We start from the raw sequence: 112,869 nt of genomic DNA on the forward strand, positions 1-112,869 counted from the left end.
TTATTTAATCAATTTATTTCAAATCTATAACCTTGTTTAAATACATTGTGTATATAGCCTTTCTCTAAATGTTAACCCCTATCACATATACTGCAACTAAAATGCCTACCCTTTTCATATACATGTATCACTAATCATAAAAAGTAGACCGATATGTGCCGAACACCCAAACCTACCCATTGAATTGAATTTACCCCCGCCTCCCACCTTTTCCATAGGTGATAATTATATGTAAGAATAAATATTGGTACACTGTAGGTTCAGGCAAAAAAATGCGCAAAAAAAGATTAATCAAAACGGAGAATACACAGCTGTCATGATCCAGTTCACCATTAGTGCCTCTCTACAAACATGTAGGTGTTTCTACACATGCACAATGTATAATACGATGTAAACCTATATGAATTCAAAACAGATCTTATCAACATAAACGATGCCTCCGTATTGCAGTTGATCATACAGTTGTCGAGTCATTCAAATTGACTGTTATACCATCGACGTCTCATAAATGCTTTGAATAACATAGTTTCATATTACATGGGTACAGGCCGCACTAAATTATTAGCTAACTGGTAACTCATCATTTTTCACCGTTAATGAACAGGACGCCGGAGTGAGACACTAGTACTTTGGTTAAAAACTTAAACGGCCATTTCGGTCTGAACAAGTCTGACCTGTCTGAACAAAAAATTGTCAAGACTAATTCAGTCGTTCAGTCACGTGCGTTCAGTAGCTGTTAAGATTGTTATCGTACAGGTAACCATGTAAGTCTTGTTCAGTCTATTTGAGTCGGTTCAGTCTTTCGTATCCAGTCATGATTGGTTCAATCACGTTCAGACTATTTCAGACTAGCGCCGAAAATGTTGTTAGAAGGGGTCAGACTGTATGTAGATGGTTTAAGTCACTACTCCGATCAAATTACTATGTTATTTTTAAAAAGGATTTTTTTTTTCAAAAAAGAGTTATCTCCCTTTAGTTAGCAGGTCAATATACACTACTTAAACCTTTCCTTATTGAAAAAAATAAAATAATTATAGTAAAACATATTAAATAATATTTGGATGTGAATATTACGTAACTAAACAGCAGTAGTGGGAATGTCTTGTACAGATGCATAAATTGCTGTGTATTTACATTTCTGGGGATTTTGATAAATACTTTCACCGCGTACTTCAAGTCGGTCTGCATTCGGAGTGTCTAACGTGATCCACATGTAAAACCAAATCGTAAAATAGGGAAAAAACAGTTCACAGCATTAGTTTAAAATAAGCATTACGAATTCGTCTGAGTACCATCAAATTTACAGACAGATATACATGTAGGAGGTGGAGTAGTATAAATATATTTTTTTCTATTTTATTTACACATATTTATCAAATTTGAGAAATTGTCTCAAATTTATAGGGCGGTGTTTCATGTATCGCCATAACCTGTGTATATCAAGCATCTAGAATATTTAGAACCCTTGACCAAAGTCAATTTTCTTGACCTACACTTAGAAATCGATGGTAAAGGAAAACTATTGACCAAACTTTACGACAACGTGATGACTTTTCATTCGAAATTGTCAACTTTCCTTTCATCTGTGGCAACATCCCGTCAGCACCTGCGTCTGGAGTGTTCATATCACAACTCATACGTGATGCCAGAGCTTGCCTGAACTACGCAGACTTTTTGTATCGCACTAGAACTCTAGCTAACAAATAGGCTTCTGGAACAGGGTTATGTCGCTACAAGATTGAAGTCATCACTACAGAAATTTTATGGTCGTCATCATGAACTCGCTATGATGTATCCATCTGCACCATGAAAACTGATTTATTCAACAGGTCATAGTTCTCCTTTCCTCTTTTGTCTACCCCGGACTTGACTTTTTATGATCAACTCGGCGGGTGTTTCTAGAAAAACAGAGGACACTTACCCTACCGATGCACCTGGTCCATGCTCCTAGTTTTTAGTGGAGTCAGAGTTACGCATTTGTTTTTGTTACTTTGTATGTAAGATTTTAGTTACTTTATGTTCTTTGTTGTGTATGCCTGTTTTCCGTGTCTGGTCTTTGTCCCTGGATTATATTATTTTGATTACCAAAGTTAAAAGAATCATTGAAAGATCCCTTCAACTGTTTTGCATTCAATTACGCGATGAATTGAAGATATCTTGTTGCGATCCGAAGAAAATTTACGAACATGTTCAACATATTTTCCCTTTACATGTGCATGTACATGTGCATGATACAAATAAACACGAAATCTCTCGTTGAGAGAGAGAGAGAGAGAGAGAGAGAATCTCGAATTAACTGTCCATATGATAATTACACCCTAAAATCAACATAGATTCATTTATTGACTGAGTCGCAAAAGTAAAATTAACCCGTAGCATGGTTGCATGTGACTTTATGTACACAAAGTTTGTACTGGGACCATCGTGTGGATGAACCATATTGACTAATACTATAATGGTTTTAATTTCCTGAATAATCAGCAACTACTCCTTTGACCATAAAAACCGGGGGACTTTACTTTTTATTGAGTGATCGGTTTGAGAAAGAAAATTGGCAGATGAAGTGCGTGCGACATAATTAGCTTGTAATATATATATGTAGATCCAGAGGGTTCCGCCCTTATGTGAAATTTTGCTAATTACGTGGAACATTTACTAAAAATGTACAGTTAATAGCCTGGAATCCTCCCTCCTCCCAATTCGTCATCCCTGTATTCGACTCTTATAGGGAGGTAATTAAAATATACTTAAAATAAAAAAAGAATATGGGGGTACATGTAGCAATATCAGAGAATATATCTGGACTATTCGACGATGCACACGTATATCCAGGGGACGTATAATTATGTTCTCTTGCAGCTTGAATACAAGTGGACTTGCATACTAGTAGTATACTGGGAGTAAATAGTGTTATATTCCTATTTTCTATGCCTGGTTTCTGGGACTTAATAAATTAATACTACCTTGAAATTACGTACGACTCCGGGATCGCTAAAATTCAAAAGCGTTTCGGTATTTCAGGTTGGATTTGGGGGGGGGTAGTATGAAGAGTTGCAAGACAATTGGAAATTAAAGAGATTACTGAAAAAATAAATTTCTTGTGACAAAAATCCCTAATTTATGGGGCGTAAGCCCGGTACGTCCTTTCTTGGATTCGCGATGATATATAAAATAGCGGATATACATGTAGGGCTGCTAACAATATCATGATTTTTATTTTTTTTTCTTTCGTTGATCTCTGAGAATATTTAGTTACTTTTCAGTATTTTGGTAATACGCTGGTGCGTTTGTTGCGTTTTACCATAATTGATCTTTTTTCTTTTGCTAGTACATTTGTGTATAGTGTAGAGTTCGAAGCATTTTGCTTAATGTCATGTATTAAATACACCAGGCGAGGATCCTAGGGAAGATGTGCCGGGCGTATCGCCCACTCAAATTGGGAGGGAATAATTGCATGGAATGACAATTCACTTAATTTACACTCAAAATATTCTTATTTCATACCAGATTTATACATGTAATAAAGTAATCATGCGTAAGGTTTTCCATATTTGCTTAGTTATTGGTCCGAGGCTAGCCATATTGGACTGAAGCGTAGACAAAATCTTATATTTCTAGCCGAGGACCAATAACTCAGTCAATATGAAAAAACTCTACGCAAATATACCTTTAATGACTAACTAGTCCAATACTAGGCCAATATGGACTTTAACCAGTCCAGTATGACGTATTGCATGGGGACGGCTTAATCCCGAATTTGACGGCTAGATCCAGTATTGCCGCACTTTTTTTATTTTGTATTGTATCGGCAGTTTTAATCATATTTAGCTAATATTCGAACTTTAGTCAATAAGACTCATTATTCCTTGAATGTACCAAAACCTAATCTACATTTACTTCCGAGAATTCTACAAGTATTCCTCCGCTTAAAATTATGCATATATTGTGCACGTGAACAGGGTGTCAACGGCAGCCGGACCCAGAGATTCCTAAATGGGAGGTGATCTTTCGAAGGGGTTCAAACTTTTTTTTATAAATAACAAGATTAGCTTTTTAAACTGCCATCCATTCGGACGATTTTGAAACAAAAAAAATATTTGTTTTATTTTCCTAAATATTATTGGCAAAATTACATGACTCTTATACATTCTCTAGATTTTTGCATGCACATGTTATGGTTGCAAGTCGTTTCTAATGATATTATTAATTCGGTATTTACCTATTACATTACATGTCACTGTAGTATCATAGATCTATAGTTACAGGTCTATGGTTGTACAGTACAAAAGAAAACTATAATATTCAACTAAACAGCAAAACTGAGCTACGGAAAGTTCCGGAAATCTGGATGACTTACAGGCTAAAAACCACTAATTCCACTTTCCATAGGCTTCTATGCTAATTTCACAATATTCAATGGCTTCTCTGGACTTTACCTTAACTTTAACCTGCAGAGGACTATATATCAGCATGATTCTACATATGTCAGCTCACAATCCTCAGAATGGCATGTGGGGTTAGCAGACTTGCAGTGCAGTACTGGTCACCGGAAGTGAAGGGTCTATAAATAGCATGGGAAATCCCAGTGTTTTCACAAGATAGGGGTATATTTAAAAATCATTATGGAGATTAGGCTTCACATCACAAGAAGCAAAATGCACCTATAAAACGTACAGAAATGTTTTTCCTTTCAGAAACTGTTTAAATTTTTTAAATGAGATGAGAACTTTTTTCACAGCACTATGAGGAACAGGGGTAATTTCTGCGTAGGACTATTTTTGCGTACGTTCCGAATGCTCATTGGTTGAATTGGTGGTCTGTAACCTTACAGTTTTAATTCTGACATCAGCTTTACAGAGCATATTCTCAAACAAATATTACATTTTACTTAAAAATCATTTTGTATACTAGTAAGAGTATGTGAATGCATGCAGTATTAACATTTAAAAGATTAACATGAGACTTGCTTTATATTGAATGTAAGTCGTGAAAGCGTAAGATGAAATATCTTCTCTGTAAATTATACATTATTACCACGATTATTAGACGTTTATGGGGGGAATACACAGTCTTCATCGGGCAATAATTCATGGAACTTTAATGTGTTCAATCCAGTGTGCTTGCTTATAATCACGATACCCTCAGTAATTTTGCTTGACATTGTCTAATTTTATATGTAAGAATTAGTGCAAACTCGTACAAGTACATGTATGTAAGCGCTCATACTATGATAATTGTACTGCTTTACAAATACAATGTAATCAAGTTTGGCCGATTTTGTGCAAATAATGGCGTGTCTCCGCATAGACTGATTCGCCGAACATATTCCTCTAAAAATACCCAACCTCCTAAATGTAATACACGTAGATTGTACATTGGAAGACTAAATCAAGCAAATTTGTAAGTCACAAATTTCAAATGACAAAATGAAATAACCGATTCGCACTATAGGTGATTTTTTTTCATCTAACCTGGACCCTAGTATCCGGATTTCATTTTGGATTTATCAGTGTTTCAAATTTGCAATATGCAATTTAAGGCCCGGTTGAATCCATAGTTCTCTGAGTCCAGGTGCACAGGTAGAGATCAAAGGAATACCCAATTACGTAATATTGACACCTGAGGCGGTAAGCTTTAGTTATTACCTGCACGACCTACAGGTAGACAAACTTGCCGTTCGTTTAATGATACCCTGCAGTGTATTGAATGTAGCTCATTATGGGTCCATAGAAATATCCAAGAATACCACAGAATACCCAAAAACATTATAGAATAATCATGATAATTATAGAAAATATATATTTTCTATTGAGACGTGATAATTTTTAATGGAAATTAAAAAAATATATATTAAAACAGTTAAACTGGTGAGTTCCTACAGACGGAATGTCAATTCGACAGACAGATTAAATGCATCCAGCACGGATTCGCTTGACCGAGCATTGTAACCCGACCATGACATCATAGGATAATGCAGCGCGTGGCCAGCACTATAGTTATTTATTTAAATTTCAAAGATTTTCTTGAATACTTCGATTAATTGATACATCACCGTGAATACATGTTTGGAATGGTTACAATCTGTGATCTGGTGTTAAAATTGTCGAAACTTCGGTTACAGCTCTTAGGAAAATGCATGCGTTTTCTAAATTAGATATACATGTATTAAAGATAATACTTTTGATGATAGAGCTGTGTTTTACAGGATTCATTGTGTATGACACGATACGTAGCATAGAAGCTATATATTTGTAAGAAATAGGTGTGATAAGTTGAGAGGTACATGTAGTTCAAAGATTGCACATATCTTAAGTTATATAATTTAGTTCATTATTTGACTTCGCTTGCACGATTTTAAACTGTAGAAACCAGATAAGACTAACGCAAGTAGTTCATTTTTACTGGTTATCGAACAGGGGTGTTCATTGTAAACTGACAATATTTTGGGTGAGATTTTTTTAAAAGATACATATATTGCCATTTTTTAAGATGTTCGAATTAAGGTACATTTGAGGTCTTTATTGCCAGCATATAGGTACACAGTGTTATGTATGGAATATTATTGTCATCCCACATGGATCGCTGATACAAATGTATAATAAAGCAATATTGTATGTGTGCTACTATAAGGAATTTTACCCTTTACATGTGTACAATGGCGGATCTAAAATACGGATTTCAAGAGGGCGGGGGCGGCGATCATTGATTTGACGGATTGCCTCTTCATGGACCTGACTATGGTTTACATGCATGTATTTTGCGAGAGGTTCCTAGAACTTTACTATTTAGTTATATTGTACCTATGCTTTAAGGCGATATGCCACACCGGCGTGGATACAGCTTTACATTGACTAACTACATCAACGGATGGGGTTTACATTGTTCTAAAATAAGGGTATGTTATGATATCGAAAGTGAGTTTAAGGGACAGTTGAATGATTAATTGTAATGATGAGAAAATAATAATTTAGAAAGAAAATACATGATGTATTGTTAAGTAAGCAACTAAACATAAAACACGAGATAAACCAGTATAAAAAGGGAACGAATGAACGGAATATGAATTTATTCATTTATATACAAGTATGTTCGAATAAGCCTTAAATGTATGATTAAACGCAAAATGAGCTTAGTCAGACCAAAAAGGTCTAATTGAACGCAAATTGGGTTTAGTCAGTCCACAAACGTCTGATTGAACGCAAAACACGTTTAACCAGTCCAAAAATGCCTGATTAAACGCAAAATGAGCTCAGTTAGTCCAAAGAAGTTTGATTAAACGGAAATCGGGTTTAGTCAGTCCAAAATCGTCTAATTAAACGCGAAATACGTTTAATCAGTCACGATATGTCTGATTAAACGCAAAAAACTTTAGACCGTTGAAAAGAGACTTACTCAGTCAAATTTTAACTTAAACAGTTACTACAAAAGACTGTACCAGTAGTATAAGTCTACATCAGTCATTTTGACAGTCATCATCAGTTATATATGGACTGTATCAGTTAAAATATGGCTGACTTTTTACGGACAGTCGTTTTTTTGTACAGTATATAAAACTTCTATAGTGACGACTTCAATCTTGTATCAACATAACCCTGTGCCAGAAGCCTATTTGTTAGAGTCGTAGTTTCGGCAAGCTCTGGCATAACGTATGAGTTGTGATATGAACACTCCATACGCAGGTGCTGAAGGGATGTTGCCACAGATGAAAGGTCAGTTGTCAATTCTGATTGAAAAGTCATCACGTTTGTCGTAAGAGTAATCAAGGTAACCAAGGTTATAGCGGTATAATGCTATAAAGTCAGCCTCATAAGAGTGAAGGAATAGGTCAGCAAGTAAAGGAGCACAATTTGTTCCCATTGGAATGCCGATAGTTTGTCCAAAAATGCGTCCACCACACTGGACAAATGGACAAAATGATGGTTTTTGTAATACCATGTTTCACCTATTGCTTGATTCTTACAAGGACTGACACTTAATTGACAAAATTTGTGTTTATAGTAATTCATCTAAATTCACTACTGAAATATTAATAATGACTTGTAGAAAAGTTATAAAATCATAAAAACCTTGCATGTCAATTAAAAAAAATGTATTTAACATATAAATGTCAACATTACAAGATGATCGATTTGATTCATTAAATAATTGTCAACACATCTGTTTAATCGATGACGTCGACATTCCTTTGTTTAATCCTTGTATTGCACGTTAGAAATTCTTGATACTGGATTTAACTTTCTATTTCGATACGTTTGGTTATGATTAAGATCTTCCTTTGTATTTGATTTTAATGCTGCTGATTAGAGGTTACTCATTGAAACACACGTACAGCATATCGAAATTTGCAATATAGTGTGATATATTGTATATTATTGAAAATGACATGATTTTAGACTTTGCCTTTGTGGAACAGAGCTACTTGTACTCAAATTATGACCCTGCTATGGACGAAGTAGATTGACTAATGCTGTTGAATGTATGGTTTTCTCAAAGATCTGAATACAGAAAAAAAACTATTGTTACATAAAAATATAACTTCGAGATACATGTGCACAGGAATAAAAGAAAAAATAACAACCTGGACTCCATTAAAACTGTGAGCGTTGAGCACGTGCGCTGGAAGGGTAATCGTCCTCTGTTTTCCTTAGCAGACGTTTGAAAACTCTGAAAGAAAGTATATCGTTTAGCTAGATCCTTTAATCTCAGTTTCCATCATATAGATGACGTATTATCTTTAAACAATCCTAATTTCTGGGATTTGATATATCGCATATACCCCAAAGAACTTGTGATAAAGGATAATACAAACACTGTGAAGTCGGCCTCATATCTTGACCTACACTTAGAAATCGATGGTAAGGGAAAACTATTGACCGAACATTACGACAAACGTGATGACTTTTCATTCAGAATTGTCAACTTTCCTTTCATATGTGGCATCATTCCTTCAGCACCTGCATATGGAGTGTTCATACGTTATGCCAGAGCTTGCCGACTTTTTGTATCGCGCTAGACTTCTAACAACTTCTTGGAATAGGGTTATGTTGCTACAAGATTGATTGATTGATTATTGGGGTTTAACGTCCGAGCAGCAATATTTCAGCTATATTCAGGCGATGAACATGAAATAGATGATAAAATCAACATGAAATGATGATGAAAAGAAAAAAAAAGGGATGGGACACAAGGACAATAGGTTCGAAAAATTTTGATTGCCACTAGAAAAAGGGAGGGGTGGGCAAGGTCGGACAATTTAGCCTCCTGTGGCAGAGCGCAAATGTTCCTACTCCTACCGAATACCACAGCAGGGTTCTTTAACGTGCGAAGAACGTGACATCTTTCCCAACACAGTGCACCACTATGGTTTACGGTCAGGTTTTCCGTATTATAGCCTGACAGCCCCAGCATGTAACACGCCAGGAGTACCCCATTCCACCACTTGGGGCACACATCCCAGTTGCTCTGTGGGCAGAGCGCCTAACCCCTGGCTGCAGGCCTATTCTTTTAACACCCGGACCTGCACGGGTCGCTACAAGATTGAAGTCATCACTACAGAAGTTTTATGGTCGTCATCATGAACTCGTGGATCGTTATGGTGTATTCATCTGCTTCATCAATTTTCGATGCTATCAATTGTAAAATAACAATCAAACGTGGTTTAAAATTATGTATCGATCCTTTCAATATTTTTAATGAAGCTTATAATATTTTGCACTCTTTTAGAGGAAATAGGGATACAAAAACTTGATTTTAATGTTAATTTTAAAAATATATACATATTCGTTCAGCATGCGCATACAAAAAATAAAATATAAATAAAATTAATTTCATTGTATTCTTAATGGAGGTGAGAAGTACAGGAAGGTCATTATTTTTAATTGAGTGTTGATAGAATTTGTTGCTAGTAAGTAATTATAGAATTTTCAATAATCACAGTATATATCATCTCTGTCATATTTCTCATGTTTTACGCATTGCTATAATTAAAAAACAATTTTAAATGAGTCATAAATTGCATTGTCTATATTGGTCCATGTACATGTTTAAATGAAATCGAAGATGCAAAAATGCATATGTAACAATCAAACGTGGTTTAAAATTATGTATCGATCCTTTCAATATTTTTAATGAAGCTTATAATATTTTGCACTCTTTTAGAGGAAATAGGGATACAAAAACTTGATTTTAATGTTAATTTTAAAAATATATACATATTCGTTCAGCATGCGCATACAAAAAATAAAATATAAATAAAATTAATTTCATTGTATTCTTAATGGAGGTGAGAAGTACAGGAAGGTCATTATTTTTAATTGAGTGTTGATAGAATTTGTTGCTAGTAAGTAATTATAGAATTTTCAATAATCACAGTATATATCATCTCTGTCATATTTCTCATGTTTTACGCATTGCTATAATTAAAAAACAATTTTAAATGAGTCATAAATTGCATTGTCTATATTGGTCCATGTACATGTTTAAATGAAATCGAAGATGCAAAAATGCATATGTAACAAATTCAGTTCTGCTTAATAAACGAGAAATGTTCTTCCCACTGATTACTTGTAATTTATGACAGATATTGGCTTAAACATGCAAAAATTACTTTTAAACAAATTAATGTCAAAATTACATGCTTACCTGTAAAATTTAATTGCTATAATCATATCGACATGTATAGGTATGCATCTATGACATATTAATCATTAAAATGGAGGATAATGAACATTCATTCATTACCATTTTGTAATGGTGGAAGTCAACGCGACATAAGGGGCAAACTTAATACAATACAATATTTTATAAATAGACTGTCTATTAGTTGTAATGCTGAAGTAGATTGTAACGCGAAATAAGGGGCAACCTTGTTGAACGCCGATTAAAAAAAATATTTTTTTAGAGTTAAAAATATCTATGTATATTTCACTTCAATATCTGTAAAGTTTCTTGTACACATCATTAAAAATCAATAGAGTGATGTCATTATTAGATGTATTTTTATTTTTCCTCTGAGGGAAAACTTTAAATTTAATGTATATCCGGATTCACATCGAGGCCCGGAAAATTGTTTTGAAACTTACGGAAATGTATAACTGATTGAATTTTTTACCATTGCACCTCGCTTTGAGCCAAAATTCTCAATATTGATAAATCGGTATCAAAATTTTCTTTTAATATAAATAATTTAGGAGCAAGACAAGGAAGAAGTATGTTCTTTAATATTGCTTTTCATATAGGTTAAGACTTCCTGGGAAACGAAACACTTATTGAAATGCCCCTTTATAAAACAAACGTAATCATGATGAATATGTGCCTTCAATGAATTCCATTTCCATAGCGATTGAATTGTAAACTTTACTGATGAACGTTGAACATCAGTTTGCAGGTACATTGTATTTCATGCATTTCTGACCGATTTTTTTAAAACCTTGTGAGTTAAACTCGACAATGGAATGTTAAGTCTAGAACCAAAATTAAACACAAAAGCACATGTCACTTCAACCAGATACATGGTTCTACCTGCAATAATTAGGCCTCTAAAACAGGGTTATGTTGCTACAAGATTGAAGTCATCACTACAGAAGTTTTATAGTCGTCATCATGAAATCGTGGATTGTTACAGTGTGTCCATCTGCACCATGGAAACTGATTTGTTCAACGTGACATATTTTTCCTTTCCCCTTTCCTCTACCCGGACTTGACTTTTTATGGGCAACTCGGCGGGTGTTTCAAGAAAAGCAGAGGACGCTTATCCTACCAATGCACCTGATCCATGTTCCTAGATTTTAGTGGAGTCCGAGTTGCTCATTTACTTTTGTTACTTTTATGTATTATTTTAGTTACTTTATGTTCTTTGTCGTGTTTGTCTGGTCTTTGTCCCTGGATTGCATTCTTTTGATTTCCGCCAGAAACTTGGTTTCCTTGATTAATCTTTCCAGGAAGCCAATGATCTATCAGAGAAAGCAGTCATACATGTAGCTATCTTTATTGAAAGGTGTTCGTGTGACTTAACTGACAAAAAATATACCAAAAGCAAAACAAGTCGGCAGAGTAAGATGCACTGGACAAATTTACAATATTACCGGCTGCCTCCTTAAGCCGGCGCTCTACAAAATGAGATAAAGAAGCACTTCACTGGCAAGATAATTAAATACTGTATTTTTTAAGATAGCAGTCTTTCTAAAAAGCAGACAGAAGGTGATTCGTGCATGTCAAAACCAACCGAATTCAGTTTTATTTCATGTTCAGAAACGGTAACTGATCACATGACCAGTCTTAGTTTTTCATTAGGTTGTTTAGCTTTTGAGATTGTATATAAAATTTGCAAGAGTTATCATTCTTGATTTTGCTTCATTTGGTTGAATTAAGTGGAAGATAAATGTATGGTTTTCTAAAAAGTGCAAATCTGAATGCAGAAAATGGTGCAAAGCGAAAGTATATCATATGTAGGCTGAAAAAAACATTGTTTGGTGGGTTTTTCTTGACCATAAATCACTTTACCATTGGCAGTGTCTGAATTTTATATGGACTGGTATTTTAAAATCTTCTGCACGTGAGAGTCAAAGCGTCACATTGGCGATACCCTTGACTATATATTAAACTATACTCTATAATATCTTCATGAGTTTTCCTGTTGGGTGACAAAACAGTTACGAAGCTATAATTTCCCCTCCAATCAAAGAAAGACAACCCTTATGCTCAGCATTCCGTGAAAAGACACGCAAGATCATGTTTTTATTGAACATATAATATTGCAGTATGCAAAACGGTGAAACTATTTACGAAAACTTGGAAATCAATAAAATTATGAATATCATAAAATGCTGAATACATTTGATCCTTTTGTATCGTATCCTGTTTATGTATTTCAAAAAGGCCGATTTACTGAAAAATTGTAATTTCTTCATATTAACGGAAAATATTTTTACTGAAGTGCAAGTATAAATTTACTTTACTGATAATATGAACTTTTCGAAAACAATAGTGCATGTGTTATAAATGTTCCAATATTATGCGCAGGAAATATTTTACTGATGCTATAATACATGATTGCATGTATAGGAATAGATGATAGTGTTAATATTATCTTTTCGAAAATGTGTTATACATGTACATGTTCCAATAGTGTGCACAGTGTGCCATTCGGGCTTACTGAGTTTTTGCTATCTTTATTTTGTTAATAAAAATGATTAAGTAGTAGTCTTTGTAAGAATCATGGAAATTCTGTAATATATGATACACCCTAAAAAAACTACACTTTATTTTTTGTTATTAGGTTTCTTTATATGATGAAAATTCAAAGGTTTCTACTGTATTATTCCTTTACTTTAAATTCCACAATATTTTAATACATTCTATATAATTTATATCTTATATGAAAAACCACATGTTAATTTCAGTTTACTATAACATTTCAAACAAAATATCAAAAATAAAAATATGCAGGCTTTCCAGCCATGAATCACAATTTTGCATGATTCTTATCTCGAGTATTACTTAGAATGTGGTCATTGCAAGAAATATCGATAAATAATGGACTTTGTTATTTTATGAGCCAAATTGGTGTGGATAGGGGGAAAACATGCTGTTTTCGTTTTTGATTTTGTTTGTTTTCATTTTTGTTTTTGTTTGTTTTTGTTTGTTTGTTTTGTCTGTTTGTGTGTTTGGTTTTTTTTTTTTTTTTATAGCAGCGAGAGTTGCATTTCGATTGTTTCGATATTATATTCACAATACTACTAGCGTTTTATTACATGCATGTTTGAACAATTGGGTACATGCTTATGCCATAAACAAAGGACTATCAACATGTTAGCAGAAAAAAACGACAACAACAACAAATCGATATGCTAGATGCAGTTAAGGCGCATGTACGGATGTATTTCAAATTACTCCAAAAGAATCGTGATAATAAAAGGGTTTTATAACTTGTGAAACTCAAATATCGCAAAAAACCAACTCGTTTTTTTTATTTTTTTTTCAATATCATTACACAATCACCGAGACTCGCTTGCTGTGATTAAGGATGTTAAATAACTTGAGCAGATATTTTACGATATTCCATTGTCAATCATTATAAAATCTAAAGGTGATTGCAACAGTTTTTCATCTTTTATTAAAACGCCACTTTTATTAGTATTGTGCAACCGCTTACATTTCCTGTACATTCTATCACGGAACATGATAATCATAGGATTTACACTTCAACGTCATTTCTATTACATCTACTACTGTTTGGATCCGTTTCGTTGTCATTTTACTGGGCAGTCTCCTACAGTTTAGCAGTACTTGACAAAAGATATAACATTCACTTATAGTAATAAAATAATCAATTGGAAAGAGTGATTAACCAAAAATATGATCACGAGTGCCGAAGATCGCCTAGATTTAACGGATGTACGGAACTTGTTCCGCGCACGAGTTAAATCTTAACTCGTGGTAGATGGTAAGGTTTATTGAAATTTTCTTTTACAATGTTATACTTGTTCCGCGCACGAGTTAAATCTTTATGCGTTCTTGGCAAGAATGATAATGTTTTGGTTATTCACGATAACCAATTGAATATTCTATTTATTATATAGATTTCCTCCGCTATTCATTGCTATTTTCAATAGGAATCTTATATTTTGTGAATGGCGGATTGATATTCGTGTTGTGAAGTTTTGGCGGAAGAAAGTGCGAGAGTGAAATTACCGAATTTATTTCACTGTGTAAATTATTGATTTTTTTTACATTGTGAACATTCGGAAATCACTGCTATCTATATAATGATTTAAAATAACTAATATTTACCTTGATATTCCTTTATCTATAACAGGTTAAAATGAATTTATTTTCTATGAAACCACCAAAGGCTTATATTGATGTCACACTATTTTTACCTGTTGATTGACTTATCTCCACTATTTTTCGTCTGTTATGTATTTGATTAAATGCCCTATAATTTTCGTAAACTGCTTGCATTTTCTTTCATTTGTACATGGATTTCTTTGCCTGGTAGATTGTAAGGTTTATTGAAATTTTCTTTTACAATGTTATACTGAAGAAGGAAGATCAGTAAAATGGTTGTATCATATTTATTTTCATCAAAGCCTGACAAGCGCTTATTTGTAACAGAACGTAATAAATCTACGTAGCACTCTGTGTTTACTTCGATGCTTAATGAGATTTATTAAAATGGTGTACACAAACGAACCATGCAATAGTGTGTTATAGTTACAGTCCTAAATCTAGGTCTAGCTCCTTCAGCTATGCATATGCGAGTGAGTGAAGCCGTATATATATGTATTTTCCGTGTTATATATTAATTAATACCAAATTTTAACTAACTGGGAAAAGGAAAGCAAAAAAAAAATACGAATGCTTGCCTTCTTGTCTATACTATATTCTGTAATAGAAAGTTAAGAATATTATTCAGTTATTGGTACAAAGTGGACGGAGCGAAATATAAATTTGGTGAAAAAAATGAAATGAATATTCCATGAAAAAAATAGTCAATTCAGATGGCAGGCATTTCTAGAAAAGTAGAGAACGCTCACCCATGCTTCTACATGCTCCCAGTTTTTAGTGAAGTCCGCGATACTGTTTTTTTTTTTTTGTTTTTTTTTATTTGTATGTGCGTGTTGTTTTCGTTACATTTTGCTTCTCTCTATTTTCTTTGTCTAGTAGTGAAAGTACTATTCTGGTTACAGACCACCAATTCAACCAATGAGCATTTGGAAAGTACGCAGAAATTACCCCTGTTCCTCATAGTGCTGGGAAAAAAGTTCCCATCTTATTTAAAAATGTAAACAGTTTCTGAAAGGAAAAACATTTCTGTACATTTTATAGGTGCATTTTGCTTCTTGTGATGTGAAGCCTAATCTCCATAATGATTTCTAAATATACCCCTATCTTGTGAAAACAATGGGATTTCCCATGCTATTTATAGACACTTCACTTCCGGTGACCAGTACTGCACTGCAAATCTGCTAACCCCACATGCCATTCTGAGGATTGTGAACTGACATATGTAGAATCATGCTGATATATAGTCCTCTGCAGGTTAAAGTTAAGGTAAAGTCAAGAGAAGCCATTGAATATTGTGAAATTTGCATAGAAGCCTATGGGAAGTGGAATTAGTGGTTTCTAGCCTTCTTTGAGGGGTACCAGTTTCCGTAGTTTTCGTGGGTAGGCCAAACCATGAAATTTTGTTCTCAACGAAAAGGAGATTTCCATTGATGTGTTATGTATACGGGAAACCTCAAAACCACGAATTCAAGAATCCAGGAACTTGTGCTTCTTCCCTAATCCACGAAAATTGTTATCCACGAATAAAAGTACTTCCACATTATTTCATAATATTAAATATTCATTCAGTAGCCTGGATACGATGTACCTGCAAAGTTCGTTCTCCCGGGGATTGTTATTTATGATGAGATATTTTTAGTTGTTTTTTATGGTAAATAATGTACATTTACCCTGAACTTTTCAACAGTAGATAAAATATTTTAAAAACTTGGGTGCAAATACATGTATCTGCTAAACCCCACTTTCAATGACAATTTTATGGCTGATAATAAAAATATATCTTGCTTTCTGAATTAATTGATTCCAATTAATATATTGCTGTGCGCATTAACCATTTTCTCAATCTTGTCACGCTTTTTTTAGAGAAGCTATACTTATCGAAATAGCCGTATTTTGTTGACAGGCAGACTGTTCACTTTTTGTACCCTAAAAAATATTTTAAATTACAACGTCATAGCCAAATTATAACTTTCGGGATGTGTCTTGTATTATGAAACAGTTTCTTTTTGTTATTGTTTTTGTTCTTGTTTTGTTTCATGCTTTTTTTGTTTTGTATTTTGTTTTCGATATACATGTTTAATTTTCTGCATGCTATATTTTAAACTCTCAGGCCGCAACAGTCGGTTCTTCTAGCTCGAGTTTTCACCTTAATCGCCACGACAATATGAATGCAATCATAAAATAATTATACAAAAAAGATGTTTTGAAATCGTATCTATCTCAACCACGATAAAAAATTTGTTCACGCGATATTTTTCCTCTTTGGTCTACCCTGGACGTAAAATTTTATGAGGAACACGGCGGGTTCTAGAAATGCAGAGGACGATTACACAACCGCAACATCTACAGTTGCGATCACTTCTAACCTCTCTTTGATCCTGTCAGGATTCGCTGGCATAGAACAGTTCTAAACTGTCAGAAACTGTTCTGACCCGCGACACACCTTGTCAGGGTCTTTCAGAACTTCGGACAAGCTCTGTCATAATTTGTCATGGGTCCTGACACCCTTCTGTCAGGAACTGTTCTAAGTAGAACAGATACGTGGATTAGAAGAGTTCCTGACTGATTCTGACAGTCATTAGCTCGAGAATACTTCTCTGTCTGAATTAAATACAGTACATGTACCTGATTATGGACAAAAGGCGTAGCACCCGAATCCCGATTCGTACGACGGGAAGGGAGCCTTGCTATGTTTAAACTTGATTTTTTCAATTTTGTACCCGACTTTTATGTATGGCATGCAGTACCAACAAAAATTATTGCCTGCCTTATTGCTACGCCCCTGCCTTTATAGAATTTGGACCGATTTTTTTTGGTTGCAGATCTAGACACCGGTATGATATAGATTACCTATATACACTGACATTTTTAAACAGGTTATACAGAAATTTTAGATCTTTATGGAAGTTTAAAGTGTTTACACTCATATATACAATTTGAAACAATATGACATTTTGAAGAATTTTGACCGAAATATATTAGTCGTAGTCACCCACATGGTAGTTATATTACCAAAAAAATAGCATTTTAGTCAATAATTTTAGGCTCTCATGGAAATCAAAAATGCTCCCACTCATACATTTTGCAAGAATAAGATTTTTTTAAAGAATTTTGACTCAAAAAAATGTGTCACAGTCACACACATGATAATTATATCGATAAATTTAGCGTAACAGTCATTATTTTTAGACCCTCAAGCAAATTAAAAGTGTGCGCACTCATACATTTTGCAAAAATATGACATTTTTAAAGAATTTTGACTCAAATTTATGTGTCAGAGCCACTATATTATAGTTACAGGTTTATATTGAAAAAAAGTTAGCATTTTAGTCATTTATTTTAGACCCTCATAGAAATTAAAAGTGTGGGCACTCATACATATGCTGAAATATGACATTTTTTGTAGAATTTTGACAGAAATATACGAGTCCCAGTCACCCACATGATAGTTGTATTGAAAAAATAAGCATTTTAGTCAATAGTTTTAGACCCTCATGAAAAATAAAACTGCCTGCACTCATACATTTTGCAGAATTTTTACTGAAATAATGGTGTCACAGTCACTAATATGAAACTAACATTTTTAGTTTCTACATTTTCTACATATAAGACTATGTAGGGAAATTGCAAATGTTATCACTCATATTTGTTGCTAAAAGTGGCATTTTGAAGAATTTTTGACCGAAATATTTAGGTATCAGTCACCCATTTAATGCAATATTGCCAATTTTAACGTATTTTAGAATGGTTTGTGATCCTTATGTTATTAAAAGTAGCTTTCACTCAAAAAGTACTTTGTCAATCTTGAACTTAGTGAGAATTACCAAATATCTGAAAGTTATCTGTTACGAGTAGAAACAGAGACCTTTAATTTGATAATTATTATTATAATTATAATTTGATTCTATTAATATCACAGGTGTATGACAGAATGTAAAAAAGTTATACATGTAAACAATGATAATTTTTGAACGATGAGTAACTGGACCGTGATCGACGAAGACTGGAACATGAACAACGATCGGGTGATTGTGGGATGATGATCACGACGTGATCTCTATATATAATTGGAAATTGAATGTAAATTTTGAAATCAAGATTTGTTTCCTAATCGAGTTATCTAATTTACATTAGTTACACAGTTTCATTTATTAAACGCGGACTTCCTGTTATAAATTACGTCACACAGAATGGAAAGATTTAGTGTCAAGAACTGTCCAGGGGTATGACAGTTTAGAACAGCTTTTCATATTTTCTTTGTCAGGATCCAGGACAGTTTCTGTCAGGATCTGTCAGGGAATAGGGCAAAATGTGTCCTGACCCAGGACAGTCTCTGTCAGACCCTGTCAGGATCTGTCAGGATTTCTGTTCTATCTGCGTCGTTATCCCCGGATTATGTTTTTTTTTATTTCCGTTCGTACATTGTTCCCCTGAATTCTCCATTACGGAATCAACACGAGTGATGAATCGTGCTGAGAAAAAAATACACGGATTAGATAATATTGGCACATACATGTAGTTTATGGTATATTGGAGACAAATTGACAGCTCATTTGTCTTAGAAATGTCAGTGGAAGCAGAAAAACAAATTCAAAGTTACAAAAAAGTGATAGGAAAAAGTGGGCTACCCCTCTTTGATGATGAACATATAATTTATAATTCAAATTACTGACACTTAAAAGATGGAAAGCCATTTACGAGTTCCATATAACGTTTTGAATAAGATTTCATGGAAAGACTTGTTTTTTCCCTTAATAATTCACCCACTATAATGACAGATTTTTAAAAAGAACAGCACTCTAATCTTTATACATTTTTTGTAATACGAAAAATAAACATTCTTTATACATTTTTGTAATTATAGTGACAATGGGAAACCAGTTTGCAATATTGGAAGAAATATCTCCTGATGATGAAAAAAAAGTTCAACTGTTACAGGAAATGGAAAAATCGAGGGAAATATATCTGAAAAAGGTTTTGAAAAAAGATAAAATTGATGGCAAAACAACAAACAACGATTCCGGTATATGAATATTACTGTTCTGTAGCTGTCTTTGTAAGAATCATGCAAAATCTGAAAAATGTGATACACCCCCAAAAAAGGCTATATATTTTTATTTTTGTAATTAAGTTGTTTTATGGGTCTATACAATGTGTAATTATTCATTCAAATATGCCTGCTCTTAGGAGATAATCGACATTGAAAATACAGTAGATTCTATTGTATTTTAGGGCCATTTACAGAGTTATCTCCCTTAATTTTGAAATTTACAGTGCATTCTATGTAATTTTTATCTCCTAAGAGAACGGGTTGTATGAAAAACCACGTTTATTTCTGTTTACTATGACATTTCAAACAAAATATCCAAAATAAAAATATGTAGTCTTTTTACCCATGAATCACATTTTGCATGATCCTTAGGTGGAGTGCAGCTACTTAAATAAGATAATAGTTTGTATGAGTCCTGATTTGATTGGAACATATTTTAGTCAGAAAAAAAATAGATTTGGCAGTAGGCTACGTTTGTTCAAACCCTTTCTATGAATATATAAATGTGTAAATAAATAAATACATAGCATTCTAAATGTAGCATGTGGGTTAAATGTGAACAATTACTACACAGTATGTCGAACGACGTGGTATGTTTTCATAAACTTGTGGTTTGATTAAAGCGTGGTGTTTAAAACTTTTCAGTAAAAATACTATAAATCTGTTTTGTTCTCACAGACTTTAATTTTCCACCGTGAACATGTGCCGACGAGTAATTATACGCGACTTGTACTGTAGATAGTTTTCATATTGTAGATAAAGACTCTGGAGAAATGTTATCTGAAAGAGATAAGAAGCTGAAGTCTATCGACCCAAAAGACTATGATTACCCTTTTGAACACCTGGTCTTTGAAGGAGGTGGTTGTAAATGCACAGCGTACGGCGGCGCTGTCAGTGTAAGTTGAAGTTTCACGCGTTGTCGTCACTGGTTGTCGTAATAGATAATCCCCCATCGAACAGGAAGTTAATATCAGACCGCGACCGATATTGCTAAGCAAGGTATGTACCATCCAAATAAAGACACCCATCAAATCTTAAATCAGTTCATCAACTGAGAGCCGTAGAACATTCGTTGTCATTCGGAACTATTTGCCTTTTTTTCGTTGTGCACATAAACCTCTCATGAACTAAATAGAGGAATCCGTGTGGAAATCTTTTATTTTACTAGATTGGTTGGTTTGTTAGATACTAGTCAGAACTCAGATTAAGTTTTTAGATTAAAACACACTGTGCGACAGATGTAATCGGATTAAAATTTGTTTCCTCTATTTTTAAGTTTTATATAACTTAAAGACGTATGTCACGTCCGTGACATATGAAGGATATAATTATATATACCATTTACTAAGTTCATTTACATATATCAGAAGTATTTGTCAATTTAAGGCTTTATTTGACTTCATTTTAACGGATTTTTAATACCCTTAATTTACCGTTTTTGTCAATTTAGATAGAAGATCAGAATTAATATAGCAGTCGCCAGAGCCTTAAGCTCTGAAATGAAAAATAAAAACAACACTGAATACCAATTCGAGAAGCAGTCTTCACATATATAGTATTTCATGCAGGCCCTGCTGCATCCAAATATTTACAAAAAGGGGTTACAAGGATATTATTTGTCGCTCATTTCTTTTTGGCAAATAATTTATTAAAAAGGTAGTTCAACCCACGAAACCATAAACATGCATGGCAAATGTTTCCTGCACCAGACAGTTAAAATTATATTCTAAGACCATTACGTTTATGTTAATGTACATGTATCTGGGGGCTATTTTAATTCGCTACCAATAAGTTTTACATATTTGCATAAAGCCTGCCTTTTATGTAATTAGTTCACTAAGATAGATAGAACTTGGCGCGTTTTTAATTAATAGACTAATTCCTTTTGCTCTGACTTCTGAAAATTATCATATCAACGATAGCCTCTAGGCGTGATTTCGTCTGCGAAGGAGATGGCTGAATAATGTCAAAGTTCCCGTTAAAGTCAATGCCAATGCAAATGCCAATGCCAATGTTTACTTTGCAGTACAAAATGAGTTTTAGTGTTACCAGGTGAAAGGTCCAGACGATGTAGAGCATTTGGTTTCGGAAACTGGAATCAACCATTTAATTTTTTCATGGAGGACTAGTGTCGAATTTGAAATAGTAAGACAGGACGATGGATTTTGTTAAGAAAAAATATAGGCTAATCCAGGACAGAGTAGGGAAATAACAAAAGATCAGGTCAGAAATCATACGAAAAAAAAACAAATCAAGGACACAAAAACCTCCCTCTAGAAATCAAATGGTCGCTTCCTTACTTCCTTTTATTCATGTACCTGGTTCAAGCTCCCAGTTTTTAGTGAAGTCCGAGTTGCTTATTTGTTTTTTTTTACTTTGTATGTATGATTTTAGCTATTTTATGTTCTTTGTTGTGTTTGTCTGTTTTCCATGTCTGGTCTTTGTACCTGGATTTCATTCTTTTGATTACCCTTTAACCTTGTTCTCTTGATTACTCTTTCTAAAGCAAATGAAGATAGTTTCAACATCTTTGAATTCGATAATCATTACAATTCTCCTGCATTGCACAACGGGGATTTACAATTCATAGGTATAACTGAAATTAAGTTTTATCAAGTGTGTTGCATAGTAGATTCAAGTAGTTGATTGTCAATCTACGGTAAATTTTTTTCCTAATTGTTATTTTAGGTTCTAGAAGAATGTGGTATTCTGAAAAAAATTAAAAGGTTCGGTGGTGCTAGCGGAGGCGCATCCGCTGCAGCCTACCTGGCGATGGGTTACGACGCTGAAGAATTGAAAGATGACCTAAGCTGGGATATGCAGGACCTATTATTAGGTATAAATTTGATATCATGGTCGCTCTGGCATGGCGGCCAGTCAGTCAAACGAGACATTTGCGAGCCAGTGAAACTATTTTTTGGCACTAAAACGTTAGTGTTAAACCACACGAACAAAATTTTCGAGGTTTAACGACCTTCGTATGACAAAATAGAGTCATAAAGAACCATTACTATGCAGTTTTCTACGATGTCTTTTTGAAATGCAGAGTTTTACTGTCATTTTTCATTTGGAAACCTTAGACAGGCATGTTTTGACAAATTAAGTACCAGTCTATATAAAATTCAGACACTGCCTACAGTAGAGGTGGTTCATGGTGTAGAAAAATCCACCAAACAAACGTTGCTATTTTTGGTCTATACATATCATAATTTTTTATGGTCTTATGAAGTTTTATGGTCGTCATCAGTAACTCGTGGATCGTTATGTTGTATCCATCTGAACCATGAAAACTGATTTATTCAACTCATAGTTTTCCTTTCTTCCTTTCCTCGTATGTCTACCCCGGACTTGACTTTTTATGAGCAACTCGGCGGGTGTTTCTAGAAAAGCAGAGGACGCTTACTCTACCGGTGCACCTGGTCCATGCTCCCAGTTTTTAGTGGAGTCCGAGTTGCTCATTTGCTTTTGTTACTTTGTGTTTATGATTTTAGTTACTTTATGTTCTTTGTTGTGTATGTCTCTTTTTCATGTCTGGTCTTTGTCCCTGGATTACATTCTTTTGATTACCGCTATAACCTTGGGTCCCTTGTAATTATCGTCTTTTTATATATTCAGATCTTTATTTTTTGATAGTTAACAATATATTAATCTCCGACTGAAATCAGCCAAATCAAGACAAATTAAGAACGACAACTCTTGCAAAGTGCCAATCGATATAAACAATTTTCTTGAAAGTGCAACAATCGAATGACCAACTAAGGTCTGTATAATTGCTTCTGAATAAGAAGAATAAGTGAATTCGATGTTGACATTTTAAAACTAAATCACCTCCTGTTTAATAGCTAGCCTACTTAAGGAGGTAGACCAAGGGTAAGGGACATAACTCATGAAATCAGTGATATGTTTATATAATGTTCAATTTCATCAAAGCCTCTCAAGCTTTTGTTTAAAGCAGCATAAAATTAATCCAAATTTATTAGATGCTTACATAGGATTGATGGAAGATGATGAATACCAACGTTTGAATGATTTTTTAAGAGTTGTGTCCCTTACCCTAGGACTACCTCCTTAAATACATATATACATATTTATTATATAGATAACAGCGTTTTATTGAATGTTCCCAGTGTAATAAATTTCGATAATTCACTGTGAAATAAATTCGGTAATTTCACTCTCGAACTTTCTCCCGCCAAAACCTCATAACTATTATATCAATCCGCCAATCGCAAAATTTAAAATTCATGTTGAAAATATCGATAAAATATGAAGAAAATCTATATAATATATAGGATAATCAATTGGTTATCGTGAATAACCAAAATATGATCACTTGTGTCAAGAGCGCTCGAGGATTTAACTAGTGATAATATTTTGGTAATTCACTCTTTCCAATTAATTATCCTGTTACTCTTTTTAAAATTTGTTAGCCAGTGGAGGATCCAAAGAATCACCTAAGTGTAGACGAGGGAGGGGAAAAAACATGATAAACACAATTTCATGCACGCATAAACGCAGAAAAATACGCTATTTTCATAAAGGGAGCGGGTCTCATCACTCTCCCTTTGGACCCGCCTGTATAAGTTAGTAGTGATATATACAGACCACCATTTCACCTGATTATAGTAGTTAGCGCAAAACCTTTTTTACATTTTTCCTTTCCTTTATTTTATTTATGTTTTAGATGCGAAACGTGGTTTTTTTAGCTTACTTCCGAATTTACTCAGGGGTTACGGCTGGAACCCAGGAGTGCGAATTTACGAAAGATTTGGTGATGCTATTGCTACTAAAACCAAAACCTATAAAGATCTTACGTTTTACGAGGTAAGATAGATAACAGCCAGATCTGAAAACATTAAATTGGTGTGCAAATAGATCGTTTCGTCTTCATTGCGGGATGGTCGGTGAGCACGAGTGATAGAAAAAAAATTCCCGGCAAGAATAAGTTGTTCCATGCACAAAGATCGACAAAAATGTCTGTTTAGTTCTGTTTTACTTTGTTCTGTAGCTGGAATTATGTACCGCGTGAACATTTCTTACTTTTTGGTGTAGACGTCATTGCTTTTAAGTTAATCGCGTTAGTCATCTCCAAGCGTCAGTTTCATTAAGAATCAGGCAGTGGGTGAAACATGGTATTAAAAAAAAACACCATTTTGAAAGTTTAATTCGACTGTCAAGGGAAAAAGACAAGATTTCCCATATCACTTTGGTAAATTAAATTATAATTTCATTGAAATGCACTGAAAATGAACATTTCAAGGGCAGATAATTCTGTTAAAATCCTCATTTTTCCAATATTCTATTGACAAATTTTTAAGCAAATCCAGTGATGCAGAGATCAAATAATGATTTTTTTTTCAAATAGAAAAAGCATCCTGGAGTGAAATAGTGTTGTAAGATCGGTGGGTTTTTGACATACGTGTTCCTGATTTTGCCCTCTTTGCATGATTCTTACAAAAACTTACACTTAATTCGTTTAATTCTAGTATTAGGGGGTGTTTAATATACAAGCGACCTTCTTCACAATAAAAATAAATGTTCATTAAATTTCCGAAAAAAAAATATTTCCAAAGATTTTATTTTTATCATCTGAGTACTGTCTCTACCATGTCATTTCCACTAGCTGTTGCGAAATATAGCTTGCAATATTTTATTCAGTAAATTCACGTTAAAAAGTATAATAGACCATTTTTTGCTTACTATGGGATAGTCGATAAACATGATTCATCGCGTGGAGCATGCTCATAATACACTTCCGCGAGGAAATTTATTGTCCTACCCAAGCCCTACCTTACGGAAGTGTTTATTGAGCATGCTCATCAATTAAACACAAAAGGGTATATTTACAATCTAGAGCGTTCGCTGTTACGCAAAGAAAAGACACAATGACTATCCAAAGGTTGGTACATGTTGTTCTGCTATATCCACGCGTTTTGAGTTGCCCTTTATGATGCATTATCAGCACTTTTCAAATTGTAATTGAAAACTGTCTCCAACAACTGAGTACGAAAATACGATATACAGATTAATACTTTGAAAGTACTATAAAATAAAAAAATGTTTTTGGCAAGCCAAAGTGGACAAAAATGAGCATTTTCTGATATTAAAAAATAATTTTTAGTATTACAAATTCGTTTTTTAATATTACAAATTAAATTTCTTATATCACAAAACACCTTTCTAATATTAAAAAATCGTTTTTTAATATTATAAATTCAATTGAATTTCTAATATTTAAAAAAAAACTATATTAGAAAATGGATTTGTATTCTTTTACGATTTTTTGATATAAGAAAATCATTTTGTAATTTTTAAAAATATGACTGATCTTGTAATATTACAAAGTGATTTTTTAATATTACAAATTCATTTTCTAATATCACAAATTCATTTTCTAATATCACAAATTCATTTTTTAATATTACAAATTCAATTTGTAATATTACAAAATGTGTGATATTTTATAATATTAGTAAATCAGGAATTTGTAATATTAGAAACTAATTTTTTATTATTACAAAATGAATTTTTATTATTCCAAATTGAATTCCTAATATTAAAAAATCTTTTCTAATATTAAAAAATGATTTTGTAATATTAAAAATTCATTTTCTAATATTACAAAAGATTGATTTTTATCCACTTTGGCTTGCCATAATTGTTCGTGGAGTACCAATTTTCTAGGTTTTCGTGGGTAGGCAAAACCGCGAAATTTGGTTCCCAACGAAAAGGAGATTCCCATTAATGTGTATTCTGAAACCTCAAACCACGAATTCTAGAATCCACGAACATGTGTTTATTCCCCGATCCACAAAAATTGGTATCCACGAATTCAAGTATTTCCACAGTATACAAACTTGTTTACAGTGGGGCTTAATAAAAAGCTGTGTTTTTTCCTTCAATATTTTCAGTTGTACAAATTGACGGGGAAAGAACTTTGTGTCATCGTTACTAATTTAAACACTATGTCGGAAGAATACTGTCACGTAAAGACGACCCCAAACATGCCCATCAGAGCTGCACTGCGCATGTCAATTAGTGTTCCAGGTAAATACAGAAAGACAAATAGGAATTGTAATAATTTGAATGTCTACATATACATGTAAATCATTACCTTTGTGTTTTCAATACTTGAAGTGCTTGTCAGTATCGCAATCATGCAGTTATGTTACCGTGGGATGTTACATGTTGTTAATTTGTATAATTGTACAATATTCAATGTGTTAAGCGTTGTACATACAAATGTAGTTTGAATATAAAGCACTTTTACATTTATTTTAATCATGTGTTCTCTTGTGTCAATCAATTGACATGTATTGTACAAATGCATTGATATAATATAAATGTCATTTACGCAAACGAACTTTTTGTGTCTGCTGTCAGACATATTTCATATACAATAGTTATGCTTTATGATTGCTTTGTTTAAGATACAATAATTATGTGATTATTGTAGGATTATTCCAACCTGTTCAGTATACAAGTAATGGAGAAACTAATGTGTATGTTGATGGCGGAGTTCTTTGCAATTACCCAATTCATTGTTTTGACGGTATGGTTTTGATGTTTTTCAGGCGATATGAAATCAGTGATATGTTTGTGAGACATTCATTTTCACCAAAGCTTATCAAGCTTTCATATGAAACAGAATGAAATCAGTCCAAGTTACTTTGATGCTTACAATAAATTGATGTTAAATGCTGAATACAAACGTTCCCATGATTTGTAAGAGTTGTGTCCCTTACCGTAGGTCTACCTCCTTAAATAAAAATCCATACTTAATTAGTCTAAATTTTTTTACGAGTTTATGATAGTATACATTTTCCGCCTATCCTTCCAAAACATGGCGCGGTAACACAGATAGCCGCGTTTAAAAATTTTTATAAGTTATTGGTTAGAATACTTCATTATTTATCTCGATTTTTTCTGTGAGAGTTATTGACAGCAAAGAAGAAGAGGGGGACAGAACCTATCATGAGCTTTGCATAGCTAGTTGTGTATTGTGTACGATATATCTTTGTGAATAATAATAATCAAGGAACGAAGATTCTAACGGAAATCAAAAGAATGCAATCCGGGGATAAAAAAAAACAGACATAGAAAACAGACACACTCAACAAAGAACACGAAATAAATTGAATAACACAAACGAAGAATTAAAATGAAATGAGCAACTGGGACTCCACTAAATACTGGGAGCATAGACCAGGTGCACCGGTAGGGTAGGCGTCCTCTGATTTTCTAGAAACATCCGCCAAGTTTCTCATAAAAAGTCACATTAGTAGAGTAGACTAAAGAGAAAGGAAAACTACGACAAGCTGAACAAATCGGTCCTCATGGTGCAAATGGATACATCGTAAAAATCAACGAGTTCATGATGACGACCATAAATTTCTGTAGTTATGACTTAAATCTTTTAGCAACATAATCCTGTTCCATGAACCCAATGGTAAGAAGTCTAGCGCGGTACAAAAAGTCTGCGTAGTTACGTCAAGCTCTGGTATAAAGTTTGAGTTGTGATATGAAAACTTCATACGCTATAGGACTGAAGGTAATACTATGTTGCCACAGATGCAAGGAAAGTTTACAATACGGAATATAAAATTATATCAAAGTTAAGCTCTGACATCAAATTAAACAAAAAAAGAATTTTTTTTGTGGCACGTTTAAAGAAACGTGGCTTATCAAAATGATTTGTCCCTGACCTAAACAAGTTATCAAATCTCATAAAATTATAACATGTAGAAGTTTTCTTTTTTAAGGCTGGTGGTTATCTATGGAACAAGGTGACAGCTTTTTTGAACGTTTGAATCCTTTGGAAGATATTCCGAAATTATTGGACAGGTCATGTAGATTCGAACGTGATCCGAAAGACAAGACATTAGGACTATTGGTGGTAATGCGTATAATAATAATTTATAAACCTGTGACGGAGCACGAAATTACCAAAAGCAGAAAGGGGACGGGTACTGGTTTATTCCAGTGGTTTTTTTTCTATAAAATCAACAAAACTTTCCGAGCAAGCCTCCTTTTGGATCTTTTTATTTTGATACATCAATGGTTGATAATTGTAAATTGTATGAAATCTTTTTGAGTTATTTATGTTGTAAAATATTTGTTGGATTTAAATCTTGAAAAACAAAACCTAGCGATATACATTGTACATGTATGATTTTCACAATTTATGAAACGTATTTTTTAGGGAGCAACCGTTTGATTTTTTTTTTGGATTTTTTTTTTGGGGGGGATAGGATAAATATTTTTCTGTCCTGCCTTTTTATTTTTAGAAAATTTATGTCTTTTTGAATATTAACAAAAACTATTAGGACAATAGTAAATCCTGCCTTTTTCCGACGCAGTCGGTATAGTTTCGCTTTTTACCCTTTGACCTTAAAGACGCTCTTCCATGGAAACGCAAGTCACCTGATCGCAATTCTGTTTCCCGATTGGCCAAATACTGATAACTTAGTTGCGTTCGAAAAAACTGTATCGAAAATTAAAATTGCGTGCCATGTGTTATTTCCTGAATGAAATGTAGAAAATTATAACTAAAATAACAAATTTTACTGCGTCGACTATTTTTATTTTTAAAGATAGTACTTGTTCAAATTTATTTCTTGTGGCATCACCTTGCTTTTTATTTCTTGATACGTTATCTTGCCTGGTATGAGAGGTAGACAGTTTTTAAAATGGTGAAGTGATCATGAAATGCTTTGAAGTGAAATATCAGTTTTTATCATAATATTTTGATTATCCATGCATATTAGACTTCTAAATATACATGCATATTATAGCCATTTCTGACTTAATAGAATTCTGTACGTAATGTGCACGTCTTAGGTAAATGAAATTATTAGTAGACGATAAATTTTAGCTTTTAATTTTTGTCGGCTGCTAAACTCTTCTCTATGTGCTCACAAAATTACGTCAATTGCAATATAAGTTCACGCTACAAAGGAAAATTGTTTGTACATAACAAGATATATATTTGATATAGATTCAACTATCAAGGCAAAAATAGCCATAATTGCATCAAATGCATGCACAAGGCGTTTTGGGGATATATTTGGTACTTTGCAATCGTAAGGTATATAGTCCATGGCCTGGGAAGGTCCACCGCGCGCCCCCACCCCCCTTCACACTCATCAACTTCATGGTGATTTTTAGGTACATGTACCTTAATATTTCCCATTACCGAATTAGTTTGTCGTCAAAGAATATTCTCGGATTCCTTTTCAGTATTAGCCTTTATTTGTACCCAAGTGGATAAAAAAGCCAAGATTTTTTTTGTGACTCAATTTATACAATAATTGCAATAACAACCAAACATTATAATCTAAACTGAAAAATGCATTTTATAAAAACAAAAACAAAATCAATCAATCAAACATTACTCGTATTTAGTTTCAAAGTGAAACAATCATAATCAATTTCTCCGAAACAGTCCATACGTTCTCCAATGCAGTTATTATAATTTACAGTTGACCTACTTCATTTGGTTTTCTCATTAATACATTTTGCGAAGTACTGCAAGATGACTGAAAATCTTTTGTTTACTTTTTATGAATAGTATGAAGATAAAGAAATGGAAGTATTTAGATTCTTCTTAGATAGTGTAAACGGAAAACAAGTAGAGTATCCCAGTACGAAACTATCGAGGTATTTATTGCTCAGGCCAAAAAAAAATAATAGATTTGTTTCCTGTTACCAGCAAGAAAAAAATGGTGTAGGAAGGTAGGAAAATAATGTAGTTTTTTCAAAAACCTTTTTAAATTACATTTAGTTAATAGAGAAACATTCTTCAATCTAACTACTTGAGCCAAAATGGTCATACAGTTTTTAGGGTAGGCAGAAAACAACTGGGGTACGTCGGGTAGCAGGAAACTGACATTTTATTTTGTTTGGACTTACTCCTCATCATCAAGAATTATTACAATTTATTACGATTATTGTACTAGTTTTGTCATGTTCATAAAAAGTGATGTGTTACACTGAATGGCGATCATTGTGAAACAAAATCTATTCGTCAGTAAAATTGTGTATTTAAATTAAAACTGATCTACGGCGTCGACATTAAGACCGTCAAATGTCCATGACGTTGGTCATACGTTTATCACCGTTTACCATGGCTGTGATCTAAAGATTGTGTATTAGAATCCATAGTAATTAATGTAATTGAAGGCACCGGCCTGTAAAATAAACTTAATATATTGAATCCCCATACTTGCCCACTCATCAACAGTTAAAAATATGCAAGATTTGTATAGAATTGAAAAAAAAAAACATTTTTTTGCATAAAATCTTGATTTTTCACAAATTTTACCCATATAATTTTCTTTAATTCTATTTACGCCCTCCCCAACCTGAGATCATGTATCAGCCCCTGCCATTCCCTGTAAAACATTTACATTTTGTAGAGAGGTGTATTGCCTTTAAGATCGAACACCGTGAGGTCCAACATTCTTGAATTTTCTTTTTCAAACTTAGTAACTTTTTTTATTTGCAATACCCGGGGTGCACACTTGAAAATAACCTGCTAGGCAGGTTATTTAGTGCGCACCATGTGACTGATGATATTTACTTAAGTAAGTGCTAAATCATGTAATATTCTAATAGAATTGTATTTTTTTAATGATTATGAAATCAGGATTGATTTTTTTATAAGTCAAGATCTGCAAAAATAATTAGATCCGCGACTGACGATTAGATCGATACATGTAATTACTAAAATAATTGAACGTGTCTGTATGATCTTAAACTTGACAAAAAAGTGTCAGAGAAAAATCATGTACAACCAAATTTGCAAACTCGAAAGAGTTTTCTTATTGATAAACTGTCATAAAAGCAAACGCATGAAAAATTTCGAACAAATCAATTTGGTGCAAAATGAATATAGAAGATGCTTAATGACTAAAATTTCATCAAGGGAGATGAAAGACACAAACAAAACAAGATATAAAAAATATACAAACGAAAAAAGAATTGTTTGTGCCTAAATTACAGTAAATCTTCCACACTGCGTTCTTCGTTTAAGTGTCACTGCTTGCTTACATCGGTTATCCCTTGAGAGCAGCGTTTGAATATCCCAATTACAGGCGCAACACGGAAGGTAGACAACATTTACGTCACGACAGTAAAGTTTTGTAACGTTGTGGCGCTACAAAGTTCAAAACTTAAAACAAACAATTGATATTTCAAATATGGAAAACGAGATATATATATATATATGTGCGTGTGTGTGTGTGTAATATTGCTATTAATATTTGTTGTATCATCCCTGTCTATTTTTTTGTTTTTTATGTAGAGAGAAGAGGGCCAGTAAAGTGAAACAAGGCGAGTTATCACATGAACACCGTTTAGTTAAACAAGCAGTAGAAGAATTTCTTTCGGTAAATATAGAAAAGTTTAAGGCAGAATTGGATCAAGGACAGATCATACATTTGTACCTATATTACATCGAGCATTCCTTTCTGGTGTCTTGCATCTTGCATACTCATACAGAACTATGTACTTTCAATGAGCAAATGGTATTTGAAATTATATATGTTAACAAAGCCTATCTTCAAATTATTTAACAAGAACTTTTTACATTAAACTATAGATCTTATTTAAATTGCATCTTTCAAGAATAGATAATAGGCGAGAAAATGTAGTATAAAATTGAAATGTATGGGAAGGGATATAACTCTTGAAATCAGTGATATGTTTGTATAATATTCAATTTCACCAAAGCCTCTCAAGCTTTCGTTTGGAGCAGAATAAAATCAAGCATAAGCATATAAGATAATTAAAGTCGGTTATACATATAACAATACAACATAAGCTCTGTAGAGCTTTTATCTGGCATAAATCCAAGTTAATTAGATGCTTATATAATATTGATGTAAAATGCTGTATACAAACGTTCCAATGATTTTTTAAGAGTAGTGTCCCTTACCCTTGGACTACCTCCTTAATATAGATTATACTAAGAGGAAACAATGAACTAAGGATTTGTAAATGAAAACTTTACAGTATTTTCATTCAAGAGAAATAGAAATGGATGTAGTAAAACGCAACAAAAGCAACAGCGTATAACTCCATGAGGTAGACCTTTGGGTAAGGAAGATAACTCTTGAAATCAGTGATATGTTTGTATCATATTCAATTTGACCAGAGCCTTTCAAGTTTTTCTTTGAAACAGAATGAAATAAATCTGAGTTACTTTGATGCTTACATGAGATTATTGTAAAATGGTGAATACAAACGTTGCAATGATTTGTAAGAGTTATGTCCCTTACCCTAGGTCACTACCTCCTTAATATAAAACAGTAAATACTTTCAGAGGTCATCAAAAGTTCTTCAACAACTGTAAACACACCTTTAAATAAACTCTTAAAGGCATCTACATCAAAAGTAAATTAATCCACAGTAAGATAAAGATGACACTCTTTCAAACTAAAATAAAACTAAAAAGTAAAGGAACGACACAAAAATCGATTAATGACATATCTCCTGACTGTTGAAACATATTTGCAAACGTCTGGTTATAGTATTTTAAAGGCTAGAATATGTAATGATGTAGAAACCTCGCCCCAGATTGGCAATGAAACATGTTATCGAGTGGCATGGGCATAAAATGTAATCCTAGACTAATATTATAAGTGACAAATATATCTGTTTTATATATAATTTATTATTTTCCTTTCTACGCTAGTATCCGTTGCGAATACGGCCGGATTATTTTTTAATGGAACAAGTGCATTCTTAGACTTTTTTTTTATTATTTGAGCACTTAATTGAAATGAAAGCACAATCTTATATTGGTACTCAGAAAAATGATATTGAAGACCTCAGATTAAAATTTACATGGTACTACAGTAAAATCAAAACCCGAATAATAAAAACAAGTATCAAGAAATAAGAAGCAAGGTGATGCCACAAGAAATAAAGGTAAACAAGTACTATCTTAAAAAAAAGATAGCTGACGCGGTAAGATTTTGTTCTTTCTGCATTTCATTATGGAAATAACATATGGCACACAATTTCGATACAGTTTTTTCGAACGCCACTGTGTTATCAGTATTTGGCCATTCGAAAAACAGAATTCGGATCATGTGACTTTCGTTTCCATGGAGGAGCGTCTTTAAAGTCAAAGGGCAAAAAGCAAAAATATATCGACTACGTCGGAAAAAAAAACATTGAGGTAAACCGAACATCTGCCTAGACCAAACCCATATTAAGTAGTAGTCTTTGTAAGAATCATGCACATTCCGTAAAATGTGATACACCCCAAAAAAGGCTACATATTTTTATTTTTGTTATTAAGGAGGTAGATCTAGAGTAGGGGACATAACTATTGAAATCAATGATATGTTTGAATCATATTCAATTCACCAAAGCCTATCGAGCTTTCATTTGAATTAGAATGAAATCAATCTATGTTTCTTTGATGCTTACATGAGATTGACGTAAATTGCTGAATACAAACATTCCAATGATTTTTTAGAGTTGTGTCCCTTTCCCTAGGTCTACGTCCTTAAGTTGCTTTATAGGTCTATATGAGGAAATGTATAATTATTCACTCCGATCTCTCTGCTCTCAGAAGATAATTCACATTGAAAACCCAACAGTTTTTATTGTCATTTAGTGTAAACAGTATTTTATTAAAGAAAGAATATGTTTACATAATAATGAACACAGTTGGGATTGGAAAAAAAGTAACGCAGCACTTGCGTAAATTCCTTTACCGTAATATAATGTAAGATACGGAAATAGACATAAAAATGATAATATAATAAGTGCAGTGAGAAAAAATAGAGATTACCAACTCCTAATTACCAACTATAGAGACATAAATTATTAAGACTCACAAGACCCAGTATAATAAATGACATTGATATTAGCCAAACCTTTTTGAGCTTAATATAAACTCATGAATGATCAGAAAGTTTTCAGAGTTCCAAGTATCAAGAGGCAAAGAGGCACCACCTTATAATAATTTATCTATAGTAACATTTACAGAGTTATCTTCCTTAATTTTGAATTCTACAGTACATTCTATATAATTTTTATCTCCTAAGAACAGGGGTTATATGAAAAGCCACATGTTAATTTCTGTTTACTTAAAATTTCAAAAATAAAAATACGTAGGCTTTCCAACCACGAATCACATTTTGCATGATTCACATCAGGATTGCTACTTGAATACAAAAGAGTCCGGTTTAGAAAAGTTTCATTACACATATTTAAAATTTGTAGCTTTACTCACGAACAAATATTTCTGAAAAAGCTCGAATTCGAAAACCGAATTATGTTAAATAATAAACAATCTGGATTTACATTTTGTCGACACAAATGCACTCTTTCTTTCATTTTTCACTAAACTGAATTATTGATGCATGATTTCTATAGATGCCACATGGTTTGTTAATCTGATTTAATCAAATAAACTCAAAAGGTGCCAAATTGTACTAAACACACAAATACACCTTGCGAAATTAGCGAGTAAAATTCAAATTGTAAAGGAGTATGTTCGTTTATACCAGGTAATGGCCCTGTTATTTAATATAAAAAAAATAGCATACCCACTTAAAAGACTTATTGTCCCTATTTTGTATCAAAAAGATGACTAAACCCTGAGAAAAGAAGCATATACATGTCAAAGTGACGCCACAAAGTCTTTATGCAATTTCCAATAATTTCTTACTATTTTTTAGGTTTGTAGTTGTTTTTTTTCTGTCTGGACATATTGACCATAATCTACATTTATTGCTTTGGCAACTCTTGAAGCATTTTTATTGTTACGTTGGTGCGGTGTATATATTGTTATGAATAAAAACTACCTACAAATATTTTTATAAACTGGTGTGAACGAATGTACCCCTTTTCAATTTGATTTCGCAATGCGCTTTTATTGTCTTAACAGCTCTCTCATCCTTGTGTTGAAATACCTAGAATCGATCGGGGGTACCTAGGTGTATTTTATCTATTAATGCTGCCAGTCTCGTTTTCTGGGTGGGTTTTTTTTTTCTTTCTTTTTTTTGTTTGGTATTTTTTTTCTATCTTCATCTAGATCATTCTTGGTTTCACTGCACCTATAAACCATGTTCTTACACGTAACCAAACTTAGTTACGCTTTTATTAATAAGAGGGAAATTTAATTTGTTGAAGAAGGGGGTGGATACTATCCTAATTGTGATAAGTATTTATTAAAAAAGAAGTTAACTTGCACTATTGAAACACCGTTAAATTATGCCTGAATTTATTATTTCGATATTGTATTTTCTCTGATTTAAAGATAGAAAATGAAATTTAAGCGTTTTAGGAATGGAAAAAAAAGATTTTTTTTTTATATCAAAATTCAAATATTGAAAATTGCATGAACAACCTAGTCTCAGTCTTCCGACAAAAAGGAAATAATTTCGGAATTTTGCAATTAAAAGTAGGCTATTCAAATGCTGTTGCTGTATACACCTTTTAATTAGCCGTATGCCAGGTGAGCTGTTCCCATCATTTGGCATCCGTAGTCGTCGTCGTAAACATCTTCTCAGAAAGTACTAAATCGATTGGGATGTTTCTTAGGGTATCCTGCATAAAGTCAATCCTTCGATTTTTTGATCCGTCGAAACATGGCTGCTGTTACTAAAAATAAAACATAGGTTTTCGCATACATCTCCAAAACAGTTAGGTTTAACCAAATTTTGACAGAGTTAAAGTGTTTAGCAGGATAAGATCTATCGTTAGTCAAATTTTGTTCAAAATCAGTTGACCCAGGTTATTACTTTCAAAATTCTTCTCCTAGAAACTACTGTACAGATTTCAATGAAAGTTGGTATAATTGTTTTCTTAAAGTATCCTGCACAAAATGACCGTTTGGATTTTCGATCCATGAAAAAAAAACATGGCCGCTGTTACTAAAAATAGCACATAGGGGTCAAAATAAAGTTTTTTTTGCAAACAAGCCAAAACCGTTGAATTTAGCAAAATTCTGATGGAGGATAATATTGATCACCATCAGAAGACGGACCTATACCGAAATTTTCAAAATGATTTGTTACCTGATGTAGGAGTCATGGCCCTTGAAACACATTTTGTTTTTGTTTTTCATGTGTACAACTTTGACAATCTTCTTCTCTAGAACCATTTGACAAACTTTAATGAACATTGGCATAATTTTTTCTAAGGGTATCCTGTACAATCTGATCTTTTAAAATTTTCATTGGTTGAAAAACATGGCCGTCGTTACTAAAAATATAACAGAGGGGTCGAAATGCTTTTCCCCCTCCTCAACTATAGAAGAATAATGAAGATGAAAGCCACTCAAAAGGTAAGCATGGTATTCTGAATTGACGGGCAGTATTGAATTTTTTTATAGGTGGGCATTTATAGGTGGCCATTTGGCAACATTATGAAACTAGCATTCATCAATATATGCTCTTTTTCAGCAATTTTATGGTCAAACATGATAAAAAAAGCCTGATACTTTCTTAGTTAATAAGGCATGGTTTGCCAGGTGAGCGAATCAGGCTCTTCGATAGCTTCTTGTTGTTGAAATAGCCATTTTTTTGGTCTTTTTTATGTACATATTGTCTTTCAAAGAGAAATATGATGCTGACTTTTTTTTTATATTTCAGGCTATCGACAAGAATAATTTGGATGGCGATGACAGACTTTGTAAATCAGAACTATATGAAACTTTACATACCGTAAGTTAGAGTAGATAACACAATGAAATTGTCTAATCCGAACACATTTAAAACTTTAGATTTGTTTTGGTTTAGATAGCCATTAAATTAACCGAGGGATAAAGTGTATGGGAAAATTCAGAATTTAGGCTTTACAATGGATTCACGTTAGTAATACGTGGAAGATAAAACCTTTAACCCACCAAAAGAAACATAAATTCAAACACCTTTCATAATATTTGTCAGCCCTGTTATAATTAAGTTCAAATTTGGTAAAATTTGTTTTGATATATACGGTTTTTAGCTCACCTGGTTGTAGACCAAGTGAACTATTCTATCACTTGGCGTCCGTCGTCGTCATCGTCTGTCTTCGTCGTTATCGTTAACAATTTTTTGAAACATGTTCTCTGCAACTACTGAATGGATTTGCATGAAATTTGGCATGATTGTTTATGTGTTATTCTACACAGAGTTTATGCTTCGATTTTCAAGTACTCGTAAAACATGACCGCTCTTACTAAAAATAGAATACAGGCGTAAAAACACAGTTGTTTTACAAATAACTCCAAAACCGTTTAATTTGACAATATTCTGATGGAGGGTTAAATTGATCACCATCAGATGGATCTATGTCGAAAATTTCAAAACGATTTGTCGCCTACTGTAGGAGTTATGACCCATGAAGTCTTTTTTTTTTCGTTTTTCACGGGTACAACTTTGAAATCTTCTTCTCTGATACCATTTAACAAAAATTAATGAAAATTGGCATAATTGTTTTACAGGGTATTTTTCAAAAACTTATTATTTTTTTTTTCATCGGTCAAAACACATGGCCTGGATTACTAAAAATAAAACATAGAGGTAAAAATGCTTTTTTTTGCTATTTTTTCCTCAACTTAAGAAGAATAATGAAGATGAAAGCTACTCATAAGATAAACATGATATTCTGAGTTGACTGGCAGTATTGAATTTATTTTTAGGCGGCTATTTTCAAAATGGCTGCCATTTTGTTACCATTTTCACCAGATGCTGGGATTCTAATGATTTTCGGTTTCTTGTGGAATTATTGTGTTCTAAGTTGAATGGTGATTACGAAAGTTTGTTTTTGGCCGCCATTTTCCCGCTTATGTTTATACTTGCTTTGATTTCAACGATATTTGGTTTATATTGTCCAGTATCGATACGCTGAGTATACCAATTTCGTAAACATTACTGCCATGTTTAGACAATATTGGAAAAGTTAAGATTCGATTTGTATGTAATCATCGAAGCTTGCGATTTTTTTTTCAAGACTGGTGTGGTTCTCAATTTCATTTACAAATTATAAAAGAATGAACCATGATCCTATATTTAAGCTCCCGATTTTACATCCACAAACGGATATTGATAGTTTTTACCGCCATACGTATAGTGGGTCCAGTTGATAATACTATCATTGACGCTTCCTTTGGGAGCCTATTACAGATGGAGCCAAGACAAATTTTAAGTGACTAGACTTGATTTAAGTATTCCGTAAGGAAAACTGAAACAATGGACCCGTTCAGATGGCTCATCATTCGGATTATATTGACCGATTGCAAACCGCGCGCGTTTCACTTTTTTTTTAATTTTTCATCGCTTCAACCTCAGTTTAAATCTTTTCTTTTACAATTTGTTAGCTGGGGTTCAAATCAGAAAATTTCAAGCTCCTGTTCGGTGAAGACGCAACTTTAGACACTGTGTTTGATGTAATGGATCGTGATGGTAACGGAACAGTAAGTTGGCGTGAATTAAGTGTCAGTCTGGGTAAGAATCAGGCAGTAGGAGAAACATGGTATAAAAAACCTATCGTTCTGAAAGTGAATTTTGACTATTTGCACCAGCAGAATCAAGGGAAAATGAGATTTTCCATATCATTTTGGTAAATTCAGGTATATTTCATTGAAATACACCAAAAATGAACATTTCAAGGACAGATAACCCTGTCAGTAATCTCATTTTTTAACATTTTATTGAACAGTTTCTGAGTCCAGCAAAGCCAGTGATGCAGAAATCAAATAATGGACTTTTCAAATAGAGAAAGCATCAATGAGTGAAATTATATTGTCAAATTAATGGGTTTTCTGATTATTCCTAATTTGCCTGATTCTTACAAAAACTTACAATTAACACGATAATTGAATTGTTGGGGTTCACGTTTAAAAATCAAAATAGCATTTATTTTGTATGTTTTATATGAATTTTAATTCAAAGGAGACTTTTTATATATTCCGTCAATAAATATCCACATGTGCCGATCTACGATGGAAGTGCTTCACGGAACGTGAATTCATTTTTTTTGTTTGCAAGTTACAAAAACTGTAGCCTATATTGTTATTTTCGAATTTGCGATACGAGTACAATAGAATAAGAGAAGAAATGTAGTATACAATTAAACCATAATAATTAAAGTATATTTTATTCAATTTATTAAATTGCTCGAATAATATATCGAGAACACCAAAACGTGCTTTTTTTATTAAAAAATATTTTGATTTAATTAAGCTTTCAGTATTGGATTTTAATTTTTAGCATACATGTATGTTATAATTCTGGGTAAAACCTGGTGTAGGTTCCACAAAACTTGGCGGAAACTTAGGTTTGTGAATATTCGTCACTGCTTGTGACGTTATAAAATCCCTGGCTTTTTTAGATGTTATCATGGATATTTCATTACGTTTTTCAATGTTGAATGGCAAAGTCTTGAAGTCGATCTTTTCTCATTTCAGATAAGCTACAATGAATTAACTGAATTTATTAAAAGTACTGGCGTCTCTCTGAAAAATAGATTTATTGGTTATAATAGAACAGAAATTGATGGCGTTGTGTCGTTTTTCGGTACCTTACAGAACACAGTTTTAGCAAATTTGGAAAAACTGATTTTCCAGGTAACTGAAATAGAGGACAAAGTCCTCATGACGGAAACTTAGTAGATTTAACCTTTGAACCCACCTTAAATTTGATATCGTACTGATCGGAAATGAAAAATGATTTATTGCATGAAAGCAAAAAAAAAAACGATGATAATAATTGAGAGCCTATGACTTTTGACATCTTAAGGTTCGGACGTCATCATCCGACTGTATTATAGTGTTTTGTGCTTTGTTTGTTTGTTTTTTTTTTAAATAAACAATACAACATTCAGATAATAATTGATCCTGCCTATTTGTATTACCTATGGTCAGTCCTGTCAATTTTTCTCCTTTGCGACTTCCCGTGGCCATGCTTATCTTGAACATCGGCAGCACGTGGTTTACGATAAAAGACACCACATTTAGTGGCCTTTAAGGAGGTAGATCTAGGGTAAGGGACATAACTCATGAAATCAGTGATATGTTTGCATCATTTTCAATTTCACCAAAGCATTCAAGCTTTCACTTGAAACAGAATGAAATCCATCCAAGTTACTTAGATTCTTATATGAGATTGAAGTAAAATGCTAAATTCAAATGTTCCAATGATTTGTAAAAGTTGTGTCCCTTACCCTAGGTCTACCTCCTTAAGTAGGTTTCGTAGATATTTCTTTTTTAATGCTTGTTAGCAAACATTTACTAGTGTGAAATATGAAAATATGTAAAATGGCGGGAAATAGTTTTAAAAAGGTTGCATCAAATCAACAATAAGAAAATGTAGTATTGACCGATTTGGAAAGTTTAGATTAAACGTTTCCTGAAGTCCACAAAAGATATAAACGTAGTATACACATCAAATATATTTTCTTACGTTTTTAAATTTCTGAAAATTCTTTGCACCTTATGTATTCTAATGCATTTTGAGTTTTCAGGGTAAAAATTTAGAAAGAACTGTTGGTATTAATACAGGATACATCGGAACAGCTGATTTCAAATTAGAGGAAGCGGATAGGGAATTCATTTTTATGGTAACTTTAAAATGTTTATTGGAAGGGCGGATTCCGGGAATTCCTGGTATTAGACTCCCCTTTTATTTTATACGTTTCGTGCATTATATAATAAAGATTGACCAATAATACTCTGGATCCTTTTTTCATCTGGAACCCCCCTCCGTCACTGAATTCGTTCCAATACATTTTTATTTGTGAGAAAAGGGACTTGTTACACTTAACCTACATGTTGATGATTAAGATAAGAAAGCAGATATTTTTTACACCATTTTTATGACCATTTGTTAGTAGATATGCTATGGACCGTTTTGCATTTTTTTTTAGTTTTGTTTCAATTTGATTAAATCAGAAAATGTGTATTTATTGTAGGACTACTTTCTGCTTACAAACTATACGAGTATAGGAAAGTCTTCTTTTTGTTTAGAAATTATAAGATGAGATTAATGAACTCAGGACGAAATGGAAATTCGAGTGCATATAAATACTTATAACTGTTAGTGAAACTATTTTTATTTGTAGAGAGGAAGACAGGCTATGGAAAGTTTTCTTAAGAACTATGTGTTGGATAATAACTTACAGAAACGGAATCTATAGCAAATTGGAGAAAATAAAGGGAACAGGCACCCATCTACTGGAGGCATAAAAGAAAATGAAGAGCCAATAACTCAGTTATAAACCTTGACACAATTCTCCCTAAATTATCATATCGATTTATTTTTATAAGTATAATTATTCGTCGGGAAACAAATTTCCTGTTTTTTTTTTTCATTGGTTCGGTAAACCACGAAAATGGGTAACAAACAAAAAGGACATTTTTATTTGTTTGTATGATAGAGTTGTCAAATCCACTAATTCAAGAATCGACGAAATGATTATTTTCCCTAAACCATGATATTGGTACCCACGAATAAAAGTACTTTCACATTATTTGCAATTGTATAAAACTGTCAATATAGGAATGCATTAAATATTACGTTTATGATCTGCAGAAACTGCATTTGATAGAAAGAAAATACTTTACCCCTACGCGACGTGCAGCTATTATGTTCATCAAATTCTAGAATTAATCCTCCATGTTTTTGCCAGCTGCGACACTGATTTCAACATTTACCTTTTTCTTATTTACTCAACTACGCCATTGTTTTTACTATCGTTAACCAAACACATGAAAATAACATTTTGAGGTAAGCACATAGTTATTTTGTCACATTACCCAATACAGGTCCTTTAGTAGATTCAAACTATCTGTCTCACGTATAAAATATTAATCAAGTGAATACATGTGATATAATTGCGATTAATTCTTCCTTCAAATGAGATATTTCTATATATGATATGTTTCATACAAAAATCACAAATTTCATTTTGATAAGAATTGTGTGTTATTTTGGTCTATTTCTGTCTAGATCCGCCTCCTAAAATATGATATGTATTTATGATATATCACCACGCTATATCACACCGATATAAATCACCCTCATCATGGTATATCACCCTTTTGACCGTAAATACCTTTCCTCCACGGTGAATATTCGTTTTCATTTCAGGATACTTTAATTAGAAAAATAAAGATTGGAAGTAGCCATTTGTTTTATTTCTTGCAATTATCGATTCGTCAATGTTAAAATACTGGTGCAGTTTGACATTCACAATAGTTATGAAACTGTACCCAAATTCAACAGAGTTTAATTTAACATAAGTTAAAGATAATGCACATGCACATAAAATACAATCTATTAAAAGGGGTATTCAGTTTAATATGACACATATTGCCTTCAGTAGAGTGTGATACGCCCAGTAACACTCTCAGAATGTATATAACCCTCAACTGCGTTTTGCTTGATATATCTACACCCTACATCGTGTGTATCCTCGGCGTATCACCCTCTGTTGTAGGCAATATTTGTATATTATCCAAGACATATTATTCAATATTTACTATCTATAAGCGCGAAAATAGAAAATGTAGAATAGCATACCTATTCTCATGGTGTTATTTGAAAGAAATATAAGTCGAATCTATACATTTATGTACTTTTACACAAGCAATTGTGATAATAAGGTACTCTGATCGGAAGCTCGATGGTGACAAATATGTGCAAATAAATTATAATAAAGTAGAATTATCATCAGGATAAAGGTTGTGAGTGGTCGCGAATTGTTATTTTGTTTGTTGTTGTCTTGTTGTTATTTATTTTATATACAAATTGATAATAACTAATCGGAATACACCTGAATCTTGGTTGTTATATTTTTCAGTTAAATTTTCGCAATCCGCCGAATCCCCATTTCTCAATTCCTTATTGCATTATTTCATACAGGGAACCTTCAACTGATGACGAACCTCACAAAAAACACAAGTTTAATTTATTTTACTGTTATATTAGGTCGGTGTATACGTGAATGGCAACTGACGACTGGGACAACCAAACACAACAAAGAACATAAAAAAACCAAAATAATACATACAAAGCATCAAAAGTAAATGAACAACTCGGATTCCACAAAAAAACTTGGGCGTGGACGAGGTGCAGCGGTAAGGTTAGAATCCTCTACTTTTCTAAAAAATACTAGCCGAATTGCTCATAAAAATTCAAGTCCAGGGTAGACGAAAGAGGAAAGAAAAACTATGATACGTTGAACAAATCATTTTTCATGGTGCATATGGAAAGCATTCACGAGTTCATGATGACGACCATAAAACCACAATATATGCCCAAATGCTTGAGTGAAAACTACGGAATAAGTTGTTGTTTTTGTTTTTTTATATTAAAACGTACTAGTTGGTGCTGCCCTTTTAAAGGTCAGCAATTACATACACTTTTGATAATAACTCATTTGTAATCAGTTGAAAACAAAATCTGCTAATATAAACTTCATTTTCTTTAAACTTCAGTTTTTCCTTTAATTCAACTTGATTGCCTCAAACATGTTGAATTATAAAGATATTGGTCAAAAAACCGAGAGAATCATTTCTCTGAAAAATGACATACTTACAAATCTGCCCGTCGAGTTTGATATCTTCATTACTTTTGAGCTGGGAATAAACATAGCAGTCGTTTCTTCTTGGATTGTTTTGTTTTGTTTTGTTTTTTTTTTTCATAGAGTTAAAAAAATATAAGGAGAAAAATACTTTTAATGTGGATATTGACTAAGTCGAACCCTTTTTGGACATTGAAATTGGTCTATTTTAGTGTTCGTCTTAATAAGGTTTAAAATACATGTAAAATTGATATAAAAGGACTTTAAAAATGTCTTGTTTAGACAAATTTTTGGTTTATTCTTGGTCCGGTGAAGACAGGTTTATAAAATAAGACTTGCCTCTCATATTTGGTATCAAATTTAATGTGATAATATTTCATTGTACCGAAAAAACTTCCCCTTCAAATTGATAGCAAACGTTGCCTTGTGATATTTTGGTCCATTTAATTTTCGTAATTTCGTTTTCATTTGATGTTGACTTAGTCTTTTAACATGACATATCAAAGCATGGGTTATCATAAATAACATCACACCAAACCTATTTATTTAAACTGCATTCACATTAAGAAGAACCTTTTTCTTATCAATGATTCCAGGAACTGCTTAAACAGTAATACCAATCTTCGATCGTTGTAGAAACTGTATTAACAGAAAAGTAGGAGACATAAAAAAATAACCATCTTCAAATAAATTTATTTAACTTGCCAATATATAAAGAAATAATTTATTCGAATAGAGTTCCAGGAACTTTTTTCTACATTTGTACTTTAGAAGTATTTAAATAGAAATCCAGTTAACATTGCAATAGATTGGCTAAACCTTAAATTGAATTAATAACAATTACTTTTTTCCGACAAAAAAATGGGTGATTCCGAACAATTTCCCTTTCCCTACATCTTGACCAATCACTTATGATCGGCACTTCGATTTATAAAAAAAAATGAGATCAAAGTAATTTCTTGCTACATACTTTTCTACGTTATTTTTTTTTAATGAGGGAACTGTCTACCTCAGAATCGTGCAAGAGGTGTTAAAGGGTAAGAATATCTCATATACATGTATTGATTTTTAACTTACTGTTTAAAACTGTTGAGCGTGTTGAAAATTCGCGAACAGGAAGGAAATCAATGAAAATTGATTATAACTTTCTTATTGTCATTTCATTCGGTTATAAATTTCACAACAAATGACTTTTACAGCAGTTATTGTCTATTCGAATGAAATAAGTTCTTATCTCGTCCGTCGCACATGGACCATTGGTAGGGCATTGTTATTTAACATTTGATGGTGGTTGCGGGCACATATGTATGAAGCAGACATTACATTGACCTAGCACAAACTAGCCTATTATGAAATATTGAAATTATCATCTTAACAAGAACTTTCGAAGTCAATAGATCATGACTGAACAGGTATATGCATGAAACAGGTATGAAACTTTAATAATGCGAATGGAAACGCAAAATGGTGATATTTTATTGATATTTTTTTTTGGAGTAAACAAGGTGTGCTTATCAGCAGCTTTTGGATTTCGAACTAGCGGCAGAAAACGCGAGTACTCTTTCGAGATAGATACAGTTTGCTATCTTTAGTCCTATTTAGTCTCAAGAGTTAAATCCGAATTCAAGAGATTTTTATACTTCGTTTTATTGGTTTATTTTTAGGTTAGGGGAGGGTTGAGCGTTAAGACATTTTTTAAGGGCAATAACTCTTACACAGAGTCGCCTGACATTTTTGATCCCTTGGAGACTTTTGAAGGCCTTATAAGGATCAATTCAGCAATTGACAGAATTTGGCTAAACCTAACCGTTTTGGAGATATGATCTACGAAAAAAATACTGCCTGACCCCTGACCCCTATGTTCTATTTTCAGTGACGACAGCCATGTTTTAAAACGGATTAAAAATCCCAAAACCAGTTTTATGTAGGATGCCACAAGGAACATTCATACCAAGTTTGGTTCCAATTAGTCAGAGGAGAATATTTTTGAAAGAGATAAACTAAAAATAGCAACAACAAAAAAACGTGGAAAAGGGCAATAATTCCATCATGGCTTAACAGATTAAAACGAAAATTTAATCACCGATCGATCTCATCATGCACTTTAACTTATGTAAAAATGTGGCTAAACCTAACAGTTTTGGAGATATATGCGGAAAACTATACTGTCTGATCCCTGTGTTATATTTTTAGTAACGACGGTCAAATTTTATATAGACTGGTATTTAAGTTCAAAATGTACATACATTCGGAGCATATTTTGTATATTGTTCTATCAGAGGCCAATTACTGTGAACGATCTTTTATTCGCGGGTATCAATTTTCGAAATATTATCAGTTCGCAAATTCTTGAATTCGTGGATTTGACAAATCTACCATACAAACGAATGGGAAATTCAATTTTCGTTAGGAAACAAATTTCATGGTTTACCGAACCCACGAAAATGAGTGCCCCACAAACAATGACACTTTTACTGTACGCTTGTCATCTTAATCCAACAAGCCACATGTAGATGTCAAGAATTACATTATTTTAGCCCGATACATAGCTTTATCTATTACACGAGTAGATTCATCCAATATTAGGAGAGGTAGACGATGGTATACATTATTTATTTCCAATTACTTACCATGATATCTTATTCAGAATTTTATCTGATTCTTAAAAAAGAACAGTTTTTTTTTTTTTAAAAGTACTCTTTTTTAATATGAAAAACCAACAGTCAGTTTGTATAAGTAACCTACCAAGATTGAAGATATTATTTTCAAACATAACATAAAGTTCAGTTTTTGTTTTGTTTTTCTTTGTTTTTTGTTTTTGTATGTTTGTTTTTTTTAATAATGAACAAAAATTATATCCACAATTAGAACCACTGGAGACTTGTAAGAATCACGTGTAAAAAATGGTATCACTAATTCGAGTCTTTTAGAGAGAATGGATTTAAATCGATTTCCAAGCCAGATGTCTTACTTTGTGGAGGAATTAACATTAACTTTTTCATGAGCTAAAGCTACATATCAAAATAAAAACTGTAATGAGAAATAAAATGATAATGGCACACTGCAGAAACGGGATTGCCTATGATAATGGAACGATTATAAACAATGACATTTGAAGACCATATTATACGGACTAAGTAGTTTTCAATTTGCAGATACTTACAACATAAAATCATATAATTACAATGTTCTTGTCTTTTTTAATTAAAAAAAATCCTTTTTCTGAAATTAGAAGATATGAAATAGAGAAAAATTGTACCCTGAAAATGACTACAAATATATCAAAAAATCATGCAAGAAATAATATTGTCATTCAAAAGTGTTGATTATGGTGATAAAATTGTATAATGCAAACGATAATAGTCGAATATTTAAAACTAGAATCACTCAACTGGCTCGATACAGCTCTTGAATGGTATACATTTCCTATTTATACCATATTCCATCCCCAATTGTCTTCATCTCCATCCCCCTTAGAATCCCTATTTCATTTTTCTTTTTTAAATATTCATATTATCGCATTGAAATTTATATTTTTAAATTCCACAACATTTAAACAATTTTTTGAATTTATAACATTTATCATACCAATGAATTCTTTTAAAACTAATTCCCACATCTTCCCAATTTAACATCCCCATCCCCATTCCACATTTCCCATATACTAAAGAATGGACAGTTTCCCCCATACAAGTACTGTAAGCCAATATCTAACTTTTATAAAAGTGGCTACATATTTTCTTGGATAAATTCCTAACAATCATATCAACTTCCATTGATTTTTTCCAGTAGCGTCTGACCCCAATGTTTAATTTTAGTAATGAGATATCACCAATCAAATCTGAGAACAATTTCCACAGGAAGGAGCGTGTTACAGAACACTTTTTCAGTTCATTGTTTAAACACCTAGACCTGAATGCGTAATCAAGGGAACCAAGGTTATAGCGGTTATCAAAAGAATGTAATCCAGGGACAAAGACCAGACATGGAAAACAGACAAAAAGTAACTAAAGTATGGACCAGGTGCACCGGTAGGGTAAGCGTCCTCTGCTTTTCTAGAAACACCCGCCGAGTTACTCATAAAAAGTCCGGGGTAAACGAGGAAAGGAAAACTATGACCCATTGAATAAATCAGTTTTCATGCTGCTGATGGATACACCATAACGATCCACGAGTTCATGATGACGACCATAAAACAGCTATAGTGATGGAATTCAATCTTGTAGCAACAAAACTCTGTTCCAGAGGCCTATTTGTTAGAGTTCTAGCGATATACAAAAAGCCTGTGTAGTTTCAAATTTCCAGTCGACGATGACTAAGCTAGTTACAAATGTAGAAGTCATTACAAACCGCGTCGCGGAAGTAGAGAAAAGCCTTGATTATATGAATGAAAAATATCAGAAAGCACGCCAAGAAAATACTGAAAGGAAAGCCGACATGGCAGAAAATAAATTTAATAACCGTGATATTAACGGCAGTATCAAGAGCCTACACGGCGAGTTAAAAGACTTACAGCGTCAGTTGTTATATCTTTACAACAGAATGATCTAAGCACGTGCTCGAGATTACATAGGTAATAAAATAATTAAGTTAATTGATATGTAAATGGACGTCAGGTGTACCTAGGCACGAGTCACAATTCACACATGTATATAAATTGCTAAATAAACATACACATTAACAAAAATTTTGTAAACCGGCACTACAATGAAAATTTGCATTATACTTAAGTACTGTTATAAAACAGTGCTGTTACAGAATCATTAGAGAATAGGGAAAATAGAGATATATTTTAAATTTTTATTTGATTTTAAATAATATTTAATATCTTTTCCATTTTTATTAAGATGTTAGATATATGTATTTCGTTTGTTTTCAGAATGCCAACAAGAACTTGACGTTGTGGACCTGCAGCGTACGTTGACAAAGGGTTCTATTCCTAAGGTCCTAGTCACACCTCCACGTGGTGTCAGCTGGTAAACAGCATATTCGTTTTCATTTTTTTATGAATTTTATGTTGGCTAACGTGACAGGGCAATTATTATTGTTATTTGTTTTCTGATGTTTTTATTCATTAAAACTTTATTTTGATTATAACTTGTTTTATCATGCTTATCTGATGTATTTGCCTGATTTATGTTGTATAATACATACTGATAAATATACTTAATAAATAAATAAATCAAACCTTTTGTTTTGTCATTTGCATGCAATTAATTACCAAGTACCAGTCCAACTGAAGACAACAAGTATATATATATAATGCCGCTAAACATTCAAAGAAAACTAAGAAAGACTTCAGCAACAGTTTATACATTGTACATTGATGAGTTATAAGAGTAAAAATATATACAGGGGCGTAGCTAGGCCTGTTTTAGTTGTACGCAAAATTACAGCGAGGGGTCTTGGGGGGGGGGGGGGGGGGTGTCAAGGCCCTAATGAGTCTGGCAAGGCAAAGCCCTGAGGGAAACTCTTGAATTTCAGCAATTTTGGAGCCAGTTTTTCAGAGCCTATTATTTGGTAGATATTAATTGGTTGTGCAGTTTTACATTTGACTTAGTTTATTTCACTATCTAATTTTGATAGACAAAAATCAGGGCGAAACCACCCAGAGCAAGTTTTAGGGCGAAACCACCCAGGGCGAACCGGTAGTAGGGCAAAACCACTCAGGTGCGAACCAGAATTAGGGCGAAACAACCCAAATTCGTTCTTTTGGGTAGATGCGATGTATCAAATCCCCGAAATTAGGATTGTTTAAAGATAATATGTCATCTATATAGCGGAAACAGAGATTGAAGGATCTAGCCAAACGATATTCTTTCTTTCTGATCAGATCAGCTATAAAATCAGTATAAATGTTGTCTACACATCAGATTGTTTTTAATCATTTCAATTTTCATATGATTATGAACATGATTACTGAGTTTCACTGAAATGCCAATGGTAGCATTGAAATGTTTAAGAAAATAATTAAAAATAGGGTGAGCAAGCTTCAAATGGAATTAAAGTCATGATAAATTCTTAAGCATTATCTCCAATTACAGTAACTTTCATCTCAAACCATTAAAGTGGCTAATGAGAAGTTGTGCATACAAACTTTTTAAGTATCAGTCCATATAAATTTCTGACATTACCAGTGGCAAAGGGATTCATGGCATAGAAAACCCACTAAACAAATGATGGTTTTTCAGTCTACATATGCTATATTTTTACATTACAATAATCATTTCTGTATTCATAAAACATTGTAATCAGTATTCACTAGAAAAGGAGTGCAGGTTAGGAGTCTCTACTACTCAGAAAAGAACAAATTGAATGCTACCATTAACTTATAGATACCCATCTTAACTACACTTATAAGGGACAGAAACATTGGCTTATAGAAAGCAGTTGAAACTCAAATTTCAAAGAACGAAGTGTCTTTCAGTCTTTTTATTCTCCCAAGATTTTCATTTTACAGCAATGTCAATATACATGTACATATTTGAGCACATTGAAAATGTTCCTGTAGATATACATGCACCAATTAAATAATGATAATTTCATAACTCTAATGTAGCTAAAATCCACATGATTTTGTGAGCTCTGAAGGTGACTTTCTGCAGGATTCAACAGACACTGTCTTTATTTTGTGTCAACATAACTACAATGTAATTTCACCATTCTAGTAGCTCCCATCCACTCAACTACATGACGATTTGTAGATTTCACATGATCAGGCTTTTGGTTTATTCTGTTCAATTCGAGATCACAGTCCTAGTTTCTTGGTGGCAGCAAATGCATGTAAATTACCCATCTGGCTCAGACCAGTCTGTATGTGGTTAATGTGAATCTCTACATTATTTTTAAAGGCACTGAAATTAAAAAAAAATATGTTGCATACATTGTATAAGCATGCACATCATTGAAATCAAAGCAAAGGTAACCATTGGAACAGTTTAGATTGGAGATCATGTATACCTCTGTATTTTACATGTACATTTTGCATTTGACTAAAGCACATGTTGTCTTCTTTTCATTCCACTGTTACCTAGACTATGTTAAGTTTCGAAATTTCTGCACTTTTGTCATATTTTTCTTCCTTTTTAAAGGCAGGTAAACTAAAATGGTCGATTCTCATCTAAACTTCACAAAAAATATGAGGCGGGTTGGAGGATTTTATTTTTAAATTTTTCATTTCTTACCAGGTATTTGCTATAACCTAATTTTCACTACAAGTATTTGAAGTACAGATGTGTTCTAAATCCATAGCCATATCAGTTTCAAAGAAGAAACATCATTTTAATCACCATGAAATGAACGATTTGTGTATCTTACCACATCAGTTTCAAAGAAGAAACATCATTTTAATCACCATGAAATGAACGATTTGTTATTCTAAATACAAGAAAGTGACACAAAAAAGTCCTGATTCTGAAGTTACTGTACCAATTTTTTAGGGGCAAAAGGGAATGAGAATCTACTTATTTATTAAATTTATGAATAATTGGTAAAATGCTACATCAGGGATCACCATAGATATAATTACAAAATCATTTTAAATTCAAGTACAAAGATATAGTAGGGCCATTTTTGCAATGTCTGAGATTTATTTTCCATTTCTATATACATGAAATATAAACTTAAAGGGCTGTTTAATCAACAACAGCACTCTGTTTCATGCTATCTCTTCTTTTTCAGCACTGTCAATTCTGAAATGGTATGTACAAAAATTAGGGAAAATTTTTAACAAATGTCATCTTCCTTTTCCACATATTTCATCCAGAAAAGCATCCTAATAATCCTTTTAAATATGGAAAATATTTTTGAGTTCATAAAATGAGTGTACAGGCATATTTTTCATTTTTTTTTATAAATGTCATAGTAAAACTACTCTTATCAATTGCCAATGATTCTTCATCACTTGTAGATATACTCTTAACTGGGCTAGCTCCTGTATTCATGATACCACTACTAGGACCAGCCATTTTGTTCATAATGCTAACACGAATTGGAGCCAGATACAAACTATTTCTAGATTTTGGATCCAACTTAGTACCAGATATGACTTTTTTTCTGGTATTTTGATAAGAATATTTCTTTGTCTGCAATCTTGATTGTAGGTTTGTCCAGTCAAAGGAAACATAATTTTTTGGCCTAATATGCCTTTCAAAGATGGACATACAAAAGGTAAAGGGACTATACTACCTGCCCCCTACCCCCCAATAGCCCAAACTGATAGTAACCTATGTAACTTTTGTTAACCTACTTGATACTATTGCCATCTAGTTTCCCTTTAATATCCTGTAAGGTGTCTTGTAAAGATCTGAACTCAAATGAGTTAAATTCTGTTTCTGAAAAGGTCTAAAATAGAAGAAAATTTACATCATTACAAACATTACATACAAAATATACATGCACATGTATCTTAGGCCACAAAAAATAATATGTCTGTTTCCTGCTACCATACCTATCCTAGATTTTTGTGCCAACCAGAAACATTTTATGGACATTTTTGTTCATGCAGTGTTCAAGTCTAGATTGTTTCCCAATTAACTCAAAGTAAAATGTTTTTGAAAAATAAAATAACTTCCCTACCTACCTACTTTTTTTCTTGCTGGAAGCAGGAAACAATACTTTTTTATTGACATTACTGAAAGAAGTAAATCAGACAACCATTCTAAAGAATTACATGTATCTTCTTCTGAACTTTGACACCAGCAGAATAATGGTTTCATTTAATACGGAAAGGCTGTTGAAAAAAGCTTCTGAGGTAGATAAACAACACTACTTGAACACAACAATGCATTCATTCCTTTGCAAAATGGTACCAAAACTAACTCTGGTCTTCTAGAAATAAGACCCAATTATCACAGGTAACTTGAAGATCATGTAAAAAGAATTGCTGTTCTTGCAAATTACTCCTACCAACTTTTATCAAATAATAGCGCAAGTCTCGTTATGTGTTTGCTATGCGATGCCGTAGTTTCATCAGAATGGTTCCTTGTCTATTATTCAAATGCAAGGAAACCTTATCATGAATATAGTGTTGAGTTCAGTATTGAAAGCAAAACATCTTTTTGAGTAAATGTACTGATAAACAAGAGACTCCAAGGAGTCTGAACTGCTCACCTGGTTAAATTTTTTGCCTTTCACGGCAATAAAAAGGACTCAATGAAGATTGCGGTAGGGCTTATCATAAGATCATTTCAACAATTGAATGTATCTTTTTCTCTATTATAGTTTTCAAGATATTGGCTGAAAACTGCTAAAAACATTATATTTCATCTTTCAAGGGCAATAACTCTTACAAGGAGTCACCTGACAACTTTTGATCTCAGAAGACTTTTGAAGGCTTTATCATAAAAATCATTTCATGATTTGAAAGAGTCTGGCTAAATCTAACAGTTTTGAGACATAAGAGAAACACTTCTGACTGACCCCTTTGTTCTATTTTTGGTAACAATGACAATGTTTTTCCACAGATCAAAAATACTCACATCATTTTTATGAAATATTCATACTATGTTTGGTTTTTATTGGTCTAGTAGTTTCAGAGAAGATTTTTGAAAGAAATAGCATTAAAAAGAGGGATTTAAAGTCTAAAAATAGCAAAATATCCAACATAGCATAACAGGATTGACCAAAGATAATATCTCATCATGCAAAACACTTATGCCTTGTCAGAATTTGGCTAGTCCTAAGGGTTTTGCAGATCTATGTGAAAAACTTCTGCCTGTCCCCTAAGTTCTGTTTTTGTATCAAAATTCCCCATACCAGTTCGATTTAATAATAAATTTTGTACCGAAATTCTTCACAATTTTTCCAAAAACTGAAGTTTTCTACAACATTTGAACTAACGAAAAAAATTTTAATATGGTGCTGTTGTTGTACTTCATTTAGTCCTTAACAAAAATGCAAATTGGTTTGTCTATTGTCATGTTAAGAATTTCAATATTGTAGGGACCAAAAATACCCCTAAGAGTACCAAGTCCTTGACACAGCCAAACAAACTCTGCTTTTACAAGTCCAACACCCTTTGCAGGAGTTTGAATGTGCTAGCTCATAGAAGCAACAGTCAGCAGGCAAGCTTGTCACACCATTCAGATATATTTTTATAGAATACAACCAGACTCGGTGCCGACAAGTCATTTCTTCATCTCTGATGCTGTATAATTCCAGAGAAGTAGTGACTACAAATTAAAAAAATTGGTACACCTCAGTCAGAGATTGAACCCATGACCTTCGGCTTTCGAAGACATAAATAGTTTTAATATGGCCTCTTCTGAGTTTCCAAGCCGGTCATAATAAAATGCCTGTGACTTTTTAACCACCAGGCTGTGATTAAATTTCACTAAGAGTTTACCATCATTTTACATTTTTATTTTTTTTCAACAGATTTTATGGGTGAAACCAATTCTCCTTCAGCCTATTCTTGATTTAATTTTTAATTCCACTCTCTATGGTAAAATTAGAATTTTAACATGCTTGCTAAATGTCACATACTGAAAATCTTTATTTAACCATCTCAAGTGAAGAAATAAATTAAACCACTCATTACTGAAAGAGGATCTATATTTCATCCCAACCACTGCACTAATAATCATTTTTTATCAGCATACCTGTACTTGTAGCATGAGTGACGTAAGACTAGATATGAGGTCAATGATTTTTTCATTCTTAGTTTTCTTGTTGTGGAACATGTTCTGAAATTAAAATATAAAATTCATTAATTCAAATTGGAAAAAAATAAACACTGGCACCTATCTGTATACAATCATTTGATCAATGTAGTGAATTTTGACTCTACTAAAAAGAAACTAAAAATATTATGAGCAAGCATAAAAAGAGTATACCTCTTGCTGATTAGTATTTTATTGGTCTGGTGAAACTGGACAATATAAATGACACAGGATGGAAATAACCACCCAAGAACACAATGGAGAGTAATCTGTTACTCCTGTACACAGAAGGAAGATGTATGGCCATGACCAAAACTAGCAGTACTTACAGTAAAAACTTCAAGAGCTTGCATACCAAATTTCAAATGATTCCCATGATATATATATAAGAGCAATTAATACGGTAAGAAAGCTAAATACCACTGTCACATTATAAAGAGAGAGTAAAAATATCAGGGATAAGAATTTTTTTTAATGAATTACACACCTGGCTAATTCTGTCCACCATTTCTTCAGCCTGCTCATCACATCTGTTTCGGATTTCTGATGGCTGGTCAAAGGGAGCTAACCCTTGTTCTGGAGCCAGCTAAAATAAAAAGATCACTTAGTAAGACCTTTCAGTAATCAACTGCAAAGTTATCTTTAGCATTAGAAAAAAAAAACGATCAAGCAATAGAAGAGAAAACTATTTTTTGACATTTTCTTCCATGAGACATTTTTTTGTTATCATTAGGTGATTAAGTAAAATATATTGTATTGTAATGTCATTAAAGCAAGATAAAGTTTCAATTTTATAGCCCTCACTGAGCCTCACATGCTAAATCTGTGTAGAGATGTAGTTTGTAATTGTGTGCCAGGTAAGTTTCTAAACATGTTATGCAGAAAGATAACTTAAACCATGCCTATCTTGTAATATACGCTTTATTCATCAACTGACATTTTTACCAATACTTCTCAAGATTCTTACCTCCTGACAGTAATTCTGAACTGTCGACAATAACTCATTCAATTCTTTGTTGACAGTTTCTAGTTCTAAAACAATATTGGCATACTTCTGTTGAAAGTCATGTGACAATGGCTGCTGGAAAGAATTCTTAGATAAAAGAGAAATAAAACACTGATATTACCATGGAAACAAATATAAGCTGTTCAACCAATCTGTCATATGAACATCATCAAAAAAGGATATATAAAAAATGTAGAATAACTTAAAAGTGTGGATAGTTTTGTCTTGAAATGAACAAAACACAGATCTATTAAAGGAGGTAGACCAAAGGTAAGGGACATAACTCTTGAAATTAGTGACATTTTCAATTTCACCAAAGCCTATCAAGCTTTCATTTGAAACCAGTCAAATCAATCAAAGTTACTTTGATGCTTCAATGAGACTGATGTAAAGTGTTAAATACAAACGTTTCAATGATATGTAAGAGTTGTGTTCCTTACCCTAGGCCTACCTCCTTAAATACCATTAACACATAGTGCAGACCTGATAAAACCCTGTTTTAATATACATGTAGAAACAATTAAGGTCTGCTTAGTATCACCATGAGAATGAAACAGAAATTTAGAATTAATTGGACATCTAGAAAAGAAATACAGAAAGATTATAATTTATGCTCTGTGCTTGTTAATTTTGAATGGAAAGATGGCAAAACATAAAAAAAAGAAAAAAACTATGACAAATGAAGTTCTAAGACATGATTTTGTCCTCTGTAAAAAAAGTAAGATATAAGAAAAAAAAATAAAAATAAAAATAAAGGATGTAAAATCTAGAAAAACACAGTTTCCTGCCTATTTAGCTATATACAAAAATCTGTAACTTTTGATCCTGATATTTCAGATAAAAATAGGAGGAAACTTATGTCTCTAGTTGTGTTTAAAAGACTTTTTAAAAAAGGGTAAATTTAATAAATCAGGAATTGCCCTGTTCCTTCATACTCATCTATTTTCTTTTTAATTTGTATATGTATACCTTTAATAGTACATGTCAAATGATTGATGTTATCCCTAATTTTAAACTTCACTCTGTGTATAACTCTAGTTTCACACAACACTACCTTAGTTCTTTTTTTTTTTTTTTTTAAATTTAGACCTACCATTTTCTCAGCTTGAGTATTCATTTCTTTGAGCTCTTGTATCCACTGTTTCTTTATACTCAACAACTTTGACAATTTTGTCTTAAAAAATATACCCAACATTTAATTAGATAACAATTTACCTGTTCTTAGGATACCAATAAACAAAACAGAAATTGTCCAACTCAGAAGTAATTATGTACCAGTCCACAAACAATTCAGACCCTACCAATGGTATAGTGATTCATAGTGTAGAAAAACCCACCAAACAAACAATGCTTTTTCAGTCTACATATGCTATATTTTCACACAACAACAACCTTTTCTGCATTCAGATTTGCACTTTTAAGAAAATCATATATTTATCGCCTACTAAAAGCAACCAAATCAAGCCAAATCAAGAACGATAACTCTTGCAAAGTGCTAATTTCATGTACAGTCCTTGAACCGATCTGTGCAACAATTTAATGGATCAATGACCGATGACCGGTGACCGATCTGATCACAGTTTTGTTATGTAAAATGACGTGTTTTAAATTAAAGAAATGTAAAATAAAAGTATAAATTAATGTTTATATCTATTACATTATGTAAATATGTGTAAAATTAATAAAGAAAACAACAAAAACTGTAAAATACATTGACCGCTATGTGGTCACGTGATGGGATCACCAGTTAAATGGATCGGTTTGACGGATTGATGACTGACCGGAAACTGATCGGTGATCGATGACCGATCGCAATTTTTTAATATAAAAATCTACTCAGGATAACATCCCCAGTATTCATGCAATAACCGTATATTATCACCCCTTCTCCTTTATCTTGACATAAGACTTACAACATGGACAAGAAATTTGATAGGAAAACCTCCATAAGTTCCTCCTTCTAAACTCATTAATCTGCCTTTAAATGGTGAGCCACTCAGTAATGGATCATTATCCTGAAACATAAGGATACCATTCATTTTAGATGTATTAGTATCAATACAAAATGCTTTTTATCAGTAATCTGCACTTCTTCTTTTGATCTTCTTGACTGATATTTTTTTTATCTCCTAGGCATGACAAAATATTCAAAAATATCTGTTGAAACATTGGGATAGATTGTGATGTCACCAGATCTTCTTCAGATTTTCAAATGAAAATGATGTCACGCCCATTGTTAATTGCACATAAAAATGACAGTAATACAATAATTAGATTATCGATAAACAGAATAATATTTGCTGTCGCTTGATACTGCCACTATCATGTGGAATATCTCAACTTATGCTTGGATGCTTGTTGAGATGCTTGAAAGTAACTATAATTCTATATTTATCTCTGTCCATGGAATTCGCCTACACACATGTAAACTGTTCAGGATGTTTAATTGAGCAACTTGGAAATAAATGTTAACTAACTTTAATATTAAATTTTAAAATTATTTTTATATAGTGTAATTTGTAATGATTAAGTTGCCTGATATTCTTTACTCAATGAAAAATTAAGATTTCCAAATTTTGTTATCTAAAGCAGAGAAATAATTTTAACCCCTCCAATCCACCAAAGGGAGAATCTAATATAATACTTTTAAACAAATCATAAGCTACTCACCAAATCAGGGTTAGGTGAGCCAAGACTAGGAACAAATTTAGGTGGTGAGAAAAATGGGTTCTGTACACGAGGTCTGTGTTTCTGTTGGAAAGCTGACAGCGGTATGGTTTCATCTGGTTCATTACTCTGGAAATAGAAAATTGTTAAGGACATTACACAAAATATAAATGTGAAACACAAACCATCCAGGCCTTTCATTAAAAGGCGGTACAAGGTATTTTTACCAGTAAAGCTATTGAAAGGTACCTCCAGAATTTAAAATTTCACATTAGGTTTAAAAGAGAAAATGATTAAAAGTTCCTCCTACAAAACCAATAGTCTCTGCACTGCAAAAATAAAAGAAATCCCTAACCATCATTCATGACGTGTTACACAGGCAAATATTTTTCAAGCGAAATTCATGCTAATCGAGCTTCACATGAAATTCATGTGAAATTCACATGAAATTAACATGATTTTCATGTGAAATTCACCAAACACTAATTTCATGTGAAGGCTCCATTCACTCAAATTTCATGTGAACTCTGTCAATTAGTTTATTTGCTCATTTCAGGTGAAAATCATGTGAAATAATTTTGCCTGTGTAAATGGTGGAGTCTTTATACATGTGTTGTGGTGATTAAGTGTCTTCTTTGCTACTTAACCATTGAATAAAGTAACTGGTTACAGTCTGGTTACAAATTTAAAATCACATCAAGACAATCAATGAATAAAACAATAATTCACAAAAATCACATACAAACAACCAATGAATAAAATAATAATTCACAAAAATCAAAAATAGGGCATTACCAAGCCAAGGAATGGTGAAAAAAAGGGGATGGGAAAATGTTCAAAGTGGCTTTAATACTCAAAAACTATTGTTTGGATTTTGCGTAAAATTGAATATGACATGTATTTCATGGTACTAAACAACTGTGTGAGATTTCAGAACAATTCATTGATCCATCTCAAGTTATCGTCTGGAAATTGTCAGAGGACAGACAGACAGACGGACATGCAACCATTCAGAGGGTATCACAAGTTACTTCACCACTTAGTGTGGTAAAGCATAAAAAGTATTCAAAAGTGAAATATCCATTGGTTAATAAGTAGTCAGTTTACTTCAAAAATTAAAATTTTTGTCCCATTTTTTTTTCACACAGGAGATGTATTAAAATGTACATGAACATAATATTGTAATTTAAGAAGTTCATTACCAAAACATTGCAATTTGTTATGGCCCTACACAGGCAAATGTGCCACACATGAGAATCATATGGTTTGCATATGATTAACATATGAATTGAGCACCATATGATAATCATATGTTTCAGTTAACATATGATAATCGCATGGTTATCATATGACAATCAAATGTTTTTCACAAACATATGATTATCATATGTTTTCAAGCCCATGTTATCATATGAGAATCATATGATTATCATATAACTACCACATGATTAATATCATATGATTTTCATATGATTATCATATGATTATCATATGAAGCACATTTGGCTGTGTAGGATCAGGATTCCTAATAAAAAAAAGAAAGAAATTAAACATGAAACTGATAAAGGCCATTAAGTGTTACCATACCAAAACTTCATAATCTGGTATAGAATGTGTTCCTATACCAGGCCTGTCAAATGTGATTCTGTAGGAGTTTGAGACTGTGTCTAAGGCATCTACAACACCAGTAAATAGTCCATCCTGGGGTTTCCTCAAACGAGCTGAAAAAAAAAGATCAAAATAAGTCAATCCTGTTGTTGTTTTTCCAGCAGTTTTATTTTCCAGAAAGAGTTGCACTTCTTGTCATTAAAGCATTAAAAAAAAACAAAACTGAGATATTATGTTTCCTCTTTAAAAAGTGTTTGGCAACAATTGAGATCCAATGTAAGTTACGTTTACAAAGCTGACTCCTTGTATTAAAAAAAAAAAAAAATATTCAGTCAAACTTCACTCCTTCAAACATGAGTAGCTTGAACAACAGAATTTTTCAGAACACAAATTAAAGAACCAAAAATTTTCTTCCAATGTTAATAACCTTTGATTTCTTGTTTTATTTTTTTCAATTTCTCGAACACTTGAATTCACTAGTTCGTCCGCAAGGTAAAAAATCATAAAGAATAACCCTTACTAACCTTAACTTGTCTGCTTGGATACAAAACTGAAGCTGTATCATTAATCAAAGTGTTATTTAAGGTAATCCTGGGTGATATTTATGTCATCACTAATTACAATTTCTAGAACTCCTGATTACTTGAACAAATTTCAATGGTCCCTCAGAGTTCAAGCTACCAAGGTTTGACAGTTTAAATAAAAATCTTCTAAAATGGGTAACAAACAGTTGGATAAAGCATAATATACCCCACTAGTACTTTCTCTTTGAACTCAACATAAATATAGAATATATGAACAGCAAGATGGAACTTGCTTCCTTCCATGAGATAAAACATTGAGGTTCATTTCTTATCATGCTGACTTAAGGTGGTAGGCCTAAGGTTACGGGACACAACTCTTACAAATCATTGGAATGTTTGTATTCAGCATTTTACATCAATCTCATGTAAGCATCAAAGTAACTTGGACTGATTTCCTTCTGTTTCAAAGAAAAACGTGAAAGGCTTTGGTGAAATTAAATATGATACAAACATATACTGACTTCAAGAATTATGTCCATTACCCTAGGGCTACCTCATTAAATAACTGATCATCAGTAATATTCAACTTTTATGAGTTAAAAAAACATCTTTGCTCTGTGATTCTTTGGAAAATGTGACTGCTTGAGATTTAATATCTATCTGCCACAGCAAATATTCTAATGAAGTTGTCTACTTCGGACATTTTGCATATTTTTATTTTAGTTCAAATTTAAAAAGTTTTACTGAATTACAAACCTGTGACTTTAGTACCGATGACCAAATGCATTGGGATTTCATTTGGGAGATCTTTGAAGTTACTTCTTAATTCTGACAGTTTTCTTTGCTGTAACAGTCTGATTTTATTTCTTCTGGTCTCAAGAGCATTTCTCTCCTCCTCGAAAAATGCTGGGGAGCACCTATTAAAATTTAAAATACAGATAAGTCCAACAAAATTGTTTCTCATTTTTCAGGGCCTTTGATGTCACTAGTGCAGCTGTTGGGGTCTTATTTCCAATTGACATAAGCAATAAACTAAACAGAAAAAAGCACCATCCTCATCATTTTTCTAATTGTGAACATTGTTAAAAGCAGACTAAACACTTGATATCTTATTTGGGGGGCAATGAAATAAATAACAAAAAGTATCTCAACCAAAAAAGAGACTTACTATCTTACATAAGGGCTGTAAACAAATTTCATTGGGGTTTCCTGCATAGAACTGATGTGGGGATTTTTTATCCATTGGAAAACATGACCGCTGTTACTAAATATAGAACATTGGGGTCAGGCATTAGTTTTTCACCTGTATATATATAAGTCCAGCGCCCTAGACCACTCGGCCAGCTAGGCTATATAAAAATATAGCTTTCGCTGGCCGGGTGATTCCTCCTCGTAGGATTAATCTAGGGGTGTAACTTAGTACACGATGTACGGTAGTACGGGACAGTTCATCTAGATGTCTAGGGCGCTGGACTTAGTGCAGGCGGTGTTGCCATAGATGTCACAGCGGTACGAGTTCGAGTCCCGCGGAGGGAACGACAAAAAATTGCTTCGCAAATTTGACAGTTCTAACATCGTTGGGAATTTTTCAGACTCTTCTATAAGTTTACGTTATCTTCCCTGTATCAATTTGATCCGATGGAGCAGTGTAGAGAATAGAGTCGTCACATTATGAGACATTGTATAATATTGATTTGTTGTGACATGCATCATTAATTTGATCCTCTATCCTACATAATAACACCTAGATGAACTGTCCTGTACTACCATACATCGTGTACTAAGTTACACCCCTAGATTAATCCTACGAGGAGGAATCACCCAGCCAGAGAAAGCTACATTTTTATATAGCCTAGTTGGCCGAGTGCTCTAGGGCGCTGGACTTAGTGCAGCCATAGATGTCGCAGCGGTACGAGTTCGAGTTCCGCGGAGGGAACGACAAAAAATTACTTCGCAAATTTGACAGATTTTTCAGACCCTTATATATATATATATTTACCTTCTAGGTTTCCCCATCAGTCTTCTAATCTTACACCATTCTACTTTCTTTAATTTCTTGGTCTTCATCTGTGGGAAAGTTTCTTTGAGACAGATACAGAAATCATTTTCTCCTAAAAATAATGGTCTGGAAAAACAAAGATCTGTCAGTACAATAACCATGGCAAGCTTAACAACTATACGAACAGCTTTTAACATTTTAACTTTTTTGATAAGAACTTGATTATGTACTCGTGTACAATATATTACTCCAGTATTCTCCCTAGGCACTTAAAGCGCTGAGCTGTACAGCGCTATCGAGTTTAAGCACTGTGCTATCTTGCTACCAGCGCTGTGCTATAAAGATTAATATGAGGTGCGAATATGAATATTTAAAATGAAGTGGCACACTGCGACACAGGACCTATCGATGTCGTGTCATGCATGCTGAATACAGCGATATCCGAAAATCCTGGGGAAAACACTGTACCCTGTAACGTTTACTTATTTGATGAGTATGATACATGTTATATACTACATCAATGTTTTAGTTTACATTTAGGTACAGTAACCTATTTCATTTCAGCTGAATATCATAACTTTAAAGTTTAAGCACTAACTAGAGCTCAACTAAAACAAAAATGTGCAGTCTTTTAAGAAGTAGTCCAAACCCTGAAATGTGAGTCTGCTAAATAACCTTCTACAGGCCAATAGAGGTTCCACAGACCCAATTTAGCATGGCACTGCATTGTGCTGCTAGTATCATGAATTTAACAATGTGTCCCCATTTGGCTTAACCCAGCTTTCAGTTTAGGTTTGTTTGCTGTTCACCAACCGATCCAATTTGAAGGGCCAGACCGAAATTATTTTATTGCCATATCTCCAGCACATTTTTTTTGTGGGCCTAGTTCAGGGCTCTGACACTCTGTTCCTAGTTTCCCGATCTGTGTCATGAGAATCCTCAGAAAATTAGGTACTTGTTCTTTGTTTAAAACGTTGTCTGGACTAAGTCGTTGTGATTTGAATATATATGTGCCTTGACCCAACAAGGCTAAGAAATACAGGGACACTTCAAAAATTGTGCTAGTTGTTGTGAAAAGATTTACATTTTCCCAAATAATTGGGCATGGAAAGATGTGTTTGAAGACATTACTGACCCCGATGATTTGACCCTTGATAAATTAGATGTGATAACAGTGTCCGTCTCCAGTCAAATCAGCTAACAGTATTTTATTTTACATTTTGTTCTTTTCAGTTTTTACACAGATAAAACTATTTCCTTACCGACCAACCTGAGCTTCAATTCATTGTGTAGGGAACAGCAAACAAACATATTTTTATGTTAGGCCTTGGATTTATTTTACCATTTTTTTCACATGGTGTGCAATTAAACATATACCCCTGTGGTGTTGGCACACATTTATGACACTTTTACAACATCACATCAGGGTAAATGCTGTTTATTGCAGGTTTAAGAAAAGAAATTGCCCTCCTGTATAATAGGTGGGGTGTCCAAAATAATCTTTTGTAACATTTCAGCACCCTCAAATTACATGAAGTACATATACCATGCCTTCACAAATTTCTGGGGAAAACACTAGACCAACAACCACTACATAAACTGATAATGAAAATCTGTACAAAAAGGTTATTAATCATAAAGAAGTAAAAAATCATATTAACTTACATGTCTAAATTTGAATAGAACCATTCATAGCAGACCCATTTGTGTGCTTTCGGTAACTTGAGAAAGTTTCTCAATCTAACACCAATGGACTGAGCTATTTTACGATCAGCTGTACTGAGACCACTTCTTGTCTGAAATTATACACAAAAACATTTTCTACATGTCTATTGAAAAAGGCCAACCTTATTGATGAAGAATTTTTAGCAAAATGCTTCATGTAGCAGACATTGCGAAGCCAACAAAAAATGTGGAAATTGATGAAATTGGGAGTAAACATTCAGTAGACAAAAAAAGAAATGTAACTGTAAAATCTGGATGTGAAAAAACCAGAATTCAGTTCCCTCATCTTTATACTCATGTTTTTTTTTTTAAAAGAAACATGCTTAATCTCAGGTTGAATGGCATGTATCCAAACCCATTTGCAATTTTTCTGCAATATACATCTTTTCCCCTGAATGTCACTTAAATATATGATCAGCTTACCCAGCCTTTGGGAAGAGTTTCATAAAAATTCATTTAACCAATTACAAGGAACTGCCTTTAAAAGGTACACAAAAGGACAGACACAAACAAACAGACCGACAGACAAGGGAATCTCTGTAATCCCAAATTCTGTCAATGGCATAACAAAATACAGTTAAAGAGGGGAAGACCCCAGGGTTCTCACTCCTCCCAAAAAATTGCAAGTCCTAAGACTCCCTTGCCACAAAAATGACAAGTCCTGAAAGAAATTCAGAGGGTCCCAAGAAAAATGAAGAGTTTGTACTGCCAACAGTGGGGAACATTTTTTTTTAGCGTCTTGGCACCAAGTACAGATAACAAATGTTTGTTCACCTTCTTCAAATTTCTCCAACCACAGAAACATTTTCAGCCACTGCATATGCAATATTTAATTTTCTTTGATGTACAGACTGTACAAGAACTAAATTCTTTCTCTGCGTTGTCCAAACGAGGACAATACAGCGACCTTGTTCAGTCGTCTTCAGCTGGCTGTTTTTGACCACTGAAAAAAGCTTTGAGCTTCCCCGAGACATTTCTGATTTAAAGTACGTTTCAAATATACCATATATATCCTTATTTTAATTTCAAATATACCCTATATATATCCTTATTTTAATGATTAGTTGTTTTAAATGACTTCGATCTTTAATGGATGCCGACCGATGTTCTTAGTCCCCAAGAACCCTGGACCCTTTGGGTGATTTTTATGTTCAAACTTTGTAGAGAGCAAACCAAATACAGTTGAAGGGGGCAGTTGTCTTACACTGGCAGTTCTTGCTTGTTTCCTTGGTGATTTGGCAGGCGAGTATGTTGTATCTTCATCATCATTATAAAATCGCTGGTTCTTCTTTCTTATTCTTGGAGGCTGAAATACATTTTGTAATACAATATTTATGTTGAGAATTAGGCAAGAGATGTAGGGGTTTCTACTTTTCTTCACTACCATGTTCATTTGTACATGTATTCCAAATTTCTTACAAGTAATCTTATAATTGTTTAAAGTAATCATGTAACATTGACCTAAAGCTTTAATACTGGGGTATAGAGAAGAAAAAACAGTTAAACATGTATGTGTATGATACATGTATATTTCCTCTATAAACCTTTTTCAATTCACAACTTTGACTTCGTTTTTTAAAAAACTTTGAGCAAAGGGAAGAAACTCTCCAACGCGATAAACTGGTTTACTGTCCGATTGGAGCAATGGACAGTAGTAGACTTCAAATTCAAATATTTGACTCATCGAAACTACATTTGTACCGTAAGTATTTGGATACTTATAAACGATTAATTACAAACCATTTAGCTAACTTACCAAAGTGAAAATAGTTTTAAGTTTCAAAGAAAATTTGTATTGTTCTTTCTTTTCCAAATGAGACAGCCAACTACAAGCAGGTTGCTGTGTGTTTGTGGGTTATGTTCCTTTGAAAAACTCAGTTGTTTTTCTTTGCTATACATGTATATTTATTCTGAACTTTCTTTATAGACTTCCGACAATGATATCCCTCATCACTACTAGATCATTTTTTTCTACTTTTCTTTGTAAAAGTGGTAAAGTAATAATATGTATTTACAACATAGAAATTACATGCACAGATGTATGTACATGTACAGTACATGTATAATATCTGTTGTTAATTATCAGGAAACTGTTTGCAGTATAAACATGATAAAATGTACAATGCATGTTTGCATCTTTAAATATCAGGCTTACGACAGCTCCTATCTCCATGCCCAAGAGTAATCAAGGGAACCAAGGTTATAGCTGTAATCAAAAGAATGTAATCCAGGGACAAAGACAAGACATGGAAAACAGACATATACAACAAAGGTCATAAAGTAACTAAAGTCATACAAAGTAACAAAAGCAAATGAGCAACTGGGACTCAACTGAAAACTGGGAGCATGGACCAGGTGCACTGGTAGGGTAAGCGTCCTCTGCTTTTCTAGAAACACCCCCCCCATAAAACAGCCTACTACATTTCTACTTACTCTTTTCATAGGAGATCTGTAGGATGTTCCTGAAATACAATCAAAGGTACATGTACATGTAATTAAATTCTACATGCATTTGAATCAGAAGATTAAAGAAACTAAAACAAAACAATAAATCAGAACAAACCAGGAAGTTTTATTCTCCGACTAATTACCAGTTCATAGAAATATGAGGTTGAAGCGAAGACAGCTACATACGGGTGCATATTAACAATATTCATGAATAAGTACGTACAAAAATACAAAAGAAAAAAATAGTGGTTTACTCCTTACAGCAGTTACTAACATCAGGGATGTCAGATGTATTTCAGGTAGCAGGAAAAAGAAAAAGTAGCAGGTAAACTGATGAAAATGTTGCAAGAGTTCACCCATATTTGAAAATAGGAAAAAAGATACTGTATGCAATTAGCCATCAAATTTTGACTATTGATGGCTTCTATTGACATACCTGAACATCCCTGTAAGGGGTAGTTTTGCCAGATCCCTAAGGATAGTCAAGACCGAAGAAATACCCCAATCATTAAGGCAAAGCCTTACATTAAATTATCATAAGGCATATACATGGACGATACTGGTCAAGGAGTAGTTCTCACCAGCAAGTAATTCTCTCCAACAAAGTTTTTGTCATCTACTGTGAAAACAATTCATGCCCAACAGTTCAGAAAAAATATAATAAAGTGCTGTTATTATCCTCTAAAAATGAGCTATTATACAGCCAATGATTTTTGTTCCTTGTTTTAAAAGCAGCACCAACCTTTATTTTTGGGAAATTTTTGCCATATTTTCAAGACATTGGGAAATTAAGGAGGATATATGGTATGGGGGACAGAAATGTGTCATGCCAATCCGGAACTAAAAACCGATATTGAACTGACAAATATTCATTAGGTTACAACTAGTCGAAAAAAACATTCCCATGAAGTGAGCAATTAAAGTACCGGGTCGAGAAATCACGCCTCAAGGAACATTTCACTTCTTTACATGGTTTTAAAAAAATTATGCCTGACAATATGGAATTTTCCTCCCTTTGGGCAAAATATTTTTCAACATTTTCAGAAAAGTCTCCATGGGAAACAGCCGATTTTCGGCAGCTATAAAAGGGTAACAAAATCACTGACAACAATTTTTATTGAGGAATAAAATTTTGTAGAACAGATTGGCGAGAACTGCTTCGGTCTTGGTAACGTCGAGATCATGACAAAACCACAATCAATCAATTAGTTACATGTATTAAGGACTTCATATCCTAATATTTACTTGCTGCATGAACACTGTATTCTTCCTCGAAAGCTCATTTACCAAAAATTATTCGGTGTTATTAAATACAGTTGACATTATATAGCTAGCACAGCTCAATCTGAAGCAAAGTCTCAGGGAAAGGTGCGAGTTTTACTGCAACATGCATGTATAAGTTAGAATAATGAGAACAAAATCCATCATCTGAAAGCAATATGTCCCAGAGAGAATGTAAAATAGCAATAAGTATCCCCAATAATCATTTTTAGAACTAAAATAATTTCTTGATCGTCTAAACTTAACTTCTAACTTAAAAAGCAAAAGGGGATTGGAAGTGCGTACAATGTTTACATCATTGCTATAAATATCATCCCTTTTACCTTCATCCCAATCTAAACAATATTGAACACCTGCATAGTGATACGCGGCTCCAAGGAGATAAATATAGAGTATATATAAATCCTTGGTGCCCCGTGCAGGTCTGGGTGTTAAAAGAATAGGCCTGCAGCAGCGCTAAGCTTGTCATAAAAGGTGACTGAATAGTGCTCAGGAAACTAGCCGGGGGCTAGGCGCTCTGCCCACAGAGCAACTGGAATGTGTGCCCCAGGTAGTGGAATGGGGTACCCCTGGCTTGTTGCATGCTGGGGTTGTCAGGCTATAATACGGAAAACCTGACCGCAAACCATAGTGGTGCACCGTGTTGGGAAAAATGCCACGTTTCTCGCACATTAAAGAACCCTGCTGTGGTAGTCAATAGGAGTAGGAACCTTTGTGCTCCGCCACAGGGAGCTAAATTGCCCGACCCTACACATCCCTCCCTTTTATCTTGTGGCAATTGAAATTTGTTGACCCTATTGTCCTTGTGTCCCTTCCCTTTTTTTCATTTCATCATCATCATCATTTCATGTTCATGTTATCATCCATTTCATGTTCATCGCCTGAATATAGCTGAAATATTGCTGCTTGGGCATTACCCCCAACAATCCATCAATCATAAATCCTTGGTGGCTCAAAACAAACACATATATATTTTGATTACAATTTAGATACACTGATGATTTTATTTCAAATAAATATGAATAGTCCAGTCATGGTGAAATTCATCAGACTGTCGGACATGATCGGTACTTTCACTTTCAGCCGCCGGTTTGGTAAAATTTGAGTGATTTTCAGACCAGATGTCTGGTACGTTTTTTTCATTAGAACTTCCTGTTATAAGATGGTGTCCCAATCGAGGCAAATTTAAATTGTTTTTTGTCGGTCCAGCAGATTTTGTTTGGTTGCCAGACCAAATGTCCGACAGGTTGAAAAATGATTTTGCCAGGTCTGTAGTCAATTATTTACAAGTACTGATTACTAGTAAAAATGCTGTGCCCGCTCATAGGTAATGCTTCATATTATATACCCCCTGCATTTATTTTTTCTTGGAAAGCATAACCCAAAATTTAAGCGTTATTGAATACAGTTGACATTTTATAGGTGCAGTACTTTCATACAGACATCGTTTTGTTTGGAAATGTTTTCTTTGATTTCATCGCTATCCACGTAATTATTTCGATTAAAAAATGTTGTAAAGCTTTATATTTTATCCAAATTTCTGGCATTTTGAACACTGTTTTGTGTGTTTCTACACTGAGACATTTTGAGTCAAATTTTTAAATTTTGTTCCATCTTCAACTCACTGTCTTCGTCCGCCATGTTTAGGTCGCGCCTCTATTTGAATTTGAAAAGGGGATGTAACCCATATTTTCCCGCGTAAATAATGATTTAGATTACTTTTTACCTAGCACGCGTGAATGTTTGGGAATGTGATTTAACGTTTTACGATAGATGAAATATTATAAGTAAGTAATGTAATATTATTTAGAGTCGGCACGTATGTACAAATAACAATTAACCCGAGCTCAATTAAATTCTTCAACCGACATCCGATATTACAATTTAGACAAGAATATATAAAGAAGGGAAAATAAATAATTAAGAAATAATCATAGAAAAAAAGAGAATGAGTCGGATCCAGAATGCGGGAGAACTGGATGTGTAATATAGATTGCCAACCGGTGGGTGGCCTGTAGAGGCTAGTGGATTCATGCGGGGTCTGCAAAATGAGGCTTATCCAAAAGGGAGAACCGGTTGCCCTATCAAAAGGGTGCATTTTTATTTAATCTTAATTATACTTTTCTTTTTTTAAAACATTGAAATCTATTCAGAAAGCAATGCTTGTCCAATAAATAGCTACACAAATCAAGTATTACATTTAATAAGCATATTAGATGGTATCACCCCCATTTTTTGGACTTGGGATTTTGGCCATTTTTACAGTGTACTTTAGACTTAGACACACAGGTCCATGGACTTATGATTTCAAAGCAGCCGTACTTTATACTTCAAATTTCATGGAATTTAGACTTTACCAAAAAGTAAAATTTGTACTTGGGACTTTACCCAAAACATGGAGTGTACTTGGACTTGAAAAAGGGGGGTGATACCCCAATATTAAGTGAATATGAACTAGTACATCAAAGTCGAACGTTCATAAGGGATGTTAACATCACGCACATTGTTGTAAATATAAGAATCATCTTACTCCGAGTTATAAATTACTCGTCACTCAATCTCCGATATGGCGTGTGCTTGGCAGAAAAGACTAATTTTAAATCAGTCTTTGGTATAATTCGGTTGGAGATCTAACGCTTGCATGATTACCCACATTACGTAAATCCATATAAGCGGGTCCCAAGGGGCGATCGGCTGGGCCCTTATATATGAAGTATAAAATATTCTATATATTTTAATTGAAAAATATTCGGATAGCAATTCAGTTCAATGATAATGTAGAAATTCGTTTTTTAGCATTTTATTATCATAAGTGAATATGATGATGTATATTTTTCACGATTTTCAAAAAAAAATGGGCCTCCGTTTAGACCCTCTCTTTTGTAATTTTATGTTCACCGGAACACCCAAATATTTATCATGTATGATTGCAGTTTTGATTATAATGTGCCGTTTCATTGTACCTAGAAATCATGTACACATCGGGCCAACGTTGGCGAGTTGTTGGCACGGTTGGCAACTTTTAATTGATTATTTATAATGTATATGTAGTATATATTGTTTTAAACATATTTTATTCATAAATTATGAAAAGGATTGCATAGCAGGCTAGGCCTATACATATCATCTCCATACAAGGCATTTACATGATGGCTTAATATATAACATGATAGACATTTAGAAAAGAATACATAGAAAGAAAGATAACTCTGTTTCTCTTGAAACTTGACTAATAATTTTATTTTCTGTTATGGTAACTACTATTAGTATTCTTCTAAAATAATTAATTAATAACTTTAAGTTACAATTTAAAATTGTTTATCTCATGAATTAAAAGAATAAGAATTTAGTGAAAATATGTATGCCAAATTGATTTATCTTTGAAACTTTAAATTGTACACTTTGTCATCTAAATACATTTAAAAAGGGAAGGAAATAATTTGGAAAAAGTGTATCAAAATTTCTTCTTGTTATTAAGAAACAAAAAACATAATTTTAATCAAACATAATAAAAAATGCAATACGTACATCAGTCTGTCAACAAAATTACCACCTGCCATATATTCTCTTTTCTGTTGCCTGTGTTGAAGTATTCAGGAGCTCCAGGGTTGGCTGAATTCAGCCTCCTTCTGAAAACATCAACAAAGGGACTATTTTTGTTGATGTAGGAAGTTGATTTCAGAGTCGAATAATCGAGGGTAAAAAGCCCTTAGAATATGCCATAGTATTGCAGACAGGCAAACATATGTTACTACTATTTGCCTGAGATTATAATCATGTATATTTAACATATAAGGCTGTATAATGTTTGATAAATACTCTGGGGCAAGGCGGTTAACTATCTTGTACATCAAGATTAGCCTATGCTTCTCACGGCGCTTATATAATGGTTCCCACCCTAGTTCTTCACACATCTTTGAGGAATTGATCCGCAAACCAGTAATAAGTCTACCGGCCTCTACTTGGACATTTTCGGGTAAATTCGATTCATATGGTGTACAGTTATCCAAAACAATATCCCCCACATTCCAGTACTAGTCTAATTAAGAAAAAGTATATATTAATCAAAGATTTCCTGGAGACCTGGTACTTCAACATTCTAAGCAATTTTAGTCTATCGCATGCCTTTCTGTAGATCTTATTTACATGGCTATTTCATTTTGCGTTATTCTGAAAGTCAAGACCCAGGTGTGTATGTACATTGTCATCGTTTACCTGGTTTTCCGGACCCCCAAAATGTGCAGGATGGTTATCTACATTTCTTCGAGAGAACAACAAAGACTCAGTCTTGGACATATTAAATTTAATAGCCCAATTTCGAGACCAATTATTTATATGTGATAAGTCTGTCGATAACCTGTCTGCAGCATCAATGTAATGTTGATCATCAACGATGACAAATAGTGATGTATCGTCTGCAAGAAGTTTTATATGACAGTCTACACCATCAATAATATCGTTTATATAGATAAGAAAGAGGAAAGGTCCTAAAACAGAACCTTGGGCGACCCCTGCATCAGTACCTCCCATCCAGAATTATATCCATCTAATACCACTCTCTGCTTTTTCTCATTCAGATAATCGATAATCCAATTAAGTAAATTTCCAGAAAACCCATTTTTTTGTAATTTGAGTAAAAGTCCCTGATGCCAAACTCGATCATAAGCCTTAGATATATCACAAAATACAAATCTAACATCCTTACCCACATCTAAGTTACTGAGTATCGTGTTATAAATATTTAACAATTGATCAACAGTTGAGTCTTTTGGCATGAATCCAGACTGATGTTCTGTTATAATTTGATTTTCTAGAACAAAGTTATGCATATGTTTAACCAAGATCTTTACCATCATCTGGTACGAGACCACAATTATCTGCCCTTAGCTTTTCGTTGTATACGAATATAGTTCCTATAATAATGGGGGATTTTCAAAAATTTTTTAGAAACACTTCCTTTCAGAATTTCTCATACTTTTTGTGCTCAAATGGAAGAGGAATAATGAAATTATTTTAGTAGATGTGTTGAAATGAGAAATTTGACATTTAGGTTGTGATTTGGTGAGGTCAAAAAAGGTCAAGTTTGTGACATCCAGAAGCCATTTTGGGTCATTTTTTAGGGTATCTCTGTGTTTACGCATAAAATTTGAAAAAATAATGGTAAATTTTTTTATATTTTTTATATAAGTTGTTGGAAGGTTCAAATTAACGTCCCTGAAAATCTGAATTGAATTGCGCCGGTGGAATTTTTTTAAATTACAGAAAGGCTATAAAGAAGACAGTGGGAAAATTAATTGTGGTTTCGTGCCTAATAGAGAGGTATGTTTGCATACAAAAACAGCTGATATGGCTACATTTTTATATTGGTGAGTATTTTTATGTTTCATATGTGTAGTAGAGGTACAGTACTATTGAAATATATCAAATTTACTATATTTTGAGGAAATTTTTGCATAATTTAGCCATTTTTCAAAAGATAGGGGTTGGATATCTCAAATTTGGACTTTTTTTGTGGTTTTGAGGAGAACCAAATCCTCGTTTTGAGAAATATTCCTACTCAATCTTGCTTGAAAAAGTAACTTTACAAAATGGATGCCTTTTTTCAGAAGTACCATCAAAAGCTAGAGGAAAAATGTGCCCTTGGGCTAAATGGAGAGTGTTTTATTTGGACAGGGTCATGTACACCAAATGGCAAATATGGGGTCATAAATTGTAGATTTCCTGGTGCCATTGGGTGGAAATTATTATATGTGCACAGGCTTGCATACATGATACAGCATAGGGCTGCACAGTTAGCAGCTGTTGATGTATCACACCTGTGCCACAATACCAAATGCATAAATGTAGCTCATCTGGTGTTGGAACCACATGGTATCAACAACAGTAGGCAAACATGTGTGTCGAAAGGGGAATGTATAGGTCACATTGCCCTCTTTCCGCCCTGTTTAGTGCACCTTAAGATGCCAGATAATAATTTAGGTATTTTAATGGATTTAAAAGAAAATGGGCAGGGGAAAGTGTTCATTTATTCATTAAATTTCATTTTATTCGTATCAATATAAGAAATCTTTTTGAAAGATTTGGGTGGTCCTTAAAAGGACCTTTGATTTTTTTAAGCTGTCTGTCTTTTACTTAGGCATCTTCTTCTTGCAGTATGCATCATGCATCAGCTCATCTGGTACAGGATCTAGTTGCCCTTTTACATAGTCTGGTCTCTTTTTGTGGAGCTCTTTATGAATCTTGTGTTCCTCCAGTCTGACAGCTGTCTGTTGTAACCTTCTTATCTTTACTTCAGGTTTCTGCTCATAATTCCTTTTGTAAGTATACTCTCTGTCCATTTTATCAAAGAAGGTCTCACAGTTTTCGGACACTTTAATGTTCAACTCTTTGCTTTTCATCTTGGCTGATGTACCAGGTCTGTTGTTGGTCCTGTGTATTGCAGAATGAAGTCTGCCTTCCATGTTTTTTCCATGAGTTACATTTTTTGGTAAACTCACACTCAATGCACGATGAACTCCTTCATTTTTATTTGTTGTGTGGAACATTCTCATGCTATTGACTGCTTCCTCACTAAGTATCATTTTCAGTAGTTCTAGCAGTATAATTTCATCAATTTCATCTATTTTCAGCACAGTGATGTTGTAAGTGCTTAGGTAAAAGGATCTAGTCCACCAGTTATCACTGACTGTACCTTTGCATACCACAGACTCCTTAAGGCAAGATGAACAGTCTCCACCATAACACTGGACTGTAGTTGAAAGGATGGTAGGTAATTTTTTACATACTTTTTCTGTGTCCTTGTTATATTCATTCATTAACTGGTTCAATATCATGGAACTGCGACACTTCAAGTCCAGGCTAAACATTTTCTTCAAGTCTTTGTTCTCTTCTTTAGTTTGTCCATGAAACATGGTCTCACTAAACTCAGCTCGCATTCCCGCTCGGAATTGATGTTGGCTTAGATGTACTGGGTCCGCCAGTCTCTGCACTTCCCACATAGGATACAGTACATGTATGGCATCTTCTACTCCTTTAGCGGAACGTGCATCTCCATCTGTTGTGGCATAACGGATAAGCATACCTTGCAGTGCAAGCTGATTACCAATTTCTTTTCCCATGGCATATTCTGATATTGGTATAGTTCTATGAAGGGTAGCAGTACAGTCTTCATGGCCTGGGCACTCTGCATCAAATCCCTTTCCTCTGAGCCAAGCTCCCTTCCAACATAGCTGGTTTAGTGAAGATGATGCGACTACAAACTTCCATGGAGTATTTTGTTCAATCGCAAGCATCTGTGCCTGTGATGCATTTAACCCTGGTTTCTTCCTGCTGGACCTTGTTGCAGTTGGGTACCTGCCATCTAAGGTCACATCTATCACATTTTCTGGTTGTCCCTTCTTTTTGTTGTATGCCTTCACTTGTTCAACCTTATCTTTCATGTCGTCCTTGTTCTGCTTTACCATAACTTTAGAAATTCGGTCGGTGTTTCTCTGCATACCACTCTTGCATGGAGGTGGAACACTTACACGCGCTAAAATCTCCTGGGTCTTGGTGCTTCCTATTGGACTATCTAGTCCTGCTGAAACTAGCGCAATGTTAGTAACGGCTGGATTTGGCCCTGGCTTGTTGTTTTCAACTTCTGAGTACAACTTTGCTAGTGTTGGAGTCACAAACCAACAGTTTGCACACCGAACTCTGTACATGATACAGGCACCCCATTTTCTGTCACTATGTGGCTCCATCCATGGCCTCTTACAAGTTTTTGGTGTTTCACTGTGCTGTTGGTACGCCAAGTTGAACATGTCAAACATCTTTTCACTCTCAATAATATGAGAATTATTTGATGTCACCTTTTCTTTGTCTGCTTTCAGGAACCGTGGCCGCAGGATCATACTGGATTTAATCACACCACTTCCATCTTCTTTTACCACTTGTGAGCTGTCAGTCCTGGATACGGAATCAGCTTTGATGTCGTCTTGTTGGTGATCTTGCAGATTCATTCGGATGTAAGCTTTTGACTCTTCTTCATCTGATGAAACTGCATTCTCAAAAACGAGACCTTTCGACCACGGAGTATGACCTTTCTTGAACCGTCCAGCATTACTAACCTTGTGGCTTCCTGCTAGACCAGTTTTGCCTTTGTTGTGTGGAGTATTACCATCAGTAAACATATTTGAATCTTCTTCTTGTATGGTTCCGCAACAAAATTTGGTATGATTTTAGTCTCGAAAGGGCTACTATTTGTACTTTTTGGTTCTTTTGATAGTTTAAGTGAGAATTTCTAGATGCTGACAATGTTTACTTAGTTCTAATAAGGCTCAGGGTGCAGTCTTTTACTCATTAGATCAGATAATTTGATCCTAATAGGATACTAGACTGCCCCCTGAGTGATGGGGGGGGGGTTTCAAAGAATCATCAAAAGAAAGCCAATATGGTGGTTTAATTCCGTATTATTGATAACAAATATTTGATTTGGGATTGTTTTTGTACTTTTTAAGTAGATACTAGTAAAAAAAAATAAAATGCCTTTAGAAAAAAAAAAAAAAAAATTAAATTGACCATTTTTGCACCACTATATTATAATTTTCGTTCTTTGAGACCCAAATGTGATAAATCAATTTTGTTTTCTTTAAAATGTGAAGAAAAAAACTTGTTGTGATGAAAATTTCCTAAAATACCTGTGTAATTATTCAAAAAATTTCTTATCTGAAGAACTATATGTATGAGTATGCAACCCTGAGCCTTTAGATTATTGGTCATATTGGCACCTGTAGAAAATAATTATTTACACAAATACTTTTCAACTTATCAAGAATCTGTAAATTGGGGCTGTTTTCTGAATTATTAAAGTAATTTACAATATTTTTTTCTATTTTTTTTATGAAGTAGAAGTATTTTTAATTTTAGCTTCATTTGATTCAATTCTATTTTTTTCCATATTTGGAATTTGAAAAAAAAAATTAAACCACTTTAAAACTATTTTGATAAAAGAAAATTTGTAATTCAAATACTATAATTATCCAAGAGAAAAAAACACTTTAGTTTGTGAAAATATCTCCAAAAGTAAAAAAGTTATTGCAATATTGATAAAAGTGGTCATATCTAACTTTTGGAATTTTTCAGATAAGAAAGAAGAGCTGCAAACAGTTTTGGGTAGCTGTCTTTGAAGCTGGTTTGTGGACATGATAATGAACCGATTTGATCGAAACTTTGCAGAATGATTGGAAATATGATGAAATAACAGAAGATGGTTTTTTATTACAGTATTTTAACTTTAGCGCATCTAATAGAGAGGTATGTTTGCATACAAAAACAGCTGATATGGCTACATTTTTATATTGGTGAGTATTTTTATGTTTCATATGTGTAGTAGAGGTACAGTACTATTGAAATATATCAAATTTACTATATTTTGAGGAAATTTTTGCATAATTTAGCCATTTTTCAAAAGATAGGGGTTGGATATCTCAAATTTGGACTTTTTTTGTGGTTTTGAGGAGAACCAAATCCTCGTTTTGAGAAATATTCCTACTCAATCTTGCTTGAAAAAGTAACTTTACAAAATGGATGCCTTTTTTCAGAAGTACCATCAAAAGCTAGAGGAAAAATGTGCCCTTGGGCTAAATGGAGAGTGTTTTATTTGGACAGGGTCATGTACACCAAATGGCAAATATGGGGTCATAAATTGTAGATTTCCTGGTGCCATTGGGTGGAAATTATTATATGTGCACAGGCTTGCATACATGATACAGCATAGGGCTGCACAGTTAGCAGCTGTTGATGTATCACACCTGTGCCACAATACCAAATGCATAAATGTAGCTCATCTGGTGTTGGAACCACATGGTATCAACAACAGTAGGCAAACATGTGTGTCGAAAGGGGAATGTATAGGTCACATTGCCCTCTTTCCGCCCTGTTTAGTGCACCTTAAGATGCCAGATAATAATTTAGGTATTTTAATGGATTTAAAAGAAAATGGGCAGGGGAAAGTGTTCATTTATTCATTAAATTTCATTTTATTCGTATCAATATAAGAAATCTTTTTGAAAGATTTGGGTGGTCCTTAAAAGGACCTTTGATTTTTTTAAGCTGTCTGTCTTTTACTTAGGCATCTTCTTCTTGCAGTATGCATCATGCATCAGCTCATCTGGTACAGGATCTAGTTGCCCTTTTACATAGTCTGGTCTCTTTTTGTGGAGCTCTTTATGAATCTTGTGTTCCTCCAGTCTGACAGCTGTCTGTTGTAACCTTCTTATCTTTACTTCAGGTTTCTGCTCATAATTCCTTTTGTAAGTATACTCTCTGTCCATTTTATCAAAGAAGGTCTCACAGTTTTCGGACACTTTAATGTTCAACTCTTTGCTTTTCATCTTGGCTGATGTACCAGGTCTGTTGTTGGTCCTGTGTATTGCAGAATGAAGTCTGCCTTCCATGTTTTTTCCATGAGTTACATTTTTTGGTAAACTCACACTCAATGCACGATGAACTCCTTCATTTTTATTTGTTGTGTGGAACATTCTCATGCTATTGACTGCTTCCTCACTAAGTATCATTTTCAGTAGTTCTAGCAGTATAATTTCATCAATTTCATCTATTTTCAGCACAGTGATGTTGTAAGTGCTTAGGTAAAAGGATCTAGTCCACCAGTTATCACTGACTGTACCTTTGCATACCACAGACTCCTTAAGGCAAGATGAACAGTCTCCACCATAACACTGGACTGTAGTTGAAAGGATGGTAGGTAATTTTTTACATACTTTTTCTGTGTCCTTGTTATATTCATTCATTAACTGGTTCAATATCATGGAACTGCGACACTTCAAGTCCAGGCTAAACATTTTCTTCAAGTCTTTGTTCTCTTCTTTAGTTTGTCCATGAAACATGGTCTCACTAAACTCAGCTCGCATTCCCGCTCGGAATTGATGTTGGCTTAGATGTACTGGGTCCGCCAGTCTCTGCACTTCCCACATAGGATACAGTACATGTATGGCATCTTCTACTCCTTTAGCGGAACGTGCATCTCCATCTGTTGTGGCATAACGGATAAGCATACCTTGCAGTGCAAGCTGATTACCAATTTCTTTTCCCATGGCATATTCTGATATTGGTATAGTTCTATGAAGGGTAGCAGTACAGTCTTCATGGCCTGGGCACTCTGCATCAAATCCCTTTCCTCTGAGCCAAGCTCCCTTCCAACATAGCTGGTTTAGTGAAGATGATGCGACTACAAACTTCCATGGAGTATTTTGTTCAATCGCAAGCATCTGTGCCTGTGATGCATTTAACCCTGGTTTCTTCCTGCTGGACCTTGTTGCAGTTGGGTACCTGCCATCTAAGGTCACATCTATCACATTTTCTGGTTGTCCCTTCTTTTTGTTGTATGCCTTCACTTGTTCAACCTTATCTTTCATGTCGTCCTTGTTCTGCTTTACCATAACTTTAGAAATTCGGTCGGTGTTTCTCTGCATACCACTCTTGCATGGAGGTGGAACACTTACACGCGCTAAAATCTCCTGGGTCTTGGTGCTTCCTATTGGACTATCTAGTCCTGCTGAAACTAGCGCAATGTTAGTAACGGCTGGATTTGGCCCTGGCTTGTTGTTTTCAACTTCTGAGTACAACTTTGCTAGTGTTGGAGTCACAAACCAACAGTTTGCACACCGAACTCTGTACATGATACAGGCACCCCATTTTCTGTCACTATGTGGCTCCATCCATGGCCTCTTACAAGTTTTTGGTGTTTCACTGTGCTGTTGGTACGCCAAGTTGAACATGTCAAACATCTTTTCACTCTCAATAATATGAGAATTATTTGATGTCACCTTTTCTTTGTCTGCTTTCAGGAACCGTGGCCGCAGGATCATACTGGATTTAATCACACCACTTCCATCTTCTTTTACCACTTGCGAGCTGTCAGTCCTGGATACGGAATCAGCTTTGATGTCGTCTTGTTGGTGATCTTGCAGATTCATTCGGATGTAAGCTTTTGACTCTTCTTCATCTGATGAAACTGCATTCTCAAAAACGAGACCTTTCGACCACGGAGTATGACCTTTCTTGAACCGTCCAGCATTACTAACCTTGTGGCTTCCTGCTAGACCAGTTTTGCCTTTGTTGTGTGGAGTATTACCATCAGTAAACATATTTGAATCTTCTTCTTGTATGGTTCCGCAACAAAATTTGGTATGATTTTAGTCTCGAAAGGGCTACTATTTGTACTTTTTGGTTCTTTTGATAGTTTAGGACCTTTGATTTTTTTAAGCTGTCTGTCTTTTACTTAGGCATCTTCTTCTTGCAGTATGCATCATGCATCAGCTCATCTGGTACAGGATCTAGTTGCCCTTTTACATAGTCTGGTCTCTTTTTGTGGAGCTCTTTATGAATCTTGTGTTCCTCCAGTCTGACAGCTGTCTGTTGTAACCTTCTTATCTTTACTTCAGGTTTCTGCTCATAATTCCTTTTGTAAGTATACTCTCTGTCCATTTTATCAAAGAAGGTCTCACAGTTTTCGGACACTTTAATGTTCAACTCTTTGCTTTTCATCTTGGCTGATGTACCAGGTCTGTTGTTGGTCCTGTGTATTGCAGAATGAAGTCTGCCTTCCATGTTTTTTCCATGAGTTACATTTTTTGGTAAACTCACACTCAATGCACGATGAACTCCTTCATTTTTATTTGTTGTGTGGAACATTCTCATGCTATTGACTGCTTCCTCACTAAGTATCATTTTCAGTAGTTCTAGCAGTATAATTTCATCAATTTCATCTATTTTCAGCACAGTGATGTTGTAAGTGCTTAGGTAAAAGGATCTAGTCCACCAGTTATCACTGACTGTACCTTTGCATACCACAGACTCCTTAAGGCAAGATGAACAGTCTCCACCATAACACTGGACTGTAGTTGAAAGGATGGTAGGTAATTTTTTACATACTTTTTCTGTGTCCTTGTTATATTCATTCATTAACTGGTTCAATATCATGGAACTGCGACACTTCAAGTCCAGGCTAAACATTTTCTTCAAGTCTTTGTTCTCTTCTTTAGTTTGTCCATGAAACATGGTCTCACTAAACTCAGCTCGCATTCCCGCTCGGAATTGATGTTGGCTTAGATGTACTGGGTCCGCCAGTCTCTGCACTTCCCACATAGGATACAGTACATGTATGGCATCTTCTACTCCTTTAGCGGAACGTGCATCTCCATCTGTTGTGGCATAACGGATAAGCATACCTTGCAGTGCAAGCTGATTACCAATTTCTTTTCCCATGGCATATTCTGATATTGGTATAGTTCTATGAAGGGTAGCAGTACAGTCTTCATGGCCTGGGCACTCTGCATCAAATCCCTTTCCTCTGAGCCAAGCTCCCTTCCAACATAGCTGGTTTAGTGAAGATGATGCGACTACAAACTTCCATGGAGTATTTTGTTCAATCGCAAGCATCTGTGCCTGTGATGCATTTAACCCTGGTTTCTTCCTGCTGGACCTTGTTGCAGTTGGGTACCTGCCATCTAAGGTCACATCTATCACATTTTCTGGTTGTCCCTTCTTTTTGTTGTATGCCTTCACTTGTTCAACCTTATCTTTCATGTCGTCCTTGTTCTGCTTTACCATAACTTTAGAAATTCGGTCGGTGTTTCTCTGCATACCACTCTTGCATGGAGGTGGAACACTTACACGCGCTAAAATCTCCTGGGTCTTGGTGCTTCCTATTGGACTATCTAGTCCTGCTGAAACTAGCGCAATGTTAGTAACGGCTGGATTTGGCCCTGGCTTGTTGTTTTCAACTTCTGAGTACAACTTTGCTAGTGTTGGAGTCACAAACCAACAGTTTGCACACCGAACTCTGTACATGATACAGGCACCCCATTTTCTGTCACTATGTGGCTCCATCCATGGCCTCTTACAAGTTTTTGGTGTTTCACTGTGCTGTTGGTACGCCAAGTTGAACATGTCAAACATCTTTTCACTCTCAATAATATGAGAATTATTTGATGTCACCTTTTCTTTGTCTGCTTTCAGGAACCGTGGCCGCAGGATCATACTGGATTTAATCACACCACTTCCATCTTCTTTTACCACTTGTGAGCTGTCAGTCCTGGATACGGAATCAGCTTTGATGTCGTCTTGTTGGTGATCTTGCAGATTCATTCGGATGTAAGCTTTTGACTCTTCTTCATCTGATGAAACTGCATTCTCAAAAACGAGACCTTTCGACCACGGAGTATGACCTTTCTTGAACCGTGCAGCATTACTAACCTTGTGGCTTCCTGCTAGACCAGTTTTGCCTTTGTTGTGTGGAGTATTACCATCAGTAAACATATTTGAATCTTCTTCTTGTATGGTTCCGCAACAAAATTTGGTATGATTTTAGTCTCGAAAGGGCTACTATTTGTACTTTTTGGTTCTTTTGATAGTTTAAGTGAGAATTTCTAGATGCTGACAATGTTTACTTAGTTCTAATAAGGCTCAGGGTGCAGTCTTTTACTCATTAGATCAGATAATTTGATCCTAATAGGATACTAGACTGCCCCCTGAGTGATGGGGGGGGGGGGTTTCAAAGAATCATCAAAAGAAAGCCAATATGGTGGTTTAATTCCGTATTATTGATAACAAATATTTGATTTGGGATTGTTTTTGTACTTTTTAAGTAGATACTAGTAAAAAAAAATAAAATGCCTTTAGAAAAAAAAAAAAAAAAATTAAATTGACCATTTTTGCACCACTATATTATAATTTTCGTTCTTTGAGACCCAAATGTGATAAATCAATTTTGTTTTCTTTAAAATGTGAAGAAAAAAACTTGTTGTGATGAAAATTTCCTAAAATACCTGTGTAATTATTCAAAAAATTTCTTATCTGAAGAACTATATGTATGAGTATGCAACCCTGAGCCTTTAGATTATTGGTCATATTGGCACCTGTAGAAAATAATTATTTACACAAATACTTTTCAACTTATCAAGAATCTGTAAATTGGGGCTGTTTTCTGAATTATTAAAGTAATTTACAATATTTTTTTCTATTTTTTTTATGAAGTAGAAGTATTTTTAATTTTAGCTTCATTTGATTCAATTCTATTTTTTTCCATATTTGGAATTTGAAAAAAAAAATTAAACCACTTTAAAACTATTTTGATAAAAGAAAATTTGTAATTCAAATACTATAATTATCCAAGAGAAAAAAACACTTTAGTTTGTGAAAATATCTCCAAAAGTAAAAAAGTTATTGCAATATTGATAAAAGTGGTCATATCTAACTTTTGGAATTTTTCAGATAAGAAAGAAGAGCTGCAAACAGTTTTGGGTAGCTGTCTTTGAAGCTGGTTTGTGGACATGATAATGAACCGATTTGATCGAAACTTTGCAGAATGATTGGAAATATGATGAAATAACAGAAGATGGTTTTTTATTACAGTATTTTAACTTTAGCGCATCTAATAGGTACGAGACCACAATTATCTGCCCTTAGCTTTTCGTTGTATACGAATATAGTTCCTATAATAATGGGGGATTTTCAAAAATTTTTTAGAAACACTTCCTTTCAGAATTTCTCATACTTTTTGTGCTCAAATGGAAGAGGAATAATGAAATTATTTTAGTAGATGTGTTGAAATGAGAAATTTGACATTTAGGTTGTGATTTGGTGAGGTCAAAAAAGGTCAAGTTTGTGACATCCAGAAGCCATTTTGGGTCATTTTTTAGGGTATCTCTGTGTTTACGCATAAAATTTGAAAAAATAATGGTAAATTTTTTTATATTTTTTATATAAGTTGTTGGAAGGTTCAAATTAACGTCCCTGAAAATCTGAATTGAATTGCGCCGGTGGAATTTTTTTAAATTACAGAAAGGCTATAAAGAAGACAGTGGGAAAATTAATTGTGGTTTCGTGCCATCTTACAAAGAAGACATGTTAAAGAAATAGGACGGAAGTTGGAAACATCCGATATAGACCCTTTATTCTTATAAATGGGTGTAACATGAGATCGTTTCCAAAGATAAGGTAACTGACCATAACGTAGAGACTTATTAAAAAGTAATATCAGTGCATGCACCAACGACTCTGAAATATTTTTAAGTATAATTGGTTCAATACCATCTTGACCATTTGGTTTTGTAATATTTAATATATTAAGTTGATCTCTAACTTCCTACTCAGCTATTACAAAATCCGACAATTCATTAACCGGTTCCTGAATCTCAGCTGGGAGTTCCGGCTCATCTACAATTTGTGAAATACCAATGAGAAAAATCATTAAATATATCACACTTTCCAGATGGGTGTATAATTGTTCGTCCTTTGTTTACTAATGGGGGACTAGTGTTGTTATCACACTTGTTAAGTTTACATACAGACTTCGCAATACGCCACCATTTGCCTGGTGGAATATTTCTATCAGTCAATTGCGATGTTAGTTTTTGCTTATATGATGCCTTAGCATCTCTCACAAAATTAATGACGTCATTTCGCTATTGTCGATATTACCGTTTCATCGTATATACTTTCTTTTATATATAAGTAATGTGTGCAGTTAATTTTTGATCAACATAAGTTGTCGTAAAAAAGAAGACCTTACCAACACTGACATCATATTCGAGTTACTGCCCTTTTAGACATTTTTTTGATGTTTTTACTGCGAAAAATCTTCTCCTTAGAAACTACTGCATTGAACTCAATGAAAATTTGTATGATTGTTTTTATGGTATCCTGCACAAAATGACCGTTTGGATTTTTGATCCGTGAGAAAAATATAGCCGCTGTTACTACAAATAGAACATAGCGGTCAAAATACATTTTTTTCTTTAAATATATAACTCAAAAACCGTTGATTTTAGCAAAATTCTAATGGGGGATAATATTATTAACCATCAGATGAAGAACTACGTCGAAATCTTGAAATGATTTGTCTCCCGATGTAGAAGGTATGGCCCCTGAAAAAGATTTTTTTTGTTGTTTTTCACGTGTACAACTTTGAAATTCTTCTCTGAAACCATGCGACAAAATTTAATGAAAGTTGCCATAAGTGTTTTTAGGGTATCCTGCATGAACTGATATCATTTAGAATTTTTCATAAGTAAAAAAACAAGACCCGTTACTAAAAATAGAACATAAGGGTCAAAATCTTGTTTTGCTATAATTTTTCCTGAACTGCATAGAAGAATAATGGAGATGAAAGCTACTCATAAGATAAACATGATATTGTGAGTTGACTGACATTATTGAAATTTTTTATAGGCAGCCACTTTTTAATTTAGGAAACATTGTGCTCCAAGTTGAATGGTGAGGATGAACGTTTGTTCTAGGTGGCCATTTTCCCGCTAATTTTTATACTTGCTTTGATTTCAACGATATTCGGTTCATATAGTAAACATGGTCTCCTGAGTTGAATGGTGATGATGAAAATGTTGTATAGCCGTGGTTTAACTTCATTTTATTTTCTTTTTCAGCAAATGCACACTGGGCTATTGCCTCTTCAGACTCCGTGGAATAACAGTGCATAGAGAGACTACTGCCCAAATTTTATCCGGAGGATCTAAAACACTTTGAAGGCATTTCAACATTTTACAAGGCCTTAGGTACTCAGTTGTACATATTTGAAATTTCAAATTAATCCGCTCGTCACGTCTGAGTCTTCGTATTCATAGGGAGAAAACATGTTTCATGACCCATGCTCTTCTATACGCTCGGCAAATGTTGACTAAACTTTTTTTTCAACGGCAACCAAATGCCACGTGCCGAGCAAGCAAAATATATAAGACACATTTGGTCATATGGAGGTATTTAAAGGTACTCGTTGACCAAGCTGCAGACCATATGCGTACAGTATTTTGAAAACGATTTTATCAATTCGACAGCGCTTCAATATGATGAAGTTTAATTTAACGTACTGTCATTCGAAATATCTTATTTACAGTGTCGTTTAGAGCCTATGAGCAATTATAACTATACATTTATTTTTTTTTTTTTGTAATCCAGCGATAAATTGCCTTGTACATGCAAGATTTTTTTTATCTGGTAGATTGAAGACCCCCCAAAAATGCGATCAACCTCATGGAAACCAAAGATGCTTTAGACGCTTGCCCTACCTTTTTGTGGAGTCCAGGTTGCTCATTTTTTTTTTGCCTTTGTACATGTTACTGTAGTTATTCCATGTTCTATGTTGTGTGTGTCTATTTTCCCTGTCTAGTTGTTATCCTTGGAATATGTTCTTTCGAACAACAGGACATGCGTACCATTTTATTCAGTTATTTAACTTATTTCAGTTTTAGAACTTAAATTTGCATCATCAATTTTTTTTATTGTTTCATCTCAAGTCATGATGAAAGAATGTCTTTCAAGGCTTAGGGGGCAACTAATTGATTGCTAAGGTGCTAGGACCAAAATGTTCTGTCCTGCCGTCTTATTTCTTTCAATTCGGCTTTTTAATATTAAATTTGATCCTTGCCCCACGCATAAAAATCAAATGGTAACCGACAAACACAATTAACGACCACGGATGACTTCATCTTATGTAAACAATATTAAATTCAAGTATCTTTCTTTATAAAAAATAAGACAGAAGGGGATTCATGCATGTTGAAAAACCACAAAAAATCACTTTTATTTCTTATTCAGAAACATTTACAGAACACTTATGACCAGTTTTTACCAATCATATGGTTGCTGCATTTTTGAGATAAAAACTATATAGAAAATGTGTGAAATGGAGGAGGGAGGTTAAGCACGCTGTAAAACCTAGATGTAACCCACCATTTCGCGTGAAATGCCTGTACCAAGTCAGGACTATTGTGGAACCCGGTGGTATTGTATCTATTTTGCCAGATTTATGTTAAAATTGACTTGATTATGAAACTAATTAGTATTCGGTTATTTTGTTGTTACCCTTAATGGCACTTTGCAAAAGTTATTGTTCCTGATTTGGTTTGATTCGGTTGATTTATGAATTTCTTAAAAATACGAATTTTAATACCGAAAGAACTATTGTTATGTAAAAATACAGTATTTGAATTTCCAAGGAGCATCTTTTGATTGATGTTTTTTTTCTACCCCAGGATTCACCTCTACCAAAGACAGTGTCAAAATTTTTATCGGGATTGGTACTTAACAATTAAATTTATAAATTAAATTCGTAACTTCGTATATTCAGTCTTTTATTCTGTATAAGTTAAGTAGTTAAAAAAACTGCTTAAATATTTAATAAAGGTTAATATCAGTCAACACAAAAACTACAAACCAGGTATATTTTTCTGTTCATTAAACCTGCAAACGACAAATTGGTGAAATTTTACGATATTAGCTTATGTATAACATTTTTTAAAACATTAATAATAGTATTCTTGTGTTTATTCATGGTTCACCTCTGTACTTACGCACGAGATATGCTAAGGTTTTGAATTGTCTACTCTTAGAATGACCCCCCCCCCTCAAAAAAAAGGATTTTTGAAATGCTTCAAATTTTACTCATAGTTTTATACAGAAACTAAAATGAGATTAGAACAGTTGAGTTATATATTATATAAAACATCTGCGTAAAGTGGTGAGTCAATACAAATGTTGTTCATTCCTTTCATATAATGTAACTTCAGCGGTTCTGTCCACCTTTTCCCACACCAAGAAGTGGTATTCCAATTTCTACAATACATCATTTTATTAGTCAATGTAAATACATTATAAGTTATACTTAAGAAATACGTCATGATGTTAAGAATAATTTACAAATAACTTTTAAGCTGGAAAAACATGAAAAAATAAGGCTAAAAATAACAATGAAGTTTTAATTTTCTGTTTATCTAACATTGAATTCCGTCTTCTGACATATATTGTTTATTCGTTTTGTAAAATTTAGAACAATCATTTGGTGAAAAACAAAAAGGCTTGCTAAACGTCAATCTTATTTTCAATAATAAAACATTCAAGTATGTCAACTTTTAATATAATGATTTTATATATATTGAATATCTTAATTCTTTTTTGCGTAACAAAATATAAACCACCCGTCAAATTTTATGCACTTCGGTCACTAATAGTTTGTAACCATTTTTTTTTTTAAACATGAACTAATAGAAAATAAGACTTTAGGTAAACTCATGTATGAGATTGAAATTCTCTTATTCGTAAAAGAAAATTTTTTTTGTATTGTTATTGAAATCCCCTGTATATTGCTTATACTTTGCTCGGCGGCTCCAATTAATCAGAAACAAATTTTACACCACTTACGGTTCCGTCTGTGCAAGTTACTGTTACATTGAATCTGTAGTTTGTACCAGCAACAATCTGTTAAAAGTTTTGTTCCTGCTAACATTAGTGCGTCATACTTTTGCCGTGTAGCAGATTTTCATATCTTACATTGAGAAGCCATAATATAAGTGTGTAGCACCGATCTTAATATTTTTTAGTGAATACCGGGTCGCAGCCGACCATCAAAATCTAGTAAATATCGTAAAGCCGTAGAAATAAGTTCTCTTAAGAATTTGGTTTGTTTTCCTTTGGCAGTTTGACGTTTTCGACTACTGCAATTTGCATAGTTATACTATGCATGCTCGTCTTTTATGCATTGCCAGTAATACAATATACTCTTGTTTGGAAGAGTAAGAAAAGAACTAATTATTGGTTTTCTTTTATATGACATGTAAGATTCTGCTAAGTATTTGCTTCCTGCATGAAACATATACGTCAATTCAAAGCACTCTTGTGGGGCAATTTATGCATGTACTCGATATTACAAAACGAAATAGTATACTGAAAAGAATTTAGGTAAAGGTCATGTAATTACTTTTATGTTATTTAGTCGCATTAATGTCATGCGCACCACTACACATACCTGTGATTGGAGCTTGTTACAGTTCATGCTTGCCACTTCGAGGTTCTCCTTGTTAGTCAGCGTATCTCTCACTGCATCAATGACTACAGCCGGGAGTTCTCCAGGGAAGTCTCCCCAACCACCCTCTAAAGGTACTTCCATGCTACTTTCATTAAAAACAAAGTAGGGCTTTTCACATCGTATAAAGATTATTTGTGTATACTGTGTATATATGAAAGTACGTTACATTCTCGTATACGTACATTTTTTTATTTATACGATTTGTGCATTTAAACTTGTTACTACAGATTGTTAAAAACTGAATATTACTGAGGTTACACTGACGTCCTTTTGTCATGCCGTTACTTCCATTCTAAAATTCGCATAAAAACGCGTCAGCGGAAAGTCGCTATACTCGTGATTCTTTATTACATGACGCCATTGCACACCTTCAAATTTGTATTTCCGTCTGAGTGACTTTTTTTGGGTTTCTTGCTACAAAATATGGATTTTGTCATTCGTAGACCAAGGGACCCTCTTTGTACCCGCAACTTCTCTGAAATTGAAATCCCTATATCGAATTGATGATACTTTCACAGGTTTTTTATTACATGATGTCATTGTGAATCTCCTGTTTAGTTTTTCCATCTGAATGCTTTAAAAATCATTTATGGGGTATCAAAGAGGAGGATATCACCATGTGAGCGGTTTTTTATAGGTACAAAATGTACTTGTATGTGTTGATATAGGTGAAAGTTCTATTTTTGGACTTTATATCAATTAAAATAATTTAATTGAAGTAAAAATAAGTTGATTCATTTAGAATTTAAATGGAGAAAGTACAATAATTGAGGTTTTTTAGTTCTGCTAGGTATACCTGTGTACTAAACTTGAAAATGATATTTTGACTATCATAATACAAATGAGGGTATATTTTCTAGCCTGTTAATAGACAATATATCATCAATCTTCTCCTAAATTATTACAAGTTTGATATTTATCTTACCTTTTTGACATTGTAGTGTTTTAAATACAGTCACTAGCCCGATGTTGGTTATATCCACTTTTGATTTATATTTAAATAAATGATAATGATTTTTAATCAAGGTTCAGATAAATCAAGGTTTTAGGCCTTACCGGAAAATAAAAATTTCGCCGTATTTTTTCCAACAATTTATGTAATAAATTTGTTGCGGTATCAAATACGACATAATATTCAAGGTAACAAAAATTGTAAGATGTCGGTTATCCCGTCTTTACAATTCTCCACCGGAAAACATCGGTTAGTAGTTTGTACATGTACGACAGATGGACGAATGCCAAACATTGTCTTTGCAATGAAATTAAAAGTACACGGAAGATTACTTTTAACTTGAAATATGCTGCGTCTTGAATTTCCGTTTATGGGCAAATCCGGTTTGCTGTTTATTTGACAGTGTCTTGTTTTTAATGATACCACGATTTGTTAGACCGTTATGTCTATATAGGTATGCAGAAAAAAGCATGGCAAAAATGGTTTTCTTTTTACACCTGTCTAAACACATACATAAAAATAATGAGGAACAATTTTGGGTAAGAAATGTTAATAAATGAAATAGATCAGTATTTATCTGTGATATCATTTTGTCCGTAAATTTTAATATCAATTAAATAGGCTTGTCGTAAAATTTTAAATATCCATTTACAAAGAAATCGTTTCAAGAGTAATTGAAATTAAAACGAAATTCAAATAACTATAAAATATTGCCGAAAAAATAAACGAACTCAGAAAAACTGAACAAATAAAATACAGGACTTGCTTTAAAAACTCTCATACATCTAATGCAAAAGAATAACTCTGATATCAATTTCACAGAACTAACACTTACGTACTGCACTGTATAACTTGACTCTTTGCATGTGTATCGCCCCGTCCTTTATAATGAACCACTAACCATTGCTTCCAAAAATAACCTTACACTATATAGCAAAATCTGTCTATTCAGAACCTTTAATAAATCAGAAACCTGTCTTAACCAGTCACGTGCCTTGAAAAACCCTCAATATCTGTTTAAATATATTTTGAACCAAGGAATACCGAACACTTGTAAACTCTACCTGTCTTAGGAGGTAGACCTAGGTAAGGACCACAACGTTTGTATTCATCATTTTACATCCATCTCATGTAAGCATCAAAGTAACTTGGTCTGATTTCCTTCTGTTTCAAAGGAAAGCTATGAAGGCGTAAGTAAAATTAAATATGATACAAACATATCACTGATTTCAAATGTTATGTCCCAAACCCAAGGTCTACCTCCTTAACAAAATAAAATCTACAGTCCACAATGTGCTCGGTTATTACAGGTTTCACCATAGCAACTGATATTTTTGTTTTCATCTTCTAAATTTAATTCGGAAACATGTTAAATAAACACCATCAAATAAAGTCGTAATTGAACAATCATTTGAATTATACTTTCCAGTTTTTTTTTAAATAGTCTGTTTCATTAAAGTAATTTAATTACTACACATCGTTTTCTTGTTTTATATACATTAAACCCATATACCGACTTTTGTTCTGCCTAAAAATGATGTTTTACCAATTTATAATGACAACAGTCAACTACGTTTTTCAGAGACTTGAATCTTGGAATATCGTTTTAATGACGAGTCTTATTTTTAGCATGACGTTATTAAATACCGCTAATTGTGGCAATATAAACGTAAACGTAAAAGGTGGCTGCCGACTAGCTGTATTGGTCCAATGTTCTTCACCTGGTCTTGTAGACTTTTGTCATGACTTGGTGTGCGTCGTGGTCGTTTGTTGTCTGCTGTTAGCTTTTGTTTTAAAAAAATCTTCTCCTCTGAAACCACTAAGTGAATTATTAACAAACTTATTCACTTTAGCACCCTTTAAAAATTGAATCGATTGTATAGATCAAGAATAAAACATAACCACCGTTGCTTTCTGTGGAGTACAAGGGTCAAGTCACCAATTTTTACATATGTTTTCAATTTATAAAAAGATATTGGAAACTAAATATGCCTCTCCATTTTCAGCCTGAAGATTCTACAAAAATCTACATTGGATCAAAGTTGAGAGGCGACTTCTTGTTAGAGTTATTGGCCTTGAAAGTCCATATCTTGCCCTACAATAAGAGATCGATGGAAAGGGAAAACTCTGACAAATCTATACGACAAACGCGATGATTTTTCATTCCGTACTGTCATTTAAATTTCCATTCATCTATGGATATATCCCGTCAGCTACTGCGTATGGAGTTTTCATTTCACAACTCATACATTATGCGAGACATTGCTGTTACGACGTAGACTTTTTGTATCGCCCTATACGCCCTATACTTTTTACAATTAGGCTTCTAGAACGGGGTTATGTTGCTACAAATATGAAGTCATCACTAAAGAAGTTTAATGGTCGTCATCATGAACTCGTTGGTCGTTACCGTGTATCCATCTGCACCATGAAAACTGATTTTTGCAACGTGTCATAATTTTTCTTTCCTCTTTCGTCTACCGTAGACTTGACTTTTATGGGCAACTTGGAGGGTGTTTCTAGAAAAGGAGAGGACGCTAACCCTACTAATGCATCTGGTTTATGATCCCAGTTTTTAGTAGAGTCCGAGTTACTCATTTATTTTTGTTTCTTTGTATGTTTTTTTTTTTTTGGTTATTTTATGTTCTTTGTTGTGTGTGTTTCTGTCTTTTCATGTCTGGTCTTTGTTCCTGTATTAAATTCTTTCGATTCCCGCTAGAATCATTGTTTCCTTGATTATACTTTTAAGTAACAGCTTTATAAAAATTAGGCAGAAGGTGATCATGATTCATGCATATCAAAGGCCTTCCAAAATCACCTTTATTTTTTATCAAGAAAAATTTACAGACCACATAACCAGTCTTAACCAATCATTTGATTGTTGCACGTTTGAGAGACAAATCATATAGATTGTTTAAGAAATTGGCACTTTTGCAAGAGTTATTGTTCTTGAACCGGTTTGATTTGGCTGGTTTTAGTAGGAGATAAATGTATGGTATTCTCAAAGATAAAAATCTGAATACAGAAAGGATTATCGTTATGTACATATATAATATATGAACAACGATAAACTATCCTTTTTGGTTGGTTTTTCTACCCCATTAATCACCTCTACCAAAGACAGTGTATGACCTGTACTTAAAAATTAAATTATCAAATTACATTCGTAACTTCGTATATTTAATTTTTTATTCTCTATAAGTTAATAAAGGAGAAAAAAACTACTCAATATCTAATAAAAGTTAACATCAGTTCACACCAACTTTGCAAACCAAGCTTTTTTTTCTTCTGTCCATTACACCTGCAAACGACAAATGAGTGAAAGTTTATTAGATATTAGATTATTAATTACGTCATTCTTGCATGGGTTTATTTATGTCTGTTCTAACGCACGGTACATGCTTAAGTTTTGAATTGTCTACTCTTAGAATGCCAAAAAAAAAAAAGAATTTTGTAATGCTTCAAAGATTACTCGTTTTTTTCACAAACTAAAATGAGATTAGAAATGTTGAGTTACATATTCAATAAAACATTTGCATTCGTTCCAATCAATATACATACATTTTATTGTGCAATCCTTTCATGTGACGTAACTTCAGCTGTACCGTCCAACCTTTCCCATACTTGGAAGTGGTATTCAAATATCTGCAACACATCATTTTATCAGCATATTGCATATGGTGACCGAAATTCATGAAATTTGACAAATGGACATTGGTGTGGGAAAATGGAGACATACGATCTTCAATGTATATGATATCATTTTATTAAAAGTTGACAATCATTGGAAATGAGATTGAGGCTTAATCAGCTGTTTTTCTCCAGAAGATTCTTAAATATTAAAAAAAGAATAAAAAAATAAGTCAGAAGACGGAACTCAATGTAAGATAAACAGAAAATTAAAATTCCATTGTTATTTTTTATTATGACTTTTTTTTGCCTTATCTGTTCATCTTTATACAGCTCAAAATTTATCTGAATTCACTTTTTTAAACATTAATAGTATAAAGACTTTTGGACAAACTCATAAATGATATTGAAATACTCTGATTTTATAAAAGTATTGTTATTGATACACCTGTATATTGCTTATATTTTGGTAGGTGGCATCAAAACAATCTGACACCTGCATCTGTAGGAAACAAAACGCTGCACCACTTACGTTTCCATCTGTGCAAGTAACTGTTACATTAAATCTATAGTTTTTACCAGCAACAACCTGTAAAAGTTTTTTTTCCTGCTAACATTAGTGCGTCATTATTTCTACGTTTATATCTGAGATTGATTAGCCATAATGATTGTGTGCCACCGACTACCCGGATACACTATCTTAAAATGTTAACAGTGGATTTTTGGGTCGAAATGTACCATCGAAATCTTAAAACATCGTCAAACTGTAGAAATGCATTTTTTAGCAATTTATTAGGACAAGTTGCTTGTCTTAAATTAGTTTTAATTGCAATATGCATAATGTATGTACAACTATGCTCGCCTATAATGATTTGCCATTAATTCACACAATATACTCTTGTTAGGCAAGAACAGCATTTAACGTTCAAAATTCACTCTTGATGCTGCAACCAGCACTCTCACATTTCGTGACTCGTTCTAAATTGAATCTAAATAAATTCTATATTTCGAAAAGCCTGTCTGCAGCGGTTAGTAAAAGAGAGAATTAACGTCTGCCGCTGGTTGGAGCTTACTGGTTAAGAAAAATAAGACAATATGGTCGTTTTCGTATAGTTGCTTTTATGGTTTTCTTTTCATGTAAGAAACATTTGCTTCCTGTATGAATCTTACACGCCCATTTACTTGCGCGACAATTTATGGTTCAGAAATACTCAATATTATAATAAAAGATAGAACACCAAAATGATTCAGTTAAAAGTAACAAAATTATTTTTTTATAATATTAGTCACATTAATGTCATGCGTCCCACAAAAAATGTACCTGTGATTGGATATTTGTGAAGTTCATGTGTTCCACTTCGAGGTTTTCCTGGGTAGTCAGCGTATCTCTCACTGCATCAACGACAACGGTCGGGAGGTTTCCATGGAAGTCTACCCAACCACCTGGATTTGCCATGCTACTTTCATAAAAAAAAATAAGTAGGTCTTTTTATATTATTTAAAGTTATTGTGTATTTAAATCTGAAAATAATTACATTTACGTAAATGTACATTAATTATTGATAAAGGTTATATATGTAAACTTTCTTTTGATTACCGCTATAACCTTGATTCCCTTGATTACTCTTTCTAATTACAAATTTTCCAAGACTGAGGGATTACTTACGTCCATGTATAATTCTGTTTGTAAATCTTAAAGCTCGCATAAAAACCGTTACAGCAGAAGGTTGCCACGTTTTTTTCTGATTAGTTGAATTGCAACGGCAAAGCATGCATGGGGTGATGTAAATTATCGACAAAATACACCGAAGCGTCAGCATAGAGACAATTCAAATATGTTGAAATAACAAAACAAGTCTTGAACGTGAAAAGAGTAATCAAGGGAACCAAGATTATTGCAGTAATCAAAAATGTAATCCAGGGAAAAAAACCAGACATGGAAAACAGACATACACAACAAAGAACATAAAGTAACTAAAACCATACATACAAAGTAACAAAAGTAAATGAGCAACTCGGACTCCACTAAAAACTGGGAGCATGGACCAGATGCATCGGTAGGGTAAGCGTCCTCTGCTTTTCTAGAAACACCAGCCGAGTTGTTCATAATAAGTCAAGTCCGGGGTAGACAAAAGAGGAAAGGAAAACTATGACCCGTTGAATAAATCAGTTTTCATTGTGCAGATGGATACACCATAACGATCCACGAGTTCATGATGACGACCATAAAACTTCTGTAGTGATGACTTCAATCTTGTAGCAACATAACCCTGTTCCGGAAGCCTATTTGTTAGAGTTCTAGCGCGATACAAAAAGTCTGCGTAGTTTCGGCAAGCTCTGTTGCCACAGATGTAAGGAAAGTTCACAATTCTGAATGAAAAGTCATCACGATTGTCGTAAAGTTTGGTCAATAGTTTTCCTTTACCATCGATTTCTAAGTGTAGGTCAAAATATGAGGCTGAACTTACAGTGTCTGTAGTATCATTTATCTCAAGTTCTTTGGGGTAGATGCAATTTATCAAATCCCCAAAATTACGATTGTTTAAAGATAATACGTCATCTATATAGCGGAAACTGAGATTAAAGGATCTAGCCAAACGATATTCTTTCTTTCGGATCAGATCAGTTATAAAGTAAGCCTCATAAGAGTGAAGGGATAGGTCAGCAAGTAGGAGCACAATTTGTTCCCATTGGAATGCCGACCGTTTGTTGAAAACCACGTCCATCACACTGGACAAATATCTTATCGATTGAAAATTCCAACATTTTGTAAACATCTTCCTCTGTATATTTTGAAGATGATTTGGAATTATTTCTTACAAAGTATGAGGAATCTCTACCAAGAACTATATATTTGTATCTAGGTGTACAATCTTTATTGGAAAAACAACGAGTTATAATGTTTTTAAGTCGGGATTTTAACTGTGTATGGGGAATAGAAGTATACAGTATTGAAAATCATAGGTTTTAATGTTATTATATTCAGATAATAGTCTTGAACTGATTGTCTCCAAAAGATCTTTCGAATTGTTGAAAGTATGCCAAAATCAGTGACAGTGAATATTTGACCATTAGCGACTTTGGAGACTTCCGACTACATAGTGCTCAGAAACCTAGCCGGAGGCTAGGCGCTCTGCCCACAGAGCAACTGGGATGTGTGCCCCAGGTGGTGGAATGGGGTATCCCTGGCGTGTTACATGCTGGGGTTGTCAGGCTATAATACGGAAAACCTGACCGCAAACCATAGTGGTGCGCCGTGTTGGGAAAGATGCCACGTTCCTCGCACGTTAAAGAACCCTGCTGTGGTATTCGATAGGAGTAGGAACCTTTGCGCTCCGCCACAGGAGGCTAAATTGCCCGACCTTACCCATCCCCCTTTTTCCAGTGGCAATCAAAATTTGTCGACCCTATTATCCTTGTGACCCATCCTTTTTTTTCATTTCATGTTCATTTTATCATCCATTTCATGTTCATTGTCTGAATATAGCTGAAATATTGCTGCTCGGACGTTAAACCCCAACAAACAAACAAACAAACTTTGGAGACTTCAGTCTTTGATTTAATTCTTTTGTCACTACATTTTATAAACATCGGGAAAAATATCGAGGTGTCAGTATTTAGGACAAACTAAACTAGTAAAAATCCAAAAACATAATTTGAACGTACAAAAAAACAGAAAACACAGACGTTCTACATACACACTGTAGCAAATGAATAAAAAAATATTACTAAAGATAAGAACAACAAGACATCACACTTGCCATTTTGCAAGAATTATAGTTCTTGATTCAGTTGATTTTAATGGGAGATAAATGTAAAAAGTGCAGGACTGAATGCGGAAATGATTATCGTCTGTGAATGTATGCATATGTAGACTGAAAAAGCATCGTTTGTTCCGTGGGTTTTTCTACACCATAAATCATTTTGTCATTGGCAGTGTCTGAATATTATGTGGACTGGTACTTAATAGGTCTCTTTAGGTATTGCAACAGTATTTCTATATGTTTATATTGATGATAAATATGTGTTTGGTTTTTATATTATGACAGATTATTTATTCTAAATAAAGACAAAAAAAAAAGATATTAAATACGCTTGAATGATTTTTAAGTCCGTTTTGGACAATTTCAAAATTCGTTTGTACGATTCTGAAATTCGTTTTGGTGATTTAAAAATTCGTATGTACGTTTTAAAAAAATTCGTTCGAACGATCTTAACAATTCGTAAGTACGATTTACAAAATCGTTTGTACGATTTACATCATAGTTTCTACGTATTTAGATTCGTTTGTTTGAATTTAAAAATGGTTTTGAACGGTTTTAACAATTGTTTGTACGATTTTAAAAATTGCTTGTACGATTTTAGAACTTATTATGGAGGTTTTTAAGTTCGTTTGTACGACTGAAAAAAAAATCATTTGGATGGTTTTGAAATCCGTTTGTACGATTTTTATTAAATTATATTCCTCCAATTTGAGCTCAATCGAAAATTAAACATTTATTATAGCCGGACCTACGAAAGGATATTCGTGTAGAGTAAATATGCAAAACAGGAACTTTATGTCCCGCAGTATCCTATTTTCTAAAATATCAGACACTTTAAAACTGCACAGAAAAAATAAACGGGCATAGTATTATTGTGAAAAAAAAAGAAGTGTACCCTTTTCTGATCATTTGTTCAGGATTTTAATTCTTCATTTTCCTGCGAAATTCTGCATTTTTGTAAAACAGCCAGTTGGTGAAGGGAAGAAAACCCAATCAGGCGAGGACCTTGATCATTCTTAATGCCTGAAGCATGCATTTTAAACCTCCCTACATTCACAAGTATTGCATCTATTTATGTACGAATGTTCTATTACCCACCATCAATATTTCCACTACGTTAATTTTTTTATCTTATAAGTTTTACAAAATTAGAACTGGTCAGTTTTGTGTACAAAACACTGCACCCCAATCTCATGTGTACAGTGCAACCTAATGTGAAGAGGACAATTATGGACTTCTTGAAATTTACTAATCATTTTAATGAAACATGTTGGTCAAGTCAAATTAAAATGCTACTAATAGAAATTAACTTGAGGGTACCCGCGAAATCGCGATCGATTGAGTAAAGATTGGACGCAGTACTAATTCAAACAAAATGAGTAATCGTTGTAAAGAATCTACGGACATCTACCATACATCAAGAATATGTACTTCTAACACATGTAAGAGAACGAAGAGAATCATCTTTTTTCTACAACCAATTAAAAAAACAAGCCCCCCCCCCAATCCAGAAGTTAAATAATGCGTCCCTAAGCAAAGTTTCATGCCTCGTGCCAGTGCACTTTCCTGAAAAAATTGTTTTAATCTTGGACTAAGAAGCTGTTTTATTGGTCCCAGGTTTAATTTGACCCAGGGAGGAACTGATGTCTAACGACGACGATGACGATACCGACAAACGCAAAGAGAAGACTCTAAATGTTGATATGGCCTATTGCGGAAAACACAAACCATTAAAATACACTTGACGTTGCGTACGTTGTTGGTGTCACATTCGACTGAACCGGGGCTGGTTACGAAAACTTAAATGTTGCTATTAGAATGTGGAGTTATCAAAGGCAATATAGATATTAAAATGTTCGAAAATAGTTGTTGTTTTAGAATTATAATCATAAATCTTTAAAAGAAGCCATTAATTGCGGAAGGAAAGCACTATTCGATCGCAAGAACGTCTGTTTTCATATGTGGACGGGTATCTTTAAGAAATGCTTGCTTCCCATTTCACCAATATATCTAAGTTGTTTCTTGGCGTATTTTGATAAAACAAACTTTTTTGGGAAGAGCAGTTTGTGCTGCAGACGATGTCTAATTTTTCATGACGTAATGATAAGATCAAAGCGTATTACAATATCACAAATGTCTCCCCTTTGATGCGGACATTGTAAAAATATAAAGAAATCGATTTGAAGACAAAATGTTAGACATATTTTTAAAAGTTATGCTAACAGCTTTTTTTAATCGGGACTTGTATTAATTATAATGACAATTTTTTACATAACTCCAATGAAAAAATATATAAAATGTTCAATCAGTCTTTGTCCGTACTTCAATTATGTCACAAATCTTCATTTTTTCGACGTTGGCCATTGGCTACTTTCTTGCTTACCATTGTAAAATATAACAACGAATTGTATTTTTACCCAAGTATATTCACGCTTAAAGGACTGTATAAATATTCAGAATATCATATTAATTCTAAAAAAAATAATAAGTTTTTTTTTCTAATAGTAGATAAATACGCAAAAAACTTTTCAGTTAGCTTTGAGTGAACTAATAACTATAAAAGTTTGAGTTTTACATGTATATATGCTGCAGATAGTATATTCTAAAAATAATGGAACTTGGTTGAACATGTATCTAAGCGCAGCATTTTGTCTGTGTCTAACCAAAATGTCACAACATCTAAAATTTGTATATGTTATTTATTCAGGCGTACACCATGCGAAATTCGAACGAATTGCTGAAAAAGGCAAATGGTATTGAGTCAATTTCTTCATATGCTTAAAAATGTATTCATCCTCCTCTATGTTTTCAGCATTTCATTATATATATATAATGTAAAACCATGTCTAACAAAAATGTCATAAAGCGTATTTTTGACGTTTCCAAAGTAACTGTCAATTAAAAAAACAATAAAAAGTATTGAAAAGTTACGACATACTAGATTGAAATATACGACTGTGGATGTAATGGATTAAAAAAAGAACGATTTTAGCGAATCTGATAAAATAATGAAAGAAATGTTGAAAAGAAAACAGGAAAAAGAAAGCTGTTTGTTCATATGTAATGATGCCCTGGTGAAATCGGGATCAGCGTGTCTGTATCGAAGTATTTTGAAATATGTAGACACGCGCTTGCGCGTTCGCAAGTGAAACACTGTAAAATAAATGCATTTCATGATCGTCTTACTTACCTCTTGAAAATTATTTTAGCTATAAGATATAATAAGCTGCACAAATATTCCATATATAAAACGGTCCACAAAAAAATAAAATCAGGGGTACATTTGTTCACCCGAATTAAATTAAGAACACATTAAAAATTGAATAATTAAAATAAAAAAAAAAACAATCTACGTACGTGGGTTTTAATAAAACACGTATTTTTATCCTTTTTTGGCCCCTTTTTCTAAAGTGGCAAGGGCAACAAAGTCCAAATTAAATAGGAATCTTCTTAGTTGTTGGTAAAATCATATCAACATTTCAGAACAATTCGTCAACCACAACTTGTTATAAGTTATCGCAAGGAAACGAAATGTCCTCAGACGACGACGACTGCGCTATAACATTATACGACCGCAAGTGTTTTTCGTCGTATAATTAAAACGGGTGGTTTCGCTCTCAAATTTTCTCAAAGAGGGATCTTTGCCAAGTTTCTGTTTTCTCGGAATGTTTAGCAATGTTTTATGTTTAGCAACAGACCTTAGAATACCTAAACGAGTACATGTATTCGGAAATTTCAACATACAATGTACATCTACATTAGAAATATAAAACCAAATAGGAAAGAAATAAAATCAATTTATACGCTTCCACAATTTGATTTCTGGGAGGGGGGGCTACTGACTTTTTTGCTTGTAGGTTTGTTGGCTTTCTGTTTTAGTGAGGGTGTTTTACTTTTTTAACGCATCACGAAATATGTTTTCATAATTCCTAACATTTTTCTCATAGGATAAAATTTCCTTCAAATCATTTTTAAATGATTGATGCCGAACTATTTACCATATTTACCATGTAATCTGATCATTTCAATTGACCAAAACGTACGAAAAATCAATATCGAGTCGGATAATTAAATAATAAAACATGTCGTGTGTGTTATTTTATGTAATAAAATTAATAAGCACACTTCTTTTCACACGTAACAATTATAGAACGATGTACGTCGAAATACAAAAAAAGACGTCGAAATTTTGCCGATTTCGACGTTACCAAATATGATACTAACACCGTACGCTACGTCACTTGCAATAAACAATATGACTGCTCCACACGTGCTTTGTGCTAATAACGTTTTTTTTTTTTTTTCAGCGATCGATTAAATTAAGATTAGCAGTCTCTACATGTAACCCTGGTGTTATTAGCTGGTTATCCTGAGGCTTCGCCCAATTTTTCATACAATGGCCAGTGGACAACAAGAGAGTAACATTGATTTTTATTTTATCAAGAATTCTGCTTATTTGCACGTTATAGGTAGCCTTCTTGGTCTGGTTTAAGGGAGTTAACGTTATTCCATTGTTAAAGACCCTTATACAACATCAAGACGCAGAAGAAGAATTAAAGCCCTGTTCCTTGATATCGGTTATTTTCAATGTATCGCGTGAGTTTTGTTTTGTTTTTTTTTCAGATGCACATCCACTTCATAACCACCCTTTTAAATGTTTATACAAGAAAAATGTGATCAACCCCCAACTGGGACTCGTAATTTTTTTAATGGTTGAATTGGCGAGAAAAGTCAAAAGGGAACTTTCTAGCATTTTGTATTATATTATTCTGCGAAATTTTCTCTGTTAGTTATCAAAGAATTACGACGAATAATGCTTTCAAGTAGGTTATCAAAATGGTCTCTTGCTATAATTCGAAAAATATTTTTTATCTAGCTCAAAATCGAACTTGCATGTATCTTTGTCCTGAACAACTGTACAAAGTTTGGGAAACGCCAAGAGACGAACGGACAGACAGACACTCAACTGAATTTTCATGCATATTAAAAAGTTAAGGCTTTATTCACACTTTATCCGAAATGTGCATTTTGCTCGAACAGAATTTTTTATCATACAATGCAATAAAAGAAAGACTATAAGCTTTCAGACTTGGTACTACATATTGTTGGCCATTTTGAGGTGGGTGAGAGGGAAAGGGGGCTGGGTTGAACACCATTTAATTTTCTGAAAGTTCTGCTCCACCCATTTAATAGAAGCATACTAAATTCTTACATTTTAAATAATTCAATATTTTACTCAAAACAAAGGGTAAGGGTGTACCAATCATGCCAGTTTACACATACAAAGGTGAGGGGTCCGGACTTTGGGTGCTCATGTTTACACATAGAAGGGGGAAGGTTTATTTCGACACGTTCTACGCCTTTCCATGTCTGAACAGTTTTGCACCTCAGAAAAATGGTGGATGTCGTTTAATTAAGCAAAATAGTGAACGTACAATACTGGTGTAGCACATGTACACATAATCCGGAGAGTACGTCGATTGAGCCTGCGCGAAAGCGTTTTATAATATACGGACCAATGACGATATCCGAATTTGGATAATTTCCCCAAAAATCGCGTTTTCCGTAGAAAAAAGATTGTTTCGAAGACAAATTTACTAAGTATACAATACTACATTTATACCCCATATCACAAATATATTCGACCTTGTATAGTTTCAGAGGAGTTGCGGCTCAAAGAAGTCGGTCTCTTCCTTTAGAAGTATAGACTATAGATTTTATCAATTTAACTAACTTCAGCAAATTTCACCATTCTAAGAAGGATAATTCTTATATTTACAATCAACACTTTTAGTAGGTCTTAGATAATGGGACATCATGCTGACCAAATTTATTCTCCCTAACAATTTTGATATTTTTTAGAACTTTCTGGGATTTTCGGCAAAAAAACTGGTTCTGATCCCCTTGTTCTATCTCCAGCCATAACACCCACGTCTTTTTTAGGAATGAATTTGGCCCATGCAATTTTGGATGGACATACAAGGACATTCCAAAGCACTCTCTCATACAACGCAATCGTAGTATGACAGTTCTTCTGAATACAAACACGTTTTAAAACTGAACAATTAAATTTATAAATCTGTACAAACGAATTTAAAATTCATCCAAACGATTTTTTAAAATATTTTTTCTATATTTCAGCTATTTATCACGAATAAGCTGTCTTATTATATCAATTCAATTATTTGAAAATTTTGTATTTTATAGTTTATTTCATCAAAGACATTGTATCGTTACATCTTCTACTCAATTATATCGCCTGAATATAGCTGAAATATTGCTGCTCGGGCGTTAAACCCAAACAATCAATCAATCTACTCAATTATGATAACCATAAGATTTTTCTTACCTTTTTTACGGAAATAGTGATGTATTAAATACCGACACCAGACTGGTGTTGATTATTTCAACTTTTAACATTTATTTAAATCTTTTAAAATTATTTAAATTATTTAAGACACACGATATTCTTTGACTGTTGTTTTCTCCTTCAATTTAATTTTACTTGAAGTCGTATTCTTCTAAATCGACTTTTAAACGATTTATGAATAAATCAGGAACTTTCTGTAAAATAGAAATTTCTTGGAATTGTTGTAGAAATTTACGTCATAAATCCGTGACGGACTTTGAATAAGAAATAACATTCAAGGTTACATAAATCTTAAGATGCATGTTGCCCTTCTAAACGATTTTCTACAAAGAAAAATCGGTTAGTAGTTTTGGAATTTTTTAAACATCATTTTGTAAGTGTAATTTGACTACAAGTATTTCCACCATCAAAATCAAGGACATTAGGTTATTCATATCATGTAGGTAAATTGAGTTATAATAACTGAACATGAATATTTCAGGGCAGATAACTCAAGCACAAACCTGATTTTTCTAACATTCTATTGAAAGATTTCTGAGCAAATCCAGTAATGCAAAGATTAAGTGATGGTCTTTTCAAACATAGAAAGCATCTTTGGGTGAAATTATATTTTCGGTTTGGTGATTAGTGGAGTTTTGACATGCATGTATCTGATTTTTTCCTATTATACCCGATTCTTACAAAAAACACTTACTATATTGTTACGCTTTTTCGTTACCACATTTTATAAACATCGGGGGATATCGAGGTGTCAGCATTTTGGGATAATCTAAATATAGCAAAATCCAAAAACATAGATTGAACGTAAAAAAAACAGGAAACAGCCACACTGTAGCGAATGAATAAAATAGATTACTTATAATAACTTAAGATATGGAAAACCAGGGGCGTAGCTGCCTATACGCAAATACGCAGTTGCGTACTTTCGGAAAAAGTAACAAAAATAAAAACACACATTTTAAAGATGAAATAAAGGTTTTATGCAATGACTCACTGGGGGCCTTGAGCGACGCCCCCCCCCCCAAGACCCCTCGCCGTAATTTTGCGTACAAATAAAGCAGGCCTAGCTACGCCCCTGAAAACAAGACATCACATAAAAAATTAAAGCACTTGCAATATGAACTCCAACATTAACCAATTAAAAAAAAATGGTTGGTAAACATACAAATCATTACAGAATTACATAGTATAACTTGACTCTTTTCATGTGTATTGCTCTTTCTTTACAATGGACAACTGACTGCTGTTTCTCAAATAAAACCTTTCGGTATAGTGAATCCTGTCTCTAATGAACCCCAAATAAACCCAAAAGCCTATATATCAGATACTCTTTTTTAGAAGTACCCCCATATCAGTTTAAATGTATTTTGAACCAGAAAAAACCGAATACCTCTCTACAATCACCGAAACAGAGGACATTTATCAGCGGTACAAGGACGAAGGAGCCACAAAACCTCTGTTTCGGAGATAGACCTTTCTAAACCAAGCAAACTCAACAGACCAGGTTCAGTTAATAAAGGGCTCACCATGGCAATTATTATTTTTGTATATATTAATGAACGAACTTGCCAAATAAAAAACATCGATTAGTTTACAAAGGCCAACTTACACAATCATTTGAACTCTTTCGAAGTTTGTAAAGATATATATTCGCGTGAGCATCAAGATTATTTTTCCGACGCAGTCGGTATAGTTTCGCTTTTTATCCTTTGACCTTAACGACGCTCTTCCATGGAAACGCAAGTCATCTGATCAAAATTCTTTCAAATTGGCCAAATACTGATAACTTAGTGGGGTTCGAAAAAGGAAATTGAAATTGCGTGTCATGCGTTATTTCCTGATGAAAATATAAGTAAAAAAAATACCAAATTTTACTACGTCGGCTAAAGATAGTACTTGTTATCTTAATTATAGTTTACTTCATAATTATTATTCGATTATTATAGCACATTTTCTAGTTAAGGCATTCAAAGTAATATTGCGGATCATTGGTTTTTTCTAAGAAATTGTATCTGACCGATATGTATCGAAAATGTTAAAACATGTTGGGTTTTTTTTCAGAATTAAAATGTTTAAGAATTGAAATGAGCCAAAGTTTAAATGAAACAGGTGAATTCGCACACCGAATTAAAGTACATACGTTCAAACAAATTGATTGAAATAATTAAAAACCACGGGAGTCTTATTTCTACGACAGTATTAAAGATCGCTGATTTTGTGAAGATAAACGCAAAACGCGGCCACATAGCCTTCCTGGTTTATTTTTGGAAATTCCACGAAATGTTATTTTTTTAAAACTCACTATTATGCAAATACTATTCGCTCCTCTGCTTAAATAACGGATTTCAATGGGTTGATAAATCTCTTAAGATTTTTCACCTTAAAACAATAGGAATAGAAAGAAATGCTGAGCCCATGTTCTCGTCTTTTAGGTGTAAGCATTTGAAATTTTGGCAGGAAAAATAATTTATCTGTAATTTTCTTAGATTTTTTCTTAGTAGGTCTTATATATAAAAAAACCGAATTAATAACAAACAATTCATGAAAAAACACTCTTCACAATTAACACTTTATGGTGTGCTTAATGAAATTAATTCTTATTAGAATTTTTACACTTGTTTAGTCGGAATACCGTATATCATGTATATTATCTTACCTTTTTATGTTATTAGTAATCTGTTAAAAACCGACACCAGCCCTAGGTTGAATTTTCTACTTTTCAATCCCTGCCTTATACACGGCTAAGACACATTTCTTTCTTTGGGTTTTGTTACTTTTTCTATACAATAATTTTTTAGTTAGAAAACATGATATTCCCGGAAGTTTGAGTGTAATGTATACCAAATACTGCACAAGAATAACATCTTGCCTATTTCTATGACAATAGCACATTTTCTTGGTAAGACATTTAACGCCTATTTCTAGACCATTGGTTTTCTATGAAGTTGTATCTGACTGAAATGTCACGAAAAACATATTTTTAGAATATAAATGTTGGTATTTCAGAAATATGCCTAAAGTTAAGTAGCTGTCTTTGTAAGCATCATGCAAATTCTGAAAAATGTGATACACACCTAAAAAGGCTACATATTTTTACTTTTGTAATTACGTTGTTTTATTGGTCTTTATTATGAAATGTAGAATTATTCATTCAAATCTGCCTGCTTTTAAGAGATAATCAACATTGAAAATCCAATAGATTCTATTGTATTTGAGTGTAATCTACAGAGTTATTTCCCTTAATTTTGAAATCTACAGTGCATTCTCCTAAGAACACGGGTTATATGAAAAACTTAATGTTAATTTCTGTTTACAATGCCAATTCAAACAAAATATCAAAAATAAAAATATGTGGGCTTTTTACCTATGAATCACATTTTGCATGACTCTTTTCTCCTAAGAACACGGGTTATATGAAAAACTTAATGTTAATTTCTGTTTACAATGCCAATTCAAACAAAATATCAAAAATAAAAATATGTGGGCTTTTTACCTATGAATCACATTTTGCATGACTCTTTTCTCCTAAGAACACGGGTTATATGAAAAACTTAATGTTAATTTCTGTTTACAATGCCAATTCAAACAAAATATCAAAAATAAAAATATGTGGGCTTTTTACCTATAAATCACATTTTGCATGACTCTTAGCTGGAGTGCTATTTAAAATGAATCGGATGAATTTGCAAACTGAATTAAAGCACATATTTTCAAACAAGTTGTATGAATGAATGGTATATCGCTGATTACGTCAAGATAAACATAAAAGGCCACCTAGCCTTGTTTGTTTAATTTTTGAAATTCCACGAATTTGTTTTTTTTTTTTTAATTCCACGAACTCCACATTTTTTAAACTCACTATTATGAAAGTACTAATTGCATTTTTACTGGAAAAGGATGTTCGCTGATCTGCTTTAATAAAAACCAAGGATTTCGAATGGTTGATAAATCTCAAGATCTTTCACGGAAAGACAATAGGAATTATAAAGAAATGGTGGGCCCATGTGCTCGTCTTTGAGATATAAGCATTAAATTTGAAATTTTGACCGGAAAAAGGTTTATCTGGATTTTCGATTTTCATAGATTCTGTCTTGGTGTTTTTTTTTTTTTTTTATATAAAAAACGAATAGGTAACAAGAATATTACGGAATAAATAATAAGCTTAATGAAATCAATTCTCACTAGAGTTATTACCTTTCTCTGTAAATTTGTGTAGCAGTAAGTAAGGGAAACGATCATCCACTGCTGTGTGAAGCCACAAATGTAGGCATGCGTAGTAAGATAAATTGTGCTTGGCACAAGTACTAAACGTAATCTGTCCGCTTTAAAAGTGAGTTTGAATACGACAATTTTTTGCGAAGAACACATTGACATTTCCATATTTACATGTAAAACAAAACCGGCTCATTTTGACCAGAGGGCACTGCGTTGCCTTTAACGCGAAAAAAAACAAACGAGCAACTAGTTTTAATCAAAGGAGCGCATGAAAATCAATTATCAACATTGAATATAAGAGTTAATTTTCTGTTGCAGGGCATACGATACCGAGTGGATCCACATGAAAAGTTACCAGTCAATATATGAATTTATTAATAATGTTAATAATTTATTTATTTATTTTTGTTTTTTTAATTATTTTATTTCATTTCATTTTTCTGGGGGTTGATGGTGGCAAAATGTATTTCGAATGGAATTAGATTGTTGCATTTCATAGTTAATAAAAGATCATACAGCAATATTTTCAGGGGCGGATCAAGACACTTTGAAAAGGAGAGAGGCAAAAAAAGGGGACGCTAGGACATTATTTGCCATTTTTTTTGTCAATTTTACACATGAAAATGACAAGTTTTTCAATAAAAAGAAGTGGTGCCAACCACCCTGCACCCTATCCCTGGATTCGCCACTTTGTATGTGGTTTTTAATGGGAAGATAGACCTTTAAATTGAATTATTACTAACTGTCATATTTTAGCTAAATCCAGATGTTTTTTGTTTATTTGCAAAAATCTGCATTTTGATCCCTATGGTGTATTTTTAACCTTCACTCTTATGAGGCAGACTTTATAGCTGATCTGATCCAAAAGAAGAAACATCGTTTAGCTAGATCCTTTAATCTCAGTTTCAGCGCTATATAGATGACGTACTCTTGTTAAATAATCCTAGTTTCGGAGATTTTATACATCGTATCTATCCCAAAGACCTTGAGGTAAAGGATACTACAGACACTATGAAGTCAGTCTCATATCTTGGTCTACACTTAAAGATCGATGGTAAAGGAAAACAATTGACCGAATTATACGACAAACGCGATAACTTTTTATTCCGTATTATCAACTTTCATTTCATTTGTGGCAACATCCCTGCAGCACCTGCGTATGGAGTTTTCATATCACAACTCATACGTTATGCCAGAGATTGCTGTAACTATGTAGACTTTTTGAATCGCGCTAGACTTCTATGTTTCTGATTGAAGTCATCACTGAATTGCTCAACGTGTCATAGTTTTTCTTTCCTCTTTCGTCTACCCTGGAATTAACGTTTTATGAGCAACTTGTTGGGTGTTTCTAGAAAAACAGAGAACGCTTACCCTACTGGTGCATCTGCATGGTCCATGCTTCCAGTTTTTAGTGAAGTCCGAGTTGCTCATTTACTTTTGTTACTTTGTATGTATTATTTTAGTTATTTTATGTTCTTTGTTGCGTATGTCTGTTTTCCATGTCTGTTCTTTGTCCTTGGACTACATTCTTTTGATTTCCGGTAGAATGTTGGTTCCCTTGGTTACTCTTTAGTAACGGTGGCCATGTTTTTCGCCACATTATAAATCCGAACGCTCTGATTGTTGAAGATATCCCGAGGTATATGCAAGCAAAGTTTAGTTACAATTTGTCCAGTAGTTTCAGAGGAGAAGATCTTTGAAAAAAAGTTACGACGACGACGAACATATAGTGATGGCAATTGATCACCTGGCCAGAGGTGTTCTGCAATGAATGGATTTTAACCTGATTGATAGTTTCCCACACATTTGCTTCAATACATGTATGAACGCGCACTTAGTCTTTATGAAAATTTATAGGTTCTTTTTCCCAAAGAACCAACGGTAGAATTTTACATGTAAAAGGCAAGGTCATGCCATGAGAGCGTTGCTTTTGTCACCATGCGTATAACCACAAATTTACACCTATTTTATCTATGATGCTTACTCTTTCTTTTGCTACAAAATGAATCTGCACCTCGCTGTCCACGTTATTGACTTCGGATCCATAAAGTAAGAATCTGATCATGCATAAACATACTTCATTTTTATTTCTATAATGTTGAACGTTATGCGTGCATGCGGATGGATATTCAGAGACTTTATAAAGGGGGTTTGACAAAAAATGGTCCAGGCTAAGTTTTGCTCATTTTTTGCCATAATTTTGCTCAAAACTTGTTTTTTTCTCAATAAAGGAAAGATGTGGTTTCAACCCAAAGGACTCCCCTCATTATTAGCGTGTTTATTCCCCACATACTACTACAATATTTAATGATGCCAAATCAAAGAAGGGAGAGAACTTTCATGTTACCTTGATATTTCACGTATCATTGAAGAGTATATATATATAGTCCCTGAATAAAGCTAGATCCAACCTCCGTATTCCACCCACTGTATCCTCCACTGAGTCCAGGATAGAGGTATTTCGGCTTTATCAAAGACTTTTAAACGGAACCAATGCGGAAAAAAAATCAATGACATCTTTATCAAGAAGTTGTGTAGTATATGAAAACATTGTTAGATGTTCAACCTTAAAAACCACTATATGTATATATGAGCGCATTTTGTTTTGTTTTGTTTTGTTTTGTTTGTGTGTGTTTTTTTTCCATTCTTATAGTATAGAGAGGCTATATACTGTGTGTCGGTTCATTAAACGTTTACCAAGTGCTGTTTGGCAAGATTTTCGAGACTTTCGAAGATTTTAAAAATAAACCATAAAATCAGCCTCATTTTTTTCAAATTGCCTGTTGTAGTTTTAAAACGAGTGATTTTTTTATTGGTTTGCTTTAAAACAAAACAGATATCATGATTACACCCAGATTCATCCCACAGTTGATTAATACTTGTCATATTTATAGTTTAACTTGACCGGGCCAAACAATGCATCATAAATATAGAATATAGATTTAACTTCTATATTTATTCATATCTAAAACTTAATCAAGTTATTAAATTTGTCCACAACATGGCATGAGTCTATATTTTCTTTAATATGTGACCTGAAAAACACAAAGAGTAAATGATCAAGAATTACTATGGTAGACGCAGTAATTAATGAAAATGTCCAGAGATAATATGCAATATTGGTTTTACAATGTACACATTTAATATATAATGTGTAGTTTTCCCTCAATTCAGCATATAAATTTGGTACTAAAGAATGACCTCACATTGTTCAATAACAATACCTTTAAATTCAATGTGAAAGAGTAATCAAGGGAACCAAGCGGTAATCAAAAACAGACACACACAACAAAGAACATAAAGTAACTAAAATCATACATACAAAGTAACAAAAGTAAATGAGCAACTCGGACTACACGAAAAACTGGGAGCGTGTCTAGCTGAAGGCATTTATCGCTACTTAAACAAAGGGAGCAAATAGTTAAGAAGTCATAAATATTGCCACGAAAGTGAACTAACTGTATACGGCGAGGATATTCAATGATATTCAACAATTTCCTTTTCGACAAATTTGTCGGAAAAGCCATCCGTTACACCCCATTCGTTGTAACCAAATTTTCAACTGTCGATTTCGTTAAAATACTTCATTGCACTGCTATCAAATATTAAAAAAAGGTTATAAACTGTAGGCACATACAAATTTAAAAAATTAAAAAAAAATTAGTTTGAAAAACGCACGAAGTTCAGAGAAATCACACTTTTATCTCTCTCTTCCTTACCCGAAGTAGCCGATCCGCCATCTTGGTATCCCGGGTTGCACATCCCTAAACAGAATGAAATCAATCATACTTACTTTGATGCTTACATGAGATTGATGTAAAATGCTGAATAAAAACATTCCAATGATTTGTGAAAGTTGTGCCCCTTACATTAGGTCTACCTCCTTGATAAATGTTGCAAAACTGTCCTTTTGAACATCTGATAATAAATGTTAATAAATATGTAATTTCATTTTGGCCCTGTTATAGGTTTGAGGTCTGTTATATTGGTCGAGGCGGTCGTATTGGTCCCGAGGCATCGCCGAGGGCCAACACGGCTGTCGAGGCCAATATGATTGACATTTACATATCTAATAAAAAGAAAAACAATGTAATAAAAAGTTTAAATACAGTTTTAACCTCCAATAGCATAAAAGGGGAAAAAATTCCACGACCAAAAGTTAAATGAGCAACAAGGAAATCGTATATTTCATTCACCCATGGCAAAAGGAAGAAAGCAAGAGAAAAATAAATTGCTGATGAACTGAGTCCAAATATATAAACCTGCCTACTTTCCACAGATTCAATTTACATGTAGCAGTATGCAAGTCATGAAATTTCCTTAAAATATGATAAAACACTGATGAAACTTTTTTTGTATTGGCAGAATTTGCTTTGAATTGTATAGATCATTTTTTATTGAAAATGCTGAGATTTATATGACGTGAATATATTTCGTACAAATGTAGTGGTCTAATACGATTTAATTAATATGTGTCTTTATACAGTATTTCAACACATTAGTTTATAAAGGTGTTATAAAATGGGCATTTTCATATTAATCCTCGGGCCAATACAGGTGAACGCAATTTAATATATAAGACTTTATTTGGACTTAATACAATACCCATTTAATAACACTGAAGTCTTAATTGCAGCGAGGGTAGACCATGATCTAGCACGACATACATATTTTGTCCCGAGGTTCCTATCTGTAGAGAAAACTGGTAGACCTGAAATGTATCAATCGAGTATACACAAAGGCCACCAAGAATTCCATGGGCGTAGGAAGCGGTAC

General features: G+C 33.5%; 3 protein-coding genes and 1 long non-coding RNA gene across 10 annotated transcripts; 1 reads left to right on the plus strand and 3 right to left on the minus strand.

The window, feature by feature from the left end:
- Window positions 1-6,332: 6,332 nt before the first annotated feature.
- LOC148610539 (uncharacterized) lies at window positions 6,333-42,968 on the plus strand. 3 transcript variants are annotated; one of them, XM_088595659.1, is made up of 15 exons: window positions 6,333-6,447; window positions 19,652-19,810; window positions 20,594-20,733; window positions 22,526-22,673; window positions 24,522-24,661; window positions 26,749-26,884; window positions 27,294-27,389; window positions 28,600-28,733; window positions 30,408-30,496; window positions 32,142-32,226; window positions 37,453-37,524; window positions 39,162-39,257; window positions 40,251-40,409; window positions 41,306-41,401; window positions 41,903-42,968. In XM_088595659.1, exons 2-15 carry the CDS (start codon window positions 19,657-19,659, stop codon window positions 41,975-41,977), a joined length of 1,620 nt encoding a protein of 539 aa, XP_088451785.1. In that variant the 5' UTR covers window positions 6,333-6,447; window positions 19,652-19,656; the 3' UTR covers window positions 41,978-42,968. The 3 variants fall into 3 exon arrangements, with proteins under 3 accessions (XP_088451785.1, XP_088451786.1, XP_088451787.1); XM_088595660.1 differs by lacking the exon at window positions 40,251-40,409; XM_088595661.1 differs by lacking the exons at window positions 6,333-6,447; window positions 19,652-19,810 and having other exon boundaries at window positions 20,722-20,836.
- A 7,814-nt stretch (window positions 42,969-50,782) lies between these two features.
- LOC148610540 (protein lin-9 homolog) lies at window positions 50,783-69,961 on the minus strand. Its single transcript, XM_088595671.1, has 15 exons — window positions 69,910-69,961; window positions 66,989-67,017; window positions 65,760-65,861; window positions 64,496-64,626; window positions 62,831-62,956; window positions 61,588-61,748; window positions 60,287-60,420; window positions 58,703-58,828; window positions 57,946-58,047; window positions 57,126-57,206; window positions 55,994-56,119; window positions 55,514-55,612; window positions 54,967-55,050; window positions 52,614-52,708; window positions 50,783-51,219 (listed from the first exon to the last, which is right to left on the minus strand). Exons 1-15 carry the CDS (start codon window positions 69,923-69,925, stop codon window positions 51,114-51,116), a joined length of 1,518 nt encoding a protein of 505 aa, XP_088451797.1. The 5' UTR covers window positions 69,926-69,961; the 3' UTR covers window positions 50,783-51,113.
- A 17,450-nt stretch (window positions 69,962-87,411) lies between these two features.
- LOC148610541 (uncharacterized) lies at window positions 87,412-90,850 on the minus strand. Of its 2 annotated transcripts, none has more exons than XM_088595672.1 (4): window positions 90,088-90,850; window positions 89,103-89,247; window positions 88,499-88,555; window positions 87,412-87,913 (listed from the first exon to the last, which is right to left on the minus strand). In XM_088595672.1, exons 1-4 carry the CDS (start codon window positions 90,096-90,098, stop codon window positions 87,824-87,826), a joined length of 303 nt encoding a protein of 100 aa, XP_088451798.1. In that variant the 5' UTR covers window positions 90,099-90,850; the 3' UTR covers window positions 87,412-87,823. The 2 variants fall into 2 exon arrangements, with proteins under 2 accessions (XP_088451798.1, XP_088451799.1); XM_088595673.1 differs by having other exon boundaries at window positions 89,103-89,244; window positions 90,088-90,848.
- Window positions 90,851-93,285: 2,435 nt separating this feature from the next.
- Window positions 93,286-106,720, minus strand: LOC148610542 (uncharacterized). Of its 4 annotated transcripts, none has more exons than XR_015924693.1 (5): window positions 106,535-106,720; window positions 95,066-95,204; window positions 94,277-94,333; window positions 93,676-93,759; window positions 93,286-93,415 (listed from the first exon to the last, which is right to left on the minus strand). It is a non-coding gene; the product is annotated as an uncharacterized LOC148610542 (long non-coding RNA). The 4 variants fall into 4 exon arrangements; XR_015924692.1 differs by having other exon boundaries at window positions 95,066-95,201; window positions 106,535-106,717; XR_015924694.1 differs by lacking the exon at window positions 106,535-106,720 and adding an exon at window positions 103,858-104,015 and having other exon boundaries at window positions 95,066-95,201.
- Window positions 106,721-112,869: the final 6,149 nt, after the last annotated feature.

Source organism: Perna viridis, chromosome 8 (genome assembly GCF_037379345.1).
Source record: "Perna viridis isolate PV_CMFRI_1.1 ecotype Kerala chromosome 8, ASM3737934v1, whole genome shotgun sequence".
Classification (NCBI taxonomy): Eukaryota; Metazoa; Mollusca; class Bivalvia; order Mytilida; family Mytilidae; genus Perna; species Perna viridis.

What these genes read in the sequence shown, in the direction of transcription:
- LOC148610540 (XM_088595671.1), bottom strand. An exon ending in TTCTATTCAAATTTAGACAT is followed by an intron (nt 62,957 to 64,495) that starts GTAAGTTAATAT and finishes TTGTTTTTCCAG; the next exon opens with ACCATTATTTTTAGGAGAAA. An exon ending in CACTCATGCTACAAGTACAG is followed by an intron (nt 52,709 to 54,966) that starts GTATGCTGATAA and finishes CTTCTATTTTAG; the next exon opens with ACCTTTTCAGAAACAGAATT.
- LOC148610539 (XM_088595659.1), top strand. Translation starts at nt 19,657, where the DNA reads ATGGGAAACCAGTTTGCAATATTGGAAGAAATATCTCCTGATGATGAA. An exon ending in CATGTCAATTAGTGTTCCAG is followed by an intron (nt 26,885 to 27,293) that starts GTAAATACAGAA and finishes TGATTATTGTAG; the next exon opens with GATTATTCCAACCTGTTCAG. An exon ending in TATATGAAACTTTACATACC is followed by an intron (nt 37,525 to 39,161) that starts GTAAGTTAGAGT and finishes ACAATTTGTTAG; the next exon opens with CTGGGGTTCAAATCAGAAAA.
- LOC148610541 (XM_088595672.1), bottom strand. An exon ending in GTAACAAGCTCCAATCACAG is followed by an intron (nt 88,556 to 89,102) that starts GTATGTGTAGTG and finishes AACTTTTAACAG; the next exon opens with ATTGTTGCTGGTACAAACTA. An exon ending in TAACTTGCACAGACGGAACC is followed by an intron (nt 87,914 to 88,498) that starts GTAAGTGGTGTA and finishes GATGTATTGTAG; the next exon opens with AAATTGGAATACCACTTCTT.